At 35.7% G+C, this 124003-nt stretch overlaps 9 protein-coding genes across 14 annotated transcripts in view; 3 read left to right on the top strand and 6 right to left on the bottom strand.

Moving 5' to 3' along the window:
• Positions 1-16886: 16886 nt before the first annotated feature.
• Positions 16887-39284, bottom strand: LOC121424851 (ciliary-associated calcium-binding coiled-coil protein 1-like). Of its 3 annotated transcripts, none has more exons than XM_041620672.1 (11): positions 39146-39284; positions 37627-37692; positions 30202-30273; positions 26978-27004; positions 24694-24800; positions 23571-23740; positions 22625-22766; positions 21816-21888; positions 20840-21029; positions 19243-19343; positions 16887-18848 (listed from the first exon to the last, which is right to left on the bottom strand). In XM_041620672.1, the coding sequence occupies exons 2-11, from the start codon at positions 37678-37680 to the stop codon at positions 18765-18767; spliced, it is 1020 nt and encodes a 339-aa protein (XP_041476606.1). In that variant the 5' UTR covers positions 37681-37692; positions 39146-39284; the 3' UTR covers positions 16887-18764. The 3 variants fall into 3 exon arrangements, with proteins under 3 accessions (XP_041476606.1, XP_041476604.1, XP_041476607.1); XM_041620670.1 differs by lacking the exon at positions 39146-39284 and adding an exon at positions 38230-38335; XM_041620673.1 differs by lacking the exons at positions 26978-27004; positions 30202-30273; positions 37627-37692; positions 39146-39284 and adding an exon at positions 26154-26311.
• A 6394-nt stretch (positions 39285-45678) lies between these two features.
• LOC121425717 (non-structural maintenance of chromosomes element 4 homolog A-like) lies at positions 45679-57930 on the bottom strand. Of its 2 annotated transcripts, none has more exons than XM_041621885.1 (9): positions 57765-57930; positions 53554-53686; positions 52318-52398; positions 50908-51053; positions 50085-50203; positions 49144-49240; positions 48444-48635; positions 47641-47778; positions 45679-46703 (listed from the first exon to the last, which is right to left on the bottom strand). In XM_041621885.1, exons 2-9 carry the CDS (start codon positions 53657-53659, stop codon positions 46623-46625), a joined length of 960 nt encoding a protein of 319 aa, XP_041477819.1. In that variant the 5' UTR covers positions 53660-53686; positions 57765-57930; the 3' UTR covers positions 45679-46622. The 2 variants fall into 2 exon arrangements, with proteins under 2 accessions (XP_041477819.1, XP_041477818.1); XM_041621884.1 differs by having other exon boundaries at positions 53554-53671.
• Positions 57416-61426, top strand: LOC121425720. The gene is made up of 2 exons (XM_041621889.1): positions 57416-57493; positions 59872-61426. Exon 2 carries the CDS (start codon positions 59923-59925, stop codon positions 60637-60639), a length of 717 nt encoding a protein of 238 aa, XP_041477823.1. The 5' UTR covers positions 57416-57493; positions 59872-59922; the 3' UTR covers positions 60640-61426.
• A 3324-nt stretch (positions 61427-64750) lies between these two features.
• On the bottom strand, positions 64751-82110 carry LOC121425718 (non-structural maintenance of chromosomes element 4 homolog A-like). 2 transcript variants are annotated; one of them, XM_041621887.1, is made up of 9 exons: positions 81945-82110; positions 73702-73834; positions 72504-72584; positions 71853-71998; positions 70716-70834; positions 68099-68195; positions 66836-67027; positions 65968-66105; positions 64751-65056 (listed from the first exon to the last, which is right to left on the bottom strand). In XM_041621887.1, exons 2-9 carry the CDS (start codon positions 73805-73807, stop codon positions 64976-64978), a joined length of 960 nt encoding a protein of 319 aa, XP_041477821.1. In that variant the 5' UTR covers positions 73808-73834; positions 81945-82110; the 3' UTR covers positions 64751-64975. The 2 variants fall into 2 exon arrangements, with proteins under 2 accessions (XP_041477821.1, XP_041477820.1); XM_041621886.1 differs by having other exon boundaries at positions 73702-73819.
• On the top strand, positions 77366-85605 carry LOC121425721. The gene is made up of 2 exons (XM_041621890.1): positions 77366-77443; positions 84052-85605. The coding sequence occupies exon 2, from the start codon at positions 84103-84105 to the stop codon at positions 84817-84819; it is 717 nt and encodes a 238-aa protein (XP_041477824.1). The 5' UTR covers positions 77366-77443; positions 84052-84102; the 3' UTR covers positions 84820-85605.
• Positions 85606-87984: 2379 nt separating this feature from the next.
• Positions 87985-98930, top strand: LOC121425454 (retinol dehydrogenase 14-like). Of its 2 annotated transcripts, none has more exons than XM_041621514.1 (6): positions 87985-88061; positions 92798-93037; positions 94011-94103; positions 94902-95087; positions 96112-96218; positions 97529-98930. In XM_041621514.1, exons 1-6 carry the CDS (start codon positions 88013-88015, stop codon positions 97706-97708), a joined length of 855 nt encoding a protein of 284 aa, XP_041477448.1. In that variant the 5' UTR covers positions 87985-88012; the 3' UTR covers positions 97709-98930. The 2 variants fall into 2 exon arrangements, with proteins under 2 accessions (XP_041477448.1, XP_041477447.1); XM_041621513.1 differs by lacking the exon at positions 87985-88061 and adding an exon at positions 88212-88451.
• A 5719-nt stretch (positions 98931-104649) lies between these two features.
• Positions 104650-106284, bottom strand: LOC121425060. Its single transcript, XM_041621014.1, has one exon. The coding sequence runs from the start codon at positions 106282-106284 to the stop codon at positions 104653-104655; it is 1632 nt and encodes a 543-aa protein (XP_041476948.1). The 3' UTR covers positions 104650-104652.
• Positions 106285-116714: 10430 nt separating this feature from the next.
• On the bottom strand, positions 116715-117912 carry LOC121424996. Its single transcript, XM_041620911.1, has 2 exons — positions 117657-117912; positions 116715-116954 (listed from the first exon to the last, which is right to left on the bottom strand). The coding sequence occupies exons 1-2, from the start codon at positions 117822-117824 to the stop codon at positions 116781-116783; spliced, it is 342 nt and encodes a 113-aa protein (XP_041476845.1). The 5' UTR covers positions 117825-117912; the 3' UTR covers positions 116715-116780.
• Positions 117913-123422: 5510 nt separating this feature from the next.
• Positions 123423-124003, bottom strand: part of LOC121424995 — a 6823-nt gene continuing 6242 nt past the window's right edge. Inside the window, exon 3 of the mRNA XM_041620910.1 lies at positions 123423-124003. This exon is cut by the window's right edge and continues 2685 nt beyond it. Within this exon, the coding sequence (XP_041476844.1) occupies positions 123830-124003 (174 nt within the window). The 3' untranslated portion in view covers positions 123423-123829.

The following is a 124003-nucleotide window of genomic DNA, read 5'->3' as shown; positions in this document are numbered from 1 at the left end:
TTGGTAGAAAACTTCATTTTTTTACATTTTTTTCCAAAAATTGAAAAATGTTAAAATACTTGATTTTCCATAAATCTCAGGAAAATGAGATAATTGCCACGAAACGTTCTAGAAAACTTTATTGATATACAATTATTATGTGTACAAATTTCTAACTGGATGCCATTATTAGTTGTAAACTTATAGGGTCTTAAACTTGAAAACTCTAATTACAGAAATATCGCATTTTGTACACTCTAGAGTCTACATGCATTTTCGTATACTAATACATGTACATAATGTATATGGGTTAATCCAGCGAGGCGTCACTCGGAGGGGCGAAATTCTTATGAAGTTCTTCCAAACCAGTTTTGTATGCTGAACAAGAATATACTAGGTAAACAGGCTGTATCCTGGACCTTACCCCATGAGGGCGCTCTTTTCAAAATGGCCAACAAATATTCAGAAAACTGATTCTGTGGGTTAAATAAATAAAAATTAGGCATATTTGATAATCTTTTTGCATGAATATTTATTAGAGTGAACTACATGTACATACAATCTACAGTTACATCACAGATTCTTGAATAGTGGTAAAAGTAATTATGAGTATGTAAACAGTGAGGCGCTCTTCAAAATGACTGCAAATGTTGCTAATAAACTGTACATTTATATACACATTTAGTCATAAACTTTTAAATGATTGTGAATTTGGCAATTTTTGGTAAAATACTTTAAGGTTTATTCACAAGATATATGTTTCATCTAGTATTTGCATCTAGTATTAAAATGTGAAGGCACTCTTCAAAATGTCCGCCAACAATAACATACTTTAGATGTAAGTGATGTGGCGGCCAGAATTTAAGACCAATTGATCCTGTGAGTTAAATAAGTAAGAAAGACGTATCCTTTTTTTTCATCTGCATTAATAAAGTGAGTGGACAATTATATTCCAGACTCTAAACAAGTAGTAAAAATGGGGTGGTTGTAAAAACTGAGGGGGCTTTTCAAAATGACTGCAAAATGTGTTGGTTAACATTATATAATTGCCCATACTGAAATGTGTGTTAATTTGACATTAAAAAAAAATTTATTGTGATGAAAGTTATTCAAGAAATGTATTATATGCCGCTCAAATGTAATGCGCACTTAAAAATGTCTGCTAATATGTCAAATGATGTAGATGAGCCTGTTCATTTTCTTGAAGAAACATTAACGAGGCTATTTGACAACCTTTTGTTTTAATTTTGTGGGAAGTCATTTTAAAGCAATATATTCAGCATTACAAATAATGTGTTTAAGGGCAAAAAACTGAGGGTGATCTTCAAAATTTAAGCCACAATCCAATTCAGTCTAGCTAAAAATCGAGCTAAAAACAATCAAAACCTAATCAGATTATATGTTCTAATGTGTTGAGTTGTTTTTATATTATATGCAATGAAAGTAGCCTTGGGAGATCCTTGAGGGAGTTTTCCACAAAAGTCGAAGAGCAGTGCTTTTGATAGTTTTAGTTTCCGACTGAATTGTTCTTGGTAATTTCCCGTTAATATATATGTACCATCATTAATCTTCATAATCGCTTAGATCACTGCACTCTGAAAAATCCTCGCCTTCATTTTCAATGAAAAGTTCCTCCACATCTTCAGGCATTATTGTCTGTATCCACTTAGGTTCCATCTCTTCATTCCAACCATTAGCACAAGCATCTGTGCCTTCGTAATCTGCTTTGCCTGCTGAACGCCATTCTCTAGCTATGAAATGCGCTCGAAGCTTGTGAAGTTGCAATGTTTGGAGACAGGGTGGTAGCAATGCTATGTCTATCACTTTTTGCTCCCTCGTCAACTTTCGGTCGAAAATGGCATGCCTTGCTTCATTGACGTTCTTGGTCTTTACCCCGTATAGCAGTGATACGTATTCATCAAGTTCCTGTGACACCTGTGAAGTGAGAACTTCTGACGCTCCAAGAAGGCAGAACGTTTCAACAAACCTGGGTTTATTCTCTAACAACTTCCAACACATCTTCTTGCCCTTGCGAAAGAAAGCAGAGTTGTAGTCATTGCCTGTGAAGGCATGAAATCCTACAAGACATAACTTTTGAGATGCTGTCAAATCAATGTCACTGAGTTTGAATGCTTTTCTGTGTTTTCCAGTGTTTGAGTCAAGGATGACCCTGTCCCCATTCTTTTCAAAATATGAGAGGGCAATGATAGCAATGTCTGTGTCGCCAGAATGTGATCTAATTATTGCTATTCCTTCATCATTTCTTCTCAGGGCGTGGTCTGCATGCAATACTACCTTTGTGTCTGCTTCTTCCTGACTGCTGCTAAGATCTGGAACCAAAAGAACATCATCTTTAGTTACAAGGATGCACTCTTTATAGGACGAATAGTAGATACCTTCACATCCTAGGTCATGAAGTATGCCCTCTTTATGTTCTATCAACACATCATGAACAATTTCGATCATTCTAGTCTTGTTTTCGCCATTGGATATAAATTTGTTAAAGTCCCGTGGCAGCTTAGAATGCTTGGAGCTAACGATGACCTTAGGAGCCACTCCTCTCTTGTTTCTTTCGGTGGTTTTGATACTCTGTGGCAAGTATGAATCGGCAACGATATCTATTCTCTTGTACCCTTTGGGGATACTTGCGAATATTTTTCTGGCAAGACCTTCATATGTGTCAGGATATGATGTGAAAGTCCTGATAAGGACCATCAGGTCAACGACGTAAGCAATAACGTGTTCTTTTGCCGGCAAAACACTCTCAGGTTCCATTGTGTCTCTTGCGTTGTTCTCAACAAGAATGTCCATCAGGGCACTTTTCTGTGTCACTCGCCTTGTTCCATCGGCATTCCCAAGACTTAGTGGAACAGGAGTTAGAGGATACTCTAGAGCTTTCTTGAAGTCAACAATTCTGCCGTGCTTTGTTGAAGTTGCAAGAAGCTTTCCTAATACATCTCGATTAGCTTCGATTACTTTGACCTTTCCCTGGGCCTGCAGATGAACTTTCTTTCCACTATTAGAAAACAGAGTAAGCTTGTGGCGTTTGATAGGATTATGAAATTTCACTTTGTCTGTCTTGAGCCTGTCTTTTACAAATGTTTCATGTGCTGACCTGCCGTTTGGAAGAACTTGCAATATTGCATCAGCAATGACCTTGCTGACAGGCGTTCCAGAGCTGAGATTGTATATTTCTTCTTTATCTATGCTAAGATCAAATGGGTTCATGTATTCAGTGGTCATGACATCAACTAGCTTCTGCACCTTCACTTCAGAAGAGAGGATGTAAGATGGTCGTGCTTGCTTGTATGTATCTCCCTCAGGTTCAGCTTTGGAAAAAGCTCGTAAAGATGCTGTATTTTCTGCTTGGTGTGCTCGGTTAAGTGTCCACTTCAGGATTGACCTATCATCTGTAGAAAATGACTTTATACCACCTGCAACTTTGGCATCTCTGTTGATGGTCTGTTCTCCACGTTGATCTACTGCTGTTCGCAATGCATATCTACCTTGCCCTTGTACTGATAGCCCTTTCACTTCAATCAACTGACGATTACCAGGATATAGAGACTCAATGTTCTCCATGCACTTTGTATAGTAGCTTCCATACCGAGCATAGTTGGTCTTATTGAGACCAAAGAAGAATGGCAACATGAACTCCCATCCATACCTTCTGAGGTCATACTTGTTCTCTTGAACTGCGGTGTGATGTAGGTGCTGACATTTCATAAGGTCTAGGTAATACATTAACCAAAACTGAGCTGTTCTTCCATGAGCTCCTTCACGCACAGCTGACCTGAAGTTCTCGTAATCATTAAGAAATTGCTGGTTTTCCTCATCATGAAGTATATCATTCAAAGTCTTGTCATCGTTAACACTCGTCACGGAATCAGGAATACGAGCATTCGAGTGGCCGAGGAATGCTTTTAGAAGCAATCGCTCCAGAGCTTCATGGAACAAATTGTGAATTGCCCAGCATCGGTTGTAGTGTGTACCACTTATAATTCCATTCAGACAACCAGAGGAGCATATATCTGCTTGAAAAACGATGTCTTCAAAGCCAGATCCAGCAATCAGACTTCCAATCACTGCAAAGTTCTCCTTCATGAAGTGGAAATCACCAAGATGCAGCATCACATTCTTGAATTTCATCGGGAAATTCCACAAGAGCTTGTAGGCAGTCATTGCAGCTCCGACATCCATGGTGACATTCACATAAGGCATGTTGACCTCAGTACAAAGTTGCTGAAGGAACAAAAACAACCTGTAAATTGTTCCATAATCAGTTATTGGTGTGGTCATTGGTGGGAGATATGTTTCGCATGTCCTTTGTACCAAGATGTCAGAAACCATATTTCTCATTTTCATCAACCAGCCGGAGAACATCGGTAGTGTTTGGTCTCTGGATGCTACGAGCCTCAAGATACTCCATACTAACATTGTCTTATTGACTTTCCCAACTTCACTTTCATCAATTCTTTGACTAATCATGTTCTGGAACAGTGCTGGTTCTTTCTTGGAATCGACTCTTGGCTTTTCTGCTTGTAAGGATTGGTCAATGATTAGAGATCTTTGCTTGATATCTTTGGTGATGCATGTTCTTCTTGTTTGAACAATGTGAACAGGTTTTTCTTCTTGAAAGGCAACAATGTTTGTAATATCGAGTACAGCCTTCTTAGATATCGTATCCCGATGCTTGTTGAAATTATCTGCCCAGAAAATGGTAAGTACTGGGTCATCATTGACTGGTTTGATGGGCAAAGAGACCCCTTTGAGTGACATTTCTTGAGCTGCTCTTGCTTCTGCAGTTTCAATACTACAGGCAACGTTATAGTCCAAACAGTGGCCTAGATGTGAAAGAATCTGAATGGGTGTCTTTTGTCCAGTCAGGTTATGCATTCCCATTCCAACAAGAAAGTGTTTCAGTGTAATAACTTTGCCTTTTGTCACTCCGTGGATGAGATCATTTGAATAAGAACGCACAAGCAAGTTGACCCTTTCTTGATTGGGATGTCTAGGTGAGCACAAAAGGGTCTCTAGAAATGTCCTTACTTGAATTGGCATACCTTCCTCTTGCTGTTCAAGTTCATCTACAGATGGTGGCCAAGACAGATCAGGTAGCTGATTTGCATAACTCTGAATGTCTTCTCTAAGAAATTTGGCTGCAAGATTGATAATGATATCTTTGTTTTTATTGTTGTTGTTTCACTCAGCCCCTTTGCGTTGATTATGATTTCTGGGTTTATGCGATCAATTGCTACAAATTTGATAGCATCATCTCCAAACCAACCTTGTACTCTCTGCTTAAGTCTATTCCTATACCTGGTGTCTCCCTCATGACCATCGCTATATATTTCATGTACCTTTGCCATGGATACTGCCTGATTAAGTTCAATTACCGTTTCCTGGACAAATGCCCTAGCAGATTCAAAATCACCAAGGATTTCTTCACCTGTATCTAAGATTTCATCATTTCCTTCTCTTACATTCATATACTCCCTATAACATATGTCATGCATTTGAAATTCTTTTGCAATTAAATCGACATCACTAACATGAAACAACATATCTTTGTCATTCATTCTTTCAGCTTGGCATTTGATCTTTGTTTCGGCTGCTTTTGTCCTGAGCAATCGACATGGAGTCATTTTCCCTTTTACTCTCTTGTTGACACATTTACAAAAGAAACAGTGCTTAGGAAATATTGACCTTGAATTTTCTTTACTCTGTCGACGGGGCCTTTGTTCAACTTCATTTCCTTCATTTTCTTCTTTTTTCTTCTTCGACTTTGAAATAAAGACAGTAAACTTCTTGTAGCATGGAGTCATATGGACACCAGAAATGCCAGGCTTGATTTCATTGGGGATAGTGGAGCATTGTTCTTCATGCCAATTCTCGCCTTTCCATTTCTCTCTTAGTTTCTTTGCTTCAGTTATTCTGGCAAATGTTTTTTCAGTCAATGGTACTGTGGTGCTATACTTTGTGTCTGATTGGTAGTGGACAACACACTCTAAGCATTGTTGTGGGGCTTCCATATCCTCATTTGGTAAATACCTGTGTGAAAAAATGAACACTACTTTGTCTATAGCTTATGAAGAGTTTGTTGGAAAAGAAAATTTGATACCTTTGAATATTAAATGTGCTATCATAATTTTTATTTAAACATTTAAAATTTATCATGTCAAAAGCATTCATTCATTCATTTCTTTTACAACACAAACATACACATATATATATTATGAAAGAAATATTTAAATACAAGAGTTGCCGAAGATGTTGTACGTTTATAATTTCTCACATTTATATATATACATATATATATATATATATATATATATATATATATATATATATAATCAAAGAGTTCTGCGTCGGCGTCATAATGTAGAAACAAAAGAAGACTTAACAGAAACGCCGTGAGGAGACATAATCTTCCAAATTTTCGGTCATAGACCTTCTTCAGGGATGATTTTATTAAATCCAAAACAGGATATATATCAGGTGAAAAAATTATCACCAATTGTAAATATCTAACTTTCTTAGGTATTTACTAAACATAATCGTGTTTGTTTTCCAAACAAACTCTTCATAACTATGTTTTGTATTGATATAACCTTGTTATAAAGTACAATTAAAAAAGAAGTAAAAAAAAAGAAAAATTGTATTATATATTTTAATTAAGAAAATTCATGAAATGAATCAAAACCAATAGAACAACACTGCATGCCGTATATCGCTCTATCAGTGTAACATAAAAAATGGTTAGTTGTAAAGTAAAAATAGATATGAATACACTCACCAAAAAAATCCACTCAAGACAAAGTAAGGAGGCGCAAGAGCTCAATCGGTAGAGCAGGGGTTTCGGATTCCAACTTGGTGCACTTTAGTGCCAATTGGCAAGGCATCTATCCTCATCACCAGGTGCCTCATAGAGGACCTTAAGCCGTCGGTCCTCTGGTTGCTTACTTACACGCATTCATGCTTTCTTAGCAATCAGGTGAAAAAATCATCACCATTTACAAAATACAGGAATAAACTTAAATAAAATGTTATTTGAAACATTAATGTGAACAAATTAACTCAGGTTAGGCTTTAATGAAAATATTGAAACAAAACAAACAATAGTTGAATAAGTTTAACATTCAACAAATGAAAACAAATAGATTCAAAAAACGTTTTAACAAATTTTAAATCATGCTTTAATTGAACTTGAAAACGTTTGCGATGAAAAAGTTTAAAATACCTTAACTTCTGCAAATATCTCAGCTATTTTCCGTTTTGTCTACACGAAGATAGAAACTGTTAAAAGGATAATTGAATAATAGACAGTTATGCAAGTTTTTCTATAAATATGCAGTAAAAACAAAGTAACAAAATAATTACTCTCATCTGAATTATTTTCGCAACTGATTACAAAGCATACCGATCTATTGCAGATATGCTCTATTGACATTGTTTCATATTAGAATAATTGTAGAAGAATTGTAAAAGCAATTACATTCATCTATTAGTTATTTCCCTTTAAGGATAGCCAAGAATTGTAAAGAACATTCAAGAATGTCTTTTTATTATGCAGGCCTTGCCTATTTAAAGGCCAAGGAGTTTTATTGTTGAATAGGGAAAAGCCAAACAATAGAATTGTATTGGTAGTGGAAATGAATAGGCTTGGGTATTTTGTTTACCCATGTTGATTTCAATGAGGTCATTCAAGAATGTTTTAGAAATAAAGAAGCTTCCAGAAGAGTGAATTCTAGAAGCTTGTAGATTAGTTGAAATTTGAGAATGATCTAGAACACTTGTAATTAGTATAAAGCTGCAGATTTTTCAAGATGATCATCACATCATATGAGAGCAGGAGATCACATCACATCATATGAGATCACTTCACCAGATCAGATCAGAGCAGTTTATGCCCACCATCAATGAACTGTTTGCAGTTATTTTGAGAGAGAAATTATCAGTTCTCATCAACAACATCAACCTGTTCAATGAACACGTTTCAACCCATGGATTGCTGAAATTGACTGTTAATCATCATCAACATCGTCTTCACGGACATTTCAACTCGTTACAGTGACTCTTATTATTCATCGGACTTCAACATCAGTTTCATCATCGCCATCATTGTGAATTTTCGCCAGTCAACTGGGATTTTATCATTTGGATTATTACTTGGATATAGTATCATCACTTCGGGATTGTACATCAGACACTTCAAGAGATTTATGTAAGATCATTATTTGTTTTATTTATGTATAATTATTTCCTGTAATAAAAAAAAGGAAAATTTAAACTTTATATTTAAAAATCTTCTTTGTTATTTGTTGCAGTATCGTAACAAATAATTTTGGGGGCTTGTCCGGGAAACGGAAACCAAATTTGTACAAGCCAGTTTGAAATTAAAAACAGTTTTTCCTGGAAACGAAAACCAATTTGAGACGAAAGTCAATTTGAAACAAAAGCCAATTTGAATTGGAAATTTTTGGAAAGTTCTAGAATATACTGTACTGTGTTATTACGTGCTTGTATTTGTGTATATTCACTATGGCTACATTTGATGTTGAAGAATTTCTTGCAATGACAGAATTGTCATATGATCATTTGAAGTCACTGAAGAAAGATGATTTGATAACAGTTTGTGATCATTTGGGTGTATCTCTAGCCCCAGGTTTAAAGAAGGCAGAGATAATTGACTTGTTAGCTAGTCACATGAAGCTTACAGAGAAGTCTGAAACTTCTATCAAAATGTCAGAGGATGCTCAGATCCAACTGGCAAACATTGAATTGGAAAAGGAAAGAATTAAAGAAAACCTTGAGAAGGAAAGAATCAGAGAAAACATTGAAATGGAGAAAATGAGATTGGAGTACCAGTTAAAGTTGAAAGAAATGGAGTTAGCTCATGCAAATACTAATACTAACTCTGTTAAAGATAAATCTCCCCAAGGCTTTGATGTGGCGAAAAATATTCGCCTTGTGCCAAAATTTGATGAAGAGGGAGTTGATACATATTTTGTGTCATTTGAAAAAGTGGCCAAGAGACTGAATTGGCCCGAGGAATACTGGACTCTTCTCCTCCAAAGTGTTTTTGTTGGAAAGGCTGCAAAAGTCTATTCTTCACTCTCTGAAATGCAATCATGTGACTATGCTACAGTAAAAGAAACAATTCTCAATACATATGAGTTGGTACCAGAAGCATACAGACATAAATTTAGGAACATGCAAAGACAAACAGGCCAGACGTATGTTGAATTTGCTAGGGAACAAGAAATGATGTTCGATAAGTGGTACAGATCACTGAAAGTTGACAAAGATTTTGTTCACCTTAGGGAAGTTGTCCTCCTAGAAGAATTCAAAAAGAGTCTTCCTTTTGGCATTAAATCTCACTTAGATGACCATAGAGTTACTGAAGTCAGTAAAGCAGCCATAGTAGCTGATGAATTTGAGGTCACACATAAAGGTAGTGGAGATAGGCCTCCTTTCAAGAATTATTGGAAAAAGAAAGGTAAAGGGTCATTTGAATCCCACAATAAACCTAGTGAGGGAAAATATGCAAGCAAGGATAAAGACACTAACAAGAATCAGGCTAGTGCGGGCACAGAATCAACCAAAAGGTCTGAGAGTCGTAGTTCCAAAATTTGTACTCATTGTCATAAATCGGGACATTTGAAAGAATCATGTTGGAAATTGGTTGGAATGCCAACCAAAACTAAGAAAGACATGGGTTTTGTCAAGCAAACAAGTGTTCCCTCGATGGAGTTTGTTCCATCAGAGCCCAATCAAGATGTTGAGAGTGTTTCTCTTGTATTTGCTGATAAAGTCAAACAGGTTGATGAAACTTTTAGAAGTTTTTTGCATGATGGTGAAGTATCCCCTTGTTCGACTGGTGCTGCTGGTAGGTCAGTGGTGATCCTTAGGGATACAGGGGCTGCACAGTCCCTGATGGTGCCAGGGGATTCGGCTCTTCCTCCGGAGAGTTCAGAGAATGCCAACGTCTTAGTTCAAGGTATTGGCCCAAATTTCATGTCGGTTCCTTTGCATAAGGTCGACTTAAAGTGTGACCTAGTTAGTGGTCCTGTGACTGTTGGTGTCGTTCCAGAATTACCCATGAAAGGTGTTGATTTCTTGTTAGGTAACGACTTGGCTGGAGATAAAGTTGTTGCATCTCCAGTGGTTTTGGAAAAGCCCGTTGAGGTAGCTGAAACTGAATTGTTGCAGGAAGATTTTCCAGGGATTTTCCCGGATTGTGTTGTTACTAGGTCTCAGACTCGTAGAGCTGAAAAGGATGATGCGAAATCTGCTGATGTAGAGGAGAGTACTGATGTCTGGTTAGCTGAAACCTTTTTCAAGGATTTGAATGGGGATAGTGTTGAAGGCTCTGTTGCTAACAATGATAGTTTGTTTAGTAAATCCTCCCTAGTACAGGCACAACAGGCAGACCCAGAATTAAACAGCTTGTCACAGAAAGCATGTTCTGAGGCTGAGGCTGATAAGGTTCCTGAGTGCTTTTATGTCAAAGATGACATTTTGATGAGGAAATGGAGACCTCCCCGGAGACCAGCTGATGAAGATTGGTGTATAATTCACCAGGTTGTAGTTCCTCCTTGTTACCGCACAGATATTCTGAAAATGGCTCATGAGTTACCTATGGCAGGTCATGTCGGTATTCGGAAGACAGAAGATAGAATTATGAGGCATTTCTATTGGCCTAAGATGCACAAAGATGTTGTGCATTTCTGTAAGACATGTCACACATGTCAGATTATTGGTAAGGCACAGCCTTCTATCAAGCCTGCTCCATTGATACCCATTCCTGCATTTGATGAACCTTTTACTAGGGTTCTTGTTGATTGTGTCGGACCCTTACCCAGAACGAGGTCGGGTCACAGATTTCTCCTGACGATTATGGACTTGTCTACACGGTTTCCAGAGGCGATACCTTTGAGGAGTATCACTGCAAAGACAGTGGTGCAGGCGTTAGTGCAGTTTTTCACTAGGTATGGTCTGCCCAAGGAAATTCAATCTGATCAAGGGTCAAATTTCATGTCAGGAATATTTCAGCAAGTTATGAAGGAGTTGGGAATAAAGCAGATCAAGTCCTCTGCTTATCACCCACAGTCCCAAGGAGCGTTAGAACGCTATCATCAGACTTTGAAGACCATGATTAGGGCTTATTGTGAAGACTATCCCGATGACTGGGATAAAGGGATCTCATTCCTACTGTTTGCAACTAGGGATTCCCCGAATGAGTCCACAGGTTTCAGTCCATTTGAATTGGTCTATGGTCATGAGGTTAGGGGTCCCCTAAAGCTTATCAAAGAGAGGTTTATGGTTCAGAATGATGATGTAAACCTTCTAGACTATGTGTCAAAGTTTAGAGAAAGGCTCTCAAAAGCTTGTGATGTGGCTAAGGAACACTTGAAAGAGTCGCAGGGGAAAATGAAAGCTCAAGCTGACAAAAATGCAAAAGAGCGAAGTTTCAAGCCTGGAGACAAAGTGTTAGTGTTGTTGCCTTTGCAAGGTGAGCCCTTGAAAGCTAGGTTTAGTGGTCCCTACATAGTCAAAAAGAAATTGAATGATGTCAACTGTGTGATCAGTACCCCTGATCGAAGAAAGTCTCAAAGAGTTTGTCATGTAAACATGTTGAAAGAATACTTTGAGCGAGAGGCTAGTCAGCCAATAGGTACAACACAGGTCAAAGAAGAAGAAAAACATGTAGATGTTTATGAAGAAGAATGCTATGAAAACACAGATAATGAATTGTCATATACAGATGTATCTAAGAACGAACCATGTGGTATAAAGTTGTCTAACTCAGAGATCTTAGGAAATATGGATGAGGCATTAAAACACCTGCCTGAAGATCAGAGAAATGATATATCTGGCCTGTTAAGAGAATATGAGAATGTATGTAAAGACAAACCAGGTCGTACACCTTTAACTGTACATGACGTAGACATAGGTGATGTAAGACCTATCAAACAGAATCCTTATAGGCTCAATCCAAGCAAGTTGGAAATGGTGAATAAGGAAATACAGTTTATGTTAGATAATGACATAATCGAACCGAGTCAGAGTAGTTGGAGTTCTCCCATTGTAATGGTTCCAAAGCCAGACGGCTCTCAGAGATTTTGCATTGATTACCGAAAGGTAAATGCAGTAACTAAGACTGACTCGTATCCAATTCCTAGGTTAGAAGATTGTATTGATAGGGTTGGAAATTCTGCCTATATCACAAAGATAGACTTGCTTAAAGGATATTGGCAAGTGCCACTGACTGACCGAGCCAAAGAGATATCAGCCTTTGTTACAACTGAAGGCTTGTTTCAATGCAAAGTCATGCCTTTTGGAATGAAAAATGCACCAGCAACCTTCCAAAGGTTGACAAATCAAGTGATTGCCGGACTTGACAATTGTGTCGTATACATAGACGACATCCTAGTATACAGTGATACTTGGAATGATCATCTGAATCATTTGCGAGCACTGTTTGACAGGCTGGACAAAGCCAATCTAGTAGTGAATCTGATGAAGAGTGAATTTGCCAAGGCAAAGGTCACATATCTTGGTCATGTGGTTGGTCAAGGGCAAGTGCTACCAAGAGAAGCCAAGATACAAGCTATCTTAGACTTCCCAATTCCCACAACTAAGAAAGAATTGCTCAGATTCTTAGGTATGAGCGGCTTCTACAGGAAATTTGTTCCAAATTTCAGTACAGTGGTTAGTCCTCTGACAAACCTGCTGAAGGCAAAAGTGAAGTATGTTTGGTCTGACGAATGTCAAAGATCATTTGAGAAATTAAAGGCCATTTTGGTAAATGAGCCTGTTTTGGCAGCTCCAAACTTCACAAAGCCATTCAAAGTAGCTATTGATGCATGTGATGTTGGAGTAGGAGCAGTATTGCTCCAAGAAGATGAAGAAGGCATCGAAAAACCAGTGTGCTACTTCTCTAAGAAACTCAATCGGTTTCAAAAGAAATACTCAACTATTGAAAAAGAGGCCCTGAGTCTCGTACTAGCCCTTCAGCAGTTTGAGGTGTATCTAACCAATGGAGAGATTACAGTCTATACAGATCACAATCCTCTTGTGTTTTTGGAGAAATTTAAAACAAAGAATCAAAGACTGTATAGATGGAGCCTAATGCTCCAACCATTCCCTTTGAAAATTGTACACATAAAGGGAAAGAATAATGTAATTGCTGATGCTCTATCAAGAGTATAAAAAGTGAAATTATTCATGATTTTGACCAAGTGTGTCATTTGAAGAAAACATCTTTGATGTTCATTTATTTTAACATGTTCGTTAAGTACTATATCTTTGTACACGATAACTGTAAATGATTTATCAAGATGACTTTGAGCAGTTAAAAGAAAAAAAAGTAATCATAAAGAAACCTTTACTACGGTAAAGCTTTCTTTTCCCCGGTGGGGGAGGTGTTACATATAAGAATAATTGTAGAAGAATTGTAAAAGCAATTACATTCATCTATTAGTTATTTCCCTTTAAGGATAGCCAAGAATTGTAAAGAACATTCAAGAATGTCTTTTTATTATGCAGGCCTTGCCTATTTAAAGGCCAAAGAGTTTTATTGTTGAATAGGGAAAAGCCAAACAATAGAATTGTATTGGTAGTGGAAATGAATAGGCTTAGGTATTTTGTTTACCCATGTTGATTTCAATGAGGTCATTCAAGAATGTTTTAGAAATAAAGAAGCTTCCAGAAGAGTGAATTCTAGAAGCTTGTAGATTAGTTGAAATTTGAGAATGATCTAGAACACTTGTAATTAGTATAAAGCTGCAGATTTTTCAAGATGATCATCACATCATATGAGGGCAGGAGATCACATCACATCATATGAGATCACTTCACCAGATCAGATCAGAGCAGTTTATGCCCACCATCAATGAACTGTTTGCAGTTATTTTGAGAGAGAAATTATCAGTTCTCATCAACAACATCAACCTGTTCAATGAACACGTTTCAACCCATGGATTGCTGAAATTGACTGTTAATCATCATCAACATCGTCTTCACGGACATTTCAACTCGTTACAGTGACTCTTATTATTCATCGGACTTCAACATCAGTTTCATCATCGCCATCATTGTGAATTTTCGCCAGTCAACTGGGATTTTATCATTTGGATTATTACTTGGATATAGTATCATCACTTCGGGATTTTACATCGGACACTTCAAGAGATTTATGTAAGATCATTATTTGTTTTATTTATGTATAATTATTTCCTGTAATAAAAAAAAGGAAAATTTAAACTTTATATTTAAAAATCTTCTTTGTTATTTGTTGCAGTATCGTAACAACATGCTTTCACGGTTGCATTTTTAATGTGTTTTTTTTAGATTGATCACCTCCCCATTTTTTTTTTTTGGGGGGGGGGTACTGATCAAAAGCGCCTGTAGAAATAATTTTCAATATCATGAATAACTCATTTCATATTTAATGAAAAGAGTTGTTAAATTTGCCCCAATTCGTATGTTTATGATCAAATATAAATACTTTATTAACAAATCTGCAGACTATTTGAAGAGCGCCTTTACTAATTGTTACCACTTTTACCGTTTTTGACCACTCTTATAGAGTCAGGAATATGATTTTAAATTGTATTGAGTTCACTTAAATACATATTTATTCAAGAAGTGATCAAATATACATCTTGTTTACTTAATATGTAACCCACAGAATCAATTTACTGAAAATTTGGCGGCCATTTTGAAAAGAGAGCCCTCATGGGGTAAGGTTCAAGATACAGCCTGTTTACCTAGTTTGTTCTAATTCAGCGTTCAAAACTGGTCTAGAACCTCATAAAAAGTTCGCCTTCTCCAAGTGATACCTCGTTCGATTAACCCATATACGTTATGTACATGTATTAGTATACGAAAATGCATGTAGACTCTACAGTGTACAAAATGCGATATTTCTGTAATTAGAATTTTCAAGTTTAAGACCCTATAAGTTTACAACTAATAATGGTATCCAGTTAGAAATTTGTACACATAATAATTGTATATCAATAAAGTTTTCTAGAACGTTTCGTGGCAATTATCTCATTTTCCTGAGATTTATGGAAAATCAAGTATTTTAACATTTTTCAATTTTTGGAAAAAAATGTAAAAAATGAAGTTTTCTACAAAATATCTCAGCCAAATGACCTGTTTATCCCATATAAATAGTATCAAATTGTAGGTAATTTATTTATCTTTCATATGACACTAATTTTGTGGCAATTGAATATTTCAAACTCTATGTACGAATATTTGAATTGTCTGAAAATATGGCGGCCATTTTGAAAAAAGCGCCCTCACAGGTTAATCTTCAGGATACAGCCTGGTTACCTCAGATATTCGTATTCAGCGTAAAAAACTGGTTTAGGAGCACTATATGAAAATTTCACCTTTTCCGTGTGGCACCTTGCTCAATTGTAACCCGGACTATAAAATGCAAAAAGCAAAAACTGTCACAACTTATCCCGCCTTCCCCTACTTATTTAGTGAAAGGACTTCAAAGTATTTTTTTTTAATCAAAAAGTTATTTCTCCTTATTTTTCAGAAAATTGGTTTATTACCTTCCTTTATAATTATCATTGGACTTTTTGACTTGGTCAGCACGAGCGCACTTTATAGCCTCCTGTAGAAAATAGGATCCCCAAGACTGATCCATGATCACATCATTCCATGAGCATAGTTTGCTACAATGCTGGAACATCTACATTTAGCTTCCCTTAGTACCTGTGTGCAGTGGCGTGAAGCAATTAGGCTGCGCCTGGCCCTGACACTCTTTGGGATCTTCTTCTCCATGCTCATCCAGTATGCATTTGGCGAATGCACAGAAGACATACATATCCGTACCAGAGCAGATGGGAAACATCGACCAGATACGTGCCAAAACAATGGTCACGATGGTTCTCATTCGTGAGATGTTCCCGACCTTTCGCTGGAGAACGCGAACACTGATTTAAAACGGTAGTTGATTTTGGAAGAGACGTTTGGGCCCATCGTCATGGTCCTAAAACTCTGTCCTGCAATGCAAATTGTGTGACATGAGATTTTTTTGTTTTTGTTTCGCATCTGCAACGGAAACATTCAATATGCGTTTCGTGTGCAAAATTCTGGTTGCTACTATGGTAACAGCGATATATCTGATTTGGGACGACTTTCAAGAGCCACATTTGGTTCCTCCCAGAACTTGAGAGGCCGCCTGGGGGTCCAGTTCAATTGACGAGTGGATACCAGGCGCGACCACGCGTAAAAGGGGACAGAGTGGGCAAGTACCTTAAACACGAGTCTAAGTCTGATAGTGTGAAGGTTCTAGGACCATGAGTTACTGAACAAAGCTGCTCTATAATAAGTAGTAGAAATATAGGGTGGCACGTACATGAAATGAGTAAATTGTATGGGTGTACCTATGAACAATGCAATTATGCATTCTGCCGTTAACTGACAAAAGGAAAGAACTCTTTTTTTCTTCAAAATTGACTATTTTACTCGAGTTGAGATAATTCCTTTATGCTTCTCTGCTTCTCATGATGGTAAAGGAATTGGAGTCCCATAGCACTAATTTTTTTAAATATGTTCCAATAGCATGTATAAATATTTGTTTCTACATACATAGTAGACAAAATGACAAATTTTCTCTTTTACTAAGAAACTCATTCCATAGAGTTGCTTCATTTTGTCAGTAGATTGCAGTAATTAAATGTATTTGAAATAGGAAATTCTTTAAAACAGCAGATTCAGAAAGAAATAACTTAAAAAAAAAAGATTTTTGTTTTTTTTATGTTTTGTGAGCCTCATGCAATTTTTTACATTATCAGAACACATCATACCACTGTGTTTGCACAAAAAAGACAGCTGTCAAGCTATACAAAATCTTTTACAGATTTTGAGACTATAAGTTGTATTTATATCATACATTTTATTTAAGGAAAACATGTATGTACAGTAAATCTAGAAATTTTGAGCAAGGCCATATGGCCCTATAAAAAGCATAGCAGGTCACACTACACATGAACTGTCCCAAAATATGAATAATTTTGTAAAAAGTTATTACATAACTGCAACCATACCAGTATATAAAACGTCCCTTCAATGAGAACAATCTTCAAATATATCTACATAATTTAAATAAAAATGCAATATATACATAGCTTTATTTTTCATACAAGTATTTACATGAACACAATGTTTTATGTACAGTCAACGTAAGTTTTGCATACAAATACCACTATTCATCCTTAATTGAATTTGAAGCCTGAAAAAGAAATCACAATATTCATGCAGTTCCAGTCACAAATTTGTGACAACCGGCCAGCACACTATTTATTTTCTTTGATATTTAATCGAGTAAACCATTTTCTTCACATTTCCTATTTAAAAAAAACCTGAATGTCACATACACCTACTGACAATATGTTATAAATAGATTTTAAAATTTTGTTCTAGTATCTTTGCAAACCCCCAAAAAATGCATGGTGTAAAAACGGAAGGAAATACAATTCTATTTATAAAATTTGGTATGCTACAGCAAATTTGTTGTTAATATAATTGTGTCACAATTTCATTCATTCACCCAAGTGGTATAACATTTTGCTTCACACTAGTATCAGAACTCGGTGCTAAAGTGGTTCAATGGTGAATCAGAAAAAAACAAAATCCACGTTCTTCAATATCAAATGCTTTCCACAATTCTGGGGAAAACAGACCTTGGGCTCAGTTGCTTTATTTGGAGTTCATAGGAACCAAATAAATATGATTCAATTCAGTTAAGCATACTTTCCAATTATAATTTAAGATTTTGTTTGTGTGAAAAAAGACATACAAACGACTGTAAATAGACATCCTTTATTCCTGTATCTAATAGTATTCTGTAGTGTGATAGTTAGTGCCTTGGTTATCCCATTTTTCTTTGGTCAGGTGGAATGAAACTGTTATATTGATGTTATGATCATAAATTTCAAACACAGATTAAATTAATTTGAGCCAAAGTCAGAAATGGATATATATATCAAAGATGCATACCTATAAAAAACTCAGGTTTTGGGGGTACATGGAGGCACACAAGTTTTTGTGGCATATGTCATGTATACAGGCATTGTGCATATAACCCTGCTGGGAGCTGTTGCAATAATGTGTCTGAAACTTTGCGTAGAAAGTTTTTTAAGTATCTGCAATGGACCTCCCACTAACTACATGTACATAACTGTAGACCAATTCCTATGTGCGGAACCTCTTTGTTTGTCAGGGGGTATAAAAATTGGTAATATACTCCACTTTCATGTTGTATTTTGATTATGTGTATCCTGCATAATAATGAGATACTTTATGGAATTGCTCAGATATAATTACAAACGAAACATATATTGAAATAGATTCACAAGGACTCTACATGAAGCAATCACCTGTACAGAAAGACCAAATGTCGTGTCAGACTACATAATTTGTTTCCCCTGGAATAGAATCCCCCATTGAAACATTACAGGAACCTTCCCATTGAAACCACCTTCCTTGCACATTAAGTGGTCTTTCTTCACAGGTGCCACTGTACACTCTTACATTCACACTGTACATTGACAGGGTCACTTTGTGGTATTTTGTTTCGCACCATGAAACCATGGGTGGTATTTACCTTAGAACTACCAATATATCAATAAACAGATATACAAGGAATCGAAAAAGTCAACCTAATCTTGTATCAAGAATATATCAATTCTTGATGAGCCATGGATAATTACAACGACATGAATTATACTGTACTTGTCTTGCAGGACAGTGTACTATGTTTCAGCTATCCTGTGTATCCTGTTTATCCTTGTGATTATATCTGCTTCCCTCTCTTTCAGTTTTAGTGCAACCTCATCCTATGGTTAAAGAAAAATAAAGGGACATAAGCAAAGCATTAATACATTTTTCTTCAACTAACTTCTATTAATATTCAGGAATAACACATGAAATGCATTGTACGTGAACAGTTGTCAACTGAGAACTATATTTCAAAATTGATAATGTGATATTGAGAGACCAGTTACAAATGCACATTATTATTAGATACAATATATTGAAACAGAATTAGAAATAGTACGATAATATAATAAAGAGATGAAACTATAACAATAGCAATAGATGAAACTACATCAGTAAGTGGTCTTGAATTCCATAATATCCTGTCACTTGATTTAACCTCTTGTCAAAGAAAGAAGTACATATAAAACAGTAAGAGATGTGAGAGATAGGAATTAAAGATGAATTTCTTACCTGTAGTCCAGCAAACATTTCTTTTGCCACCTTATCAAAGACAGTCTTGACTTCCTCTACCGTTACTCCAGCCAAGACATCCTTTACCACATCTCCATCACCTTCAAGATACAAATACAACACAATAAACTTTATGACAGACATCTTTCGCTTGATCTTTCACCTTCAAAATTAGAACGCAGTACAATCAGCTTTATACTTTCTGAATTTGAAAGCCTAATCTAGGCTATGCAACTAAGACGAGATATTTCAAATTTCACTTCCTTTTCCTTTACATCCTGTCAGTTTTGAAATGACATACAAAAGGAACTACTCTGACAGTCTCGCCTGCCTTATGCAATTCAATATAGCAGCAGTGCTGCATAAAATTTCAAAATCATGACAATTCCACAAATACTCCCAACATGGCCAAAGAATGTTGACTTTAAATTACCTTTGACCGGGGTCATATAAGCCGAAACTCAAGAAGGGGTTTTAGTAATGCACAATTACCCTTATGTTCAAGTTTCATGAAATAGACTAATAAACATTCAAAGTTATGACAATTAAAAAACTTAACCTTGGTAAAGATTTTGATATCGATTCCCCCAACATGGTTTAAGTTCATTGACCCTAATGACCTTTGACCTTGGTAATGTGACATGAAAATCAAGCAGGGTGAACTAGGTCCATATACTTTAAGTTATGATGACAATTAAAATACTGGACTTCGGTTAAGATTTCAATGTTGACAACAACGCCGCCATCGAAAAAGCAGTACCTATAGTCTGGCTCTACTATGCAGGCAAAACAAAAATGTAGACATTTATTGTAATGATAAAAGGGTTATTCATATGTGTGGCTCTGTGTTTAGCTGCATGCTGTGTTCAAAATCAATATATGAAATATATTTGAGAGCTTATCTAGACATAGAGCAACAATTGTTTGTTCAAAGTCAACATCAAAATGATGTAGTATAAAAAATAATGTTGAGGCAAAAAGATATTCTTCATGTAATCTTCCTGCACAAAGATTAATACCATGCCATATCTGACCAAATCCAAAGTTGTTTAATCGTTAATGTATAGAGGTACAGCCACACCAAATTTAGCGACAACTGGTTTATGTGGACCACCATTCTTTAAACACCACAAATTTGGTTTTCTTCAAAAACTATTTTTTTTCAAATTTCAACATGTCCAAAAAGACCACCCGCTCATTTTTCTTGTCTTCCTCTGGTGAAACTTACTGTTATAACAATAACAATTGATAGGGAGTTTTACTCGCACAATGGATTTAAGAACATTGAAAATGTATTGTCAAATTCCCTTCATGACAAAGTACAACCAAGAAGCCTTTGTCAAAAATTGGTTTCGTCCTGGACTCTGGACAAACAAAATTCTCTTCTTTGCTTAGGAAGGAACTGCCTGTTTGGTTCACAATTTTCAAAAAGACCTCCTGGCTTTTCTTTGTCATTTAACAAGCATTTTCAATGCATTTACTGTGTTCTTGAATCTGTCCCTGTTGCAGTTGCAAAAACTCACCCCTGTTGGCAATCAGGAAAAAGACAAGAATAAAAATATTATTCATAGAATGACAGATTTTCCTGAGGACTTACCTTGTTCATTCATGTCATCTCCGCTTATCTCTGGAATCTTCTCGTCAGCATTCTCGTCCACTACCTCCTCTTCTTCTTTTGTTTCTTGAGGGGGTGGGGCGATGTGGCTGAGATAGACAGCTTCTTCAATTCCTTCTTCCAGAGGAGGGGGGTATGGCATGGAAGCAGCAGGTAACGTCTCAACACACAGCTGGAAATCAAACGATTCCGAGTCAGCACACTCAATCACCAAACCAATTAGAAGCAGACATGCCAAAATTTTTAATGAACATTTGGATTAACTCAAGGGGTGGACTAAATGCTTAACCTAGTATTCTATAAATTGATCATAAAGAATTCAAGTTTTCTGAAATACAAGATTTTTTTTTACTTGATTAAAAATCTCTATTTTATAACTTCATAATGCAAATCAAATCTGAATTATATTTCTGACCTTTTCGTTATAATTTGAAGTTTAAAAAACAGTTTTTTCCCATACACAATTATCAGAATCCCAGGCTCTGATTATCTACTAAAGTCTTATTTATGCATGTCTCAATCAATCAATTGTTTCTCATTTAAATGTGAATATTTTTAAGTGTGTATACAATCTTCAAATGTAAATAATGTTCAATGTAAGCATTGCACATTATTCTTCGGACTACAGCATTGTCTTATATCTTATAAACCGAATTGAATTGAATTGAAAAAAAATGTGATCACTAAAGTTAAAGGCATTTATAAAATGATGAAACACGGATCTCATTTTGACAATATGCATTCGTTGATACAATTATTGTCATAGTAATCATCTCTCTCCAATGTATGCATACCTCCCATCACTAAATACATCTGTACCTCTTGCCAAACCTTAACAAGCATTCATAATTATAGAACTCTTTTCTCTTTTTTTTCAAAGGATATGATTTTGAAAATGATTAATGGGAACATTTTGATCTACATGTACTTCTCTAAATTAATATGTGTCAGAACTTACATCAGTGCAAATGATTTGTTCTTCTCTTTCACCATGATGAAGGAAATGATACAGACTGTAATGCTGGAATAATCTATGAAACAAAAAAAGCATAGAGACAGAGTGACAATCATTGAGAAAAGATGGTGCAAAAACTGAATATCATCATGCCAGTCAAAAATTAAAAAAAATGTGGAAATGGAAACACATACCTAATTTGATGAGAACTAATTTCATTGAATCCTAATGCTGACTGAAGAATGTATATCTTTTTATTAATCATATTCAGCTTGATTCAGCTTTTATCTGACATAATCATGAAATTTCTAATTGTTTCAGAAAAAACCTAAGATAATAAACATAAAAAAATTATGTGAAAATTGACATGACCTAGAAATTTCAACATGATTGGATATTCATGAAATTTGCTAAAACTGCATTTCACATATATCAAAACTTACGAAAATATATTTGTTTGTTTGCTTGAAATTTATTTCTGCGTTCCACATGTTCAACATAATACAACATAATCAATTATTACATAAATTTTACATATATATATATTTTAGACACACGTATCATTTACAATCTCTTTCTGAATATAAAAAAGTATATGAAAAATATTATTTAACTGAATTTCAGAACGCAGGAGACCGTCGTCATATGAATCATTATTTGTGAGAGTTTCAGTAATACTAATATCTGTTTCATATCTATACCAAATCTGGTTTCTATTTGTTTCATGTTTTTATTGTGGATATACAAGACATGAAAACATTTATGGTAAAATTATCTACCTATTGATCATTGTGAAATTTCACTCAACTTACGTAGTTTCTAAGAAGCTGGTAATGATTTTGGCCTGCTTTAAGCTCAGAAAGTCTAAACCTCCATTAGCTTCATCCACATTGGTACCAATACCAACCATCATCTTCCGCAATTCAGTCAGGTTTTCTGCAGCTGTCATATTATCTGTTCATAAAGAAGTAAAACCAAAACTATTCTTATAAACCGAAACTTGATAGATAGATATGGCTAAATGTAAATCATCTGATGCCTTGATCCTTGGATGTATTTTTAAAAAAAAATTAAGTTCACTAAGTACTCAAAATTCACCATTCTGCATTATCTTGGAAACCTAGTTCTCTGCAGGTACAAGTTCATAAAGGTCGATTACCAATTCGGACATTCCACTCATCAATACTTGAGTCAGGGATTGCATTAATCCAAGCCCTTTGCCTTTAACGCCACTTTCACTGGGCTTGTTTCCTCTCTCATTGGCTTTAGAGACTTGTTGTGCCCTGTTTTGTAGAGCGTTGTGGCCCAGTGGATTAGTCACCGAACTTTGAAACAAGAGGGTTGTGGGATCGAATCCCAGCCATGGCGAATTTCCTTCGGCAAGAAATTTATCCCCATTGTGCTGCCTCGACCCAGGTGAGGTGAATGGGTATCCGGTAGGATCTATTTCTTGAACGCTTTAGTGCCTATTAATATGGCAGCTTAGCTACAACCGGGGTAATAATATGATACCAAGTATCAAAACGCAGTTGAATATGCATACAGTAACTGCGCTATATAAATGGACGTATTATAATTATTATATTTCATCCACATTTGTTCTGTAATAATAGTGATGTGCCTCTAATAAAGTGACCTTATCCTTAAAGTGAAATTCATAGCCTGGATTTTTTTCATTATAAATAACAATGATGATTATCACAATGAAGAAAATTAAGATGCTATTAATAATGATTCTGGATATAAATACACAATTACCTTTGATGTTTGCCATGAGTGTATGTACAACAGTAAAGAACCCTGAGACCTGCTGAGCATCAAAGTTTTCTTCTTTAGCCCACCAGAAAGCAGATGTGTAGTAATCTAATAAAGTTGCATCTTTCAAGTCTGTTTTGAAGTCAGAGAGTGACAAGATCTCAGACAAAGACCTAAAAAAAAATAAATGGATAGGTTTATTCCCAGATTAATCAACTCAATATAACAAAAATTCTAAAAAATGTATTCAGATTGAAAACCAATGAAAAATAATTACGTAGCATATATGGTTATAATTTCCATTTAAATACCGTAACAATTAAATCTATATATCACTAAACCGTAAACACAATTTCTGGATGATACATTGTTAAAACAAAACATCAGATAATTGTAAAATCTTTTAGTTTAGTTTATTTCCATTATTCATATACAGACATTTACATGCTTGATAGGAGTATAACATAATTATCTTGAGTTGAAATAAATGGTTCTTGAGACAGAAATTATACGCAATAAGAATATAAATCAGTGAAAAATGGAGGGGCCTAAGTTGAAAGCAGAGCTTGTGAGTTATAGGCCCCAATGGAAGGAAATAAGATATAAGGCTATGTAGTTATTAAAAATTACAAAGTAAAAGAAAAACAAAAGTTTATACAGGTATAGTGAATCAATTGGTTTAATCACATCTGGGAGATGAAAAACTTTAATCCTTGACAGGGACATGTTGAGAATTAATTGAATGAATGGAAGACTGTTTGTCAATGAATAGCAAATACAACAGATTGAAATATTTAAAAAAGCACGAATGATACCCCCCCCAAAAAAAAATAAATGAATAATAATAATTAAGAATAATAATAATACTAACGTATACATAAATAAACAAATGAAATTAAATAAATAACATAAGTAATAAATAATAAAAATACCAAAAAATCAACAAAGGAAACCAGAATTTTAAGCCAGAACAAAAATAATGATATTGACAACAAACAACATTTTCATCAATAAAAGTAATATTAGTAGTTTCCAATCGTCTACACAATAAGATTATATTGTAAAACAGACATTTAAGGACTTCCTCCCAATTTAACAAGAAAAAAATAGAACAATAAATTCTTACTTTTCAACATCTTCTATTTCTAATGCCAATAATGATTGGACTTGTGAGTTGGTGAGAACCTTCCATGCCAATGATTGCTCTTTCTCCACAGCCTTGGCTTCTTCATCCTAAGATATATTATAAACAGATAATAAACAGTAAAATGCAACATAATTACTGTACAATGTTCATTTGCCATGCAGTATCTAGTACCACAGCAATTATTATAAAATAATAATTGTTTGCAATCAATATTCAACTTTTATTAGGCCCTATTGAATAAATTACTTTAATCTGAATTGTTCTTCAAAACGGCACTTCGTAACATAGCTCATCGAAGCAGTTCAATTATTAGGGTCACGCCTAGTGTATTTGTGGCGTTTACAAATGCCAATGGATCGAGGGATCTACACGACATCAGTCTGGTAAGAAACCTCTCATTTTTCATATTTACACTAAGAAGAAACCTCTCATTTTTCATATTTACACTAACATATTTTTTACCCCTTCATACACATTAGGCGTATGAAGGTTTAACTTTTATAGGGTCCTAATGCAAACGTTAGTCGTGAAGTTAGGCCTAGATCAAATCTATTTACTGATCATATATTTTTTGCTAAAATAAAAATTAGTATTTCGAAAGTAGATCAAGTCTAGTTCCTATGGCCTTTATCGTGAAATTTATCACCTCTCTTCTTCTGTGTGCGCTCGTTGTGTATGGTAGTGGATCGTATTACCGAACACTTTTCATGAATTCAATCATATCAAACACATTATTCTCATAAAATTCATCAAACTTTCACCATAAATACACAATTACCTACAGAATATAAATATGTAAAAAATTTGCAGAAATCTCTTTTCGTATTACCGAATGTGCGTTTTCTATGGGAAAAATTGAGAAAACAACAAAATCACCGATGAGCTATTTTTTACCATATTTTATTATTTTTAGAATATTATTATTAAGACTTTGAAAATGTGTTTTTCACCATTCTCATCGTCTTTAATATTCAAGTTCCCTTTGGAAGGATGTTGTTGCAAAGTTTTGAGGGTAGTCTATGAAATTATTTTCTGACGCGTACAATGCACCTGTTCGGTAATACGAGGCCGGTCGGTAATACAATCACTCACTATACAAAGACAAAGGGAGTGGAAAGAAGTCACCACCGCTGACGAAATAAATATGGCAGTGAATGGACTGGTGACACAAACCACAATAATGCCGTTCCTATTCAGACAGTAATCTATGTCAGCGGAAGCCTTTTATTTTCTTATTGCTTTTATATTTTCGATTGTCGATCGAAAAAAAAGCCGAGGCCTAAATCTATTTGAAACTATTTCTGCAATTCTGTGTCTGTGAAACTGCCGACTTACAAAGCAATAGATGGGACTGTTCATAAAAAATAAATCTGGCCCTATAAATACGTCAAACTCCGGCCCAAGTTTCAAACCAATAATCCTCATATCACTTTTCTTACATTCATGGTTTTCCAGTCTACATCTTTGTAAGCATCTGGCCCTTTACCAGTTGGTTGAATCAATATTTGAGACGTTTTGCCTTTCCCTTTTCTGGACGACATCGTAATCGTTGCTACGGCGATAGACGCAATGTTTTTTTCTTGATTTATTTTGGCTAGTTTGACGCAAGCTGGCGCTATAAATTTTCTACAAGATCTTATTTACTAGTAGTAGTAGTAGTACTGGTAATAATCCGACACTCCATTCGTATCCCCGGATTCGCACTGCCACTAGCAGTTCATGGACACTACTTGTCAGGATACCAGAACATGAACATTTTAACTACTTTATGTCATAAGAGATAGATAATAACATTCTACACGATTATAATTTGTTAACTATGTTTTCATTGTTTATTTATCTTTTATTTTGTATATGTTTTATCAAATCATAACATTCTTTAATTATCTATTAATTTGTTAAGTTTATTTAATTTTCTTATTTCATTTTTCTAGACCTGTGATTTTATGATTCATTTATTTATTCTATTGTTTATAGTTTCTATTTAAAATGACGGCATCGATCAGTTAACATGTTCGATTATAATAGATTCTCTTTTTTTTGTGAGGCTTGCTCGTAAAAGATAGTTTCAAGCAAGGCCCCCCCCCCCTCCCCCAGCATTTATCCCTCGGTCACTTTCTTTGTTTATATGCCTGTATGAATCAAGCAAACCACTCTTCCCCTCTGTCATATTCCCCACGGTTTTTTATTGTAGGAAAACTTTAGATTTGCTAATCTATACAGTGCCCCGCAGTGAGCAATGTTGTTACAAGAGTTACTATACCTTTTTGGTCTTGCGTTGCTGAGAAAGCTGCAAAGGGAAGAAAAGTGAGAAAAGAGATTTGATAATTATAATAATAAGAATTATGATATTAATAATAATGATAATAATAATAATAACAATAATAATAATAATAATAGGAATAAAAATAACAATAATAATAACAATAACAATAGCACTTGCTTTAATCCTAGCGCTAAACACTTACTTTATCAAAAAGCTCTAGCGCTCTACAATAATGCAGCAAAATAGTACCCTGGCATTAGAAGAGAAGCTCTAACGGTTGCGCTCATCCATTTCATAGTTTCTGCCAGGTATATACCCATGTACCTCACCTGGGTTGAGTGCAGCACAATGTGGGTAAATTTCTAGCAGCAGGAAAACACTATACATTGAAACACCTTCTATTGAAAGACACAAATCGTAACCACATAGACCACGACTCCCCTGGCTAAACCTTATAAAAAACAAGTTTGGGAGTGGGGTGCCATCATGCAGAAATTATGGTAAATTATTGCAAAAAAAAAGTTGGATGATTTAGATTTTATTCATTTTCCGTTCACAAAGCACAACAAAATCAAACAATACATAGTCAAATTTAAAGTACAACATCAATCGAAATAAGGTATAAACAATGAGAATTAATGCAAACTGCAAACTAAAGTAACTTTGACTATAATAACTATATAAAACAGAACGGAGGGGCTTGCCAAGAAAAGCGAAGCTTGTATGGGAGGCAAGCCCCCGTAACTTAGTTTCAATACGTATATTACAAAACTATAGTATAAAGGAGAGACGGAAGACAGTTTAAAAGGAGGCTATACAAAATATCGAAGGTAACAACGAAAGAGTGAACCAAATTAGAATAAATGATAATAGTAATAACAAAAAAAATAATAAAAAATAACAACATGGTTACAATAATTGTGATTATGAGGGAAGAACAGAGGCAAATATAGGGAGAGAGGGGGTGCAGGTACAATTAGAGGTGCAAAGAAGAGCATGGCAGGTGCGGAAACAGGTAGCAGGCAAGTTGTATGGTGGGAGGAAAAAAAATTGTATATGGTTTTGGTTATGTGGTAGATTGACTTGTTTGTGTAAAGTATTGGCAAATAAGCATCTTTTTAAGGTTATGTTTAAAAATTGTGATGCTTGGGGATTCCTTAAAGGCGTTGGGCAAGGAATTCCAATATACAGGACCAGAAAAAACAAAAGAATTTTTTGCAAGTAAAGTTCGGGTTGGAGGTAGGTGATAAGAGTTTCGTTGTCTTGTAGGATAATCGTGTACAGAGGAGTTTTTGCAGAACATAATTGAAAAAATTGCGGGGAGATCATCTTTATTTAGTTTGTACATAAATTGGCCGAGTTGGAACAGATATATATCATTAACTTTAAGGATTTTGTTTTCAAAAAATAATTTATCTGTGTGACATCTGAAATGTGTATGAAATATTATCCTAAGTGCTTTTTTCTGTAACAAAAGTATCCTATGTAATTGTGTTTGAATTGCACAACCCCATGCCAAAATACCGTAATTAATGTATGGTAATATTAAGGTGTGATATAATGTAAGTAGTGTACGAGATGGAAGGAAAAATTTGAGCTTGTTGATAATTCCAATATTTCTTGAAATTGTTTTGCATATATTATCGATGTGTGGTTTCCATGACAATTTATTATCAATAAGTACACCCAAGAATTTTGTTTCAGAAACATTTTCAAGGACAGTGTTTTCAAAAATGAGATTGCCAGGCAAACTATTTACTCTATTACTAAATAACATGTAATTGGTCTTTTGTAAGTTAAGTGAGAGTTTATTTGCCTTGATCCATTCAGTCACATGCATGAGTTCAGAGTTAACGATCCTAATAAGTTGGTTTATGTTATCGTGAGAAAAGAAAATGTTGGAATCATCGGCAAAGAGTATGAATGAAAGTAAATTTGAAGTTTTGTGGATGTCATTGATGTATGTGATAAAAAGAAGAGGGCCTAGTAAGCTACCCTGTGGTACCCCACATGTAATTGGAAGGTTGGATGAATTGTGATTATTTATTGATACAAACTGAGTCCTATCTGTAAGGTAGCTCTTGAACCACTCCAAGGCCTTCCCCCTAATACCGTAATGAGATAGTTTATGCAAAAGGATTTCGTGGTTAATGGTGTCGAAGGCCTTGGAGAAGTCCAAGAAAATACCGACAGTATGACAACCTTTATCAGTGGAAGTAGTGATTTTGTTAATGAAAGATAAAATTGCATGCGAGGTGCTGTGATTTTCGCGAAACCCAAACTGAAAGTCCGAAAAGATATTGTTTATTTTAAAGAACGTACTGGTTCGTGTATGGACAAGTTTTTCAAGAATTTTTGATAACGAGGTGAGCAATGATATGGGACGGTAGTTGGAGACGAGCTGATTATCTCCTTTTTTAAAAAGAGGGACTACTTTTGCGATTTTCATAAGATTGGGTACCCTTCCTGTGTTCAAAGAAATATTAAAAACATGCACCAAAGGATCGACGATAGCCAAAATAATTTTCTTAAGTAGGAAGTTGGAAATACCGTCAAATCCCGGGCACTTTTTGGACTGCAGACTGTTAACAATATTTATAATTTCTCTTGAACTTGTGGGATTAAAAAATATGGAGTTTGGGTTTGGGTTGTCGAGAAAATTATTGTAAGATTTGTTAGTTTGAGGAATTTTGCTTGCTAATTTGTTGCCAACTTGTGAAAAATATGAATTAAACTCTCTTGCTATTATGTTATTGTCATCAGTGATTGTATTGTTTGATTTTATTTTTGTAATTGTAGAACTCCTCTTTTTATTGCTTAATGCCCCATTGATGATTTTCCATGTGTTCTTCATATCATTTTTGTATAGATCGAGTTGAGAAGTGTAATATTCTTTTTTCGCAATACGAAGTAAAGATGTAAGAGTGTTTTTATATGAAGTGTACTTGTGGCGAGATGTATCACTTGGTTTAGTTATGTATTTGTAATATAAATTGTTCTTGCGGTTGATGGATCTTAAGAGTGATTTAGTAATCCAAGGGATGGGGGCTGAAGCCCCTATAGCCCCCCCCCCTCCCGCCTCCAGCAATGGGGCCTTCAGTTTATCATTCTCAAGAGATACTCGTACTCTTTGGAACAATTGTGTTATTAGGGTACAATTCTATTAACAAATGATAGATAAAAAAATAAAGATATTTTTTAAGAATTATTGGATTACTCACTAGTTTAGTGATTTCGTCTGGTGATGTTGAGGCGACGGATCCACGACGACTCTGACGCTTTACATCAGTATCCTGGTACATAGAAAAAAAGGTTAAACAACTGTCAAAGGTCCATGTCCCGGCCGCGCGTTTCCGTTTTACACCCTGGCGAAGACATTTTTCCGGAAAAGTAGACAAAAAGCGACGAGTGAAGAGTCTACGTCTACGTTTGTTTACATTATCAGCTGGGCGCGCGATCCAAAGTCCGCACCGAAGTTATCCGCAGAAAATACATACCGTACTTGCAGCTGAGCTTATACATGTACTTTCCAGGTTCAATACGAAAGTTTGCCTTGATCATTTGCCTTTCCGATTCGCTGATGTCTGTCTTTCTCTCTATCTGTCTATATATCTATCTCTCAAACCCTATATCTATCTATCTATGTAACTGCAGTATCTATCTATCTAATAATCTTCTCTATCTCTCTCATTCTTTATCTAACATCTATCTCAAATTCTCTATCTCTATCTATCCATCCATCTGTCTGTCTTTCTCTATTTCTCTCTCTCTACCTACCTATGTAACTACAGTATCTATCTGTTAATTTGTCGCTCTTCTCTCTCATTCTCGATCTATCTGACATCTATCTATCTCTCAAATTCTCTATCTATCTCTCTATCCATCTATCTATCCATCTGTCTGTCTTTCTCTTTCTATCTATTTATCTATTTTTGAACTAGAGTATCTATCTATCTGTTAATTTGTTGATAATCTTCTCTGTCTCTCTCATTCTTTAATTATCTATTTAATATCTCTCTCTCTCTATCTATCTATCTATCCATCTGTCTGTCTTTCTCTTATTCTCTCTATCTATTTATCTATCTATTTTTTAACTTATCTATCTGTTAATTTGTTAATATTCTTTGTCTCTCTCCCTCTTTATCTATCTAACATCTATCTATCTCTCATCTATCTATCCTTCTCTCTCTCTTTCTCTCTCTCCCCCTCTCCCTCTATATATCGACCTCTCTGTCTCTCCCCGGCCTCTCTCTATTTATCTATCTATCCATCCATCTCTCCCTCTTTCTCTCTATTTCTATCTGTCTATCCACCTCTCTCTCTCTATTTCTATCTATCTATCTGTCTATCTTGTCTCTATCTATTCATCAGTGTTCTATATCTTTCTTTCGGCAGCTTCGAAGTGTATCAATCCATCAAACTTCAATTTGTCGTTCCTGTGTCGCACGCTGAATGCAACCAGCGACGTGTGTAGACTCTTCACTAGTCGCTTTTTGGCTACTTTTCCGGAAAATGCCTTCGCCAGGGTGTAAAACGGAAACTCGCGTCCCGGCCGACTGATCCAAGGGGTCCGGTCCCATCAAACGAAAAAGCTCTTAGCTGTTCTTCCTAATATTCACCTCAGTACTTCTTAACCAATAATTGCCACTGACTGTCCACCGTCGCTCAAGGATAAAGAGGTAGGCCTATGTATATGTATGTATGTAAGATATATTTATCTCTACGATATAAGTTCAGCTGTGTTGAAGTTCACGAAATGATTGTTTATTTTTCGTTTTCCCCTTGTTCAATTCATTTTTTAGAAAAATATGGCCAATAATGTACTTTCTTCACGGTTTTCAAATATTTTCAACACTCGATCATGTTAATTGGACATCTAAAACTTTATCGTTTTCTCTTATATTCAAAATTAGACAAAATTGCCACTGACTGTCGTTATTTTTTAAGCCTTAACACCATCGCTCAAGGATAAAGAGGTAGGCCTATGTATTATAGCTATGTATGCATGAATATATATATTTCATCTCTACGATATAAGTTGAGCTGTGTTGAAGTTCACGAAATGATTGATTTTTTGTCATTTTCCCATTGTTCAATTCATTTTTTAGAAAAATAGTGGCCAATAATATAATTTCTTCACGGTTTTCAAATATTTTCAACACTCGATCATGTCAATTGGACATCTAAAACTTTTATCGTTTTCTCTTATAATCAAAATTAGATGACGTCTCAATCAATATTTTTCATGCTAGGGCCGATATGGTCAGCTCATCGGAATTATATATTTACCATAAAACTCTCGAGCACTAGCTAAACACAAAACTCAGCAGATTTCCGATATACAGACTTTGATCCTGTTCTAAAGTCTTGGCCCTATATTGTAACAACCTAAACGTTGCATTGGAATTTTCTTAAAGTATATAAATAGACGAGGGACATGGGCCAAAGTCCATCTAAAAAATCGACAATATAGGTATGTGGTAAAATTAACTGAGCAAAAACAAAAGCCTGATGCATAAAACTCCGGGGGGGGGGCACTTCCATTGACAAGTGGAAGCAAGGCGCGACCAAAGAAACGCATAAAGGGCCCAAAACCACTATTTCGGCACAATTGGAGAATCACAAAAATGAAAAATTAAAGTGAACGAAATTGGATTAATTTTATTAACATTCAAAGTGACATATATTCAAGTTCATAGTTGAAAAATATGAGCACATAATGTTACTTCGTTATCATAGTGGGATAATTTCTTTCACGGGATGTAAATTTCTCTCTGTAACATACGTTACCACTATCATTAAATCCCAAATGCTTTTAAATCGGTCACTACAGTCAAGAATTGAGAACGTAATAAACCAAAAGTGCAGTAACCATCGGCTGTAATATTTGTAAAAATTTCTGCCAGATTATACCATGACCAATGACCTACGTGAGATACGAAACATAAGCGTGTCATATTTTGTTAAACCTACTTAATTTCAGGTTTATGAGTTTTCTTTCTATTTGACATCTGAATCTACGACAGAAACTATTTTCATCATTTAGGAGTACCAACGTGCCAGACAATTATTGAGTAACATCAAGGACGCAAGTGATACTGTGTACTTAGAATTATATTCAATGGTTTCCATGTAACGTAAGTTACATATTATAAGTAACGTAAGTTACATGGGTAATATTATTATATGTGATTTTGTTTTGGTTTATATTCAAACATTAATTTGTCATAAATTGTAAGTGAACGTATACAACACCCCATGTTCCAATGAATTGGAGATAAAAATTATCAAACGCTACTCTTCGAATATCTATAAAACTGTACTCTTCGAATATCTATAAAACTGTAAAACTTTCTGACTTGTCAGTGTATATACTTTACACAAGAACAATAATCCATAACCTGTGAGAAGACAATTTGAGGCACTATACATCATGATACATTATGCCAATAAAATCACGAGAGTTGGGAAAATGCTATTTCTTTATTCAAGGGATAAGTATGCCATGCTTTGCGTTTGATTTCAATTGAGAAATTGGTAACGTAGATTTCACGTTGATTTTATCAGCATGAAAGTATACTATCAATCCTCTTGTAAATTGTTATCTTTAATGTTCTGAATCCATTATTACCAGTCGCTTTAATAGGCTGTTTAAACGATTGAATAAAACAACAATAAACTTAATACAGGAACACTCTAGAGAACAGCGATTGCAATATTGTACAAAGAAGTCAAAAATTCCAAACCCTTGCATGGAACAACAAGAAATGGCAATAAATGAGATACTCGGTTATATGTGCTCTCAAACATGAACAATAACGCCCTATGCACAATATAATATATATCATGAACTTGCTGAAGAAGAACTATAGGAAAAGGTAAATAAACAAATTTTGTCACTTTTTAATCAATAACACCTCAGTTGGATGTCAATAGCCTAAGAAATAACATCACATTTCTAAGTTTCACAAAATCTACATGCATAAATAAAAAAAATGAATTAAATAAATTTACATGCAAGCAGGCCTAAAACATTTTAAACATGTTTTTTAAGTTAACCCATATTACGAAATTGATGGAAAATATGAGAGAAAAAATATCAGTTGTTAATCATGCCACATGAATTTGCCTCGTGGATTAATGTTTTGACTTTGTTATAAATATAAATTAAGTGAAAATCTAATTGCTACATTACAAGTTATACAATGTATTAATAACAATGATAGGGAATGATAACTTCAGTCTTAATGCAATTGAATCTATAACACCAGCTATTCGGTGAACTCGTTCCCTGAGCCTTTTTACTCTTGCGTTTGTGAATTCCTTGACTCGCTTCTTTCTTTGTTAAATTAATGACAGATTGGTATAGAATACAATCTGTTGGCGCTTACGTGCCCTATAAGCGGCCTGTATCTCAGCTCTGCTTCTACCCATTGCAACTCTATAAAAATTAAAAGAATGCAAAAAAAAAATTAGGTTTATGAACCGTATCACTTACTGAAACTTATGTCACTATAGGGTTTATGAGTTTATTAGTTTGGTCCATGATGAGCAAGGATAATCGTTGAAACGTGTATTTCATACCATTTGTTGTATTTTCTTCATTCAAAATAGTTTCTTCTTCACTATGAGATAACAATTGATATTCCCAACACTAATTCTAGTGATATTTTTTGTTTACAAATGGTCATGTAAGGAATTCCCTAATTAGTATTTGATCATAGGAGATATATACCATTTAATAGATTTAGATTTAGATTTAGATTTATTTCCGTTCAACAATTTTTTTTTCAAAATACAATCAAAGTAACAATACATATTCAATATAATAGATATTACAGACAAATCAATGACAATTTTCAATAATCAAACAATCAATAATACAACTCTTCCACTAGAGAAGCCCACTAATAATTATACTAGAACAATAAAATCTGTTCTTATCCATGCATAATCTCTGAAAAAGACTTTTAAATGACACAAGATTGTTGAAACTTACGTTACCAAAGCATGAAACTTACGTTACCACATCATTACAGATGCCTGATCCATTAATGTTTAAAGAAAAACTTGATAATCTTATTTATCGCTTATTCAATATTTTTTCTTTTTATAATTTACATTTTTCTTTATACTCGAAGTATGATAATATCTAAGCCAGGTTCAACAACAAAACTTACAAATCAAATTATTGAACAGACAGTTATGTTCATTTACGTTACACTGAACCCCCCTAACAATTAATAAAAAAACACAATTTAACATGGTTTGACACAGAAACTCTTCTACATCTTAGCTGCAACAATAAAATTGGTTCAAAGTGACATATTTTTCTGTGGTTTATCTACTTTTAATGTGGCTATATTTTGAAACTTACGTTACCAAAATTTGAAACTTACGTTACCTGATAATTGAGTGATTTATTTGGAAATAATATACCTGCAGATCAACGTAATGATTATGTTTTACATTGGGAGCTATATACCAAATAAATCCACAACAATCACATAAAAAACATGATTATATAACAAAAACAATGTATATTTTCAACTTGAAATACTCACCCAAAATTTTCAACCCGTCTTGTTTGCAGGTTCAATTGTATTTTGTACAGTCGATACTCCTGGGAAGCTGTTGCTAAGCTTTCTAATGACCACTCGCAGACGGCGCATACCTCAACTATGTTTATTTTTATTGAATTAATGATTAATACAGATATTTCCGATTGTGTGGTAACGTATGTTACATCACGTATGTTACATCTGTTGATTAAATTTGTTAAGTTGGCAATATAATAATGAATCCTAAGACCCCCATGGGAAGAGAGATTATACTCCTTTAGTCTCAACTCATGAGCAATGATTCAGAGCTCTGTACCTTCATACAATTTATAAAAATGGTAACGTATGTTACACCTCTTAAAACTACTTTTTTCTAATATCTCTTCTTCATGTTACAAGTCGCACTACGTTTGAATCTGAATGATAAAGCATTGCTAAACATATATATATACCCCTTGTGGTTAGAAAAACAATGTAGTGGTGTAGTTCTCACTGAAATATCATAGCCGAATATGGGGTATAAAAATGGTAACGTAGGTTTCACTAGATCCGGAGACACATTTTCAAGCGGTGTATTTTTTTTAAAACAACGGTTAATTCAAAAGATTTTGGTATATTTCATGGGGCATTTAGTTGCCTTTATAAAGCTGTGATTAAGTTTCTTCTCTGTGCTTATATATTCAAATAAAGTTGAAAAAACATGAAAAATTATTACTGGCGACATGCACTTTTTAGCCTGTAGCCCAAATTCAACCCTCCCCCAACGCTTTATTGCTTAAATTTTGCCTTTGAAATTAAATTAACTTTTGTTTACATATCCCTTGGCATCACATTAAAACACAAAATCATTCAGAAAAAGCTTTGTTTCTCCGAAAGATGAGCAAGAACGCTGGAGACATGATTTTTGACCAATTGTGCCGAAATAGTGGTTTTGGGCCAAAGGATCTCTTTCTTTAAGATTGGGCATGTTACGTACGTAACGTAATAAGGGTGTTGAAAACACTAAAAAGGGGTACATTTTTTGCTATACTTAAGCTACGTGTTCACGGTCAAATTTGCAAGGGTATATAATGCTTAAAGGATGTACTTTTTGCCCCAACACGTGTTTAATGTCCGATTTGAGCGAGGTGTGGGAGGTGGGGCAGTTACTAAACTCAGTTAAGTAAAGGTGAAGCCGTCGATCATGATCACGTCCGTGACATGACTATTAAAATATGTGGGAATATTTATGCACAGGCTCCATAATATTTCCAAAATCGGGGGAACTATTTTTATTTTATTTTCATTGTTAAGTATAATAAACCTTCACAACCAAACTACTTGAATAATTTTTATGAATAAGTAAAAGGGGATCGTTTCATCAACATTTACATCTATTGTCTGACAAGTTGTCAGATTTGAAAATTTTCATTGATTTTTATTGATTGAGAAGCATATATACTATGGTAATTGTCTATAGACTTTGTCGAATAAAAACATCCGACAAGTCCTTTCATAAAATTTTCCCGAAGTGAGTACCACCGACCACTTTTGGTAATACCTTGGTCACATTTGCTCTACGGTGGCCGTACGGCGATTCGAAAACAGTCGTTTTATAAATTGTAATTCAAACCACCTATATGTCGTTGGACAAAAAATGTTAAAACGGCTGTTTTCGACTCGCCGTACGGCCGCCGTAGAGCAAATGTGACTATTATTATCATTTTCCCATAATCTTCCCTTTATAGGAGTCAAACAGTGTGACATTCTTTGTAATGGAAATAAAACAGAAATTATATAAACTTTGAAAACATATCATCATATACAATATAGACTCATTATAAGCAATTTGACTTCCAATAGCAACCACGAAATTCATACATCTATGTATTTTCAAATTATTTCTTTAGAAAAAGAGAGTATAGCATCAGCAATTATAAAACCGTAAAATTGAAAATAATGCCAATTTCCCCCCTTTTTTCAGATTCATCTGATATAATTTTGAAAATGTTCTTGGAACAATCTACCCTGATTCATATCAACCTGGCAATAGAATAGTGTTGTTTGAATAGGTCAATAATATATCAATAAAATACTATATCTCACCACTCTCCCGAAACTCGCCATAGACATGCGCCTGCTGGCACGTCGGTCTCCCATTCTTCTTGCACTCTGTGAAAAAAAGAAGGAAGACATTGACACTGATCATTGACCACTAAATCACGTAATGGTCAAATCTCCTTTTCAGATTTACAAAAAACTGTCCCATCTCTCATGTTTCTATTTTCGCCAGTATAAGAATAAAGCTTCCATGTCTGATCATAAACATAAATTGGCTTAAAACATCGGTAGAAGAAAAAACAATAATCATACGTCGTGATTCTTATTTCAATAATTGTAACAATGTAAAGTCAATTGATATTTTTATGATAAACTTCAGTCCCAAGAAATCAATCAGGTTGAGGTTTGTCACTTCAATAGTGATCCAATAATAATATTTTGAATAGATTATAGCTTTTAGTCCGTATGTCAAAACTTTACAAGTCATTATTGGTTGAAAAGGCACTGTACAATGGATAAAAAATCTGCAAGCGGTGATGAATTAATAAGACTAACCTTTTTTTTATTACAGCAAAATAAAACAAAACAGGTCAAACACATCAAATCATAGGCCTAATATATAAATAAAATTGAGTTTCCAAGACATACCATTTTGAGTATTCCCGATTCTTCCCTTTCCCATGCAGAGTCAGCAGACCAACCGATCTTACGACGTTACAATCACTTCATTTTTAAACTAATTTGAGACCATTACTCCAGTAAATTTGTTTATTTTTGCCAGCGGATAGGGGCAAAGTGCTTGTGGGTCACTTCTATTAGCCTTATTTTAATCCCAACATGGTAAACTGCTATTTATCATGGTCATAGGCTAGTTGAGACCGTTGATTAATTAACATGACAACAAAAGAAACATCGGGTGAAACATAAGCATGGAGCAAATAGAGAAGTAGATAAGAATATTTAGAAAGAGATAGATAGAAACAACCAGAATAGCTTGAAGAAGCGCCCAGAACTATATGAGACATGAAAAGGGAATCAGATTCAAAACGTAAGTCTAATTGCCTTCATTTGTGTTCGTTAGTGATTATAATTTGTATCAATTAGAGAGAGAGATAGATAATAGATAGATAGATGTATAGGTAGATAGATAGAGAGGGGGGGATGATTATACTACTACCAATGAAAACGATATCAATGATACTAATAATGATGATACTGAATATGCCTACTTATGCTTATTTTTTTTTTGGGGGGGGGGAAATAATGGTGAAATAAATACCTTAAAATAAATCAAGACCTCAATTGCCTTATTTTTTTGTAATGAATTCATAAAATGTCTTGAGCTTGCCGTCTATATCAAACTCCTCGTCATAATCGAATCATTCCTACTTAATACTGAAACACCTTATGAAGAATGATAATGCAGACAGATGCATCATATGAAATGTTGTGGATATTATATTTCCATTAAGTCCGAACACTGGTTCATAATTTTCAGCTGTTTTACTTCAGATCGAATGAATGATAACCCTCACGTCCACTTTATTTTATCACGTTTACTCACCAATTTCTTTCTCACCCCAATTAATGCCAGATGTAACTCTTTCGAAAAGATCAGTCACTAATCACTTGAAGATATTATTAACAGCTAATAATGTCAACTGGTTGAATATAGTGGCATACAATAATGATAGTTTCCGTTATAATCCACGAGGAAATCCAAAAGAACTGCTTGGTTATGACATCATGGAGAGATGATATTTTCTTTTGGAGTCAGTTTATTTCTTAAGAGTATTCGAAGACACTGTTTCTAAGTGAAGGATCCTTTTGATGTGTAGTACAATGATGAAAGCGATTCAGCCTTTCCGATTCTTTATACTAGTCTTAGCTTTCAATCGCTTTTCAAATTAATAATCGTGATACAATATTAATTTCATATTTTCTTTCATTTAAATTGAACTGCAAGTGTGGGTCAATCGAATATTTTTTTTAACTTGTCCATTAAAGATATGATACTGCATGTAGTGTGACCGGTCGGTCGCCGCTAGCTCTAACAGTATGATTTTCACGGGGCCTATATATTATAATGCCTGATCATCTACATAGAGAAATCCAGATAACAAAGTTGATATTTAGATATTCCCTACTTAGTTTAGGGGAGCGCTCTAAAAAAAATGAATTTGCTACCCATTTACTATGTTGTCTATTCATAATTCTCTTCAGTAGTTGAGGTAAATAAGTGTGTTTGTGACTTACAACATGGAAACAATTATTAATAAAATTAATATCAGAAGACATCTTGACAATCATAATTTTTCATAAAATCAATATCCATATAAGGATAACAGTTTATCAGCACACAATTCCTATGACTAAAATATCAACTATTTGGGCTTGAAATTACTTCCTTATGAGGTCTGTAAAGTAGTCTGTATATTCTACTCAGAAATTTTCCGCATACACTTAAAACGATTGATTTTCACTTAACATGGTTTTAGATCGATCTCGGGCTTAAAGTAGAATAGTCACAATAAAGAAGAGTGTTAAGGTATGAAAGAAAGCACGTGCGAACGATCAATTCATTCTGTCAATAGGTGTTTGACTTGATCCGAATACAAGACCCCTAAAATTCTCAATTTTTCGTCCGGGTGAAACTTTATGGTGCTTGCAGGCTATATGTGATAATATTCTTTCCAAAAGGTATTATGAATTAAGAATTAATTTGACAAACAACAAAGTGGTCTCGAAAGCTACCCCAATTTGACTGAACTACGTGGCATAATTCAGTGACACAAGTATTGGCTCTTAGAAATTATACTGGGGAGGGAATACCCTAAAAGCTATCAATTAAATGTATAGGAGTGGTGGGGTCATCATTGGAGGGAGGGGGGGGGGGCTGGGAAAGGAGCAAGAGTGACTCGCCCTTCACTCCGGGGGGGGGGCACTTACATTGGCGAGTGGATATGCGCGACCAAAAAAAACACGTAAAAAGGATGTCTTTTTCACGATAGGGCACGTTACGTAGTACGTAACGTGATAAGGGTGTCAAAAACACAAAAATAATGAAAAAAGGTATCTATTTCGCTAGGAAAATTACGTGTTTAGGGTCGAACATGCGGGGATGATAAAACAAAATTAAAATGTTTTATAAAGGATGTCCTTCTTGCCCCAAAACTTCGTGTTTAGAGTCCGATTTGCGCGAGGTGTAGAAGGTGGGGTCGTACTAAACCAAATAAGGTAAAACCGCGACGACCGAAGGACCCGTAACAATAAAACATTCCTGTACTTGTTTAGGGGTTCATTTCAGGGAATATTTGCCAAGAGTATCGTTTTGTTTCAAATACTTGTTAAGGGTAGGGTTTCACATGCCAATACTTGTCAAGGGGTGCATTTTCAGAAAATGGAAATTACGTGTTTAGGGTGCTTTTCGAGACCCATGGTCGCGCATGGTATCCACTCGTGAATGGAAGTGGCCCCCCGGGCCTTCACTATAATTTCAGCCAAATGAGATAATACCAGTTTGGCGTGCCTATGAATTGAACGGTTTCGATTCAATTTAAGATGTATAGAAACATTCATGAGAGGGCGAGGGGAGTACATCACTAAATCAGTCATTTTACTCATTCCTTCTATCCTTCCTTCATCATTCATTCATTCGCACTATGCTATTATTATCATTGTTTATTTTTATTTTCATTAGTATTTTCTTTTAAGTTTTAATTTGTATCTATTCATTTTCAATCTTGTATTCATTTGTCTATTTAATTATTTATTCATTTTATTATTATTTTTTTTTTGGGGGGGGGCAAACAGCAGAGGAACTCAGCTTTCTAAGGGGAAAGGGGCTCATGCCACAATTTTTTGCCTAGGGCCAAATGTGCTTCTTATATTTCTATCTATTTGTTCATGGATCATATTCCATGTTAGGGTGGACTAGCAATTATGGTGAGAATTTCAAACGATTCATCATGGGGGGGGGGTGGGGCGGGTATCTCTTCATTCATACCAAAATCAAATATAATTCTAAAGTATATAACATTATCAAACTCAATTAGGAGTTCGCTTTTGAAAGTTTTGATTTTGCATTTGATATATCAAATGCAAGTTCCAAATGCATTCTCCTGATTTGAGCAAAAATCAAAGTGCGATTGAAGTTTAGCATTAAGATTGACTTTAATTCCTTCTGTGAAAAGCCCTGAATCATAGGAAGATTCATTCCTTGGAAATCCATGTGAAATAGACATTCTTACAGTAGTCCAACAATTTCTTTTAAAACAGTTTATATTGCTCAATACAAACATTTATGAATGATCTAAATCTAATATAACACTTTTACATCTTTTATTTACAGGCGATAATAAGGCACATAAAAAGTAAACAGAGAGATATGTGTAGCTGACCTGTGGTTGATTCAAAGAGATTAAAGGGTGACTAAGAATCAATTATCCTTAATAAAGTTGTAGTTTACATATCATTACACATAAAATAACATGTGGGAGTTGGCACTTGAGCATGACTTTTAGTCAGACCTAATTCTTTGTGAAATACCATCTGGATCACAACATACACAAGTTATGCCATAATTTCAGTTTTGACACACCACATCAAAGTGATTATTTAGTTGTTGAGATGTTTGATGAAGTGCAATATTGCATCCCCTAAAAGGAAAACAGAGTCAGACTGACACATTTTGCAAAGGAATAATTTTGACGAGTCGGTACACCTTTTTTGCAGCAAAATGGATAGAATATCTTCTGCATCGGTAGCACATTAATTCATTTCATCACATTAATCTTAGTTCATTTCTTCTTATCCATTTCATTTTAATTCACTTAGTTTTTGAAAGAGTTTGCAATGTAACATCTGAACAAGCCACTAAGAGTACTGTTTTGTCATTTGAAGAAGAACATAGTACAAGACAATATTTAAAGATACATGATACACTTTAGCTACATGTAATAATCTATAACGAATCATAAGATAGAGATATTTGTATATAACTCATGCATGAAAAAATAAGCTAGCCTTTATGTCTTCAAAATTAAATTTCTTATAAATCAAACAGATTTTTGTTTTCTAAAGACACTAAACTTAGGTAAATTCACTTGATTTCCTGTACTTGGTCAGGAAGAGGGAAATAGAGCATCACTATAGTACAGTTTCCATTCGGAGACATTAATTTTTAAGAGTCAAATGAACTAGCCAATTGAACCTCTACTGTTTTAGATTTATGTCACAATTGGCTATCAATAGTGAAACCATAACTTTGTACCAGAATTTAAATTAAACATGACTTCAGAATATGGCCCCAAGAGTTTTGCTGGTAGACATGTAAACTATTATTAGTAAATTAAACAAAGCTACAATAATAAAGTAGATCCAGATTCATCTAGGTTTGAAACAATAGTTTTTGGAGGTCAGGTATTGTTTAGTGGAGCGTTGTGGCCTAGTGGATTAGTCTTCGGACTTTGAAACAGAGGGTCGTGGGTTCGAATCCCAGCCATGGCGTAATTTCCTTCAGCAAGAAATTTATCCACATTGTGCTGCACTCGACCCAGGTGAGGTAAATGGGTACCGGCAGGAAGTAATTCCTCAAAAAGCTGTGTGCACCGAGAAGGTAGCCTAGCTTAGCCGGGTAATAATAGCAGGGCCCGCTGGGAGAACAGTTTTCGGAACTGAAGTGGCTACCCTGGGTAAATATACCTTTATTATTATTATTATTTTAAAAAACATATGGCCTCCTAAATGGTATTGTGTCTAATCCGGCTGGGGCCGCGCCCGAAAGGGGTGGGATAAGGGTACAGTGCTCATGTTATGCATATTGTTTTGTTGGAGCTACTATTTCAGTTAAAGGACAAGTCCATCCCAACCAAAAGTGAATTTGAATAAAAAGAGAAAAATCCTACAAGCACAACACTGAAAATTTCATCAAAATCGGATGGAAAATTAGAAAGTTTTGACATTTTTAAAGTTTTGCTTAATTTTACAAAATAGGTATATTCACATCCTGGTCGGTATGCAAATGAGGGAACTGATGACATCACACACTCACTATTTCTTTTGTATTCTTTTATATGAAATATGAAAAATTCTTATTTTCTCCTCATTTCCTGTGAAACAAAGTTTTATTTTGCCCTGAACATGTTAAATCACTATTATTTAATATTTTATGGCTCAGTCAAGTTGGTCTTTATTGTCAAATCTGTAAATATTGAAATATTGTATGATTCAAACAATAAAAAACAAAAGAAGTGAGTGAGGGATATCATCGATTCTCTCATTTGCATGTGACTAAATTGTGCATATATAGCTATTTTGTGAAAAAGAAGCGAAACTTTAAAATGTCGTAACTTTCTTATTTTACATCTGATTTTGATGAAATTTTCAGCATTATGCTTGTCTGATTTTTTTCTTTTGATTCAAATCAAAATTTTTCTGAGGTGGACTTGACCTTTAATGTGTTATATCCTAGCAGGCATGTGTTCATTGTTATGTATTCACTTGGTCTACTGACAGATGGTCTATTTATCAGATTGTCTAACACTGTTATATACTTCTAATGATAGGCATTTATATAGCGCCATCTATCTAGAAATAATCTATTCCGAGGCGCAGTGTTTATTATTATTATTACCCCGGCTTTTAATAGCTCAAGCTGCTTTTCAGGGCAAGGTGCATTCAAGGAATTAATCCTGCCGGGCACCCATTCACCTTACCTGGGTTGAGTGCAGCACAATGTGTATAAAATTCTTGCTGAAGGAAATTACACCATGGCTGGGATTTGAACCCACGACCTTCTGTTTCAAAGTCAGAAGACTAATCCACTGGGCCACAATGCTCCATATCAATTTGGTCCAATTTCCACTTGGCCTAATATTCACGTTGGATACATATCATGTAGTCTAATGCCGAGATTGTCTGATTTCAACTTAATCTATTCCTTTTCCACATTTAATAAATTAAAAAAAAATTCTCATAAAGAGTTTATAAGAACTAAGCAATAGATTATGTGGATATTACATGATAATTGATATAGCCTAACAGTAAATTAAACTTTAAAAAAGATGTTCCATGCAAACTACGTACTGATTTTGCGTGATCACAAGATCCAACGCCCAGAACTGTGGATTTAATCAAACATTAAAATTCATTCAAAGTAGCAGATCTTTAAATCATTTTTAATTGTCTGTGGAGGAAAATAAGATATTTGTCTTCACCATTAAGTGTTAGGAAAAAGCACAATAAACATACATGTACATGTAAGAACCATACAATGTAGACAAAATTTTACATTTTTTGAATTCCCATAATTTTAGCACAGGGTTACACCACGGTCTAAGTAAAACCAGACTAGGCCCGTTTCGGGTACACGTGTACACGCACGGTCAAGTCAGTGCACGTGCACTAAATTCCATCACCGTGTACACGGTAGCATCTTCATAAAGCTTGCATAGGACTACAAAGTCAGTGAACAAGCTCACAGCCTCACATTAATTCTTAGTTCTCAGACACTGCACATGTTTTAATTACTAATATGTCAATATATTTCAATTAACCTAGAGTGAGTTTACTTCCAAAATCGCCGATTTAATCCACATTCATTCTGGAGACTCAAGTGTTTGTACCACGAAATGGGTCTGCTCCGGTCTCGAAAGTGTTGCTCAATCACACTCAGAGCCAATTTGAGAATCACCAATTGCGACAGCGATCATTGCTACATACAACTTACGTGTTATACGCTCGTACACATGTGCTACAAGCCTATGACAAACGCTCCTCAAATTGGCAATAGAATAATGAAAATCAATCGATAACTTCAGTTACACTTAATTCTGCAGCGATCTGTGCATGCATGTACGGTACAGTATACAAAATGAACATCCAAGCTAGGGCTCTGCACTGATTTTCTTTTGCATTCTTTGTTAATTTAATGCGCTGCTAAGCCTAGTAAACTTTTTAATTTGCACCAATTTTTGTGGATTGATACTTCAAACTTCTCAGGTAAGCTTTAAAACTGTGACTTAGGCTATATAGACCCCTTTTTATGACATGTTGATGCGGGTCCGTCTCAACATGAAAACATAACTCGCTCTCACAGTGTTTACAACGTGTACACGACCGAAAAACATGCCGTGTACACGTGCATCAAAAATGGACTTTCAAAACGGGCCTAAACCAGACTTGGGGTTTTCACACTTGTTTTGGTCCAAATTATAATGGAAATTAGACTTAAAGGTTTGGAATTTAAGCAAAGGTCTGAAAGTTCATTCACATCTTTGTTATTGCATGTCACAAACAGTCAAGCATTTGTAAACCCAAATGTGTTAACAGATCCTCATATGTTGTCCCTTACCATCCATCCACAAAACTATTTGACAATGTCTTTCTTTGGCCTCCAATAGCCATGTAATCTTCATGAAAGGTAGAAGAGGACATGATTTCATAGTCAGAACAACATTATCTCTTGTGATAAAAAGCATTTCTGTCCATACTTATCTCTTAATAAGCTGCAGTTAAGAAAATTCCATCTAAAGAATTTCCATCCAATATTTGGGTAACACACCAAATAGGTCTCTCATGTTTTGTTTTTTAAGTCATGGGAAAAATGTGTTGCCTCTATCTTTGCCACACTCATCTTCCCATAGGCTGCTAGAAGGAATAGTTCACCTTAAAACTATATAAGGTTTATCTGGCCAACCTAGCAGGTTTCTTGAGCTTCAGTTACTTAATGTTGAATTCTTGATGCAGAATACTCCACAGTAAGCATCAATGTAACAGACATTGCTAATAAGCATCCACTTCATTTTCATTTGCACAGACAACCTTGTACTCTGCTGAAGAAGGTCATCTGAAAAGCAAGCTGTACGATGTTGATCTAGCATGCCAATTAGGTTTCATAGCAGGTATTACAAAAAAACACAAGCTTCCAGGCTTCATGAAAACAGTCTTTCCTTCAAGGCATAAAAGCAGTAGTCATTGCATCTAGGTGTCGTCTGCAAAATCCATTTCACAGAAAAGTTCTCACTGGGCTGAAGTAGAAACTACCGATGCCCATTGCTTTGCTTGGTTTCATGTCTTGTCGGAATGAGAGGTTCGGTGATATCAAACACTTCGATAAGTTCCTGCCATGAAGAAAGAAAACATTGACAATCATCAATTTTCAACAGATATTAGGGAATCATTAAATGATGAATCAGAATAAATTGTATTCTGGGGGTATTTGTTTTATAGACGGGGGCGTCGTGGTCTAGTAGTCACGAATTTCATATTTCCATGAAAGGGACATGGGTTCGCATCTCAGCCATTGCGCGTTTACATTCAGCAAGAACTTTATGAACATTGTGCTGCACTCAACCCAGGTGAAATAAATGGGTACGGGAGGATTAATTCCTTAAATGCACCAAGCGCCTTTAGCAGGTGGAGCTACAGCCGGCGTAATATATAGTGCGCCATTAAATAGGAAACTAGATAAATTGGCGCCTGATAAATGCTATATATTATATTAATATAAATTTCGTTTTGATGTTCTTAAAGGTTTGGTGATCGCTCATTAGATGCTACATTAAGATTTTACTCTCTTTTTTACTACTTGAAGGCTCTTAATGGAAGAAATGGAAATGCCAATATGGCGGCACAGCTTTAGCCGGGGTGAATAATATGATACCAAGTATCAAGCACAGTAGAGTATATGCAATTATAGTAATTGCACTATATAAATGAACCATACTATCAATATTATTATAAAATATGTCTGGCTTGGACAGAAATTTCTATGATTTTAAAGATATAGCCAAGCATTCAACTTTCATGAAATGATTTTCACTGGTACGAGACTCAAGAAAAAGAAAAAAAGTTTTGTCATTTATATTTGATATTCAAAATATCTTGTCATAAGTTTATGGTTGTCCACACTGCCTTCGGAAATAACCCAGCTGATCAATTGCATGATGTACAAAACAAAAAGACTCAAAATGTCTGAGAAATGTCAGCTGTATGGATTGAGTGAATAATGGAGAGTCAATTGGCAACTCTGGAATAGGACTGGGGCTAGGTACTTACTTTCCATTGGTCCATGTCAATTGAGACCAGGACCTGCTTCTTGACAACTCGTCCATTTCCTTGGTCTTCATTGAATGGCATACAAGGAACTATGACTGGAAGATCATCATCGTCCAAGTACACTTTAGCATGGCCATCCTGAAGGGGGGGGTACATGTATATGCATTGAATGACAAAAACAGAGTTCCATACACTGACTGGTATATATTTCAATAATAACACATTTGTATAGCACACTTTCCATCTTAATTACATGCTCAGGTGCTTTAGAGCAAATTACAGAAAGAAAATGATAATAAAAAATATCTTCACCCCACTTTGAACTTTAGCAAATACAACATTCAATATTTTTCAAATACAATTTAGCCACTTCTGGATCAATTTGCTTGAATAAATAGTGAATATATACTCAATCAATAAACAAATATTGTAGTAAAAAATTGGTTTCATTCCAGCTGACAGAGTAGTTAAATATTGAAAGCACCATCACTACCAAAACCATTTAGGCATAAGGTTTTCAGGTAAAAGAACTTGATAATCTGGTACAATTTAGGAGACTGAACCCAAGCTATTGACAGACTTTAAACCAGTGATTGAAAATGTAATTTATAATTATATTAAGTCTTTGATCAGAATATCGCCCCTAACCTTTCTTCAATCAAAGATTTATTTCTTCCATGTATCTTCCAATTGGAAACCAAGCAAAAACAACATTCTAGTTTTATCAGAGCCATTCATTATCTTTATTTCAAGAGAAATATGTTATAGGAGTACAAAACAGGTAAGACACTGAATAGACATACCTTCAGCAAAAAGGATAAGTGGAAAATGTTTTCCACAGTTTGGCTGAATGATTTGGGATTGATGACCAAATCGAAGTAAGAGATAGGTTCATATGATCCGTCACTACTAACACAGACTTGCCGCAGAATGGCCACCAACTTCTCAACCTCCTCTGAAGTTACCTCAGTTGGAGTCTTATCCTTGTCTTTGACCTTTCAAGAAAAAAGGAGAGCATAAAGCATCTTGGGAGCATTTCATGAAAAATTTTGCCACAGATTTTTCACCAACAGATGTTTAAGCTACTGCAAATCCTTGCATCTGATTGGCTGAAAGACAGTAAGTCAATGAAAATCACTGAAAAAAAAATCATGATATGCACCCCTGGATTTTGGTTATCAGTCTGGTACGCAATCATTTCAGACATTTTCCTCCTTACATTCACCCATATGATTAAGTTTGAAATAAAATACCCCAAAGGCAATTTTTCCTTGATATCAACTGAACCTCCGTACCATTTGTAGCTGGCGACTTGTGCTTACTTACACACCCTTGGGCATGGTGAATAGCAAGCCTCAATGATTTTGTTGCTTTCTCCAATAAACGACTTCCACTTTGTCTAATGCTTTCAGAGATTGTTGATCATATTGTATCAAATACCTCTTATTCCATCAGAATCAAATTAGTCTAGTTCTGATGGAAACTACAATGATTATTACTTACCTGTTTGGCAACTGTTGTAGGGCCAGCCTGTTCTTCAGCATTTTTATCTTTGTTTCTCTGGATTTTTCGAGGCGGTTCACGTTCGAAGGCACCAAGCCTGAAATAGGGGGATACAATATTTGCCATAAGACTAGGCTCTCTGTGTCATATCAGTCAATCAATTATCATCAAAGATATCGCTTGTCTTAACACTACAGAAAATACTTCAATTCATGTTCAAGCATTCAAAAAAATATGTCTTGCTAATAAGGAATGGTTCCAGTATTGACCAGGAGGCCCCTAGGGATGTAAAGAAATGCTGCCAAACAAGCAAAGAGATCTAGAGGACCAAACTTATCCATCACCCCTAACAGATTTAAAGTGTTCACTTGGTGTACAAAAATCTATTTGTTTTGCGTCATGGTACAGAAAAAATAGTGGTTTTGAAGTTTAAACACAATTCTTCCATGCATTTTTTGTGTAAGGAATAGCAGTGCATAAGTTGGAGAATGGTAGTAGATTACAGCATGAATAAGGTGTGTATTAGTTGAGGTTGAGCAGTGGTTTTCAGTCAAAAACAATCACCACATCCTGTGATTAATTGATCCACAAGGATCTTACCAAGAAGTTCCATATTTACGCAGTGTCGGCTATTCACACTGGTAATCCAGCAGCAGCTGTTCCCAGCTGCTGTCTTGTCTCCAATTCAAACCCCCTAAACCACTAATTTTTACTTAGTACATGTATACCTAATAATTGCCAAAGATCTTGTATATTACATGTAATAATGAATGTTTGAATACTTTCCAAAAGATATTGATCAATCCACTGAGTTCTGATCCAAGGACCGAAACCTGGAATACTTTGGTTGACGTTTCTCATTTATTATTATATTTTATTATAATTATAATTATTATAAAGTGGTTCTTACAACCAACTTTGATAATTGTAGGTTAACTTACAGGAACTGAAAGCTGGTTGCATTGCGGAATGCTGGTGTTGCAGCTCTGCCTAAATTAATCCAATGTTCTTCTTCTATCTCAATATCATTACCAAGTCTTCTACAGTCCATGAAAGTTATCTGTTAAAGAATCAAGTGTGAAATAAGCTTACTGGTATTCAGTGGTAGTGGATTAGCGAGTATGAAAAATCAAACCACCCAAGCTTTCTCAGCTAGTCGGGTTTGAGAAAACAAATTCCATTGCGACTGACATGACATATATAAAAAATGTCAACTTTGTCAATTTTGTAGACTCTTTATCTCTATACTTATTCATATAAGGTACATGTACTAGTCATATACAATGTTAAAAGGAAATTATTTTTGTCATGCTTTTCAGGGATGTTTTATATTTTTACCTGCGACTTAGGTGAAGTGTCACCATGAAAGATTTTTGATGTCTATACTTAACTAGTACTTTTCCTATACATACAAAATTGATTTTATAAAAGTAAGTTTCAACAATCACATAATCTTTTATAGTTGTTCTCTCTAAAAATGACCAGAGACCTATTATAGTAAACAAATTTGCAAAAACAGTTTGAAGCTACTGAAAAAAATTTGAATTTATTGACTCTTTGTAAACTTGTTACAGAAGTTGGATATTTTCATTAAAACAAGTCTTTCTAAGACATGACCCAGGTTTCTTAATTCATTTAAAATGCATTTTCTGGTAAAATTCATACTTAACCAAACTACAACAAAGGAAAATTGCTCTAATTAAGTAGATGACACTTTTTTATGGAAGAAATCCTCCCACAAATACATCAAAATTAAAACCTTACCAGCTTTTGAACAAAGACCTTAGGGTCAAACTTGTTGTCGACATGGAGTTTCTTGGCTTTCTGGTAGCCAAGGCTGGCAGCTGTTCTCAAGAACTGAGCATCTAAGGCAGCTTCTAAGGTTGGGGCTCTGTTAGCCAGTCTAATGACTGAGTAAACAACAAAAATTTAGGGATGTAAATACAAACAAATTGAATAGTACTCTTCTAAATATTCCTTTGTTTAATGACCAAAAGTTGATTTGAGTAATGGTTGAAAACTGATCGTACTCATGCCTGATTAGCGTCAGTAAAGCTGCTTGGAACATCAAGCCTCTTCATCTTGTCGCTCATCAATTCATCTGTTCAAAGTAAATATATCTTTTCTGGTGACTTTCCAGTGGTGTTGAGGATTTTACCTTATCAAGAATTTTTTACCTTTGAGAATTTTTTCCAATTTCATCTATTTTTTTTTCGCCTTTCAAATCTCTCTAAGACTCATTCATTTCAGTTCTCAACAAATTTTCATTCCACTATCTGAACAGTCTTTGCATGACTAATTGTACAGTAAACCTTAACCCTAAAAAGACTGGGGGGGGGCTGATTCAGCCCCCCCCCCTCAACATTTTTCGCGATAAATCTGCCGCGCAAATTTTTTTGACCACGTCGCTCGCTGACTTTTTACTTTCAAGTCTCGCGCAACTTTTGAGACCAAAATTGTGACCCCCGGTACGCGGTTCGGAAATTACACAACATTCGTACGTGCATGCAGACCCAAAATTACTCAAAAACGTGAATTTGTGTACAAATCCAATGCAAATAGTGTTTTTAGCCAAAATTCATAAATGTATTATTATTTTTCCTTTTACTGCTTAAAATCAATTAATTTTTTTCTTTTTTATGGTCAAATAAAGTCCCCGACAATTTCCATTGAAAAAAACAATAAAAAACAAAAAGTTGAAAAACAAAGAAATACATAAGAAATTTAGAAAACAATAGAATACATAAGTAAATAAATGTGATGTTGAATTTTTTTTTAAATAAATTTGATCAGATGCCTATCTAGAGTAAGTGAAACAAAAATTAGCCTTTCAGGGGCATTATTTTATTAATTATCTAGAGCAAACTTCTGATTTTACGCATAAATTAGCATAATTAATGAAACATGAGATTTTTTGCAGAATTTGATGTATAGTTTTGTATATAATGCCATGGGTAACGCGTGTGCCAATTTTCGTCGTGATCGCGAGATCGACGGCCGAGATCATAAGGGGGGGGGCTGAATCAGCCCCCCCCCGTCTTCATAGGCGTCGAAATAGCCCAGTCTATTTAGGGTTAAACCTCCTTTACTTTGTCTTGGTATGTTGTATTTCCCATGTGGGTAGTATACTACATGTAGGAATTGACATATTGCAATGCCAGTATAATGACTTACCATGACTAAATAATTCATCACCGCGGTCCAATAGCCCACTCAGGCCATCAGATTCAGGTCTAACAAGCTCGGAACTTTCTCCTGAAAAATTAAACAAAATAAGGATTGAGTCTCATATCCATTATGTAACCCATGAGGCTAAAAGAAAAGAATAAATGAATACAGCCTTGCCCTTGAAATGATTGGGACTGAACTTGGATTAAACTCCAGTCAGCTCATAGATTATTCAGATAATTCGGAACTGTCTGGAGGTAAAAAATAAATTATGTGTAGTTCTCTAAGCCATTATAGCCAGAAGAAAGAAACAACAACAAACAAACGGTGAACATAAAAACATTCAATGTTATTACGATTGTGGCATTTTCAGCTACCCTTAATGTTAGCATAGAGTATGACCATGTCCATTGAAGTTAAAACAGACTTCAGAATACAGGACAAAGCATTTATTAATGCATTCATTCGATTTTAATATTGTTAGCCCAAAATGTAGATTTCTTAAAAGAATAAATCATTACATAAAAAATTGTACAAAAAACTTAATTCCATACGTTCAATACACATAATATATCAATAGCAACTGACCAATTCTTCCTTATTTTGAAGTATTGAATAATTGAAAATTTTGTTTCTTGTTGAAGTTTAAACTCCCACATGATAAAAAAGTTGTGAAGTATATCAATTACGCATTATTAGAGGTATACTTCAGAAGAATCAAGAGAATATTTATAGCTAATTTCTCAAATTGGAAATCGATTGATTTTCATAAGTTGAAAAATATATGGATATAATAATATAGATAAAAATGAATAGCAAAATCATAAAGGTTACTATCTTTCATTTTTTGCAAAGTCATCTTGTTGTTACAGATTAGTAACATACTATGTTTTTTATCTATTGATGCTTTACATACTGTATATTTTAATGGTAAGAGTGGATACCCGTAATGAATTTCCTTGAATAAAGGAAATGAACTGATCATTAATATACACATTAGTAATTTGTACGAGGTTGCATTTTTGGGTGTGAAATCCTATATTACCATTAATGCAGGAATGGCACACTATGCTGCACTTATTTGTCTCAGTCCTCTTTCTAATCATATTTAATTATTGCGAGGATATTAATCAAAATTTCATGAGAAAACCCCTCGTTTCTTCTTTGAGTTTTCAGTGAAAGATATATGTATTGCATTTCAAGTGCTGGTCATGATTGTCACACACAGTATAGAGTGCTTACTGTTTGTTTCAGCAATCAATTCTCTGTAATCTCTTCTTAGTCCACGCCTCTCGTTGAGGTCAGCTTCATCTCCTCCTCCACTAAGTCTTCTGTTCTGTTCAGCCATTTTATTTATGTTCTGCAGGTATCAGGTCTGGAAATACAAAAATGACAATAAATGATAGATAACAAAAAAAGAACTTGTATTTCAGTGCATATTAAACTTCAGGTTTGTGAGATTCATGGCCATGCATTTTAAAACGGGCCGTTAAATAGGTGGAGTTGTTTTGGGGTACAGTGTATATTCCTTTAATTTTCTCTACTGATATATGCAAGATATAATGTTGAATTTGGTGTCAAAATAAAGCTTTTGATGAGAGCAATTCAGTCATATAAAAAAGATTTTAAAAGTAATGTTGTTTCCCCTCTTAACCAGGGCTTAATTAGCAACATGTGTGGGGTGGAGGTCTGGAGGATGATCAGGAGCACGTTGATGGACCACACCCACCATCCATCATGCTATCATTAACTTTTCTTGGTAATTCATAATGATAGGTTAAGATTAAAATTCTAACTAATTAATGATTTAAAAGTGTAATTATGCTTTTTCTATACCAATCAATCTTATTAAAGAGCAATATACCCAGATGTATGATTGCGCACGCAAAGTGTCCTTTCCTAATAAAAAATGTGCAATTAGGCCTACATGTGAACACTTCAGCTGGCTGTTTCATAAAGCTGTTCGTAAGATAAGAGCAACTTTAAGAACGACTAGTGATCCTTTCTTTTGGTAAATGCTGTACACCATTGGCGATGGTTTAGGGCGTAAGGTTTACCAGTCGTTCTTAAAGTCGCTCGTAACTTACGAACAGCTTTATGAAACGGCCCCCAGTTATGGCAACTTCATACAGGAAGATTTTTTATATAATGTATTCTCTCATTTTACTCTTCTTTCTTCACAGATTGATTCCCTCCTTGGATTTGAACTTATGGTTTCCTTTAGAAGGCAAGTACGCCCTGGGCAGCAGTAGTTGGTTCAACAAAAAGAGAAATATTAAACTCCATGTAGTAGGCCCTATAATGCTAACAAATTCTTTCAAAAGAAGGTTATGAAGTTTGAAAATTTTGCTTAATTTCAAATACAAATCCAAGTCGGTATCCATGAAGTAACTGATGTCACCAACTCACTATCCATGAACTTTATTTTTCCCTTGTAAAAACAAGGTGAAACAAGGTTTGATTTTTCATTGAAAATGTAGTATTGACATTAACTTATTGTGATTCCTAAATTCTGAAAAAAATGAAAAAAAAAAAAATTCTTTAGACTATTATTATGGGTGACGATAGTACAGTACCCTAATTTGCACATCTTTTGAGTTGTGCATTCTTTTGTAAAAGTCAGCAAAATATAAAAGATTTTTCAGCATTATTAATTATACTTGTTTGATACATGTATTCCTGTTTTATTTTAATCCACTTTCTGTTCGGGTGCACGGACCTGCCTTTAAGTTTAATTAATGTTTTCAGATCGACCACAATCTTCACTCTGAAAATCCTTGACTTTTTAGTTAGAGGTAAATCTAGACTAAGTCTTGTGGAAAAAAAAAATCATAATTAAGAGGCCTTAGCCTGCATAGATCTAGGATTTAAAGGTGTTTTGTCTCAGGGAAAGATCAAGACTTCACTGACGTTGTGAACAGACGTATCCCCATACTCCTGTACATGTGTAGGATTGGAGAGCTGATTTTCGTAATTTCTTTCTCTGTCATCTCCATCCAAGGTTTACTTGCATACTAGTATATATACCAGCATATTTTCAGTAAAAACCCTGGTTTTCAATTAATTTAAATTTCTGAGACACCCTACTTGACTATAAATCCTTGCAGGTTCCCTAACAAAAAAAAGAAATGGAAAAAAAGAGAAGAGAAAAGAAAATAACAAGAAATATATTTCTTGAAGATATATATTGAATTGGATGTATTTATTGTCCTGTGAAGGAAATTCCTTTCACATCGGGTTAACTTTCTCCGAGCTCAGCTCTATTTTTTCTATAATTATTTGTAGCTATCAATGATTACACATAAATTATTTGTTAAGGGCCTATCCACAACAAGCTTTTGCTTTACTTTAGGTCCATCCACTTAGAATCTGCTTTTATATTGTAATTATGCATACTATTTCGGAATGAGTTGTGTGTTTTTCTTTGTATTTTGATTGATTTGTGGAAAATAAATGAAATGAAATGAAAAATTACAATACATATGCACATACACAGAATGAATAGACTTACAATACCGTGGGATTGCATACACATACAAAATGCTGTATACGTTATTTCAAAGAAAGTAGAATGAGTACAATTGCAGATATATAAATCAATTAATTATTCAAGTAGTATTGGTTTGTGAGTCCATCTCCAGCCCAAATACAGAGGGGGGGGGGGGGGGTAGAAAGAGTTGAATAGTAATGACCCCTAATATAGTTTCTTCTTTTTTAAAGAAAACAAACATGAATAAAAATATATCTATGATGGCAAAAATAGTCAAAATGACTGGTTGCCAAATAAAAATAACCCTCCCCCCCACATGTCACTCACTCACTAGACTAATGTTAGAGTCTAGACCATGTTCTCACTTATATCTCCATGTGTGGCAAAATAAGGGTGGCAATGTTTGGCTTATTTTCTCTTTTTCTTTGGGGCAAATGCTTGATTTTTTACACTGACATTTTCCATGACACCTATTATTCATAAAACTTGACTCTTATTTAAATTTGATTCTTTAAATTATTTTTTTAATTAAAAATAGAGATCAAAAAATGAAAATTTTCTTGCCATATTACTTTCCACCAATAGAGGGCGTACAAAAAAATATGCCCAAAATTTAAGTTTTTGAGCACTCTGGTGAATACAAATATTATTCCCAAGTTACTAATGAAAAATAAATTGCAACTGTATGAAAATTAGTAATTTTGGTCACAAAAGTGATATTTTAATGATTTTTTAGAAGTGTGTGCTCTGTACAACATTGGCATGCCATAGTCCTACCTGTAGATTCCCCACAGGCAGGGTGGTAGCAGTGAACAAGTGGTCTAGACTAAAAATATAGGCCTAGGCACTCATTCAATGAACAAGGTTATAATATAATATAACCTTGTTCTCAGGTATATCTCCATGTGTGGCAAAATAAGGGTGGCAATGTTTGGCATATTTTCTCTTTTCTTTGGGGCAAATGCTTGTTTTTTTTTACACTGACAGTTTTCATTACACCTATTATTCATACTACTTGGCTCTTATTTCAATTTGATTCTTTAAATCATTTTTTTCTTAATTAAAAATAGAGATCAAAAAATGAAAATTTTCTTGCCATATTACTTTCCACCAATAGAGGGCGTACACAAAAATATGCCCAAAATTCAAGTTTTTGAGCGCTCTGGTGAATACAAAAATTATTCCCAAGTTACTAATGAAAAATAGATTGCAAATGTATGAAAATTAGTAATTTTGGTCACAAAAGTGATATTTTAATGATTTTTTAGAAGTGTGTGCTCTGTACAACATTGGCATACCATAGTCCTACCTGTAGATTCACCACAGGCAGGGTGGTAGCAGTGAACAAGTGGGCCTAGGTGGAAATAAAATTCATCTAGCCTAATTAATCTAGATCTATTTATAATAGGTCTAGACTAGTAATAATACAAATGTCTAGATCGAGATCTACACTGTGTAGGCCTAAATAAATATGGCAGATCAATTATTAGACAAAATCATGAAAATTAAAAACAAGACATTTTTCAAATCAGATCTTTTTAGCAATTAGCAGATTTTTTAACAGCTCCCCCTTCTGCTAGAACAGCAGAAGAACTTTCTCAGCCTTCTTCAGAATTCAGCAAAGTCAAGATCAAGACATCATTACAGATTTGCATGATTTGGAAAGAAGCATAGCTAGCTTAGAAACGTTCGGTAAGCTTCGGCGACCAAACAAATGAATCTATCATGGTTTTCCCCCTATTTTTTGACGATTTTGGGTTGATTGTACTGTGGACGACCATTCCGTGCCCGTTTTCACGCGTGCACATGCATGCGATAATTGTTCGGTCGGCCAGGCCGGCCCGAGAGGGGTAGGCCTAGGCGAGAATGCACGAGAAGCGAGTCGCAGTTCTGCCGCGCGCTATTCAATTGCAACTATGGCATTACGTTATTTTATTTACATTTCGAAGTCTATTTATCTCACCTGTAACATTCAAATTGACGAATATAGATTGCAGAAACCTTTGTTGCTTTTGCCGTACTATTTTGGATGTGGAAACTAAGGAAGAAAAATTAAAATTCGATGCAGGATCCAGTTTGTTTGTTAGTCTGACTGGGGATCGCTGCCGGTAGATTCTAAATATCAAATAGAAAAGGAAAAAAAATTGTGCCCAAGATACGCCCAAATTAGAGCATACTAGGTCCATGGTTAGAGCATGGCGTGTATGGCACGAAGCTACTATTATTTGGTAGATCAAAGCCTGAATTACCCTGAGCACAGAGTGACATTGTGATTTTTTAATGCCCTATTCTTAAGATAAGAAAAGATTTAATTAAACTCTATCAACCCCCGATCAGAAGTATGAGAGTCTCAACAAGAACATATTTACAATGAATATGCATATGCAAATAAAAATGAACATATTTACAATAATGAAAATGCATATAAAAATGAACATATTTACAATAATGAGTATGCATATAAAAATGGAAATGAACAAACAATGAATACAACTTATTGACCATAGTAGATTGCGAGACAAATTAATACCCTCTAGCGATTAATGAATACAACTGTTTGCATTGTAAAAATATATGTTGCAAAGGGTTATAAAACAACATTAACACCCACTATAAACTAATATTTTGCTGTGTGTAACACAAATGCACTGGTTGTTTAACCACCCTGCCACTTCTAGTAATTGACTCTGGTATTATTATCAAAAAGACTTTCATCAATAATTGATTTAGAGAAGTACAACATTACTATTCTAATTAAATTTACAAGTTTTTTTTTCAAATGGCACCTTTTATTTACATTGAACAATATTCCCATTCTTATTTGTGGTTAAAATATATAGGCAAGACCATGAAGACTATGATAGAATATACCATATGTCCCCTCCATGAAAATTGAAAAAAGATGGAAAATGTTATGACAAATTTAGAGAGGTAAAGTTAGATCGAGATATACCATCAGCAATGAGTTGTGACTTATTCCGTCATATGTTGGTGTAGGCCAAGTACGATTTGAGTGTTAATAGTGTATGCTACTCCCAATGGCATTGGTTTATTAAGTCAGAAAAAAAAAATCACCACAGTCTTTGGAGACGATATAAATGGACTACTATAGTATATTTGCAATATCGACTTAATCTTATCGACTTAAGGTCATCTTTCCCATTCGCTCCCCTTCCGATAAAAAATAATTGCTGCTTCCTCTTTTTACATGTTTAAGGTAGGACTAGGTCACCTATTTTAAGAAGAAACATCCCATGGATTATTTAGAGTAAATGGTTATCCCCCTAATTTCAAAATCTCGATTCTCTATCCCACTCAGAACAGCCTCACCTCAACCAGGAAGTTGAAGTCCTATAGATCTAATGATCTATTGAATAGCTGCTGTTATTTAGAAGGCTCCTGATAAGTGACATCTTTAGTGAAATTGAAGAAATTTAAGGAATAAGGCCTAGTCCAAAATCCATTATTGTCATAACGACTTGGCTATCGGAGTGCCTTCATGATCAAAGCTGATCGACGGCTGCCTTCACACAACAGTTGCTTGTGTAACCCTTGTTCTATTGTTGGAAAAAACTTATTACTTGATTTTATTTTCTTTGTTGGAATTCTTATAATAATAATATTAGCAAATTTTTATATAGCGCTTTTCCCAGAATGGCCCAGAGCACTTTACAGCATATTAATTCTTAAAAATGTTTTTAGGCATATTTGTTTGAAATCTATAGCATTAACAGCTTGGAGACAAATTTTAATCAGTTCAGTTCAATCCATTTCTTCATTTCATTTCTAACACAATGAGTACAAAAATATGTACATCAAATCAAATATATACATCAATAATTTAAAATGAAAGCATGCAAAAGCAACTTAGAATAAATACAAATGGTTGATTACAATTAGGCCTTGGTAATAAAATAAGAAATGAAAAAGGAGGACTTGAAATAAAGCCTGTAGTAAATCCCAATAATTCATGACCTTCAGGTTTAGACCCGCAACTTCCTTGCCAATGGCTTAATGTATCTATTTATCTTCCCTTTACCCCCCCCCCCAAAAAAAAAAAAAATCTACAGGTGTGACACATTGAGACCAAGATTTTTGAGACTAAGGAATTACAGACCAAGATGTTAAGCGCTTTTAAATTCCATTCACCATTGAAGAAGTGCAACCCAGCCTTGATCACAAGTGTTTGCCTTCAAGGTCAGCGCTACCAAATTGAACCCTCAAACTTTGTCAGGGCTAGCAGACGTACAATGAGTGACTCTAAGGCAGGAGGTGGGACAGAGCTATCACCATGGCAACAAGGATTTTACAAATATTTTCTTCCGATCCAGACGAGGTTTCGAGATGCTGATATGTTTGGTCATGTGAATAATGCAGTCTACTACTCCTACTGTGATACGGTCATTAATGAGTACCTGAGTAAATACTGTGGAGTCAGGCACTCAAAAAAGAATCCAAATGAGCCGAATATAGTTGGGTTCATGGTTGATACCAGATGCTCGTATCGGCAACCACTCAATTTTCCTGAGGTCATCCTGGCTGGCATGGCTGTCACCAAACTTGGAAACTCCAGTGTGACTTACACAGTTGGAATCTTTGCGGAGAAAGAGGCGAGCAAAGAAGTCACCAAGGCATTATCAGTAGGTGGTCATCTGATAGAAAAGAATGATTTGGCTGGCTTTGATGGTTTCAAGGAAATGGCGGCCTCAGTAGGACAGTGTGTTCATGTCTTCGTAGATCTGAATGGAGATCAGAGGCCTCTAAGAATACCAGATGAAAATAGAATACCTCTATCAAATATCATGGTCCCCTTTGAGGGTCAAATCAGCAAATTATGAGCTGATCTTTACAGGATTTTAAATTCAAATAAATAGTATATCATGTTGTGGAAGAGGTTCATCCTGGCGATGGATTGAGTAGAAGAATAGTAATAAGTTGTCTCACGATGGATCAAACGTTGGTTTATCATTTTAGAAATGATGGAAAAGCAAAGAAAACAACAAATTGTTGTCCTTTAATAGCAGTTGTGTTTACTCCTGTTTGAAGGAATAAATGTATTCATGGTGCCAGGGATATCAAATTAATTTTGTTTTAAAATAGGTCTTTGTAATTCAAGTTTGCCTGTAGCTGCCAATGTATTTACGAAGCAAACCATAACAATTTTAGGATTTTTTTTATTTTATTAAGAATACCTAGCTGTATTGAAATACCAGCAGTACCTTAGGCATTTATTTGATTGATATGCTAACATAATATTTTTACCATTTAATAAGATATTGACATTGACAATGTTACATTTCCCAATATACAAAAACAACAAATTGAGATCAATATTATCCAATTATGCAATAACATACCGGTATTTCAAGGTACTTGCATACATTTATCCTCATCGTCAATAATTAAATTAAAACTGCTTGAACCAATTATAATCCATATGATTAGGGTATTCTGTGCCAAGCACCCACCAACAAATATGGTGTCAACTGTCAACTAAAATGTAAAAACCTATATAATGCTGTAAACAAACTCATTACACAACTATACCATATTTGTTTTTGTCTCACCTGCGAAGCAAAGTGAGACTATAGGCGCCGCTTTTCCGACGGCGGCGGCGGCGTCAACATCAAATCTTAACCTGAGGTTAAGTTTTTTAAATGACATCATAACTTAGAAAGTATATGAACCTAATTCATGAAACTTGACCATTAGGTTAATCAAGTATTACTAAACATCCTATTAGAGTTTCATGTCACATGACCAAGGTCAAAGGTCATTTAGGGTCAATGAACTTAGACCATGTTGGAGGAATCAACATCAAAATCTTAACCTGAGGTTAAGTTTTTGAAATGTCATCATAACTTAGAATGGACCTAGTTCATGAAACTTGGACATAAGGTTAATCAAGTATCATTGAACATCCTTCATGCGTTTCACGTCACATGACCAAGGTCAAAGGTCATTTAGGGTCAATGAACTTTGGCCGAATTGGGGGTATCTGTTGAATTCCCATCATAACTTTGAAAGTTTATGGATCTGATTCATGAAACTTAGACATAATAGTAATCAAGCATCACTGAACATTTAGTGCAAGTTTCAGGTCTCATGATTAAGGTCAAAGGTCATTTAGGGTCAATGAACTTTGGCCGAATCAGAGGTATCTGTTCAATTACCATCATAACTTTGAAAGTTTATTGGTCTAGTTTGTTAAACGTGGACATTAGAGTAATCAAGTATCACTGAACATTCTGTGCGCATTTCAGGTCACATGTCCAAGGTCAAAGGTCAATGAACTTTGGCCGAATTGGGTGTATCTGTTGAATTACCATAACTTTGAAAGTTTATGGATCTGATTCATGAAACTTGTACATAAGAGTAACATATCAATTTGTTGTGTACAAAAAACGCTCCTTTTATAAGGCATAGAAATGGGACGTTTAACGCACAGTCACTAATACGCGCCGCTGTCTTCGCATCGTGCAGGCAATCTACGTGTATAGTGGCGGGCTGCTACATTGCGGTGCAGGGGTGTTCAACTTACATATCGTGAGCGCACTCAGCTGCGTGTTTTCACTTCTTCTCCTTTCTCTCCTTTTCTTGTCATTTTTCCTCGCATTACTTGTTTTTATAAATTTCCCTCTCACTTTCCTTGTTTTCTCACTCCCTTCAGTTTTGTAACTCTTCTTGATCACTTGCATTCATTGGCACACCCCCCGGTCAAAAATGGTACGGTCCTATCCAACATACACTCAAGTCGTCGCTGTACGAATAATGAAAACGTGCAAAATTCTTCACGCGCTGCGTTGCCTAGCTATGCGTGTGTACTGTGTACACACAATGCCATCGGCTGAACCCGCCAAACTATAGTGACCAATTATTGCAAAAGCTTTTGCAAATGTGAAAAGTGACAGAGGTTTTTTTTATCCAATCAAAATAATTCTTAGGTATTCGCAATCTACAGCATTTTCTGCAAAATGTCTTTTTTTGATAGGGTCTATTGTGACGTATATATTTTTTTACAACAATGTGAAGTCGCACCAAACGTTTCGTTTCCTGCACTTGCCCATTGGCTCATGTACAAATGGATTTCCAAAATCATCAAGAAAGGTTCCAAAAACCTCAAAAGTGACAGAACTTAATTTGACTAAAATTAAATGAAAATCATATCATGTTCAAGGTGAGAATCTGCTCTATTCTATTCTGTTTTGATAGATCACCTTGTTGACGCGTTTGGGAGATATCTTAGCAAATCCGTCAAAAAAGGCGTATTTTTCTATTATTCTCCATAGGGAAATAATTTAACACGCTACGCACTGCAAAAAAGGAGCGCAAACAAATTGATATGTCAAATACCACTGAACATCCTGTGCGAGTTTCAGGTCATATGATCAAAGTCAAAGGTCATGTAAGGTCAATGAACTTTGGCCATGTTGGGGTTTTTTGTTGAATAACCATCATATCTCTGTAAGTTTATTGGTCTAGTTCATAAAAAGTGGACATAAGAGTAACCATGTATCACTGAACATCTTTTGCGAGTTAGAGTAGTTTTCAAAGTCTGCACTGCTGCTATATTGAACTGCGTGATGCAGGTGAGATGGCCAGAGGTATTCCACTTGTTTATGTACTTTTTACTTTTTCCATTACACTGCACATATAAAAGAAAATAAATAAATGACTTTGAAACCAATAGAGCAGCTGCCATCCATTCAAAGGAGAGAATAAAACAAAATCCCTCTTTGTATGGGTGTCAATTTGTGTTGTGAATCTATTGCACCTGGGAGGGGGGGGGTGTTCTATTAACCCCCCCCCCACTTGAATAGTATGACTTCCTTTAATTCTCCAGATGCTGCAAAGGTGTTATAATTTTTGTGCATTATTATCCCAACAGATTTATTACAGTGATTGAAAAAAATGCATAATTTGCCTTTTCTTCTAGCTTTTATTTACGTTGGAAAAGTTTTCATACTGTGTTTCAATGAGGTATCAGTGTTGAAAAGAATATATTTGATGAATAAATAATCAGGTTACATGAAAGACTTTTTTTTCTTTTGCGACTTTTGCGGAATAACCTGTAGGATGAAGACAGGAAAGTGGTAAGAGTGAGGCATTAGATAATGACTAGAGTGGGGAAGGACAAAAGGAAAGATATGGAGCCCCTAAGGTGACTTGACAATGACAGGTTTTTTTTATATTATTTTTCTTTCCCGACTTGTTCCCCTAGTACCTTTTTCCTCAATTTAATAAGTTGTGCAAACAAATTGCAAGCTAGTTGAGAGCATGAATCAGTTATATACAAAGAACAAGTTATAAATCAAGGGAACAAGTTATAAGTTGAGGGAACAAGTGAGTAATCCATGGTTATTAGAAAGGAAAAAAAAAACATTTCGTTTCACCTTAGTGGCTGAAGATGAAAGAAAGTAAGGAAGCTTGAATATTTGAGGTGCCATACTGTCGATCACAATGCCTACTATCCAAAACCATTGGCAAGTAATTGTGTCTTCATTTAGTGAAATAATAACAAAATTAATGAAATATGATATGTCTCTGTGTCCTGAATAGCCTTCTGTATTTTTCATGTTGACCCCCTTGCATACCACCCCCCCTTGCATACCACCCTCCATACTTATCTCTTAATAAGCTGCAGCAAAGAAAATTCCATCTAAAGAATTTCCATCCAATATTTTTGGTAACACACCGAATAGGTCTCTCATGTTTTGTTTTTTAAGTCATGGGAAAAATGTGTTGCCTCTATCTTTGCCACACTCATCTTCCCATAGGCTGCTAGAAGGAATAGTTCACCTTAAAACTACATAAGGTTTATCTGGCCAACCTAGCAGGTTTCTTGAGCTTCAGTTACTTAATGTTGAATTCTTGATGCAGAATACTCCACGGTTAGCATCAATGTAACAGACATTGGTACTAAGCATCCACTTCATTTTCATTTGCACAGACAACTTTGTACTCTGCTGAAGAAGGTCACCTGAAAAGCAAGCTGTACGATGTTGATCTAACATGCCAATTAGGTTTCATAGCAGGTATGACAAAAAAAACACAAGCTTCCAGGCTTCATGAAAACAGTCTTTCCTTCAAGGCATCAAAGAAATAGTCATTGCATCTAGGTGACTTCTTCAAAATCCATTTCACAGAATAGTTCTAACTGTGCTGAAGTAGAAACTACCGATGCCCATTACTTTGCTTGGTTTCATGTCTTGTCGGAATGAGAGGTTCGGTGATATCAAACACTTCAATAAGCTCCTGCCATGAAGAAAGAAAACATTGACAATCATCAATTTTCAACAGATAATGGGGAATCATTAAATGATGTATCACAATAAATTGTATTTTGGAGGTACTATTTGGTTTATAGATGGGGGCGTCGTGGTCTAGTAGTTACGAATCTCATCTTTTCATGAAAGGGACATGGGTTTGAATCTCAGCCATGGCATGTTTTCATTTATCCATATTGTGCAGCACTCAACCCAGGTGAATTGAATGGGTACCCAGCAGGATTAATTCCTTAAATGCACCAATTGCTTTTAGCAGCTGGAGCTAAAGCCTGAGTAATATATAGTGTGCCATTGAATAGGAAACTAGATAAATCAGTGCCTCATAAATGCTATATATTATTATATTAATGTAAATTTCTTTTTGATATTCTTGAGGGTGTGGTGAATGCTCATTAGACACTACATTAAGATTTTACTCTCTCTTTGACTACTTGAAGGCTCTTTATGGAAGAAGTGGAACTGCCAATATGGCAGCTCAGCTTCAGCTGGGGTAATAATATGATACCAAGTATCAAGCACAGTAGAGTATATGCAATTATAGTAATTGCACTATATAAGAGGACCATATTATTATAAAATATGTCTGGCCTGTACACAAATTTCTATAATTTTTAAGAAAATGCCAAGCATTCCAACTACATGAAATTATTTTTTTACTGGTACGAGACTAAAGAAAAAGAAAAAGTTTTCGTCATTTATATATCTTGTCATAATTTTATGGTTGTCCACACTGCCTTTGGAAATAACCCAACTGATCAATTGCATAATGTACAAAACAAACACAGAAAAATGTATGAGAAATTTCAGCTGTATGGATTGAGTGAATAATGTATAGAGTCAATTGGCAACTCTGGAATAGGACTGGGGCTAGGTACTTACTTTCCATTGGTCCATGTCAATAGAGACCAGGACCTGCTTCTTGACAACTCGTCCATTTCCTTGGTCTTCGTTGAATGGCATACAAGGAACTATGACTGGAAGATCATCATCGTCCAAGTACACTTTAGCATGGCCATCCTGAAGGGTGGGGGTATATACATATTATGACAAAAACAGAGTGGCATACACTGACTGGTACATGTGGAATGACAAATATGCATGTTTGCATTAATTTCAATAATAATAATAATAACACATTTGTATACCGGTAGCACACTTTCCATCTTAATCATATGCTCAATGTGCTTCAGAGCAAACTACAGAAAGAAAGTAATTACAATAAAAACATTGCATGTTGATAAATATCTTCAACCCATTTTGAACTTTAGCAAATACAACATTCAATTTTCTTTTTAAAATACAATTTCGCCACTTCTGGATCATATTTGCTTGAATAAACAGTGAATATATTCTAGATCAATAAAAAAATAAATTGTAATATGAACTTGCTTTCATTCCAGCTGACAGAGTAGTTAAATAAGTTAAATATTGAAAGCACCATCTCTCTAAAAACCCTTTAAGGTATAAAGTTTTAAGGCAAAAGAACTTAATTATCTGGTACAATTTAGACTGAACCCAAGCTTTTGACAGACTTTAAACCAGAGATTGAAACTGTAATTTATGTTAAGTCTTTGAATATCAGAAAATCACCCCTAACCTTTCTTCTATCAAAGATTTTTTCATGTATCCTCTAATTGGAAACCAAGCAAAAACAACATTCTAGTTTTATCGGAGCCATTCACTATCTTTATTTCAAGAGAAATATGTTATGGGAGTACAAAACAGGTAATACACCGGATAGACATACCTTTAGCAAAAAGGATAAGTGGAAAATGTTTTCCACAGTTTGGCTGAATGATTCGGGATTGATGACCAAATCGAAGTAAGAGATAGGTTCATATGATCCGTCACCACTGTCACAGACTTGCCGCAGAATGGCCACCAACTTCTCAACCTCCTCTGAAGTTACCTCAGTTGGAGTCTTATCCTTGTCTTTGACCTTTGAAGGGAAAAGGAGAGCATAAAAAAAGCATCTTGGGAGTTTTTCATGTAAATTTTTGCCCGAGATTTTTCACCAACAGATGTGTAAGCTTCTACAAATCCTTGCATCTGAATGGCTGAAAGCCAATAAGTCAATGAAATAACTGAATTTTTTTTAATGAAACTAACCCCTGGAGTTCAGTTATCAGTCTGGTACGCAATCCTTTCAGACATTTCCTCCTTACATTCACCCATATGATTAAGTTTGAAATGAAATACCCCAAATGCAATTTATAGCCTTTTTACACAGGATTTTCTTAGCCCCGGACTATCCTTGACCCCGTACTATTTTTTTTTCCTTTTCACACATGCCAAATTGTTATTGCTAACCCCGGATAAGGAATGCTTGTTTTTCACACACAAAACTTGCTAACCCCGGACTAGGGATTTTGTCGATCATTCGTCGTACAAGTACTTCACTCGTACTCTTTTTTTACAAACGCTAAAATTTCCTTAACAACGTACTATAGGTGGGGCTAAATTGCCATTTAGCCCCACCTATAGTACGGGGTTAAGCCTAGCCCACTTTCGTTTTACACTAGTGATCTTAACCCCGTACTATCGCTCTTAGCACTGCAATTGCAGGGATAACCCTGCTTTTTTGCAGGGCCAAATAATCCCGTACTAAAGGTGGGGTTAGCCCACTTTGCAAAAATGCTGTGTAAAAAGAAAGTGGGCTAAGCTTAACCCCGTACTATAGGTGGGGCTAAATGGCAATTTAGCCCCACCTATAGTACGGGGTTAAGGAAATTTTAGCCTGTGTAAAAAGGGTATTATTCTTGATATCAACTGAACCTCCATACCATTTGTAGCTGGTGACCTGTGCTTACTTACACACCCTTGGGCATGGTGAATATCGAGCCTCAATGATTTTGTTGCTTTCTCCAATAAACGACTTCCACTTTGTCTATTGCTTTCATAGATTGTTGATCATATTGTATCAAATACCTCTTATTCCATCAGAATCAAATTAGTCTAGTTCTGATGGAAATTAATTCATGGCTATTAAGGGATTATTATTATCACTTACCTGTTTGGCAACTGTTGTAGGGCCAGCTTGTTCTTCAGCATTTTTATCTTTGCTTTTCTTGGTTTTTCGAGGAGGTTCACGTTCGAAGGCACCAAGCCTGAAATAGGTGGATACAAAATTTGCCATAAGACTAGACTCTGTGGCCCGTATCCTAAAGTCAGGTTTAACTTAAAGGTCAAGTCCACCTCAGAAAAATGTTGATTTGAATCAATAGACAAAAATCAGACAACCACAATGCTGAAAATTTCATCAAAATCAAAGGTAAAATAAGAAAGTTATGACATTTCAAAGTTTTCGCTTATTTTTAACAAAATAGTTATGAACGAGCCAGTTACATCCAAATTAGAGAATCAATGATGTCCCTCACTCACTATTTGTTTTGTCTTTTATTGTTTGAATTATACAATATTTCAATTTTGAAGAATTTGACGATCAGGACCTCCTTGCCTGAAGCACAAAATGTTAAAATAATGGAATTCCACGTGTTCAGGGAGGGATGAAACTTCATTTCACATGACAATGACGAGAAAATAAACATATTTCATACTTCATATAATAAAATACAAAAGAAATAGTGAGTGAGTGATGTCATCAGTTCCTCATTTGCATGCGGACAGAGATATGCATATAACTGTTTTGTGAAATGAAGCGAAACTTTAAAATGTCATAACTTTCTTATTTTACATCTGATTTTGATGAATTTTTCAGTGTTATGCTTGTTGAATTTTTCTCTTTTTATTAAAATCAAGTTTTTGTTGGGGTGGACTTGTCCTTTAAACTCAGGTTTAAAGTTGTGGTTTAAGTATGGATAGCCGATTGTTAAATAAATCAGTAACAGTAGAGATATCATATTTCAGCTCATTTGGCTCTCAAATCATTCATAATTGTCTAGGAAGTATAAATAAATGATTTTCTTCACTTTTGAAGAATCAGGAAGAACACAGTAAATATAAGAAACATACAAATTAATAAAAATGTTGACACTTTTGGCTTCCCATAATTTTAGCAGAGTTAGACCATGGTCTACTGACTTCAGAATCTATTTCTTTTGTGTCATGGTACAGAAAAAATAAGTGGTTTTGATGTAAAAAACACCAAGGCAAACGCCAAGTGTTGTCTCGCCTGCATATTGCAGTCATGAAGAGACTGCAAGTCAAAACTATGCTATATGACTTCTGAGGCTGTCAGCAGTTTCGGGAGTGAATTGTGGTACTGACAGTTTACATATGCATTAATGGTTTTAGTCCTACTTTATCCCTAAAATATCAGATAACACTAAGAATGCTGTTAACTATGAAGCTATAATTATTTCCATGCAAGTAAGGAAATGAATAGTGAAAAAGAATGTAATTGATAATAATGTGAGTAAAATTGTAAAATGAAATTAATTATTAAGGTGTTATGGCAAACTTATTGTTTGAAAAAATGGAGGAAAGGTTGTGCCTGAAAGACAAATATAAAACTTATTGTGTGTGATTTTTAGCCATCTTGCCTTCACTTTAGCAGTAGGGTTTTCTAAATTGATTTGTGTACATATGATAAGTAAATGATGCAAGAGTGAAGTACTACAAGCTATAGAAAGTTATTGTGTGTACAACATAGCACAGTGCCAGTCATGGAAAGTTCATTGACCTTTAACCTTATTCAAATTCGACTCATATTCAAAAAGGACCTGTGCCTTTAGGAGATGGACCTCTGGTATGAATTTGGTGATCCCACCTCGAAGATATAGAAAGTTATTATGTGTACAACATAGCACAGTGCCAGTCATGGAAAGTTCATTGACCTTTGACCTTATTCAAATTCGACTCATATTCGAACTTGACCTGTGCCTTCAGGAGATGGAACTCTGGTATAAATTTGGTGATCCCACCTCGAAGCTATAGAAAGTTATTGGGTGTACAACACAATTGTGCCAGTCATGGAAAGTTCATTGACCTTTGACCTTATTCAAATTCGAATCATATTCGAACTTGACCTGTGCCTTCAGGAGATGGAACTCTGGTATAAATTTGGTGATCCCACCTTGAAGCTATAGAAAGTTATTAGGTGTACAACACAATTGTTGACGACGCCGCTGCCGGAAATAGTGATACCTATGTCTCGCTCCGCTACGCAGGCGAGACAAAAATCTTCCATGCCTTTTTTGTGTAGGAATAGCAATGTATATTAGATTACAGCATGAATAAGGTGTGTATTAGTTGTGGTTGAGCAGTGGTTTTTTAGTCAAACACAACAGTCACACATCCTGTAATTAATTGATCCACAAAGATCTTGCCAAGAAGAGGTTCGATCGTGATGCACTGTCAGCTTATTCACGATGGTAATCCATCTTGTTCCCAGCTGCTGTCTTGTCTCCCATTAAAACCTCCTAAACCACTCATTTTTACTTTAATACTATACCAAATAAAGGTCACGGATCTTTTATATCACATGTAATAATATATCAAATAATGAATGTTTGAATACTTTCCAGAAGATATTGATCGATCCACTTGGAAATTTCTGATCCAAGGACCCCAACCTGGAATTCTTCAGTTGACGTATCTCATTTTGATTGGAGTTTATAGAGTAAGTGGTTCTTACAACCAACTTTGATAATTGTAGGTTAACTTACAGGAACTGAAAGCTGGTAGCATTGCGGAATGCTGGTGCTGCAGCTCTGCCTAAATTAATCCAATGTTCTTCTTCTATCTCAATATCATTACCAAGTCTTCTACAGTCCATGAAAGTTATCTGTTAAAGAATCAAGTGTGAAATAAGCTTACGACTGGTATTCAGTGACAGTCATTGGCGGCGGAAGACAAAATATTTAGGGGGTGTCCACCTGAAATTTTGGGATGGACACAGTTAAAAAATTGGACAAGCGCCCCCCCCAACATTTTTTTTTTTTAGGAGTTGCTAACCACAAATTTTTGGCAAGCAAAAAAAAAAAAAAAAAAAAGGTCATCAACCTATGTTTAGGGGGGGACAACACACGTTACAAGGGGGGTCCACATGAATTTAGGGGGGGACGCAGGAAAAAAAAGGTTATCAAAAATTTTTTTTAGGGGGGGACCGCCCCACCTGCAATTTAGGGGGGGACACATCCCCCGCTTCCGCCGCCTATGGTGACAGTGGATTAATGAGAATGAAAAATCAAACCACCCAAGCTTTCTCAGCTAGTCGGGTTTGAGAAAACAAATTCCATTGCGACTCACATGACTTATATAAAAAATGTCAACTTTGTCAATTTTGTAGACTCTTTATCTCTATACTTATTCATATAAGGTACATGTACTAGTCATATACAATGTTAAAAGGAAATTATTTTTGTCATGCTTTTCAGGGATGTTTTTATCTTTTTAACTGTGACTTAGGTGAAGTGTCACCATGAAAGATTTTTGATGTCTGTACTTAACTAGTACTTGATTTTATAAAAGTAAGTTTCAACAATCACATCATCTTTTATATTTGTTCTCTCTAAAAATGACCAGAGACCTATTATAGTAAACAAATTTGCAAAAACAGTTTAAAGCTACTGAAAATTTTGAATTTATTGACTCTTAGTAAACTTGTTACAACAGAAGTTGGATATTTTCATTAAAACAAGTCTTTCTAAGACATGACCCAGGTTTCTTAATTCTTTTAAAATGCATTTTCTGGTAAAATTCATACTTAACCAAACTACAACAAAGTAAAATATGCTCTAAGTAGATGACACTTTTTTATGGAAGAAATCCTCCCCAAACATACATAAAAATTAATATCTTACCAGCTTTTGAACAAAGACCTTAGGGTCAAACTTGTTGTCGACATGGAGTTTCTTGGCTTTCTGGTAGCCAAGGCTGGCAGCTGTCCTCAAGAACTGAGCATCTAAGGCAGCTTCTAAGGTCGGGGCTCTGTTAGCCAGTCTAATGACTGAGTAAACAACACAAATTTAGGGATGTAAATACAAAAAAATTGAATACCTCTCTAAATATTCCCTTGTTTAAAGACCAAAAGTTGATTTGAGTAATGGTTAAAAACTGATCTTACTCACTCATGCCTGATTAGCATCAGTAAAGCTGCTTGGAACATCAAGCCTCCTCATCTTATCACCCATCAATTCATCTGTTCCAAGTTTAATATATCTTTTCCAGTGACTTTACAGTGGTGTTAAGGATTTTACCTTATGAAGATTTTTTTTACCTTTGAGAGTTTATTTTCCAATTTCAAGTATTTCTTTCTTGTCTTTCAAATCTCTCTAAAACTTATTCATTTTCAGTTCTCAGCAAATATTCATTCCACTATCTGAACAGTCTTTACATGACTAATTGCACATGGTAAACCTTAAACCTCCTTTACTTTGTCTTGGTATGTTGTATTTCCCATGTGGGTAGTATACTAGGAATTGACATATTGAAATGCCAGTATATTGACTTACCATGACTAAACAATTCATCACCGCGGTCCAATAGCCCACTCAGGCCATCAGATTCAGGTCTAACAAGCTCGGAACTTTCTCCTGAAAAATTAAACAAAATAAGGATTGAGTCTCATATCCATTATGTAACCCATGAGGCTAAAAGAAAAGAATAAATGAATACAGCCTTGCCCTTGAAATGATTGGGACTGAACTTGGATTAAACTCCAGTCAGCTCATAGATTATTCAGATAATTCGGAACTGTCTGGAGGTAAAAAATAAATTACGTGTAGTTCTCTAAGCCATTATAGCCAGAAGAAAGAAACAACAACAAACGGTGAACATAAAAACATTCAATGTTATCACGATTGTGGCATTTTCAGCTACCCACACTGTTAGCATAGAGTAAGACCATGACCAAAGTAAAAACGGACTTCAGAATACTGGACAAAGCATTTATTAATGCTTTGATTCAATTTTTGTATAGTTAGCCCAAAATTCTTAATAAAAGTATAAATCATTACATAAAAAATTGTACAAAAAACTTAATTCCATACGTTCAATACACATAAAATTATTTTGAAGTATTGAATGATTGAAAATTTTGCTTCTTGTTGAAGTTCAAACTCCCACATGATAGAAAAGTTGTGAAGTATATCAACTACGCATTATTAGAGGTATACTTCAGAAGTATCAAGAGAATATCTATAGCTAATTTCTCAAATTGGAAATCGATTGATTTTCATAAGTTGAAAAATATATGGATATAATAATATAGATAAAAATGAATAGCAAAATCATAAAGGTTACTATCTTTCATTTTTTGCAAAGTCATCTTGTTGTTACAGATTAGTAACATACTATGTTTTTTATCTATTGATGCTTTACATACTGTATATTTTAATGGTAAGAGTGGATACCCGTAATGAATTTCCTTGAATAAAGGAAATGAACTGATCATTAATATACACATTAGTAATTTGTACGAGGTTGCATTTTTGGGTGTGAAATCCTATATTACCATTAATGCAGGAATGGCACACTATGCTGCACTTATTTGTCTCAGTCCTCTTTCTAATCATATTTAATTATTGCGAGTATATTAATCAAAATTTCATGAGAAAACCCCTCGTTTCTTCTTTGAGTTTTCAGTGAAAGATATATGTATTGCATTTCAAGTGCTGGTCATGATTGTCACACACAGTATAGAGTGCTTACTGTTTGTTTCAGCAATCAATTCTCTGTAATCTCTTCTTAGTCCACGCCTCTCGTTGAGGTCAGCTTCATCTCCTCCTCCACTAAGTCTTCTGTTCTGTTCAGCCATTTTATTTATGTTCTGCAGGTATCAGGTCTGGAAATACAAAAATGACAATAAATGATAGATAACAAAAAAAAAGAACTTGTATTTCAGTGCATATTAAACTTCAGGTTTGTGAGATTCATGGCCATGCATTTTAAAACGGGCCGTTAAATAGGTGGAGTTGTTTTGGGGTAGAGTGTATATTCCTTTAATTTTCTCTACTGATATATGCAAGATATAATGTTGAATTTGGTGTCAAAATAAAGCTTTTGATGAGAGCAATTCAGTCATATAAAAAAGATTTTAAAAGTAATGTTGTTTCCCCTCTTAACCAGGGCTTAATTAGCAACATGTGTGGGGTGGAGGTCTGGAGGATGATCAGGAGCACGTTGATGGACCACACCCACCATCCATCATGCTATCATTAACTTTTCTTGGTAATTCATAATGATAGGTTAAGATTAAAATTCTAACTAATTAATGATTTAAAAGTGTAATTATGCTTTTTCTATACCAATCAATCTTATTAAAGAGCAATATACCCAGATGTATGATTGCGCACGCAAAGTGTCCTTTCCTAATAAAAAATGTGCAATTAGGCCTACATGTGAACACTTCAGCTGGCTGTTTCATAAAGCTGTTCGTAAGATAAGAGCAACTTTAAGAACGACTAGTGATCCTTTCTTTTGGTAAATGCTGTACACCATTGGCGATGGTTTAGGGCGTAAGGTTTACCAGTCGTTCTTAAAGTCGCTCGTAACTTACGAACAGCTTTATGAAACGGCCCCCAGTTATGGCAACTTCATACAGGAAGATTTTTTATATAATGTATTCTCTCATTTTACTCTTCTTTCTTCACAGATTGATTCCCTCCTTGGATTTGAACTTATGGTTTCCTTTAGAAGGCAAGTACGCCCTGGGCAGCAGTAGTTGGTTCAACAAAAAGAGAAATATTAAACTCCATGTAGTAGGCCCTATAATGCTAACAAATTTCAAAAGAAGGTTATGAAGTTTGAAAATTTTGCTTAATTTCAAATACAATTCCAAGTCGGTATCCATGAAGTAACTGATGTCACCAACTCACTATCCATGAACTTTATTTTTCCCTTGTAAAAACAAGGTGAAACAAGGTTTGATTTTTCATTGAAAATGTAGTATTGACATTAACTTATTGTGATTCCTAAATTCTGAAAAAAATGAAAAAAAAAAAAAATTCTTTAGACTTTTATTATGGGTGACGATAGTACAGTACCCTAATTTGCACATCTTTTGAGTTGTGCATTCTTTTGTAAAAGTCAGCAAAATATAAAAGATTTTTCAGCATTATTAATTATACTTGTTTGATACATGTATTCCTGTTTTATTTTAATCCACTTTCTGTTCGGGTGCACGGACCTGCCTTTAAGTTTAATTAATGTTTTCAGATCGACCACAATCTTCACTCTGAAAATCCTTGACTTTTTAGTTAGAGGTAAATCTAGACTAAGTCTTGTGGAAAAAAAAAATCATAATTAAGAGGCCTTAGCCTGCATAGATCTAGGATTTAAAGGTGTTTTGTCTCAGGGAAAGATCAAGACTTCACTGACGTTGTGAACAGACGTATCCCCATACTCCTGTACATGTGTAGGATTGGAGAGCTGATTTTCGTAATTTCTTTCTCTGTCATCTCCATCCAAGGTTTACTTGCATACTAGTATATATACCAGCATATTTTCAGTAAAAACCCTGGTTTTCAATTAATTTAAATTTCTGAGACACCCTACTTGACTATAAATCCTTGCAGGTTCCCTAACAAAAAAAAAAGAAATGGAAAAAAAGAGAAGAGAAAAGAAAATAACAAGAAATATATTTCTTGAAGATATATATTGAATTGGATGTATTTACTGTCCTGTGAAGGAAATTCCTTTCACATCGGGTTAACAAAATTACAATACATATGCACATACACAGAATGAATAGACTTACAATACCATGGGATTGCATACACATACAAAATGCTGTATACGTTATTTCAAAGAAAGTAGAATGAGTACAATTGCAGATATATAAATCAATTAATTATTCAAGTAGTATTGGTTTGTGCGTCCATCTCCAGCCCAAATACAGAGGGGGGGGGGGGGTAGAAAGAGTTGAATAGTAATGACCCCTAATATAGTTTCTTCTTTTTTAAAGAAAACAAACATGAATAAAAATATACCTATGATGGCAAAAATAGTCAAAATGACTGGTTGCCAAATAAAAATAACCCTCCCCCCCACATGTCACTCACTCACTAGACTAATCTTAGAGTCTAGACCACATGAACAAGGTTATGATATAACCTTGTTCTCACTTATATCTCCATGTGTGGCAAAATAAGGGTGGCAATGTTTGGCTTATTTTCTCTTTTTCTTTGGGGCAAATGCTTGATTTTTTACACTGACATTTTCCATGACACCTATTATTCATAAAACTTGACTCTTATTTAAATTTGATTCTTTAAATTATTTTTTTCTTAATTAAAAATAGAGATCAAAAAATGAAAATTTTCTTGCCATATTACTTTCCACCAATAGAGGGCGTACAAAAAAATATGCCCAAAATTTAAGTTTTTGAGCACTCTGGTGAATACAAATATTATTCCCAAGTTACTAATGAAAAATAAATTGCAACTGTATGGAAATTAGTAATTTTGGTCACAAAAGTGATATTTTAATGAGTTTTTAAAGTGTGTGCTCTGTACAACATTGGCATGCCATAGTCCTACCTGTAGATTCCCCACAGGCAGGGTGGTAGCAGTGAACAAGTGGTCTAGACTAAAAATATAGGCCTAGGCACTCATTCAATGAACAAGGTTATAATATAATATAACCTTGTTCTCAGGTATATCTCCATGTGTGGCAAAATAAGGGTGGCAATGTTTGGCATATTTTCTCTTTTCTTTGGGGCAAATGCTTGTTTTTTTTTACACTGACAGTTTTCATTACACCTATTATTCATACTACTTGGCTCTTATTTCAATTTGATTCTTTAAATCATTTTTTTCTTAATTAAAAATAGAGATCAAAAAATGAAAATTTTCTTGCCATATTACTTTCCACCAATAGAGGGCGTACACAAAAATATGCCCAAAATTCAAGTTTTTGAGCGCTCTGGTGAATACAAAAATTATTCCCAAGTTACTAATGAAAAATAGATTGCAAATGTATGAAAATTAGTAATTTTGGTCACAAAAGTGATATTTTAATGATTTTTTAGAAGTGTGTGCTCTGTACAACATTGGCATACCATAGTCCTACCTGTAGATTCACCACAGGCAGGGTGGTAGCTGTGAACAAGTGGGCCTAGGTGGAAATAAAATTCATCTAGCCTAATTAATCTAGATCTATTTATAATAGGTCTAGACTAGTAATAATACAAATGTCTAGATCGAGATCTACACTGGCTAAATAAATATGGCAGATCAATTATTAGACAAAATCATGAAAATTAAAAACGACATTTTTCAAATCAGATCTTTTTAGCAATTAGCAGATTTTTTAACAGCTCCCCCTTCTGCTAGAACAGCAGAAGAACTTTCTCAGCCTTCTTCAGAATTCAGAATTCAGCAAAGTCAAGATCAAGACATCATTACAGATTTGCATGATTTGGAAAGAAGCATAGCTAGCTTAGAAACGTTCGGTAAGCTTCGGTGACCAAACAAATGAATCTATCATGGTTTTCCCCCTATTTTTTGACGATTTTGGGTTGATTGTACTGTGGACGACCATTCCGTGCCCGTTTTCACGCGTGCACATGCATGCGATAATTGTTCGGTCGGCCAAGCCGGCCCGAGAGGGGTAGGCCTAGGCGAGAATGCACGAGAAGCGAGTGTGAAAAAGAAACACCCAGAATTCATCAGAAGGAAACCAAACCATCCATATGCCAGCAAAGGAATAAATAATAATAACAGGAAGAGTCAAAACACCAAGTTCCATTCAAATGAAAGAAGGCAAAGTGCAGTCAACTATAATGAACAATGGCCAGCACAAACAAGTTATGTAACATCAAAAACTCAACAGGATACAGCAAGAGAGATAAACGATATGCAGGCACAGTTTGTATCTTATGCAGACAAGGTTAAAGATGGTCAAGAGCAGAGTAACTCTCGTCATGATACCAATGATTCAGATCTACCTCAGAGAAAGAAAAATAGAAACAGCCACTACCACACCTCTAGGCCCCTCAGCCCAATATCTCTTCAAGAATGCCTTGAATTACAACAGCCCAGGAAACAACAGGATAACAGCATCACGAAAGATAGATCATCAGTCACTCAAGAACTGAATCAGGAGGCCTCCAACCTAACACCTTCACCAAAGCAACAGGATTTTCGGCAGGGCCGAGCCTCAACCGCCGACCACAAAACTCTAATGGAGAACACTTACCAGGCAGTGATGTATACAATAAATCTTCTAGCACTACCCCTATCCACTACAGACCCTGTCATTCGCCAAGCACTGAGAGCCCAACACCAACAAATACTACACTTAACCTCCACAAGTCTCCACTTACTAGAAAACAACAAGGAAAACAACTAAGAATGGGAACCTTCAACTGCAGGGGGGCACAGTCTAACAATGCTTTCATATCACGTCTATTAGAAGAATTGGATATCCTATTAATTCAAGAACACTGGCTTTACCATTGGGACCTTAATGAGCTTGCTAATATCAATGATAACTTCCAAGTCTTTAGTATATCACAGCAAAATAACTCATCGTTACCACTACCAAGAAGGAGAGCAAAGGGTGGAGTAGCTACATTCATCAGAACATCAAGCTCTTGGAAAGCAACAAAGATAGAATCTCAATCACAAAGATTAGTCATTACAGATCTACTCCATGAGCCATCAAACTCGCATTTAATTATCTGCAATGGATACTTTCCGTGTGATGTTGATGCCAATAGTATTTCTGAGTATCATCATATGCTCTCTACCATATCCCACATCGAAACAACTCATAAAGAGGCCTTGATTATACTTGGTGGAGATCTGAATGCTGATCTGACAAATGCATCGTGCAAGAAACCTACAAAACGTATTCTAAAGGAATTTCTGATTAGTGAGAACATGATTAACTTGTCATCTCTCCAAAATAAAAAGGAGCTGTACACCTTCCAATCAGATGATGGTTTACGACATTCATACATTGATGACTTTATAATACCTGCAAAACTAGAAAACTGCTTCTCTGACCTTCTTATTGAGCATGATGATCCTCTAAACACCTCTGACCACACACCGGTTAAAGTGACATTTTCACTACCACTTTTAGCCAATTATCAAGTAGATCATGATATACCTGATCGCATTACTGGAGGATCTGGAAAGTCTATACTTCGTCCTAAGATATTTTGGCATCAGTGCAGTGCAGACCAGCGGCACCATCTCTATACTCTTCCTATGGAACAAATATCAAAGAAACTTTTCTATAATCTTCCTACAATGTGTTTGGATCCGACTAAAATTGACTTGTTGCTTGATCAACTTAGCAAAGAAATGCTGAAGGTATCACTAACTCTACCACACTCAAAGGGCCGTCAGAAAAGAAAAAGGAAAGGGAAAAGAGAGTGGACAAAAAAGGTAGAGGCATGTTATAAACAATCTCAACATTATTGGCGTCTCTGGAGGGCCAGCGGGAAACCAAAAGGCAAGGACCCTCTCTGGATCAAGCATATATATACCAGACGTCTTTTTAGAAGTAGCATCAGGCAAGCACGGAGGATGTGTCACAATAATCTCCTTTCAGAAATTGAGGATGCTAAAGGTAGCAATGACAAACTCTTCTATAGGCTTGTCAAACGCACCAAAGGATCTCGGTCTACCGACACACTGTCTTATAGGGGTACAACGTATGAAGGAGAGGCAGTTTTAGATGGCTTCAACACATATTTCTCAGATCTTGCTAAACCGGATTATATAAATGCCTCTTCTCCACCTGAAATAGATGAAGCCTTCCCCACTCGCCCGTTCCAGGACAATCTGAATCAACCACTTCAACCCTCTACTTCAAAAGATCTAGATGAAGCTATTAACTCTCTCAAGAAACAAAAAGCTGCAGGACCTGATAATATATCTCCTGAGCATCTTATATATCTTGGCCCAATAGCTCGGAAATTACTCCTCGCCCTCTTCAATCGATGTATATCCCTAAAGTATATTCCTGAACCTTTGAAGTCCGGCCTTATAGTCCCAGTTCACAAAGGAAAAGGAAAAGATGTTAAAGATCCTTCAAACTACCGAGGCATAACAGTTTCTTCAACAATTGGTAAAGTTTTGGAAATGCTCATCAAATCTCAACTAGAAATTCCACTTGCAATAAATGATGTCCCAGACCAGTTACAATTTGGATTCCAGAAAGGCAAATCTTGCCTCCTTACTGCATCCTCACTGGAATTAATAATCCAACTGAACTCTGCCAAGAAATGCACAACATATCTTGCTCTTCTTGATGCACAGAAAGCATTTGACATCGTTTGGCATAAAGGCCTATTTTCTAAGCTTCAAAACCTAGGCCTCCATGAATCTCTGTTATCTACACTGGAAGAATTCTACAATGGTAGTACCAGTAGAGTCATGTGGGAAGGAAAAGTCAGCTCTCCTTTTCAAATCCTTCAAGGTGTAAAACAGGGAAGTGTGCTCTCTCCCACCTTATATACAGTCTTCATCGACGGCCTGATCAAATCACTAAGGAATGCTTGTCTAGGATGCTCTATTAACGGTTGCTACATGGGAGTGATAGTACTAGCAGATGATGTTGCTCTTATCAGTACATGCCCTCGTGAACTCCAATCAATGCTGGACCTCACCTTCAATTATTCCTGTGCCTGGAGATATAAAATTAATCCACAAAAAAGTGCCGTAGTAGTAATAAACAAAAAAACATCAACCAGTGTAAGTTCAATCGAGTGGAAAATGGGAGGAATGACGATCAAGGAAAGCAGAGAGCACCCACACCTTGGCATAATAAAAAGCAATTGTAATATTGATCACACCAATGACATCATCTCAAAGGGATATAACACCTTCTTCTCGCTTACTGGAACAAAGCAAGGAACTCTACGCCTGCTGCCACCAATATGTACTCATCTTTGGAAAATGTTCTGTATACCAAGAATGCTGTATGGGATTCAGATTATCCAACTTACCAACTACATGCTGTCCCGTCTGAACAAGGCTCAATCTTTTCTTTTTAAAAGAGTGCTTGGTTTGCCAAGGAGTGCGGCTGACGAAATTGTTTATTTATTGCTAGATATCCTTCCAATGGATAAGCGAATCGACTATGAAATTCTTCTCTTACTTGGGCAATATGCAAGCCTTTCAGACGAGCGCACTGAAAGAAGAATCCTATTGAATGGTATAGCAAACAATACACCATTGGTAAGACGCTGGATAAAAATTCTCAATAGTTATGAGCTTCCAAGTCTCACTAACATCCTTAGAGAGCGCATTCCATATAAAGTATGGAAGAAGCTAGCAATGGGAAAAATTTATAAACAACACTATGCAGCCCTTGAAATTGCAGTTGCTAAAAAATCTTCTCTAAGTCTATGGTCGGGCATGACCCAACGTAATAAAAAGAATTATTACCCAAAGCAAGTCTCCAGCCCTCTCTTGAGGGAAGCTATATCCATCAGAGCTCAATTATCCTGCAGTACATACCCAACGAATAGAAGATTATTCTCTCTGAATCAAAGTACCACAACGTCCTGCAAGTTCTGCCACTCCGAACTGGAAAGCGTTGTACATTTTGTTGGAGAATGCCCAGCGTTTAGCACACACAGGAAAACACTTCTACACTTAATAAAAGAAGACGAGGAACTGCAGTATTTTTCTGTGTATTTCAATGATCAAGAACCACAACAATTTACCACTTCCGTCCTGTTTCTACCTGACGTCGAATTAGCAGATTCCTCCAGAAACGACCTTAACCTACTTGTCTTAAATTTCTTGCATAAGATTCACCTCTCTCGATCTACCTTACTCTCACGTCAAAATATGTAACGCTACCATTAAATGCAGTATCAAACTGCGGATCTCCGATACAGCGGAGGAAGGATACAGAAGAAGAAGAAGCTATTCAATTGCAACTATGGCATTACGTTATTTTATTTACATTTCGAAGTCTATTTATCTCACCTGTAACATTCAAATTGACGAATATAGATTGCAGAAACCTTTGTTGCTTTTGCCGTACTATTTTGGATGTGGAAACTAAGGAAGAAAAATTAAAATTCGATGCAGGATCCAGTTTGTTTGTTAGTCTGACTGGGGATCGCTGCCGGTAGATTCTAAATATCAAATAGAAAAGGAAAAAAAATTGTGCCCAAGATACGCCCAAATTAGAGCATACTAGGTCCATGGTTAGAGCATGGCATGTATGGCACGAAGCTACTATTATTTGGTAGATCAAAGCCTGAATTACCCTGAGCACAGAGTGACATTGTGATTTTTTAATGCCCTATTCTTAAGATAAGAAAAGATTTAATTAAACTCTATCAACCCCCGATCAGAAGTATGAGAGTCTCAACAAGAACATATTTACAATGAATATGCATATGCAAATAAAAATGAACATATTTACAATAATGAAAATGCATATAAAAATGAACATATTTACAATAATGAGTATGCATATAAAAATGGAAATGAACAAACAATGAATACAACTTATTGACCATAGTAGATTGCGAGACAAATTAATACCCTCTAGCGATTAATGAATACAACTGTTTGCATTGTAAAAATATATGTTGCAAAGGGTTATAAAACAACATTAACACCCACTATAAACTAATATTTTGCTGTGTGTAACACAAATGCACTGGTTGTTTAACCACCCTGCCACTTCTAGTAGTTGACTCTGGTATTATTATCAAAAAGACTTTCATCAATAATTGATTTAGAGAAGTACAACATTACTATTCTAATTAAATTTACAAGTTTTTTTTTTCAAATGGCACCTTTTATTTACATTGAACAATATTCCCATTCTTATTTGTGGTTAAAATATATAGGCAAGACCATGAAGACTATGATAGAATATACCATATGTCCCCTCCATGAAAATTGAAAAAAGATGGAAAATGTTATGACAAATTTAGAGAGGTAAAGTTAGATCGAGATATACCATCAGCAATGAGTTGTGACTTATTCCGTCATATGTTGGTGTAGGCCAAGTACGATTTGAGTGTTAATAGTGTATGCTACTCCCAATGGCATTGGTTTATTAAGTCAGAAAAAAAAATTCACCACAGTCTTTGGAAACGATATAAATGGACTACTATAGTATATTTGCAATATCGACTTAAACTTATTGACTTAAGGTCATCTTTCCCATTCGCTCCCCTTCCAATAAAAAATAATTGCTGCTTCCTCTTTTTACATGTTTAAGGTAGGACTAGGACACCTATTTTAAGAAGAAACATCCCATGGATTATTTAGAGTAAATGGTTATCCCCCTAATTTCAAAATCTCGATTCTTTATCCCACTCAGAACAGCCTCACCTCAACCAGGAAGTTGAAGACCTATAGAGCTAATGATCTATTGAATAGCTGCTGTTATTTAGAAGGCTCCTGATAAGTGACATCTTTAGTGAAATTGAAGAAATTTAAGGAATAAGGCCTAGTCCAAAATCCATTATTGTCATAACGACTTGGCTATCGGAGTGCCTTCATGATCAAAGCTGATCGACGGCTGCCTTCACACAACAGTTGCTTGTGTAACCCTTGTTCTATTGTTGGAAAAAACTTATTACTTGATTTTATTTTCTTTGTTGGAATTCTTATAATAATAATATTAGCAAATTTTTATATAGCGCTTTTCCCAGAATGGCCCAGAGCACTTTACAGCATATTAATTCTTAAAAATGTTTTTAGGCATATTTGTTTGAAATCTATAGCATTAACAGCTTGGAGACAAATTTTAATCAGTTCAGTTCAATCCATTTATTCATTTCATTTCTAACACAATGAGTACAAAAATATGTACATCAAATCAAATATATACATCAATAATTTAAAATGAAAGCATGCAAAAGCAACTTAGAATAAATACAAATGGTTGATTACAATTAGGCCTTGGTAATAAAATAAGAAATGAAAAAGGAGGACTTGAAATAAAGCCTGTAGTAAATCCCAATAATTCATGACCTTCAGGTTTAGACCCGCAACTTCCTTGCCAATGGCTTAATGTATCTATTTATCTTCCCTTTATCCCCCCCCCCCAAAAAAAAAAAATCTACAGGTGTGACACATTGAGACCGAGATTTTTGAGACTGAGGAATTACAGACCAAGATGTTAAGCGCTTTTAAATTCCATTCACCATTGAAGAAGTGCAACCCAGCCTTGATCACAAGTGTTTGCCTTCAAGGTCAGCGCTACCAAATTGAACCCTCAAACTTTGTCAGGGCTAGCAGACGTACAATGAGTGACTCTAAGGCAGGAGGTGGGACAGAGCTATCACCATGGCAACAAGGATTTTACAAATATTTTCTTCCGATCCAGACGAGGTTTCGAGATGCTGATATGTTCGGTCATGTGAATAATGCAGTCTACTACTCCTACTGTGATACGGTCATTAATGAGTACCTGAGTAAATACTGTGGAGTCAGGCACTCAAAAAAGAATCCAAATGAGCCGAATATAGTTGGGTTCATGGTTGATACCAGATGCTCGTATCGGCAACCACTCAATTTTCCTGAGGTCATCCTGGCTGGCATGGCTGTCACCAAACTTGGAAACTCCAGTGTGACTTACACAGTTGGAATCTTTGCGGAGAAAGAGGCGAGCAAAGAAGTCACCAAGGCATTATCAGTAGGTGGTCATCTGATAGAAAAGAATGATTTGGCTGGCTTTGATGGTTTCAAGGAAATGGCGGCCTCAGTAGGACAGTGTGTTCATGTCTTCGTAGATCTGAATGGAGATCAGAGGCCTCTAAGAATACCAGATGAAAATAGAATACCTCTATCAAATATCATGGTCCCCTTTGAGGGTCAAATCAGCAAATTATGAGCTGATCTTTACAGGATTTTAAATTCAAATAAATAGTATATCATGTTGTGGAAGAGGTTCATCCTGGCGATGGATTGAGTAGAAGAATAGTAATAAGTTGTCTCACGATGGATCAAACGTTGGTTTATCATTTTAGAAATGATGGAAAAGCAAAGAAAACAACAAATTGTTGTCCTTTAATAGCAGTTGTGTTTACTCCTGTTTGAAGGAATAAATGTATTCATGGTGCCAGGGATATCAAATTAATTTTGTTTTAAAATAGGTCTTTGTAATTCAAGTTTGCCTGTAGCTGCCAATGTATTTACGAAGCAAACCATAACAATTTTAGGATTTTTTTTATTTTATTAAGAATACCTAGCTGTATTGAAATACCAGCAGTACCTTAGGCATTTATTTGATTGATATGCTAACATAATATTTTTACCATTTAATAAGATATTGACATTGACAATGTTACATTTCCCAATATACAAAAACAACAAATTGAGATCAATATTATCCAATTATGCAATAACATACCGGTATTTCAAGGTACTTGCATACATTTATCCTCATCGTCAATAATTAAATTAAAACTGCTTGAACCAATTATAATCCATATGATTAGGGTATTCTGTGCCAAGCACCCACCAACAAATATGGTGTCAACTGTCAACTAAAATGTAAAAACCTATATAATGCTGTAAACAAACTCATTACACAACTATACCATATTTGTTTTTGTCTCACCTGCGAAGCAAAGTGAGACTATAGGCGCCGCTTTTCCGACGGCGGCGGCGGCGTCAACATCAAATCTTAACCTGAGGTTAAGTTTTTTAAATGACATCATAACTTAGAAAGTATATGAACCTAATTCATGAAACTTGACCATTAGGTTAATCAAGTATTACTAAACATCCTATTAGAGTTTCATGTCACATGACCAAGGTCAAAGGTCATTTAGGGTCAATGAACTTAGACCATGTTGGAGGAATCAACATCAAAATCTTAACCTGAGGTTAAGTTTTTGAAATGTCATCATAACTTAGAATGGACCTAGTTCATGAAACTTGGACATAAGGTTAATCAAGTATCATTGAACATCCTTCATGCGTTTCACGTCACATGACCAAGGTCAAAGGTCATTTAGGGTCAATGAACTTTGGCCGAATTGGGGGTATCTGTTGAATTCCCATCATAACTTTGAAAGTTTATGGATCTGATTCATGAAACTTAGACATAATAGTAATCAAGCATCACTGAACATTTAGTGCAAGTTTCAGGTCTCATGATTAAGGTCAAAGGTCATTTAGGGTCAATGAACTTTGGCCGAATCAGAGGTATCTGTTCAATTACCATCATAACTTTGAAAGTTTATTGGTCTAGTTTGTTAAACGTGGACATTAGAGTAATCAAGTATCACTGAACATTCTGTGCGCATTTCAGGTCACATGTCCAAGGTCAAAGGTCAATGAACTTTGGCCGAATTGGGTGTATCTGTTGAATTACCATCATAACTTTGAAAGTTTATGGATCTGATTCATGAAACTTGTACATAAGAGTAATCAAGTACCACTGAACATCCTGTGCGAGTTTCAGGTCATATGATCAAAGTCAAAGGTCATGTAAGGTCAATGAACTTTGGCCATGTTGGGGTTTTTTGTTGAATAACCATCATATCTCTGTAAGTTTATTGGTCTAGTTCATAAAAAGTGGACATAAGAGTAACCATGTATCACTGAACATCTTTTGCGAGTTAGAGTAGTTTTCAAAGTCTGCACTGCTGCTATATTGAACTGCGTGATGCAGGTGAGATGGCCAGAGGTATTCCACTTGTTTATGTACTTTTTACTTTTTCCATTACACTGCACATATAAAAGAAAATAAATAAATGACTTTGAAACCAATAGAGCAGCTGCCATCCATTCAAAGGAGAGAATAAAACAAAATCCCTCTTTGTATGGGTGTCAATTTGTGTTGTGAATCTATTGCACCTGGGAGGGGGGGGGGTGTTCTATTAACCCCCCCCCACTTGAATAGTATGACTTCCTTTAATTCTCCAGATGCTGCAAAGGTGTTATAATTTTTGTGCATTATTATCCCAACAGATTTATTACAGTGATTGAAAAAAATGCATAATTTGCCTTTTCTTCTAGCTTTTATTTACGTTGGAAAAGTTTTCATACTGTGTTTCAATGAGGTATCAGTGTTGAAAAGAATATATTTGATGAATAAATAATCAGGTTACATGAAAGACTTTTTTCTTTTGTGACTTTTGCGGAATAACCTGTAGGATGAAGACAGGAAAGTGGTAAGAGTGAGGCATTAGATAATGACTAGAGTGGGGAAGGACAAAAGGAAAGATATGGAGCCCCTAAGGTGACTTGACAATGACAGGTTTTTTTTATATTATTTTTCTTTCCCGACTTGTTCCCCTAGTACCTTTTTCCTCAATTTAATAAGTTGTGCAAACAAATTGCAAGCTAGTTGAGAGCATGAATCAGTTATATACAAAGAACAAGTTATAAATCAAGGGAACAAGTTATAAGTTGAGGGAACAAGTGAGTAATCCATGGTTATTAGAAAGGAAAAAAAAAACATTTCGTTTCACCTTAGTGGCTGAAGATGAAAGAAAGTAAGGAAGCTTGAATATTTGAGGTGCCATACTGTCGATCACAATGCCTACTATCCAAAACCATTGGCAAGTAATTGTGTCTTCATTTAGTGAAATAATAACAAAATTAATGAAATATGATATGTCTCTGTGTCCTGAATAGCCTTCTGTATTTTTCATGTTGACCCCCTTGCATACCACCCCCCCAAAAAAGGGGGGGGAGAGAGAGAGAATGGTTGAGGTTTGCACGCACTATTGAGTTTTAAAAACATGAATATTTTCGTCCGGGGCCGACCTTTTAGTTAACTTTATGATATACGAAAAACATGACTGGGGTTTGCCGCGCTCGTGGCATGAAATCCAAGACACAATCCCGCAACAACAAGGGCCAGGCGTAGAAGCGAACGCGCCTAACAATGGTGTGTGTGTGTGTGTGTATTGTCAGACGTGTATCAATCAGATATGATTATTTACGTCTGGGACCGACCTTTAACCTCTGCATCAATTTGTAACTTGGATTACAGGCGCACGCCACAACGCCCAGTTGTGGGGAATGGGGAATCCCCGGAAGTGTTCTTGCTTGAATTCGTTACTTTATTTATGGAAAGTATTGTTTTATCAAAAACACTTCTTAAACTAGCTATTGCAGGTATTTCGTACAACGTTTTATTCATTTTCTAATTAATTTTGTATCATTCAACTGTTAAGTATGTTTACTCTTCGTACCATTTATTGTGTATATTTGATAAACAACACAGAAATCTTAAATTAAGACTATAGCGGTAAATCTTGATGCGGATCGGAGCGGCGTGTGGTACCTATCGTTAATACTCTGGGAGTTGGACTGTCTGAACTCTGAAGACAAGTCAAGACAAGGCCTTAAAAATGGTGTTCATTGACAATATTACAACCATTCTAGGTGTTACAGTGTTTGTTATACTAGTTATACGTTTATACATTAAGATAACTCAGAGATTCGCCCCGGTCGAAAATTGTGCTATGGAGGGAAGGACAATCATTGTCACCGGAGGAAGCAACGGTTAGTGAACTCGATTTTCGCCTTGAGTTTCGGTCGAGCTATATTACCAGGCATCAGCCGTGGTTGGAGTGCAACCGGTTGCACTCCAACCACGGCTGACCTTAACCCGGCCCAGGGAGCTGAGAAAGCGATGAGTGTCTTTCTTTCTTTCCTTGGTTTTGAAGGCAAAACTGATTTTGCTCTTTGAAAAAAATTGTTTTGTTTTTATTTATATATATGTTACATTTTATATTTTTACGTTTATCTAGTTTAGCTTTTATTTAATAATTACCGGTAGGCCTACATTTATTTATTTTTTTAAAAGTAGGCCTATACTAACAATTGTTGAAATGTTGTTAGTTTAATACTTGAACTCAAAGTTGAACCTAAGTTCACGTTTATAGGCCTAGATATAGGCCTAGATCTAAATTATAATGTTACTAATACTAGATCTAATTTAGAAAGACCTTGCCTTAGCTAGTCGCTTCTACAGAACTGGACCCTATTTTGTTAATTAAAAAGGCTAGTAAATGTTGTTTCTTTACTCATGATGTTTTTTATGTATTCTGTTTCTCGTTTCTATTTTTTTTCTTTTCATTTTTTTTCTCTCGTTTGTCTTTTATATGTTCTTCCCCTTTTCATTTCTTTATTTTTGTTGCATCATCATTAACTCTTAACATGCCACGCACACTACTAACCGAACGTCACAGTGCTAATCCGATGCTAAAAATCCCCTGTGCCAGCCACAAAACCCCCCTGTGCCACATTGATTTTGGGATCGCGAGTCGTATTCACTCCTTTCAATAGTCATGATTACAATTGCTTGTGACTCTCTAACAATTAGTTTATCCACAAAATATTGTGTAGTAAAGTTGTAGGAAATTTCATACCCCTTATAATAGTGTCCTCATTATATGGATTGGTTATTATCTTTACCGCTAAAATATGAGTTCTATCAAGTAGTTCCATTTTGTGGAGTGTTTTGTATGGATCAAAAAGCCTAGGTCTCTTCCCTCTCAGAGGCGGAGCCATGTCTTGTAAAAATGTAGAAATACTCGAGAAGTCGAATGTAAACCGCTTGAGTAAGTTGATCTGTCAGAAAGCAGAGTTCGCACTGCACACAGTAGTGCTAATTACGGCGTGCATGCGATGCGCAATACAATGCAAACGGCGTAACAATGATTGTAATTCCGAATGTGCGCAGTCATGCACGAAGCAGGCGAGGGTAGGAAACAATGCAAGCACAAAGCAATCAATAGTAGGCGTGCGAGCATTAGTGAGGCATGTTATAGTAGGATACGTAGCGTGCACGAAGCACTCAATGAGTTAACAAACATTAGAAACTACCGTACTTAGATCTACCATGGACCTATATTAAATGAATGGACATTCAACGGAAGCATTTTATGACCACCACCTGTTTCCAGCTGTCAAAATCGCTGTCTAACCCTTAACTTTCTCTTTACGCGTTTTTTACCACGACTGCCCGGGGCGATTGTTTCCACAAGCTCCTTTCGGCCAATGATCGTCACCGATCGATCACTGGCCCTCTTTCGACCAAAGACGGTCATGTTTTAGCCCCGATTGTCAAAAGGGAAAGTCCCTATATTACCTAGAATGCAATGCGCAATTCATATTCGGTTTATCAATACATGATTTTAAGCTGTCTATAATGTGCGTTAAATTTCATCAATCCTGTGGAATTTTACGCCCAAATGAAAATCAACTTCTGATCGAAGGTAAGCGCTATTATCGACATCAGTATTGTCTGAAATAGATGCATTTTTAAAGAATTTCCGCACATTTCTCCGGTCAAATTTCAACTGCATCTTTGCCGTAAAGATACTGATCTGCAAGGTGATGTCAATGCATTTCATGTGCGGTTATTTGCGATGTACGTAAGAAATACGTTTATGCATGCCTGTTTTCTTGTTTCTGCAATCATTTTCATAGCGCTAACGTTCGCTGCTGTGCGTTGCTAAAGTGCTTTGATAAAGTGAACGAACAACACCGCAATGGGTAGGAGCAGCACACAATTGATTTTCGCTGTCCATCAGTGATAGTGTGTTCTACAACTGGCTTGATGGGCGTCAGCTGCCAGCGCTCTGTTTTTTTAAAAGAATTAGCGGTGACGGTCTTTGGCCCAAAGGAAGGGATTCATTGAATGTCCATTTGTGATAGGTCCATGGATCTACTCTGGAGCACTCATTCTATGAACAAGGTTATGATATAACCTTGTTCTCTGTTCCTCCTCCCTGTGTGGAGAATAAGGTTGGCAATGTTTGGCTTATTTTTTATTTTTCTTTGGAACAAATGCTTGATTTTTTTACACTGTCAGGTTCCATTATAGCTACTCATCATATAACTTGGCTCTTAAGTAAATTTGATTCTTTAAATTATTTTTTCTTAATTGAAAATAGAGATAGAAAAACTACAATTGTCATGCCATATTATTTTCCACCAATAGAGGGCGTACGGTGCACAAAAATATGCCCAAAATTCAAGTTTTCGAGCACTCTGGTGATTACAAAAATTACTCCCAAGTTAGTAATGAAAAATAAATTGCAACTGTATGGAAACTACCATTTTTGGCCACAAAAGTGATTTGTTAATGATTTTTTAAAGGGGAAGTTCACCCTGAAGAAGACTTTGTTGTAAAAATAGCAGAAAAAATATTGGTGAAGGTTTGAGGAAAATCCGTTAAAGATTAAGAAAGTTATTAGAGTTCAAAGTTTTGGATTTGTGACGTCATAAACGAGCAGCTGCCCCATGTGCTGTAATATAAAACGCATGAATTTCAAATTTTATATGGTTCCTGATGACTTGATTTTGTTTCTATTCATGATCGGGTGTGAAATGATTTGTCTACATGTATATACAAAAGGTGCAGTAAAAACCATTTTCAATTTTCTGAGAAAATGACATTTCATTGATTTTTTACCATTCGCTATGTAGGAATGCTGCTCGCATATGACGTCACAAATCAAATAATTGAAATTCTAATAACTTTTTAATTATTTGATGAATTTTTCTCAAACCTTCGGCAATATTTTTCATTATTTTTCTGCTATTTTTACAATAAACTTTTGTCAGGTCGAACTTCCCCTTTAAGGTATGTGCTGTGTACACCATTGGCATACCATAGTCCTACCTGTAGATTTCCCACAGGCAGAATAGAAATTGACCCTTGAGTGCTCTGGAGTCAAATATGCATGGCCTGGCCATACAGAAACACGAGGCTGAAACTGTCCAAGCACAAAGATCAAGAGTCTGTCACTTCTAGTGCATACTTGTGTCGTGACTATTATTACATGCCAGTGGCCACTCATTCAATGAACAAGGTTATGATATAACCTTGTTCTCAGTTACATCTCTATGTGTGGCAAAATAAGGTTGACAATGTTTGGATTATTTTCTCTTTTTCTTTTTGGACAAATGCTTACTTTTTGTACACTGTCAGTTTCCATTACAGCTTTTCATTACTTAACTTGGCTCCTAAGTAAATTTGATTCTTTAAATTATTTTTTCTTTATTAAAAATAGAGCTTGAAAAATGAAAATGTTCTTGCCATATTACTTTCCACCAGTAGAGGGCATACACAAAAATATGCCCAAATTCAAGTTTTTGAGCGCTTTTGGTCAATAAAAAATTATTCTAAGTTACTTATGATAATTGAGTTGCAACTGTATGGAAATTAATGAATTTGGTCCCAAAAGTGATATTTTAATGCAGCATTGGCATACCATAGTCCTACCTGTAGATTCCTTACAGGCAGGATGGCAGTGAACAAGTGCCAGTGGCCGCTGAGGGCATGTTCCATATTTTTCAGATGTGTGTGAAAATTGTGATGGTATGCATGACCACTCTGTGCAGTGGCGCAGTGCTATAGTATAGTATCAGGAGTGTGGAGGCATGGTAGTGATTGATTTTGTTTCAGTGATACCCAAATCATGTTTTAAATAAATTATGGTGATGTGCATTTACAATAAGAGTGTAGAGACCACTCCTCATGCTGCTAGCACCAGTGAGGTCAAAACGTACAGTAGGCGACAATAGCGACAGTAGGCGACAATAGCGACAATAGCGCATGTATGGGGTGGTGTATCTTTTAAAAGTCTGTACCCATGGCTCTAGACATTGATCATGTTAAGGCTCTGTCACATTGTTCCATGCATGCTTTGCAGTATGGTAAGTTTTAGACATTACTTAGAATTGCTTCAACACTTCTGATGTGAAAAATTTCATCATCTAGCTTTGCTATCCAAAGTTAAGGCCCTTCCAGATTTTGATGTTATTCAAATATTCCACCGATCTTCTCTCATATAAGTTTGTCTTATTCTTTAATATTTATTTTATTTTTGGAACAGGTATAGGGAAGGCAACTGTAAAACTCCTTGCTGCAAAGAGAGCGAGAGTTGTCATTGCTTGCCGAAATGTTGAGAAAGGGGCTGCAACTCGGGATGAAATCATTGCTGCTACCGGTTACGCAAACATATCTGTGAAGAAGCTTGATCTCTCCTCGCTTCGATCTATACGCAACTTTGTGAACGAGTTCAAGCAAGAGGAACACAGACTGGACGTCCTAATCAATAATGCTGGAATACTTGGTAAGTTACTTCCTTCCCCGGGGGGGGGGGGTGTTTCACAAAGTAAAAAAAATAACACTTATTTTCTCATGTGTCTGTGGTTTTGGTAAGATCATGCTCCTTGCATGCTCTCTAATGTATATATGTGGGGGTAAAGTCAGTTAGCATGCATTTTGGACAGGATCATATATGCTCATTCTGAAAGACATCTAGCAAAAAAGTTATGCTCACATTGAATTGAAGCATGCCTCAAGCAGTTCGAAAACACAGTGTCCCTCAGAAAGGATGCATAAAGATGTTGATCCTGTGTATAAAACAGCCGATGCATGTTAAAACCAATACACTGTTGGTATTAAAAAAATAGGTTGTTCATTTGATTAATTGCAGTACTTTCCAAAATCTCCAGAAGGCCAAGTCATCTTCAAGTTCAGTTGCTGTAATGTTCAATACTATGGATATGGGCATGACAAGACACCCTGATATATCATGACAACAGTAACAGATTTTTACTTTGCACAATATGTTTTTGAAATGATGTAAGTCTTTAAATTTTATGTTTTTTTTTTTCAAATTCCTTGGTTGACAAGCTACTCCAATTCTTATGGAATGTAACTATACTTTTATAATTATATTTTTACTGCATAAACTTTGATGACAAAAAAACTTTCAAAAAAAAAAAAAAAAATTCTGACACATCTAACTAATGAAGCCTTCTTGAAATCACGCTGGGCTACCCCTTTGCATACTTTCTGAGTTGAAATTAATACCAAAAGTTACCTCCCTTGAAACAAGGTACATGAATATGTAGTGAGAATAATTTCAGAAATATTTAATGCAGCAATGGTAACATTCTGTTGATGATAATGATAATAATGGTATATATACCCAGGGTAGCCATGTTTCAGTTCTGAAAACTGTTCTTCAAGCTGGCCCTGCTATTATTGAGTTGAGCACATAATATTTTGTTCAGTATCTCATTTTGATATCTTCACAGCTCCCGCAAGAAAGACTATAACAGAAGATGGATTGGAATTGACATATGCCACAAATCACTTTGGACCTTTTCTTCTCACAAATCTACTCCTTGGTAAGCCATGATTTGTGTTTCATAAAGCTGTTTGTAATTTACAAACAACCTTTGACCCGTTCATTTTGATCAAATTTTCAGCATTATGCTTGTCTGATTTTTTCTTCTTATTCAAATAAACTTTTTGTTGGGGTGGACTTGATCTTTAACAGCAAGAATTTTAGTCTGTGAAATTTGAAATTCAACTTTCGTTATATCTATAGGATCAAATTTATCGAGAATCTGATGGTGCTGGGCGATATTTAAACATTTTCCAAATTATGCGATAGTGAAAAGATTTTTAATATTCATTAATGAGTTTATCAATATGTTGCTGTATTGCGGAAACATGATACATGTATGTCCAAAAGATTGTTGATTGTGAAAAGTTAATCACTATATATTGACAACAAATGCATTCTGTATTGCTTTAAACCAACTCAGAACTTTGTAAGTTGGTACTGGAATGCCCGCATTTCATGGACAAGAACCATTGAAAGCATTACTTGCATTATTACCCCCTTCCCTGTGCTCACTAAATTTCAGCTCATGATGAAAGTTCATAATGAATTTTCAGAGTTGGGGGTGTCTGAATTATTTTGCTGGCAATAGTCGACTGACTTAGAAATCAAATATCGACAAGCACTACCTTAAAACATGTGACCAGGTCCAGTTGTGTGTAGCTTCAAAAGAGTGCATTATGAAAACCTCTCCAAGGTTTATTTTTAATGTGTTTTTTTTATGTCAAACATTGTGAATGAACTGCTACATTTCTAGGGCATATTTGAATAAATCATTCATTCCTCAATCCCTTAAAAGATTTCATGAAGCAGTCTGGTCCTGGTCGAATCATCAATGTAACTTCTGTTGTGTATGCGATGGGTAACATTGACTTTGATAATCTTTGTGCGGAGAGGAGTTATAGCAGCTATACAATCTATGGGCACACCAAGCTAGCTAACATCCTATTCACCAGAGAATTGAGCAAAAGACTCGAGGGTACAGGTAGGACTAGTCTCTCTTTAACCTGTTGACTCTTAAAATCTGTAATTTCCATTGTACAGGGAATGCCCAGTTCCTGTAGCCAGTGTGTTAATATAACATGCTTTCGGTGTTGTTTCTTTGATGGCCTGGTCCACTCAAAATTTTGGACCTGCACTCGATGCAATATGATATCATACCCTGATGGAGATCTATCTGGATTACACACAATACCATTTCAGGGGCCATATTTTGTTGTATAACAGTCGGCCTCTCAAAACTGTTGTGTCTAATCTGGCAAGATTTTCGCCTAATCATTACTGCCTCTATTTACATTTCCCCAGTGACAAAAGAAATTACATATCAAACTTTAACTTTGATTAGGTCGCGAAGGTGTTGCTGCGATCGGCACCAGGAGCCCTAATGAAATTAAAAATGAAACATCTAAACTGGTTCTCAAAATTTTTCATGATATCAGATTTCGAACAATAAAAGTAAGGAATCATACTCTGGAAATACAATTTGCAATTTTGCATGCAAGATTTCTTATTTCATTTGCTTGATTTATTGGCCTATGGTGTACATTACAGGGGACACGGAACGGTTTTCAAAGTGGGGGGGGGGGGGCTTACCATGCAAAAAATCACAATTGTATGGTCATTTTTGCGTTTTTGTACATGGTTTTGGAAAAAAGGGGGGGCTGAAGCCCCCCAGCCACCCCGGTTTCGTTGCCCCTGCATTGATATCCAATTATTCGATGCAGGCGGCCATAATTGATTACAACTATGTTTCTGGCCCTGAGATGACAATATAGCTAGTTATTAGCCTCTTAGTTTTTGAATAAATTCCCTTCATGAATAAAAGAGAATGCCAATAATTGGGTAATTACATACTTGTAGATATCCTGATCCTAAACAGATTCTTTGATTGGATGGGATAAAAGAATATGGCAAAGTATTCATTATGATGTAAGGTTTGAGTGTATTACATTTAGTTGCTTTGACTTAAGTTTTCTTGCTTTGCTCCATTCATGTTTTTTTTTATTCAGGTATAACTGTTAATTGCCTCCATCCTGGTACCGTAAGGACATCTCTCCTCAACTACAGACCAGAACTGAAAATTATTTCTTTCATCTTTGGATCTCTATTTTGGAAGGTATGTTAGTTTATAAATATTAATGAAATATTTTCTGTCTCCATTATTGGATTAAAAGCAGTGGGAAGACTATATATATCATTCAGCAGCATAGTCCCCTTGATTTTGATTCATTCCTTTGCTGTGTTTTCCCTGGCTTTGTCGAAATGAAACAGGAGTAAACGTAGATATAAAAATGATATCAGAAAAAAAAATACATGGGGCTTGGACCGATTTTGCCCCTAAAATGCTCAAAATAGTCCTGGAAAACAAAAAAAAGAGCCATGAAAAATATGCATTCACTGCAATATCAAAGCTTATCCAAGTTTGCAGATTAAGGCAGCTGGTTGTAAAAAGTAGACCTCTAAAATTACAAATTAATTCTTTGACTGTAATATTCAGACAATAGGTAATACACAATGGGTAACACTATAAATGTATGCAGCCTACCATGACATCTCCACACACACTTACACACACATTCTATGTGAGAGCTCTACGGTCTATGGTGGTTTGATCAAAATTGATGGCGAATGCAGTTGATGCCATCATTCGTTGACGGGAGGTGATTGTAGGCATTTACCGTTTTTGCTGTACTACAAGCCCTCCTATGTGTGCTGCCACCGACGCCCGCTACTCCATGTATATCCCAACATTACTGTGACCTTTCCAGCCAATCAGAGACATGTACCCTGCAGGATACTATGCATATGACACCCTGACAGATTATACTTTCTCTAGTTTCCTTCTACAACTTTTGCTTATTTTCTCAAGATGACAAGAACATTTTGTCAAAGCACCAAGTTTGGGTGGTTCTTTTCAAGACCAACACATGTGTACAAAGGAATACATGGTGCACCAGGCAGCCTCTACACTGATTCTTTGTTCGCAATGAAAACCTTCAGAATTAACTTTAATTTACAGCATATTCAAGACAATAAAAAGAAAACTAAGAATTCTCGATGCTTTATAATAACTTCATCACACATGTTCTTGACACATGACATATGATAGCTTAGAGTCTTCGATAATTTTTGTTTTTCATTTTTTTTCATTCGGGGGAGATGCCCCATATATCTGAAAACCTCAGACTTTAGTCCTTGGGAATCCTTCCCACAGGAAATCAATTGTTTTGACAAGTTATAGCTCCTGGCATTCTGCAATTTTCTGCACTCCTGTGATGTCAGAAAATGTTTACAAAACTCAGAGCTAGCCTCTTTCAGCAGGAATTAATTAAGCACAGGTTAGCATTATGTCAGAACTTTCTATATCTCTAAAATCAGTGGTGATGGGAATTTAAAATAAGAAATCCCTTTTTCTTTTTATTTCAGGATCCTGAGGTGGGTGCGCAGACTTCTCTCTACTTGGCCGTATCAGGAGAGGTCAACGGGGTCACCGGCCAGTACTTTGATAATTGCCGTCCTGTCGTTCCATCAGCTAAAGCAAGGGATGATGGTGTGGCGAGGAAACTTTGGGAGGTTAGCGAAAAACTAACCGGTCTAATACAATAATTGGAGTTTAATTTTTCAGTTGAGTTTATGTAGCATGTGAATGTTCACTCATCAGGATTGGTCTTAATTTTTGTATCATTTTATTTTTGTATGTTTGCTTTGAAGAAAATTAGTCAAATGAATGATGGCAGTGATCAGGGAGACAATTTGCAGTTTTCAACAGAGCTCTAATAATTACATGGAGTACAATTTTATATTTTTGACTGATCATCAATTGAAAATCTGCATTTCATAAGGGAAGAACAATCTATTCTTCGCTATGAACTATTCTATAACATTTGCCCAAGATAGATACATGGTGTACCGTGAAACCTACTACACTATTCTATAATTACTTAACTTTCCAAGTGTTAGAAATCAACCCAATTGGGAACATTCCTGTTGATAATGTTCAAATACTGTTACATGAAATTCAAGTTCTCAGAGTATTCTCTGCCTCTCTCATTACATGTGTTCACAATCACTGTTAGATATAGAAGATGCTCAGTTACTTTGCCTTCGTTAAAGTTCATGCTAATACCGTTGTTAAAGTTGAAGTTATCATTTCTCCTACAGTGAAGCCTCATTTGAGAACTATATTTCTTTTGAAAATTATTTCAACATCTTTACAGTCAAGATCTAGGCTATGTTTCAAATCAATCATATTTTCATCGGACTCAAGACTCATTTCATTTTTAATTATCAGTAACAAAGAAAAAATATACATAGAATTTTGGCTACAATTTCTCAATGTTTAAAGGGTATTTGATCACAGATTGCCTCATATTTAACCAGAACCCTACATTTTCACCCCACTCTATAACTTATCAAAATTCCTTTTTTTTTTAAATATATATTGTTCCCTTCTGTTGATGATGGCAGATTCAAATTTTGGCATTATTTTCTGAACTCTATAGGTGTAACAAATTTCTGCTTTTGTTCATTTAGTAGCATTTGAAACAGGGTTTTGTAGCACTAGAATTAATTTTGCCAGTTGAATTTGTCATCTTATTAGATTTGCAATAATTGCTCACTGTGAGAGAATGTCTATCAACAAAGGATAAAACATTGTTGGTACGTAATAATTGTAATCCCCTTTCTCATAACCATTCACATTATGGACATAGTCTATGATCTAGAATATCACTTGGGTCCGACAAAGACTTGTCTTCTGATATCACAAAGGCTCTGTAGTAGTGCTCATTTAAGTTTTCAGTCCCTCCAAGGCTGGACAATAAATGTACTTTATAACCGCATCTGATGTTTCGTTCAATGATAGCAAAATTTGGTAATTCACCACTCCATTCTGCAAGAAGCATAACATTCGGTTTATAACTGTGACCATTAGTTTCCACATGTCTACAGACTGCAACTTCTCTACCAGGTTTACAGTCACACAAGAATGTTTAATGCAACACCACTAAGAAGATAGGCCACTGACAAATATATAGAAATAATCTCATTTATGAGTAAAACCAATAAATGCACACTAACAATGATTAATTTAATTGCAAATATACATTTATTTTGGTTTTGGTTAATTTGTCCAGTTAGAGGAAATGGCATACCTCAAGATTTTGAAAGAATTTCCATCATGAAATCAGGCATTGTGTAAAATCTTTCAACAAATTCAAAAGACACTGTATCTAGATTTTTTAATGCAATTTTTTTTCTAATCATGTATGACATTTGAAATATATCTAATAAAAAAGAAATTCTCATTAAACATATCTTGAAACATCATTCAAATGCTTATGAGTTACGTACATAACAATTATTGTCAAAAGTCCAGACTTTGAGTCTTTTCTCAGCATTTTAAAGTTAATAGAAAATAAACATATTCCTCTACACAAACTGAGTCCAGAGGAAGTTTGATATTTCTTTCCTTTTCAAATGTTAACACTGCAGATTTTAAAGTCTGTTAAAGTCATCTCATTTCTGACATGTCCACAAGTTCCATTCAATGAAACAAAAAACTTGTGTTGGAATGCAATCCCCGCGTTAAAATTTTTAGTGGTCAAAAGGACTTCTGAACATTTCACTACAAAGCACTTATGTAGGCAGAGCATGTCATACACTTACTATTAATCACAAAGCAAAGTGAAATGGGTAACTCCTCCAAAAACATTAAATAGTATAGCACCTGGTATATTATTTGCTTCAGTGCACTCTATGATATCAAATATTTAACGTACATTATGACTTATGTTTCTACTTCTGAAAAAGCAGATTGATCAGTATGAATAACACAAAACATTTAATACGTTCTGCCGGACATTTTGCCAATATTTTATAGTCAACCGTCAAAAGCGTAATAGGGCGGTAGTTTGTAATCAAAGGGTCATCCCTGGTTTTTTTTCGGAAGGAGGGTTATAATACCATTTCTTTGTGATAACGACATCATCCCACTTAGTAGAGCAAAATTAAAAGAATCTAACAACATCCCGGTATCACAAATTTCCAGCCAAAACACTACGTAAAATTCAATAGGAAGATCATCAAAGCCGGGGCTTTGTTGGTTTTCATAGATTGAATGACATCAGCTATCTCTTTTTTTGAGAGTGATTTTTCTAATGATTCTTTTTCACTATCAGTTAATTTAGGAATATCTATTAAAGGACAAGTCCACCCCAACAAAAACTTGATTTGAATAAAAAGAGAAAAATTCAACAAGCATAACACTGAAAATTTCATCAAAATCGGGTGTAAAATAAGAAAGTTATGGCATTTTAAAGTTTCGCTTATTTTCAACAAAATAGTTATATGAACGAGCCAGTTACATCCAAATGAGAGAGTTGATGACATCACTCACTCACTATTTCTTTTGTATTTTATTATATGAAATATTTTGATTTTCTCGTCATTGTCATGTCAAATGAAGTTTCATTCCTCCCTAAACACGTGGAATTCCATTATTTTAACATTTTGTGCTTCAGGCAAGGAGGTCCTAATTGTCAAATTCGTAAAAATTGAAATATTGTATAATTCAAACAATAAAAAACAAAAAAAATAGTGAGTAAGTGACATCATCGACTCTCTCATTTGGATGTAACTGGCTCGTTCATATAACTATTTTGTTGAAAATAAGCGAAACTTTGAAATGTCATAACTTTCTTATTTTACATCCGATTTTGATGAAATTTTCAGCATTGTGCTTGTCTGATAGTATGGAATGGTCAGATTGGATTCCAGGGGATATTTTCAGCTCAACGCAGTTACCTATAAAATCACTAGAAACCAAAATGTAATCTAATCTGGAGAGAACTTGGGGTGACTTTTGATGTCGTGTATATTGTCACTGTGTTGGGTGAAAATGTCTCCAAACATCAATTAAGTTGTATTGTTCCATGAGATCTGAAATCATATTGCTAGCCCTTAGATTAGAGTGACGGTGTCTTGTACCCTGGTAATCTATATTACTAACTTTGGCATTGAAGTCTCCGCCCACGATTAAGGACAAATTTTCAAACTTGTCCATTTCTGCAAATGTCTCTAGAAAAAATTAGGGTCATCATTGTTGGGAGCATAAAATGTTAACAATAGTCAAATGTATGTCATTCAAAAACCAATTCAGAATTTAAAATCTACCTTGAGGGTCATAGGACGACTTCATTCTCACTGAAGTAGAATTTCGTATTAGTATTGCAACACCCCGACTAGTGGAAGAGAAGTAAATAAACCAACAATGCTCAACAATATCTCATCATCTTTACCACAATGAGGTTCCTGAAGTAAAATAATATCACAATCAGTGTTATGTAGAAAGTGAAAGATTTTTGTACACTTTACAAAATCTTGCAAACCCCTACAATTAAAAGTACATAATTTGAGTAACATTAATGTTCCCAAGAAACACTGATAAAAGGAGACCCCTTACAAATAGAAACAATTGACCTGGCATATTGGTTTAAAACCATCATTGCATAAGAAGATTTTAAAAATCTAAACACATTGTAAAAAATTTCAATATTGTCCTTGTCACAATAAAAAATAAAGTAAAAAACAATATCAAAACTATCATTCTGGCCAAAGATGAAAGAGTGCAAACACAAAGTGCCAAAACTTCAAACCAGGACACAGTTTTGGAAAGTGTAACAGTTTGAAAGCAAAAAAAAGGTACATAAATGCATGAAAAGAGAACCAAATCTAGCTGGTATACATTGATGAAAGTAATATAGTTAGCCTTGTTTATCAGAAAAAAAAAAAAAAATTTTAATAATCCAACCATATCTCATAAAATTTCAAGAATTAGATGGTTACGGTGTCACATGTAAGAACAGAAAGATAGAGTAAAACTTGAGTTGGTGATTTAAAATTTGCTGAAATGATAAATACCCTGGTTAGTTCAATGATTTTAGTAAAAACTGAACATAAGCTTGTAAAGAGAACCGCAGATTTTCACTACTTAGTAATAAAATTATAGAGATGAAGCCTCTGTTGACAAAAAGGTAAAAATCATGTTCAATATATATAAGAAATATAAAAGAAATCTAACTTGTAAAAAAGTGCTGTGAACTTGACAGTCTTATAGACCATGGGCCAAGGCATGTTTTCTTGCTTAGTTTTTGAGTTCTGTGGTCCACACCTGGAAAGAACCTAAATATGAGCTAGATATGTTAGAAATATGTATCTGAACCAAAAATCACCTCTTCCCACGCTTGAAATTTGCAAGATAATTCAAAATGGCCGAAAACAAAGAAAAAGTTAAAAAACCGGTTGCTAGGGACATTTTTACCCTAGCAACGATATAAAGGGATGCAATTTATTGAATTTTTTCAAGCCAACATGATTCCTGTGCCTGAAATTGATGTTGTGCTAGTTTTAGATGATCAATTAAAATATCATATAGGGAACTAAAATTAAATTAATTTAAGTCTTAATTACCAAGGGCATTCCCGCTATGTAAAAAAATGTATATTTTCATGTACTTAAGTACTATGTTGATGCGAGAGAATGTTGTTTGGAAGTGATTTTAAAATATATTAAGCCCCTTCCAGTCCTCTCCACCCCTCCCCCTACCCATCCTCCACCCAACCTCCCCACCCCCCCCCCCCACCCACCATCTACACAATCAGTGAAGATACCTGTACATGTAATTTCAAAGTCAACATGCTTTTCTCTTATTCACCCCCACACACCTGAAGATCAATTACTCATGCTACAATTATATGCACACCTGTTGCATATGCAAACAGAAATATACTCACCCACCCACAACCACACAAACACACATAAACACACCCACACACACACACATTCAACCACATACATAAACCCTCACATTCCAAAGCACATATATGTTGTGTATTCCCTTTGAGGCTTTTCATATGTAAAAGAGGTAAAAGGGATGATTTCATTCATTTTAATAAAATGCTCTAACTTTATAAGTTTGTTCACTAAAGAAAATTCTTATTTCGTAGAGACACAATACACGTCTAGCCATGCTTTATCCACGTTTTATTGTGGAAAATATACTTTTACAAAATGCACTCTATATTTTTAGTTAAACTGTACAATTATCTCACTCCTCACAAAATGACTCAAGAGGCAAAAAGAAGCGGATTTCCTTTCTATCTTTTGTTTAATCAATTGTCCCAAAACCATTTCCAAAATATTATAAAAATAAATGTGATAAATGGGATGTTGAAAATCAAAGCCAAAGAGAAGAATGTTTGAGTATTCAAATTTCCAAAATACAATTATTGACATGTAAGATAACCCTCCTGAGATGTGAATTACAAAACTTTGTAAAAACTACAAACCAGCAAAAACCCTTTCAGCAGCCACATTGTCTTTTGGGGATGTCTTTGTTTCCTGGATGATGTCATCGCCAGGGTATTTCCCTCCAGGGAGATGGTCTTCTAGTTGGCGCATGATGCAGACATACATGTTGTGGAGGATGATGCTCAGTGCTTGTTTGGTGTTGAATTCTATATCCTCGTCAACATCGGCATATAAGGCTTCATGAATGACGTCTTTGTCAGGAAGAATATCATCAAAAATGACTGTGCTATCATCCAGTAAATCTTGTGGGTCCTTCATCCAATTGCTCACACATTCATGAAGCCAAGTATAATATCAGTTCGTATCCATAACACTGATCTCTTGTTTACCGAGCATCTTCATCAGCGGTGAGGTGATATGTGTATTGATGAGACCCATAGCCCGGATGCCACCAACAATTATCTTATCTTCCATGTCGTATTTTACTGATCGGATAAGTTGATTTTTCTGCTTGTTTGGTGGGAGGTTGTTATGGACTGCTTTGATGTGGCCTTGTTGATGGTGGAAATAAACGGCAACCCCATTTTCGAATGGAATATTAAATCGATTTCCTCGATATGCCTTCATTTTATTGGTAGTACCAACTTCGTTCACGTAATCATTAAACTCTATGGGGCAACCAGCTTGAGCGTTGGCATCGGGTCCAAATGCCTCACAAACTGTCCGTATGGCTAAAAATGTAGCTGATTCTTTTCTGCTCCATGGTAGATGCTTTTCTCTACCAATTTTTCCCCCACTTGCCTTCACAGACTCCCAGTCACTCAATGCTGCCCCTGCATATTCTTGCAGGTTAAGAACCAAGTGCTTACCACAGTACAAATCATTAACAGTTGTCATGCTTTGTTTCAGTTCAGGGCTTAATTTGTCCCAGTCTTTGGTTACTTTAGGGACTGTTGTCTCTCGCCATGCCTCCAGCAGTTCAACAAACTTTTTGTTGACCACACATCGGTCTGTCATGGTGTTCTTCACTTTTAAAAGTAATTGAGTGACCATTTCCTCTTTGTCAACTACGTTGTCAATGGTCAACAATTGCTCCATTGCGCTTACAGTTTCCTGCAGAAGAATCTCTGAGTTTTCGGTTTCAACCTCAGTTAGTCCCAGACCGAAGGTCCCCTGGTCGGTACTGGCCAGCATTGCAACATATGGAACATGTTTTTTGGAGGTTCCATCCGTCTGTATGGTCACTGGATTTTTGTACTTTCAATAGCTTCCTTGGCCACATGTTTCGAAAGCAAGGCCTGTTCAAATGCCATGTATCGAATACAAGTGGGCTTTGGGAGTTTGCCACAATCCAGCCCTGCGACACGCTGCAATACCAAGCGAATGATGTCTGATCCATGTTTTGATCCCACTCCTCGTGAGATGAGCTCATAGCATACAACACGGATGTCACTTGTGTACGCACCATCCTCAAAAGTAGTAACCTCTGTATTGGCCATGATTTCATCCAGTTGGTTTCGCAGACAGTCACTGTCGACTTCCAATTCTTGTAATTTCTTTTTTAGTGACTGATTTTCATTCTCAAACTTCTCCTTGATTCTAGCACATTTATTTACATTATAGTGAATTTGCTCAGTGCGATTCCTTTTTGTCCTTCTTAGTTCTTTTATCACCTGGTGTAATTTCTCAATGTCTTTTTCCAACTTTGACACCTTCTCTGTCTTATTTTTCAATTGTGCATCCCTTGTTGCAAGTCGCCTAACAATGTTAGCAGATTTTAAGGATTTCATATCTTTATTTAGTTCTCTGCTCAAATCTGCTGCTGCTTGGAGCTCACGTTCATACACTGAACATTGTTTTTTATGTTCTTTGGTCATTTTGGTCATTTCAGCATCTTTCATAGCTCTTGCAGTTTCTGCTTCACGTGCAGCGCTCTCTGCCTCACTGGCACGGGTTTCGGCTACACAACGCTGCATTTCACTCTCAGCTAACTTGTGATTTAGATGACAGTTTTCTTGTTTCTCTTGCTCTAACAACTCATGCAATATAGCGATGGTGTCACCGTGTCTTCTAAGCATGTAGGGAGATACAGAAACTTCGCTGGTGTAACCTTCATCCACACAACTACTAGCATCATCAGCGTCAACTTGTTGAACTTGATCTACATGTATGTTGTCTTCAGTTGGTCTCGGTGTTTTAGTAGTAGGGTGAATGTACTTCTCCTGTAGGAATTCATCCTTTTCTTTTAATGGTCTGTCTCTGATGAGGAGCTGCTTTTTTCGATCAACAGCTCCCCAATTACTCAGGACCGTACTCGTCAGCGGAACGTTGTCATCACTTGGAAACAATTTACACCACCAATCATCCATTACAGTTTTCCATCCAATGGAATGTCTCCAACGGTACTGGAAAAGTTCAGAAATTATGCCATTAGTAATGATGATATCATCTGCAAGAACGTCTCTGGCTTGCAACCACTGTGGTGTGATACCTAGTTTCTGGCAGTAAGGCCCAACAATGTCTTGCTTCTTGCCAGATAAATCTGTCATCTCTTCACATAGTAATATCAATTTTTGTTGCTTCTCCGCATTCGCTACACGTCGCGTGTCGAGCACGTCAAGCAAACCAGCTAGTGCCATCTTTGGTTCTTCTAGTCCCATGGATTTAATGATATCTACAAAATCCTTACGATAACTAAGATCTGTAGAATCATCAATGGCACCACGAATCACTTCCATCAAAGCATATGTTGGTCTTGGATCATTATACCAGTGATCTGAAATGACACACACATAAAACAAAAATTGATTAATGCTAATATGTACATGTAATCTAGATTTGATAAAAGACCTACATGTAGGATAGCAATTCATCAATTCACCTATTTATCATCCATAAAGCCAAGCCAAGGTATTTTTCATTGAACTAAACAATGGAAAAACATATCGCAGTCACAGAGTTTACATTATGCCCTGGCATAGTCATAGACTCTAATATAAAGTTTATCTTTACCAAATATTAAGAAACTGTTCATAAAAATATTACAAATAGCATATATTAATGGGAGTAATAAATAATCTTCCAATAACATAAAAAATTGAACTGATATATGAGTTTTAGCAACAGTAAATATATGCAAAGTTAGGTTACTAAATAAATAAGCCCCCACTCAGATGGAGTACATACAATCACTGGAACAGCCTAAAAAAAACCTACAATGGAACGTGTTTCTGGAAAGTTACACTCAATATTTCAAAAAATGAAGCACACCATTCAAATCTCTGATCTTTCAGCTTGGAGAATATATCTTCATGCAATCAAAATGATATAAAATAAAGGAATTATGACGCCGTCAAAAGATTCCGTCTGGACCACTATAACTTCAAAAATATGTATGCCAGCTGGAATATGAAGGTATGGTGGTGTAGAATAGATCACAGGCTACCATATATGGAAAAAGCATTACCATATTTGGAGTGTAACATGCCAGAAGAGGTCATTTTGTTAAGACCTCTTTCAGCGCAGCCACTGCTCTTCACCAAGGGACCATCTCAAATGGGGAATTTCTCCTCATGCATGAAAACATACATTTTTATTAAACTTTTAAAAATACTTGCAATAAACTAATAGGGATGATTTTTTCAGACAATATTTATGTAATGTTAATCTAAATAAAAGTACAAAGATCATGCTATAACCTTTTTTTCGTTTTTCTTCTGCACCTCTTCAATTATTTTAGTGAAAGTGAGCTAACTGTCGCCTCCGCACTGGTGAAAGGCACGGCGCTCTCAGCATGTGCTATGCCTACTTTGAGATGTACCTGTCAGGAACAAAGTGAACAATCTTAGATTTGTTTAGTTTTGCTTGTTTCACCAACATCTTGAGGACTTGATCTGCTAACTGCCCAAAAGTAGAAGGAGGTTTGATGCTACGAATCAATGCCATGGCATCCCATATCCATGCAGATCCAAAGGGATTTCTCCTACTGTCGATGATAGTGTTGTTGAACCTTCTAAGTAGTGAAGCAAACTAGCTTTGTTGGTCTTAACTATTAAACGATCCATCATAGTTAGCCAGAGGGGCAGGCAGAGGACCCAAGGTGTGCATAAGCATTTCTCTGATATCAATCTTACGGACTGTGCCGACTACAATTAAATGTGCAAACAAATTCCTGTCTGCCTTTAGAGCGATTTCTTTGCCTTTTACCTTTGAGAAGGAGGTTTTGGCAGCATCTTGAAGGTCTTCAATTTGTTCTTCTTCAGGGTATCATGGAATCCTACTTCTTGTGTAAGCAAACGATCATGACAAAATGAAGAGAGAGCCTTTTTTCCCTTCTCCTTAGCTCCGCGCAGATCTTGAAGTACAGATTGTGGTGCTATTTGGCCAGATTTGATGTTGTACAGTTTTCCTTTATTAAGAGAAGCATCAAATGGGTTTACCATGTTGAGTATCGTATCCATAATCTTCTCGATGTCCCTTTCATTGCGTGCCATTCTAGATCTATCCAAGTCGATTCTTTGCCTAGTAGAGTTGTTACGACCAGCCATCTCCTGACATTCTCTCATTATTGCAACTCTTTCATGCTGTGAAAGGGTCCACCTGTACACTGCGCCCTTTTTAAGGGTGAACCCTGATAATCCTCCCTTTGTCTTTGAGTCACGATTTGCTGTTTGTTCTATCACTTGATCACAAGCAATCTGAGCAAAACCATGGTTCTGTTGCCTCTGTACAACAAATTTACCAGCATGCAACGCATCATGAATATCACGGTGAGTTTCCCTCAGTGCACACATTTCAACCCAATATGCAGACAAGTATCTTGCATAGTTCACCCTATCATACGAGAAATACCAGGGGAGCATTGAACGCACACATGAAAGGTGAAGGTTCAAATCCCCTTGCCTTGTTGCCCTGATAAACTGAAGCAAATCACCGACCATTTCCAAGTATGAGCACCAGAACTGAAAAGTCTCATTGTTCTCATTTTCCTTGATAAAGTCATCATAACTCCTGCTAAATTTCTGAAATAGTTCTGAATGAATGTATTTATCAAAATCTTGAGATGGAAATGCTGCCTGCATGTCTACAGCAAGTTTATGTGCTTCAGCTTGATCTTCTTCTGAGAGAGTGTCAAAGAAAGCTTGCCAATGCAAACGATGAAGAGCCTCACATGCAAGCTTGTGAGCCCTTAGACTTCTGTTTTAGTGATGGCCACTCAAGACTCCTCTTAAAGATCCAGTGGCAACAACTTCAGACTTGACGACAATATCCTGGAATCCGGCATCACCAAACCTAGGTCCTATACATGCAAGGTAAGCCATAGCTGTATGAAATTCACCCATGCGAAGAACAAGTCTGTTTCTAAATGTCTCATTACTCCATCTGATTTCCTGGGCTTTTGCATAAATAGCTTGGTCAACGACTAATAAAATCCTATTTAACCCCAGCTGGTCAGCAATGACAACACTGCGACAGAGGATAGTGTAGACAGTATGCAATTCTGTAGGGCTGGCATCTATGACAGGTAGATATAGGTAGATTTGGAGGAATGAAGTTCTCTCCGCGTTGAATTTGGAGTTGAGCAAGGGTAGAGTCATGCTCAAGAACTTGAGAGTTCGAAGAGCAGTGCCCTAAGCCATTCAACAATCCAATGAGTTGTGCCGAGCCAGTCAGGTGCCTCACAGACATAGCTAATGCAGTGTGCTTCGGCATAATATTCCTACCGCTGGAAGCAAGATTCATTTTGTCTTGACATATTGAAACAATCTTACTTTTCTTTGCATCCTTCACATGCACTCTTGAATCATCTGACGGGAGTTCAGTAGTTGCACCTACAGTCATGCCATGAAATTATAAATTGTATCTGGTATTAGCCCAGAAGCAACATCTGCAGTCAAGTCTCTTGCAGTAGGTGGCCATAGTGGTCTCATATCAGCCATTCCCCTCACTTGAGGAGCTCCTTCACTCTCATGAATGTCAGAATCGGCATCCCCATCTGTTTCATCGGTACTCAGGTCGGATGAACTAGGGAAGACAACATCCTCTGCAATCTCATTAACTGACAAATCTTCAACAAAAACCAAATCACTCAAATTACTACAAGAAGCCCTAAGAAATTTCAGGAATGGAAAGGTTTTCTGAAGTCTTTGCTTTAGGTTATGTGACTTGTAAGCTGGGATTTCTTTACCCTCTACCTCCTTTACACACTTCTTTAACAATGCAAGCAATTTCTGTAATCGTAACACCTCTAGTCCCTTTACTACTCTCAACTGTACAATGGACTCACAAAAATGATCATATGACCTCTTATATCTGTTGTCAATGATTTCTTCTTTGGCTTTCTTCGTTAGGAACCTTGTGTAGTTCTGATAACAGCTCAAGTGATACCTCACTTCTAAAGCTACAGCGTCTTTGCCACGAATATCTATGAGAATTTTTTCATCTTCACGCATTTCTACTGTGAGTGCTAATTTACCTGCAGAAATTGTTTCACATTGTGTTGATTTCTCCCTTTTCCTGGACATGTGTTAATTTCTCCCTTTTACTGGACACCTGTTCATAAATCCATTTTTCCCTTCTGCAAATGATACATCGTACCGGTAGAACGTTACACACCGGCGGAGGAATGAAATGATCATCAGTTTCCCTGTCGCTTCTTCTGAGATGGTTGCGGCTCCTGTATCTCTGTTTCTTCTGCCTTTGGTAGAACATCAGTGGGACTTGCAGCTGAATATTTAAAGACAAATGAGAAACAAGGAAAACAAAATAGTATTATTCCAGATCTAATTCTGAAGAAAATAATTTATTTGTATTTCACTTTCTCACCATATCTGCATCCTATTAAACTTAGTTGATAATTTTTCAACGTTTTCAAAAATGCTTTCTCAGGTTTTATCATTCAACTCTTAAAATGAACTAAGTTTAGTTTAAGATTCCTCATATATTCAATGAAAGTTTGCTCAGAATGAAAATCAAACTCGGAATGCTGACTTTCTAATCCAAACATTTTTCAGTAACTAAGTGAATTAAAGTAAATTATGTTGGGAAGAACGAGCCAGGGACTGAAAAGGAAACTTTAAAACTAGGGTACTCTGGCCAACTCACCTAACTACAACCCCTGTCAAGGAGTCCCTATGACTATGAAATACAAAACCCTGGCCTGAAATTCCCACAATAGAATGTGAGAATGGCCACACCAGTAATATTGCAAGCAGCAAGGTCAAAAATTTAATCAATAGATTTCTATAGACCTTCATTTAGCATTTTGGATTAATGGTCACTGGTAATTCCAGTAAATGTTTTCATGATGACGTGATACTCTATCAATTTACATGCATAATTTTTTAAAGAGTCATATACCTCTTTCTCTAATGATAGGCTCTAAATCTAGTCACCCGTACCAAGGCGATTGAGTCCCAACACAAAAAAAACAGTGCATGGGGCTAACTTAATCAACAGTGAATGTGACCAAACTAGTGTGACCTAAATTGCTTTTATTCATGAAAATTTTATCAAAATAGTTCGAAAATTACAAGAAAAATTTACCTCAATATCCTGATTTCTCATGCTTCTTCATTGCCCTCTGAATCTTAGTTATATCAGTGAATCTTGCATAGCATGCACGATGAAATCCTAAGTTGTGTGGTAGAGGCATGACATCTGGTGATAAAAGCAGCTGCAAATTGTGCTTTTCAATCGCATTGGTAGCAAGGGCACCTTCCTTTGTATCAAATTCTTTTCATTGGTGATAACTGCTGATAAATTTTCTCCAACTTGTCTCAGAAAATGAGATAATACTAGTAGAATCGCCATCAACAATATGCATTGAGCACTCATCTCCATAGAGCAGTGCACTGTTGTTTGTATGATGCACAATGCACCTGCACACACAGACAGCATCTGTGATTGGTCATTTCCACTAACAGGTATAGTAGCCAAGCTATGATTGGCCATTTAAGGAGCAGGTATGACATCATCATCGTAGCATGCTGTATGCTTGAGGCTGATTTTTTGCAACTTTATATCCAAATTTTGAGAGCAAGTGCAAAATCTGGAGATGGGAACACAGACTATCATTCTTAGATATATGTCCTTTGAACATTAAACTTCAAAGGAAGTACTTCTCATATGTGGATCACAGAACTGAAAGATAATCAGACTTGGCCCATGGTCTATTAGTCTTACACTCCAGCTTGCTAGACAATTATTAGCTTCCCATCCTTATCCCTATAGGCCAGTCTTGCCGGGTACATGAAGAAGGGTTTTTTCCCCTCTGCCTTCAACTGAAGTCGTTGCTCCTTCTCCTTTTTGTTCAGTACTTTTTGTGAAAAGTCCTCAGAAACAAAGACTCGACTCCCTTTGTACAGACCTGCCTCTTTTAGTGTGGCGATGCTAGCTTTCCTGACCTTTCCTTCATCACATACAAGGTGAAGGCAATATGGATAATTCTAGGTTTAGAATCATGGTGACCTTCTAGCCTAACGGTTGGGGTACGGTGGCATCTCTCAATGGTGAAATCAGATTCAGACACCAACAAAACCAGACAAGAACTCTCGAATGGTTGTCTCACAAACTTCTTTCTTTACCTCAGGGATGCCGTGTAAGACAAGATGGTTCATCCGAGCCCTGTTCTCGAGATCATCTAACTTTGCGTCCAACTCCTCTTTTTCCCTCCTGAGCTTTCTCACCACAGCTACAACTTCATTCAGCTGAACACCACACGCCTCTTTTTTCTCCTCATTCATCTGGGCCTTTTGTGCAATAACCTCCAGCTTCTTAATGACAAGGTTGTCGATTTTTTCTTCCAGCTTTGAGAACTTCTGAAGGAAGCAAGTAAACCATTCCGGAGCACATTGGTCGTCTACAGCTTCCCCGGAACCACCGGGTTGAACTTCGCTGCAAGAACCGCTGGACGCACTAGATTTTTTGGGGGGGTTCGGATATCCCTTTTTCAGGGGTTGCGAGAATATGTTTGGAAGGCATAATGTTCACTCTTGATCTATATATTACAGTTAACAATATTACTCACATGAAAAATACCACCAAAACTTCTCACCAGCAGATTTGATATAATTTTGAAGGGTTTAGTTGGATGACATGTTGTCCGAGCAAGGGTGAGGGCGCACTCTGATTGCCAAAAATATGAGGGGGGTAGATTAGAAACAATTTAGATTTCAGCTGCCGTAGGGAATGTTATAACACACACAAATTATTAAAACAAACTGGAAAACAGTTCTTTGTATCAAAGTGATAACTTTTATTTGTACTACCTTCCACAGAAAAATTTATTACACAAAGTCAATTAAACACAGCTTTTAGTATAAAATTGTACTTGCTCTTTTTGCTCATATGAATGGTCTTTGAGAAAGAAGCCTTGTCAAATAGACAGCTCTTTACCATCTCTGCTTGCAGGATGTGGGGATACTCTTCTACGATGGTGCTAATATCATCCCGATGAGCTTTAATCCACTTTTGTTGGTGCTTTGCTGTGTCCTTCATGTAGGTTGCAAACTGTTCTTAAGGTTCTTTGTTATGCTTTAGCCATTCAATTTTAGCCACAGTATCTTCAACTTCTGAAGGTTCCTGATGATCTGCCAAAGGTTCTGGAGTAACATATGATATACAGAAACTATCACTTGAAATTTTCATGATTTTTTTTATAGGTCTCTGCTACCTTCAATGTCTAACAAATATATGTTGAATAATCTATCATTGAAGATATATAAAATTTCCTGCACTTTCCTCACTCTTCAGCTGAAGAGTCTTCTTTCTCAAGTACCTGAGGTGCTCCTCCAGGTAGCCAGTTGCTGGAAGACCCATGGCACCTTGGCAGTACCAGGCTTCCTGCAACACATATTAGAAAAATAAAAATCAATTTGAAAATTACTTCAATAACTAAACTTGATATGAAAATTAGTTAATTGAAATCCAAACCTATAGGCAATATTAGTACTAGCTTGAATTGATGAATTGACCTTTCATATGTTTTAACAAGTTCTATCAATTCTGTTTCGTTTTCAAGCGTTAAAGTTTGGGGGTTTTCTGAAAAATTGTCTAATGGTATGACTTTAACCTTATCATGGCCATACAATACGGACAAGACAAATTGATAGAAATTCACTTCTCAATGTTACTTATTTTTATCATGGGGGTGGAGGTGGGGATTCGTAAACAGTGTCAGTTAATAATAATAAGCATCCTTCAAAATGTCACAAATCCTGGCAGATTTTTTTTAATAACTGTTTAATCAAAGTTTCATTTACAGTTTTCTTGAAACCTGGGATAAAAGAAAATTGAAGTTGATTGATAGCAATCATTTTCATGGGTAAGAACCATTCAATTTCAAACAGACTGTTTGAGGCTTGGGAAGAGTGCTGGAAGGGGAGATTACAAAAGTATTAATTTATAAGGTGAATTTGTAAAGAAAATATGTCACAAGGTAGCACAAAAGACTAAATATTGCAAGAGTTTTTTGAAGACAGTATATGGAGAAAACTATGAATGATAATAGTGTGAGAGCGTTACAGTAACTCTTAATTTATGATACTTTGTTCATATTTGCATTCATATCTCAGCTAATGTGAGTCAGTTAAGTTCTCACAGACGATTCTCCATGTACTAATAAGTGGTAAATTGATGTACAATGTCCAATTACTCTTCATAGTAGATTTGTACAAGCCAACACTCGATCTCCCCCAGTCCTTAAGAATTATCTACTATACCAAATCTAGTTGAACTTCAAAAGTCATTATTCGTTAATTCTCACATTTATTTCCTCTCACATCAATACTGTTACTGTAATATCTGGTAGCAGGCAACAGATTAAGCAATTTCAAGTGAGGTTTTAATAAGCCTGTTGTCAAGTCCACCTCAGAAAAATGTTGATTTGAATCAAAAGAGAAAAATCAGACAAGCACAATGCTGGAGATTTCATCAAAATTGGATGTAAAATAAGAAAGTTATGACATTTCAAAGTTTCGCTTATTTTTAACAAAATAGTTATATGAACGAGCCAGTTACATTTAAATGAGAGAGTTGATGATGTCACTCACTCACTATTTCTTTTGTCTTTTATTGTTTGAATTATACAATATTTCAATTTTTACGAATTTGACGATTCGGACCTCCTTGCCTGAAGCACAAAATGTTAAAATAATGGAATTCCACGTGTTCAGGGAGGAATGAAACTTCATTTCACATGACAATGACGAGAAAATCAAAATATTTCATTTTTCAAACAATAAAAAACAAAAGAAATTGTGAGTGAATGACATCATCGACTCTCACATTTGGATGTAGCTGGCTCGTTCATATAACCTTTTTTGTGAAATGAAGCGAAATTTTGAAATGTCATAGCTTTCTTATTTTACATCTGATTTTGATGACATTTTCAGTATTATACTTGTTGAATTTTTCTCTTTTTATGCAAATCAAGTTTTGTTGGGGTGGACTTGTCCTTTAACCAGTTCAGTGAGATCTTCTTTCTTCAGCATGATCCATCTCTAAAACTAAACTAAAACTATGAAGAAGTTCAATGTTTACCTTGAGGACTATTAAATATCTCTGTCTTCGTTCTTTCTGATCGGCCCATAAGCCATTGAATAGAATGGCAATAAGGTTAAGAATTTGTTTACTTGCTCCTAACCAACCAAATAAAACCAGGAAATTCAGGTTTGTTTGTTTCTCAATATTTTAAAAAGGTCATAAATTTACTCCCTTATCTTATGTTTTATGTTTATATTTTCCTAAACAAACTGCTAAATCTCAACCTGGACCAAGCTATGAGTGGAATATCACCTGAATCAAATGTGCTATAGATATTTGAGAGGGGGAATAAAAACTAGTGCCCGAACACCACTGCAATGAACATTTCTGCACATTCCAATGTAAAAAATAAACCATACCATATTTAAATTAACATGTGGAATAATGAGTTATTGGAATTATTGATAGGAACTTGACACACCAAATTTCTGAAAATAATTGCAATTTATGTGTCATTGTGGATCAAAAATCAAATTTTCCATTGGCTGCCATTTTTTTTTCACGTTTTGGTATGATGAATATGAAGAATAATTGGTATGATAAACCTGAAAGGAGTATGTAAATTGATGACAAATGTAATACCTACATGGAGCCTTAACAAATGCAGATTTTCTGGTAAATAAATCATCATATCCATTCATTTTTTTTTAAGCTGCGAAGCAAAGTGAGACTATAGGCGCCGCTTTTCCGACGGCGACGGCGGCGGCGGCGGCGACGGCGGCGTCAACATCAAATCTTAACCTGAGGTTAAGTTTTTGAAATGACATCATAACTTAGAAAGTATATGGACCTAGTTCATGAAACTTGGCCATAAGGTTAATCAAGTATTACTGAACATCCTATTAGAGTTTCATGTCACATGACCAAGGTCAAAGGTCATTTAGGGTCAATGAACTTAGACCATGTTGGAGGAATCAACATCGAAATCTTAACCTGTGGTTAAGTTTTTGAAATGTCATCATAACTTAGAAAATATATGGACCTAGTTCATGAAACTTGGACATAAGGTTAATCAAGTATCACTGAACATCCTGCATGAGTTTCACGTCACATGACCAAGGTCAAAGGTCATTTAGGGTCAATGAACTTTGGCCGAATTGGGGATATCTGTTGAATTCCCATCATAACTTTGAAAGTTTATGGATCTGATTCATGAAACTTGGACATAATAGTAATCAAGCATCACTGAAAATTTTGTGCAAGTTTCAGGTCTCATGATTAAGGTCAAAGGTCATTAGGGTCAATGAACTTTGGCCGAATCGGGGGTATCTGTTGAATTACCATCATAACTTTGGAAGTTTATTGGGCTAGTTCATTAAACTTGGACATTAGAGTAATCAAGTATCACTGAACATCCTGTGCACGTTTCAGGTTACATGACCAAGGTCAAAGGTCAATGAACTTTGGCCGAATTGGGTGTATCTGTTGAATTACCATCATAACTTTGAAAGTTTATGGATCTGATTCATGAAACTTGTACATAAGAGTAATCAAGTATCACTGAATATCCTGTTTGAGTTTCAGGTCACATGATCATGGTCAAAGGTCATGTAAGGTCAATGAACTTTGGCCATGTTGGGGTTTTTTGGTGAATAACCATCATATCTCTGTAAGTTTATTGGTCTAGTTCATAAAAAGTGGACATAAGAGTAACCATGTATCACTGAACATCTTGTGCGAGTTAGAGTAGTATTCAAAGTCAGCATTGCTGCTATATTGAACCGCGTGATGCAGGTGAGACGGCCAGAGGCATTCCACTTGTTTTTTATATATATTTGGCTTATATGGCAAAGTTGGACTGGAGCCATTGTCGCAGGAGCAATCGTCATACAACCAAGTACATACCTCCTTCAGCTTGTCCAACACTACTGATTCTATCCCTATGAACTCCGACTTTCTTTTCAAATAGACGCAACAGCTTTGGAGTGTGTTGATCTAACTTTTGGTAGAAGGTTGACCTCAATGAAATAGCAGTTATTCTTGCAAACTCCTCACAAACCTGAAAGATGAATACAATTAAATGCATAAATTTGATAATATGCAAAGTATATGCATACAGAATACTTTGTACAAAATGGAGATTGGATGAGCTTTTCACAGTAATTAGCATAAAATTCATATCAAGGAACATGAAAAAAGTGAGCAAGATAGATTTCATACATTAAAAAATGTAACAGGAAAAAAATGTCTTTTCAAAGTGAACAACAATTCAAAGGATCTTTTGAGAGGCAGAAAGGGCAAAAAACCATTATTATTTTTCCAGGCATTATTATATACATCACTAAACCATCGGATAAAGTTACTCCTTTTAGACTTGTCATTTAGCAATATTCGCTATAAGTTATTTTGATTACTATAGACCTTTTTTGGGGGGTGGGGTATGTAGTTGGCTCCCCTGATCTGATCTCAGTGTTAATTGCACAATCCCACCGAAAATGGGCATGCATACTGTCCGCAACTTAAACTGCAAGCCCCCCCCCATGGGTTAAGAGTATCAGGTATATTGACATTTGAAGGGTCTTTTGAGAGGCTCTATTGCTTATCATTTGGTTAATTTTTTAATTAACTCAAATTCCAATTTGAATGAATTCATAAAGAAATCAAATAATTTTTGATAGAGCAAGCCTCTCAAAAGACTTTCCAAACTTCAGTATGTAGGAAAGGTGCTGTATTCCTGATACTTTTTTTCAATGAGCCTTACCTGTGACTCGGTGCACAAAGCTGGCCATCTCTCACAAATGTCTGCTATCAGGGCCTGGGATACAACAATATCTTTCTTCCTTAGTGGAAAGGTCTTCTTCATTAAATCGTTGACTGTTTGGTCATTATTCTTCTTCTTCACTTCATCTTGAAGTAACCTTCCACCCATAATATCCTGTCTGCGAGCCTTGCTCCTTGAGGCATGGATGTTGTTTCACCAGTGCTTTTGCTACTGCTTCAATTTGTAGGTCTGTAGGGTAGGGGAAGGCGGGGTAAGTTGTGACAGTTTTTGCTTTTTGCATGTTAGAATTGATATGATTAATAATCTTGTCGAAATAAGTACCTTGCCTTTAAATTTAATTCTTCTGAAATATTTTCCACCTATATATAACTTTCTATCCCCACACTGAAAGTCATCGTGACCTTAGAAAAAAACGATGTCAAATGGCTCAACTTGCCCCATATGTGGGGTAAGTTTGAGCCACCTTCTGGGGTAAGTTGAGCCACAAAAACTATGTACAAAATGTATGAGTGGAGAACCAGCATGTCAATTTTTTGTTTAAAGTCTTTTCACTTGCTAATTCTCTATAAATACTAACATCCTTTAAAAGGAAAAGAGCAGTCATGTAAATTTGCTCCTTTCAGCCAGCATTTCAATCGATTTTTATGGTTTGTTTGTTTTTTAAGATACATTACCATAGTAATTACCATGGCTCAACTTGCCCCATGCTGTTTGGCTCAACTTACCCCAATCCGAACTTAGTGCGATAATTTCGTATCCACACATTTATTATGCATCCATCATATAAAAGACTATGACAAGAATAAAGATCCATACCTGGACTAATAATGTTGTTATCATGTCTTTATTATATTTAAAGACGTGTGTGTTTATAAAGCACTTATCTATTTCACACTCTTTTTTACTTTTTTGTCTGAAATTCATATTTTTCCCTCTAAAAAACTACTTTTTGTTTCAAAGTTGAAAACAATGTGGTGGGGTTAGAGGTTATGCTATGGGTCATCACTACATGACACCACCACAATGTCTGACTCATTCATTATTGGCCTGGGGCTGGTGGCTCAACTTGCCCCTATGCTCAACTTACCCCGCCTTCCCCTACGCTTTGTGTCTGTATATCACTTCTGCTAGTCTGTCAAGAATATCCTGCTTGATACCTGCAGTTGTGATATGAGTACCATTTTTCTTGAATTCATTATTGCCGTGTTGTAGCAAAATTTTGGAATGATCAATTCCTTAGGCCACATAATTTTTTTTCTCCATGTTATGAACTAGTAACCGATATGGTATCAGCATCTGATGTCACTGATGACCCTGCAGTACTATCCAAGTCTTTACTAGCATTGGTCAAGAAAGACCCATCCAGTAGGGACTCGTCTATTGAGTCTAGATCGTCACTGTCCAAAACTGACAATTGAATTATCTTCACAGTTGACTTGTCCTGAATATCTTTTGTATCTGTCAAGTTGAATAACTCATTATCAAAGTCTTTGTCCTGATACTGTAATCTAAACTGATATTTGAGATCTAGTTTTTTTTAGACAATGCAGCAGTCAAAGTATCAACATCTTCAGCCTCATTGTGTAACACAGTTGCAATATTCATAAAAGTTCTTTTGCAACTGTTGATTCGCGGTTTAGGAAGAGCCAACAGGCCTGATGTTCTAAAAGTACATTTGTTTTCCTTAGTAACAAAGTTCTCCTTCATATACCCAGGAGCCAACTCAGCCAAGTCATGCATTATTTTATACATAAATGATAACACGTGTCTCTTTCTTTGCTTACATAGTCATGATAGTTGTCCCAGTCCAGCAGATTATGAAGTTCGGAAATAGATTTATGTTTATATGGGTTTATGCCTAAAATTATTCTAAAGTCGTGGTTCTTCATTCCAATCTTAAAACAAAGTGTGATACAAGAAGTAACTTTGGTGAAAGTTTCATCTTTAATCATGATTTGCAATTATGTTATGATCAGGCAAATGACAGTACACTGCAAAAACTATGGTGTTAAATTCAACACCATGGGTGTTAAATTTAACACCAGCTTGGATTCACTATAGGTCCACACCACCTGGTGTTAAAACGACACCATCACTGGTGTTAGAGTATCGGTGTTAAATGTAACACCACTGGGTGTTATCCTTTGCCAACACCAGAGCAGTTTGGTTTAACACCTCGGAAAGTGTTACCAGTTTACACTATTTGGTGTTAAAACAACACCATCCTGGATTCAATAATCGAACACTACACCCACAGGTGTCATTATTACACCTATAGGTGTTGTAAATTAACACCTGGGCATGTTAATTCACACCCACAGGTGTTAATTTACAACACCTATAGGTGTTATAATTACACGTATAGGTTGTAAATTTGTAGGTGATGTAGAATAACACCCACAGGTGTTAGTTTTATACACCTGTGAGTGTTATCTTCATTTTTAGTAGTGTTGATAACAGAAAAAGGTGTTTCCAATTCAAAAACTGTAGGCTGCTTGATTTTTTGTGGTTGGACTGCAAACTCCTCTGGTAGTCTGGAGCAAATGCAAACCCGGAATTCTTCATGAACCGAGCACGACCTTCATGCAGTTTCAAAATATATACCTTTTGTGGTAAAGACATGTTATTTGAAAACACAAGCAATTTCTGTTGTATCTTACATGCATACAATTTTACAAAGGAGGAAAGACAGAAATAAACTTCTTTTGAAACTTCCAAATTTAATAGTCCCACAAATATACATGTATTCTAATTTAAACACTATGTAACAAATTCTATTCAACTTATATTGTACAACACCAGCCTATTCTGCACAATGTAACATACTGCACTTGCAACAAACTTTCTATAACTTACATTAATTTCCATTCAATAGTCCCAACAAATCCATCAATTCTGAAATATTCAAACTTATACAATGCATCAAATTGAACTTAACTTACAGTGTACGACACCGGCCACTTCTGCAGAATAAGCCAGTTCGTAGTTAGCTCATGAGCACCTTGCTACGTTTGACCCCGCATGTTTTTCACTTTGACAGGCGCCTCAACTGCTTACCGGGGCAAGCTTGCCTGCCATAGCAATTCCTGGAATTTGAACCTGAGTAAAAATATGATTGACTAAACCTTACTACAATAACCCGTCTCCAAGACTAAGTTAGAGAAGCATCCATTCAATTGTAACTTAATGTATTGATCAGTACAACTTTGTGAAAGCCTTTCTTGTATTGTATATGCACACATGAATAATAATTCAATTCTCTAATCATGAACGCGTATCTCAGTAATTTTTAAATCAAGCATACATTTTGGTACAAATGACCTTTATCTGCTCATGCGCAAATTGTAACTGCGAACTGGCTTATATAAAATTGACAAACACTAGCAACAATCTTTCTAGAATTACATTAATTTCAATTTGATAGTCCCAACAAAGCCATCAATTCTGAAACATTGAAATTTACAGGTATACAATGCATTAACTAATTCAATTCAACTTATGGTGTACAACACCGACCTATTCTACACAATATGAAATTTGACACAAATTAGTAGAGGTGGGCTATACAGGGTGGCCCAGAAAGAACGGAACACCTATGATCCTTAATTTTTAGTAGCAATATTACTGCCAATATGAGATTATCTTGCCTACTCATGGATAGACCATTCTTTTTCCAAGAGAATGACACCAAGATCTTTAATTTTGGTTGATGCGTTATGATTTTGGGACCATTTTGTAAAACCTTTCAATTTCCAAAATGTGATCATTTTGCACTCTCAGAGATACTGAAACCAGCAAGAATTACTCGCCTACGAGCCTGCCATAGAACCTGTCGCGTTCGCAATGTGTGGAATGTAGACAATTACGCAACCATGCGCTCTTAGCTCTTTACTGTGAATGGACGAGAGGTTGGGAGGGGCAGACAGAGTGATTGTCATTGTCCGTTATCACTGTGAATGAGACGTCCTGTTGGGCTTGTTGAGATGCAAAAGCTAGAAAATTCACAGTGATAATGGACAATGACCATCACTCCGTTTGCCCCTCCCACTCTCTCGTCCATTCACAGTAAAGAGCTAAGAGCGCATGGTTGCGTAATTGTCTACATTCCACACTTTGTGAATGCGACGGGTTCTATGTCAGGCCGGAAGGCAAGGCATTCTCTCCGGTTTCAGTACCTCTGAGAGTGCAAAATGGTCACATTTTGAAAATTGCAAGGGTTTTCAAAAACAGCTCTAAAATCACAACGCATCAGCTAAAATTGAAGATCTTGGTGTCATTCTATTGGAAAAAGAATTGTCTATCACACTAAATGCACAATTATGACATTTTTTCAATAACCTTAGTTGCTGAAATTTAGGATCGTAGGTGTTCCGTTCTTTCTGGGCCACCCTGTATAGAAGATCATTGTTTCAGGGATTCTTTTGAGGACGTGCTAAAGTTATGCAAAAACAGCCTCTAAAGGGGTACATTTTCAAAAAACGAGCATTACTGGATGCTATAAGTTTGGAAAGGCAATAACAGTTATTAGATTAGTACATTTATGAAAAGAGATTATCTTTCTTTAATTGCATTGTTATACTATACAATTCTAGCGCCCAGCATAGCACCGTTTAGGACTGTGTAGCAAATTCAATTCAACTTATAGTGTACAACACCAGCTTATTCTGCAGAATATAAAATTGACAAACACTTGCAACAATCTTTCTAGAAATTACATTAATTTCAATTTGATAGTCCCAACAAAGCCATCAATTCTGAAACATTGAAATTTACAGGTATACAATGCATCAACTAATTCAATTCAACTTACAGTGTACACACCAGCTTATTCTAAACAATATGAAATTTGACACAAATGAGTAGAGGTGGGGTATATAGAAGATCATTGTTTCAGGAATTATTTCGAGGACGTGCTAAAGTTAGGCAAAAACAGCCTTTAAAGGGGTACATTTAAAAAAAACGAGCATTACTGGATGCTATATGTTTGAAAAGGCAATAACAGTAATGAGATTAGTACATTTATGAAAAGAGATTACGTTTCTTTAATTGCATTGTGGCTTTAAAATCTACCAAATATAGCATTTGGGGCCATGATAACTATAAAATTCTAGCACCTAGCATAGCACCTGCTCTTTGGTACCAATTTCGAGCCAAAATATTTGGTTAAAATCCCATTGTCTCTTGATGCCGAGTCTTGACATTGAAAATATCTACCAAAGATACATATTTGCTGACTCAAATAAAGCTCATAAAGTTGCTGCCAAGGTTGACTTTTTGCTATCAGGAAACTGACATTGATGTTTACTATTCAGATGCAACTTTCAACAGGAACTGCAACAGGCGTGATATGCCTGTAACTCCTGAAATAGTGCTAATGCATGCTCTGAATGGTCATTAGTCACTCTTATATTCTTGATTATTTCCTCCCATTTCATATAGTCATCTCTGCTAGTCAAGATTTCTGGATCACGATAAAAAGAGTCAGCAGAAACCCCAAAATTATCGAATAGTCCTCTGGTATTTTGGGTGACAAAGTCTTGCAGTTGAATGTTCAGGAAAGTCAACTGCAAGACTTTGTCACCCTCCAACTACCCCAGTAGTTTCTGGATCTTTGTTTTAAAATGCAAATACATTTGAAAAGGAAAAAAATGAACTAAGTATCAGAAAAGATTATCCAATTCAATGTATGCCTATACATGTTGTTTCACTGTTATAGCAGAATTCCTCCTTAGTCAGGTCTTGAACTTTTTTCACTACCCCTTGTATATATTTTTCACATTCTCGTTCCATCAATAATTAACACGTCTAGTTTGCTTTCCTTGCTTTGCCCGTCTAGATTGCTTTCTTTGTACCAAATTAATTCAGCTGTAAGAGAAAAATTAATTCAGCTGTAGGACACCAATTGATTCAGATGTACGAGACCAATTTAGAGGTGAAACACTCATAAAACAAATCTGCACATTAATTACTAATTTCTAATTTAGCTAATGCACACTCTCCAGTCTGGTCAACTGAGGGTCATTATTTTAGAAATATGACCACAGTGCCAAATATGATATTGTTCCTGTGATCAAGTCAGACTTGATAGCAGTAACAATACTTTGCTGTTAACATTCTTCAAAACAACAATTCTGCAACTTCTTGGGTACACCTTACTTGAACAGTACATGTCTTGGGGATATGTACCTGTTTTGAGAGTGCTCAGATACATCAGTGATTATATCCAGAGGCTGGTAATCAACCAGTTCAGATTTAGTTACGACAACATAGCTGTCTGGACTTTTACTTGTTGTAACATATGCATGGTAGTGCTTATTGTAATAACT

Source organism: Lytechinus variegatus, chromosome 12 (assembly GCF_018143015.1).
Source record: "Lytechinus variegatus isolate NC3 chromosome 12, Lvar_3.0, whole genome shotgun sequence".
NCBI lineage: Eukaryota > Metazoa > Echinodermata > Echinoidea > Temnopleuroida > Toxopneustidae > Lytechinus > Lytechinus variegatus.
This window is presented reverse-complemented; position numbering and strand designations above follow the sequence as displayed.

Excerpts from the sequence above, each read along its gene's own strand:
- LOC121424851 (XM_041620670.1), bottom strand. Across the intron at positions 30,274-37,626 it reads TGGCGAGTTTCGGGAGAGTG|GATACTGATGTAAAGCGTCA; the intron begins GTGAGATATAGT and ends TCTATGTACCAG. Across the intron at positions 21,030-21,815 it reads AACAAATCATTTGCACTGAT|CTGTGTGTTGAGACGTTACC; the intron begins GTAAGTTCTGAC and ends TTTGATTTCCAG.
- LOC121425717 (XM_041621884.1), bottom strand. Across the intron at positions 51,054-52,317 it reads TGATGAATTATTTAGTCATG|TCATTAGACTGGCTAACAGA; the intron begins GTAAGTCATTAT and ends TTGTTTACTCAG. Across the intron at positions 47,779-48,443 it reads ACTTATCCTTTTTGCTGAAG|GATGGCCATGCTAAAGTGTA; the intron begins GTATGTCTATTC and ends CCCCCCCTTCAG.
- LOC121425720 (XM_041621889.1), top strand. The coding sequence starts at position 59,923 with ATGTTAAGCGCTTTTAAATTCCATTCACCATTGAAGAAGTGCAACCCA.
- LOC121425718 (XM_041621886.1), bottom strand. Across the intron at positions 72,585-73,701 it reads ATTGATTGCTGAAACAAACA|GAGAAAGTTCCGAGCTTGTT; the intron begins GTAAGCACTCTA and ends TTAATTTTTCAG. Across the intron at positions 70,835-71,852 it reads AGGTCTTTGTTCAAAAGCTG|ATAACTTTCATGGACTGTAG; the intron begins GTAAGATATTAA and ends ATTCTTTAACAG.
- LOC121425721 (XM_041621890.1), top strand. The coding sequence starts at position 84,103 with ATGTTAAGCGCTTTTAAATTCCATTCACCATTGAAGAAGTGCAACCCA.
- LOC121425454 (XM_041621513.1), top strand. The coding sequence starts at position 88,298 with ATGGTGTTCATTGACAATATTACAACCATTCTAGGTGTTACAGTGTTT. Across the intron at positions 93,038-94,010 it reads CAATAATGCTGGAATACTTG|CTCCCGCAAGAAAGACTATA; the intron begins GTAAGTTACTTC and ends ATATCTTCACAG. Across the intron at positions 96,219-97,528 it reads TTGGATCTCTATTTTGGAAG|GATCCTGAGGTGGGTGCGCA; the intron begins GTATGTTAGTTT and ends TTTTTATTTCAG.
- LOC121425060 (XM_041621014.1), bottom strand. The coding sequence starts at position 106,284 with ATGAATTGCTATCCTACATGTAGGTCTTTTATCAAATCTAGATTACAT.
- LOC121424996 (XM_041620911.1), bottom strand. The coding sequence starts at position 117,824 with ATGGGTGGAAGGTTACTTCAAGATGAAGTGAAGAAGAAGAATAATGAC. Across the intron at positions 116,955-117,656 it reads CTTTGTGCACCGAGTCACAG|GTTTGTGAGGAGTTTGCAAG; the intron begins GTAAGGCTCATT and ends TTCATCTTTCAG.